We start from the raw sequence: 113628 nt of genomic DNA, 5'->3' as shown, positions 1-113628 counted from the left end.
AGACACAAAGCAGATTTTTCAAGATCTCCTGTGTTTCAGTGAACCACCACAAGAGGGCATCCTCCAAAGGTCGAGTTAACTTTTCTTTTTCAAAGTTAAACTTGATAGGAAAGTCACTATTATTTTAACTTAGGGTAACAAACAGGGTAATACTTACAATGAATAAGCTTATGAAAAAAAAAAAACTTTATTTGTGACAATAATAAACATAACCCCCAATTTAGCACGTTGAAGCCTCATTGAAGCGTGCCATCTAACTTCATTCATAAAAGACTGAGTGAGTATGGATCAGTTCTTGTATCCAGTTTGAAACATTGTGAACATTTTAAGCAGCTGCCATTGTTAATTTAAATCAGATCACTAGGACATAATTAGTCTTCAAGAAGAACTGACTTATGGGTGGATCCTCACATCTCCACATTCAATATACAGCTCAGAAGAGGTTTTAGAAAGCCGCGTCTCAGGTTGGGAAGCTGCGCTTTTCTGGCGTAGAAAATACTCTGCCACAGATTTTGAAATTACTCAGCTCATATTAAGCTTCCTTTGCTTCACTTCAACATCTTGAGTTGACTTCAGGATGGAACAGTAATGTCTACATGTGGGTACATTAAAATTTTCTTTTTAAGGAAACAGAACTGAGTTGACGTAGGCTCTTGAATATTCAGTATTATTCTTAAACATATGCCCAAAAAAAGTTCAGATGACAATAAGACAAGATAACAGAGAAGAAATGTAGAATAAAGAAGGAAGAACACAAAATGTCATCACAGTCCTACCATCTTCCTCAGGTCTCCAGCAGCCAGAGAGACATTGTTAAGATGTACCAGCATTAAGGAATTCCTTAAGGAATGTGGAATACAAAGTCTACTTGGAGTTAAATGATACGTTTCAGTATGAGCCAAGGGCAAAACAACAAACTCACAAAGCTATCTACGCCAGGAGTGCAGATGACCTAAACAAAGCAAATCAAAAGAAAAGACAATCACTAACCTCCCTGGTCTAACAAAACAGGAGAAAACTAATTCAATTAATATGGCAGCTCACTCCTATAAACCCCAAGTTATGATATTAGCAAACAGTTGAGAGAAGAGGGAGATGAGTGAGCCCGCTGTCATCATCCCAGGTCTTTCTATAAGGCACTGGGAACTCCTTTCCACAGTAGCCAATCCTCTGTGAGCGCTAGGAGTTTTATCCAATCAGAGCTCGGCACCTGCGCACTGCACTTTGCATAAATTAGACCAGCGGCCGTATTTTCCACTTTTCCAAAGAATTAATCATCTCCTTACAATTTAAAAATGAGGGGGAAAAACAAACAAAAAAACTCTTTAAGTAGATATTGACAGCGTCAAACCATTTAACATGATCTTTTTCAAATAAATGGAATATTTTCAGATTAAAATCCTGCAAGAGAAGATAATCTCGGGTCTCTGCTTTACATTACGCATCCGTGGAAGAAAAACTAGTGGATTATAGTTTGTAAAAACTTTACAAAGATTATTGCTGTAAACTTGAGCCAATATAAATCTCAAAATTCTGCAGAGCAGACAACAAGGCAAGAGCTACCTTTTCTATCGTCCTGTAGCAGGTCAGATGATCGATGCCTCGCTCATCTTCTTGCAAAAGAACATCTCCTGCACCACATGCGATAGCGTGCACTTCTAGTTTAAAAAGGACGCTCAAAGTTTGGCGCAACAAGCACTGGCGCACCGTTCAACAACGGCAATCAGAAGACCAAACAACTGGTTTCAAAGGACTAACCAACCTTGAGAGTGGAGCAGCAACCACATCAGACAAGTTCTGGCAAAACCCCAGTTATAACCACACGTCCAGATAGGTCTCACAATTTCTTCACCCCAAACAGCACATTATGCATGAGACGTTGGACTGAGGCGGAAACATTTCTATCAGGTTATATCAGGGGTTACAAAACCAGATATTTCTGAAGCCCTGGGCGTTACAGAAACTTGCCAATAACCTTTAAATAGTTCTAACTTGGGTCACAAATTTAGTTCACTGTCTATACAGTCCTCTGCCGTGCTCAAACATACCTCTTGACAAAATATGTGTCTGCTTGGACATAGAAGGTAGACTGTCATCCCAGGTCCTTGTAGGAACTCCGTTCCCAGGTAGCCAATCAGAGATCGCTCGGGGTTTCATCCAATCAGAGCTTGGCACCTGCACACTGTAATTTGCATAAATTAGTCAAGACACAGCATTCGAATCAAAATGATAAAATTACTAACATATGAGTGCCACTACAGCTTTGTTATCAAAGCTCATCCCAACAAAGTGTATCTTTAGTACATTCGAATCAGTTTTCTGTACTGTAGTAAAAAAACGAATAAAGAAAATTACTTTTGGAGTAAGAAGTGAAGGATGATTTGTTTTCAGGCACAAGCTGCCTCTGAGAGGCGATTAAAGTGACTCATTAGACATCACAAAACACGTACGATCAGAAACATATTGATATATCCCGACCCCATAACTCTTATTTACTTATCTGTATCAAGAAGATGTTTATTGCCTGTAACAGGACAGTTGCCACAATGGGATATTTCCTCCCGCATGAATAGCAATCCAAAGTTTATAGACCGAAGTTCAAGAGAAATCCACACAGAAACAGCTCGCTTGAGTAATAACTGTTTATTTGAAACAAGCCCAGATGGTCTTTACAGCTTTCTCTCAAGTCAAGAGGCAGATTAAAATATATTTGTAGAACTCTGCTTTAATGAATTAAGTGCAAATGATTACATTTCTCTACTGAAAAACACTACAGACTACACAACAGGCTCTCTGTGCTGTACGCAGGGAATGTGTCAGCTGGATGTGAAACTTGTCAATGGAATGTTTCAAGTGTGCAGGGATGAATGCAAAGTTACGATATGTACAGAGGACGAGTCCATGCGCACTATTTGGTTTAGAAGGCTACTGTGCAAAAAACTGTAGCATTTCAAGACTTTTAGCATTTATGCTGGAGTGACTGAAATGTCGTTAACTTGATGGCAGATGAGCACTCAGAGGCAAATGAGGTCAATCAGTTTTCAGGCACTGCAAAGAAAACTTTATACATTCTCGTATCTGGTTGATTTAACAAGTTTGGGAATTCAGAGTGATTTTCCCAAATTACTATCAGAGACACTTCCCGGGCAAAAATAAAAACATTTTGGAGCTAATTATGTGTCAAATTAAAACTATTCCCTATGCTAAGAACTAGTTTCAGGCGATGAGCTGAATGTGCTTGATTTAAATCGAGAACTTATAAATGTGACTTTCCAGGAAATGCCTTAAGAAATAGCATGATTTTACCCTGCTGAGGGTTTACCTTTATTGCATCATTCAAAGTCAACGCTCTGTCCCATCATATGAGAGAAGTTCAATCTCGGCTGAAGTCAAAACTAAAATGCATGTAACCATATAAATAAATACCCCTGAATGCCTCACAAACGTGTTACTGCACGTATGATGAGTCGATTCTCACATAAGCGGTCTGCAACTTGAGGCAGAGACAAACACATGGATGTCAATCCCATTTAAAGAACTACAAAACTTAAGATTAGGTTTTAAAAATGATAACCAGGCAAAATAAAATAAATGAATGCATTTCTACTCTAGTTTACAATGGCTGCTGAATTACAGTACACAATGTAACAGCTAAAATGATAAATTAATGAATAAAAACACAGGAATGAGCCTTCTGGTGAGGGAACAGCTGTAATGTACTGCCTGTCTTCTTCTTGCCCTTTCTGTATAGCGTGACATAAAAATAGTGGGACATTTTTCGCAGCTGTAGATGACGACTGACCCGATCAAACTTCAGCGTGCAGCGCGCAGACAGAGCAGGCAGGCAGGATGAGATTGGAAAATGAAAATGTCTTTGCTGGACTGCAGCCCGGCTCAGGGCATGCTGCCAGAGCTGAGGGTGCCCTTCTCTGCAGATATGGATTTAACCAGCTCCTCTACCCAGCGGACCTCAGAGGCCACCTGCTCAGCCAGAACCTCGTAGCGGTTTTCCAGACGCCCGAACTTGCGCTTTAGTATGTTGGCGGCCTGCATGGTCAGCCGGGCGTCCTCCTGGCACTTCTTGCGCTGGGCCTGTGTGCGCTGTAGCTCATGGCGGATGTGGCTCAGGTCGGCAGAGATGATCTGGTTCTCCTCCTTGTACCAGCCCTCCTTTTCCTCGTATATGGACAGCAGCGCTGCTACGTCCTCCTGGCACGAGCGCTGATTGCGCTCCAGCTCCTTCAGGCCCTCCTCTGCCGCGGCGATCTCCTCGAGCACCTGGGAGAAGCGCTCGAAGTTTACATAAGTGTTGTTTGGAGGCATGCTGGAGTGGGACTTGATGGTGTACTCCTTCAGACGAGTGGTCTTCAGGCGCCGGCGCTCGGTCTTGTGATCTCTCTCCTCCTGCCGTACGTTCCGCCTCTTGATCACCTGGAGAAGAAAGAATTGAAAGGTCTAAAATGGAAGTGATAAGCTCAAAGATGAGAGTAAAGCTGCAGAACAAAGACATCAAACACCCAGAGATAAACGCTGCTTAACTGATTGCTATGTGGGCACAAACATTTAGAAATGTGCTTTATTGTTTAAAGGCTGATAGCAAACACGTATAAACCAAATGCTGAATATCAATCTCCTGAGGCCAACACAAGAATAACAAAGTCACAAAGAAGCAAAACTTCAAACTATCAGAAGCTTTGGCCTTGAATAAATCTCAGAAGTAAAAGGACAAAACAAGTTTCTTTACATAAACAAATACCTCGGTGGCCGAGCACTTCATATCAAATTAAATGAGACCGTTCGATCAATAGTAATATATAAATGCCCACCTTAATCCAGGGGTGCTCAAGACTGTCATCGATTGTCATTCTCTTCCTACAAAAGAAAATCATTCATCAGAGGGAAAAAGTCTGAACGGGGAGACTTAGTCATGTTTATAAATCTAAGATCGATGAGATTTACTAACCCCAAAAAATGCATTTCACAAATGAGAGAATAATTCAAGATCAGTTATATCACCATGAATGTGGATTTCTTCAAATACTTAATGAGATGAAAATGCATAAAATGGTAGACAATATGAGGCTATTCTTACTTTGGGTCCTTGACCAACAGGCGGCGTATGAAGTCTTTGGCCAGCTCGCTGGTGTTGCTGAAATACTCTTCATCAAAGTCATAGTTGACAGCAGAAATGTTGGTCAGAGTCTCCTGCTTGGTCTCGCCCAGAAATGGAGACGCCCCGCTCAACCTAACAAAGATGGAAACTTTGCTTTAGACCTCACATGACTGAGGGTGAAGTGATTCAACGGTGTCGCGACGTGAAGCGTTACTCACAGAATGTATGTGATTACTCCGATGCTCCTGCACAACAGAAGAGTGAGGATGAGTGAAACCTGTCAGACGGCTCAGTTTACAGCTTTTGATGGTGCGAATTTAAAAAAAAAAAAAAAGGTGGCATCTTACCACATGTCTGCCTCCAGGCCAAGCGGCTCGTAGTTGACTATTTCTGGCGCTGTAAAACACACAGGAATGAACGCTTTAATTCGAACCAGATGTGAGCTGAGGCACGCGAGCATCCACTCAGAGGGTTTAACACACGGGCCTCCACGACCACAGTGATCTCAACATTTAGAAGTGCACAGGCTCTTACCGACAAACTCTGGAGTTCCAAAGATGTTCTTAAACTCATTTCCTGCTTTGATCTGATGAGCTATCCCAAAATCAATCAGCTTGATCCTGGGGTTGGGCACGTTCTTGTCCAGCAGCATGATATTCTCGGGCTGGGAGGAAAAAAACAGAGTTATAGGACGAAGAAATGTAAGGAAAGTTTGATGCTTCTCTTTGGTCGTGTGTGACCTTAACTTTGGTTGGTTGGTTGGTTGGTTCAACTATTCGTCTTTAAACTAAACACGTTATATCATCGGTTGCCTGAACAGTTTCTATTCTTTATTCGTCTGTTGCTATAATCAAACAAGCCACCAAGTTTCTGGTTCCTGTATCAACTTCGATCATGAAAGAAAACTGTCTCCTGTGTATCTTGTAGCCACCATTCGGCACAAAAATATTCTTTATTTCTTATGGTTTTTAAACACAGTCTTCATCGGCCCTGTTTCGTGTAAATGATCAACAAAAAGAGAAACCTCTGCTAGCACCTACACTAAGCTTCTCACCAACTTCCCTCCGCTTCCCCTCATACTGCTCACCTTCAGGTCGAAGTGAGCGATGCGTTTGGAGTGGAGGTAATAAACGCCGTCCAGGATTTGCTTGAGAAACTGCGTGGCCTCCTCTTCGCTCAGAGATTCCTTCTCAGCCAGGAAGTCAAACAGCTCTCCTCCCGACACCAGCTCCAGGATCAGGATCACGTCTGTCTTGTTCTCGAAGATGTCGTGCAGGGTGATGATGTTGCTGTGCTGGATCTCCCGCAGGATGTTGACCTCACGCTCGATCTCCTCGCGGCTAACCCCCCGCCGACTGGACGACAGCCGTCGCTTTTTGATGAACTTAGCTGCGTATTCAACACCTGTGCTCTTCTCCTTGCACTTACGGACGATGGCAAACTGTCCGCTGAATTAATAAAAAAGACAAAACCATATTTATCTTTATATTGACCTAATCATTGGGTGCTGGTTAGAGAGTCAATGTCTGACTTTAGGCCATGATAACTTGTGATGGGATTGATCACTTTTTAAACCTCGACCAATCACTGCTTCCAAATGTTTCTTCTGGCTTGTGACCACGACACAACTGAGGTGACAATTAAACTCAAAGAGTGATTTATCTTAATCTTAATCAGCCTGAGGAGGTGAAGATGTCCAGTAATAGACAAGAAAACCAAACTCAAATGTCAAATGCATCCATTAACAACTCTTTTCCTTTAGATTTTTGTTCGACTTAAGTTGTTTCGTAAATAAGCCCCCAGATGTAGATCTCAGGGATAGTGATCTGATCCCAAAAAGCCCAGATTTGTTCAAATATTATGAGTAAAATTACTTGGTAATGAGCCTCGTTTTATTATTGAATATCCAAAAGGTAGAAGAAAAAAAAAGGGGGGGAAAAAGTATCAACTGTGCAGCTTTTGAGTGGCCTTCCCTTCATTGACACCACACCACAGCAGAGGTGCACTGACGTCACACATTTGCTGCATTACTGCAGAAAACAGTAACTACAGTAGAGAGGTGGATTTAATTTAGAGAAAAAACGATGACTCATTCCCCATACTGTCCAGCCAAGCATAAAACGACAGAAAATGATACTTGATATGCGTCCGACACAAAATGAAGACAAAGTGTTTTGGCTCTCTCCTGATCACAGGTTTTGGACAGACCGCTCTATCAACTTTATGGGACCTGACGTCGTATGTGTACCCCATACTCACGTCTGTCATTATCTATGGAGCGTTACGTACACAGATAATCAGAGAAATGACCATTTGTGTTCAATTATGCAGCTAAAAGAGATCTCAAAATACCATAACGTGTTTGGAAAGCGTGCGTTTAGTGCGATCCAACACCTGAGACGCATGTTTGGGTCAACAGCTGGAGGACAGGAAATCAGCGATACATACCTGCCAAGTTCCTCCTCCATCTCATAATACAGCTCAACGTCCTCCTGCCTGAAGCCAGCCATGGTTCTGCTGACTCGAAATGATGATAGGAGGATGCTTTGAGACTTCCTGCAATGAAAAAGAGAAGGACACCAGCAGTGACTTCAGTGGGCATTTGTCAGACATCACAAAGCCTCAAAACAATTTCATATTAGTAGGTCTAGCCTTTAATGGCAGCCTGTAATAAGGCAACACAACAATGCTCGGCCCAAATGGCAATCCATCTCTTATTAACTTGGCTTTCCTCCTTATTTGGTCCGTGTAAACACAGCTTTAGTTTTCAGACTGACTGAGGCTGATGTCAGACCTTTGCATACCAGTCCTACTTACATCATCTCCTTCTCCCGTTCAGCTATCTCACTAAGTTAAAGGGACTGGGATTTGTCAACACAGACATGTTTCTTTTTTTTTCTTTCTTTCCTTTGATTCGTTGAGATGTATGTAAATAAACGGTATAAAGACAGTAAAACTAAAAGAATATCTAGCTGTAAACTCATTGCTTCACAGGAACTTTATGATCTGAACAGGCAGCGGAGACTTTTTCCCATGAACTACCATTAATTTTTTTTTTTTTTTTTTTTTTAAACACTATGATGGACGAACTTCCCTCCGCAAACACACCAAGAAAGTCTGCCCAAATGTACATCCTGTTAACTTAATGAGGATGTCATGTCAGGAGTTAAACTCAAGCGAGTCCCGACCGCGGAAGGTAGCTAGCTTAGCTGGTTAACTAGCTAACGTTACCGTTGAACACCGACTCTAGCTGTTTTAAAATGGTTCTTCTTTAATGACAAACATTTCCCCAAAAACACAAAACTTATTTTGGCCTTTATCCGCATAAAAGCGAAGGCATTACGACAACGGATACTCACAGTAAGGCTGGTTACAGGAACTGCATTCCTCATCCAAGAGTCTGAACGTGAAACTCCAGATGGAGTAGCATCAAGCTAACATGAATAAAGTCATCAATACTTCCGGTATTTCCTTTCACAGTAAAGGTCTTAGAAAAGTAATGTCAGGCGGCTCAGGCAGTCATACACAAGAAACACTTCCAATGTAAAGAACTGGTATGATTTGTTGTAAAGAAAGTATTTTTTTTATGAAGAGCTGATCAGTATAAAACAATTTGTATTGTTCATATTTATATTCGAGAGTCTGTGTGCTACATATTCACAGACATTTTGCATTATTTTAATGTCAATAACACATGTTGTATGTGATTTTACTTTTGTAGCGTCTTCGTAACTTGTCAGGTTTATCTATTTTTTTTCAAAAAGATTTGATTCTCACCGACATTCTCAAGATACTCATTCTGAATAAATAGTGTTTGGTCCTAATGTAGAATTTCTGATGACTGATTTACCTTTAGATGTTTTTCTGTATTTCAATGAGAGACTTTAAATTCAAGAGATCTAATAAAACGTTACACCACCACCACCAAAACCCAGTCAAAGAAAAAATATGGAAGTTTTTCTGTGCCATCAGAGTTTGAAAACGAATTTCTAATATTGAATTTTTACGGCATCAAAATCAGACTTTGAATTTGAAAAACCAACAGTGTAAAAAAATTCAACTTCAAAAATTTCAGTGGAAAAAAATTCAACTTCAATATTAGAAATTCGTATTCAAACTCCCATGGCACAGAAAAACTTCCATTAAAAAAACCTTATTGTGAAGTTTGAAATGGTTCAGCTTCCAGCGTTGATGTAGCTCTTCAAGACTTGATGCAGGTAAAAATCTGGCAGAAGGAGGAACATATGGATTGACGTCATGCTGAGAGATCGACCCGCTGCAGTTCGTCAATAACAAGATCGAGCATGCAGCTGCGAAGAATAAAGAAGGAACACACTCAGAGCAACAAAGAGCAAATGACAGAGGCGACACAATTAGGAAGAACGATATGGTGATGTTTCAGTTTGAGCTTATATGAGTGAGTTAATGTCTGGAAAGGACACGAGTCTATTAAAACGAAGTTTTTACACAGAGTTTCGGAGGAAGTTATAGCTAATTATAGGTAATTTAGAGCTGAGCAGAATGTTAATCATGATAACTAAAACATATGTTCCCTGACCGGGAATCGAACCCGGGCCGCGGCGGTGAGAGCGCCGAATCCTAACCACTAGACCACCAGGGACTGATAACAAACGGACGAGATTTTGGATTACAACAGATACAAATGTGGAAACTGAACGTTTAGTTTAATATAGACGTTTCTCTAAATCTCTTTTATTCGTAGCCTATTATTAATTTTATCCAAGTACCAGAAAAGCTTTATCTGAAAAACACGAATGGAAAGAATGAGTAAAATCATAGGCCTAAATTTAAAGTATACACATATGTGTTTATAATGGAAAATACAAAATATACGCTTTAACGATACGAAAACACACACACACACAAACAAAAAGATCCTATGTGCTGATTCATATGTAAATAAATAAAAAAATTTAAAGAGTATATTCTGTAAATGTGTATTATGCCATAGGCTACAAGTAAAAGACTGCACTCTGCTTACTAATCGAAGCTTTAATTTTTGCGTTTGTGACTGATTTTGACATTGACCAATCAGCGTCGTGCTAATTCGCTCTCAACCGTGGTAGCCAATAAAAAACTTCAAACATCCATATGGGCGTGGTCTGGTCTCACAGCTGGCAAGCTGAGCTGAACGGCTCGAGCGGAGTGGTTGGTTGGTTGGTTGATGGGGGAAACAACAACAAGCTAACAACATGAGGGTCCCTAAAACACTGATTTGGACCGCTTTTCTCATCCAGAAGGTGAGAGAAATAACGTTTGTTTAATCGAAAACCGATTTTTTTTTGTGCGTCCCCGTCGCATAGCAATATGTGATTGACAAACAGGTTATCTTTTCTAACCGTTTTATTCAGCATTAGCTCGCGTGCTATGACTGTTAGCTTGCGGACATCACCATGGGCCCTGGAAACCCACACATCTTATTTTGATATGACATTAATTAAGAAGGATTACCGCTGATTCATAGGATCACAGCACAAAAATAGACTTAGTTGAGAGTGAACCAACAATGTGTTAATCTTTCTAGTTACATGACAACGCGTCCGAATTGGAGTGGTTGATAAGTGTATCGCTAGTCAGTCTACAAGTAATTAGTTAACAGGTAGTTACTTTTTGATTGACAACCAAATTTTTTGCTTTAGGCTGTCACACTAGTTCTTATACGATTATGTACCTGATTGCCCTAAAAGTGTAAACTGTTGCCATATACCGGTGAGAATTGTTGAGCTTTTTAGGCTTTATTTCGTGGTGCTCTCAAACTGCACTGCATTATATTTCCAGGTGGTGATAACATTTAAAAAAAAACAACTTCGAACTCTGAATATCGTTTACAAATGGGCAGTATGTCACATTTTGGCTGAAGGATGCGTTTTGAATTTTCCACTTTTATCAAAAGATCAGAATCAGACTCTAATTCTTTCAGCATTTATGACTCTTAACCTTGTTATCACAAGGTTTTCAATTGCTGCCAGAAGTATCGAGCAAGACTATGATGGAAGAATCAAAGTTACAAATGTTTCATGGACCTGTGCAGTGATGCAGACATTGTTTTCATGTTGACAGGTGGTGGGAGAGTACGGCATGGCCCATTTCAGTGATGAGGGCAAGAGCAAAGGGAAGGATTACTGCATATTTTTCAACTCGCAGTGGGCACGTCTACCTCAGGACCTCAATAAAGCAGTAAGTCCCAATGCGATTCGCAAGAGGCGTAACTAAACTGTGAGAATTTATGAGAATTCTAACAAGTTGAATGGCTAACAAATCTTTTTCAGGAAGCTACATGCTCCACTTATCTCCACTTTTATTGCCTGTTAGAACTAATGATGCAAACCCGTTTGTCTCACAGTCACGTCTTCAGATTTACGACTTGACAACGTCGGTCCTGTGCTCGGCCTCTGAGGTCCCTGAGGGAGGCTTCCCAAATCGCATCCCCATGGTGATGAGGGGCAACTGCACTTTCTATGAAAAGGTTCGCCTGGCCCAGATTAACGGGGCCAAGGGCCTGCTTATAGTCAGCAAGGACAGACTGGTAAGACTGTAGTTTGCGGTCATTCAGCATCATATTAGACTGATTTTGGTCCTTCAAAAAACTAAAATATTTTTTTTGTTTTTTCCCAGACTCCACCAGCAGGGAACAAGACTCAGTACGAGGAGATTGATATTCCCGTAGCACTGCTGGGCTACTCTGATATGTTGGACATAAGTAAGGTGAGGGGTCGGCCACTAAACATGCAAACTACAGTTACCTGTGAGGTCAAACTGTTGGCTCTCCCAACATAAAAAGTAGACAGCGACATACACATATATGTATATAACGAGACTGAAATCATAGTTTCAGATTGTGACTTTTTTTTTTTTATTGGAAAAAGTTACCAGTTTTTCCAGGCTACTGAGAATCAGTTACCCTAACATGATCTGTTTCTCAATTTAACAGACCTTTGGAAAAGGAAGACTGGTTGCCATGTATGCACCCAGTGAGCCGGTGTTGGACTATAACATGGTGATCATCTTCTTGATGGCAGTGGGAACGGTGGCCATCGGCGGCTACTGGGCCGGCAGCAGGGACAGCAAGAAGTGAGCGAACATTGTATCCAGTGTAGTAAACCTCATGACCTCATGTTATGTTACAGCATGCACAGAAACAGCCGTACACACACAGAAAGCACATTTCAAAATGGAGTTCTCAACATTTAACTGGAACGACCACCCTGACCAGGGCTGTTTAAATTTTTGAAGAAAAAGGCAACGTCAGTGATGCAGGTTGTGGGGACTTTGTACTTTCCTCTTTAATGCTTCGGAACAGTGTTTTAAATCTCAACTACTAAATGTAAGAGGCATCTCCAGAGAGCATTAGTCAGATTTTTCCTGGCAAACAAGCATAAATGTTTGACTTCCTCTTGTTTGTAACTCCTTTTCAAACCTGCATTGTATCGCTGCGACCCCTTTAAAGGGCAGTGTTGTTTATTTGAGGCTGCATGAGTGACTCACTGGCATAAGCCAATCAGAGTTCATCCTCTGTTACGTAGTTGCCAAGGTGACTGAGGGTACGGTCAGATGGGGTCTCAGATGCAGGGGACTGCAAAACACATTTTGGACTATGATTGTATGTTTTGAACTGGGGAGGGAAGCAAGCGCCAGTCAGCAAACTACATGGTGGTAAATAGTGACTGTGGCTTTCCAGGTTGACCAACCCTCAGAAATAATCTGCAGTTCAGTCCAAACAAACAAGCATGCAGAGGTACTTATTAAGTAGTTAGAGGTAGTTATTCTGTAAAGTTATCAAAGTATCCTCCAATCACGGCTCCCCTTTCTCCTGCAGACGTTACATGAAGCACAAACGAGACGACGGCGCAGAGAAGCAAGACGAGGAGACCGTGGACGTCACCCCCATTATGATCTGTGTGTTCGTGGTCATGTGCTGCAACATGCTGGTGCTCCTCTACTTTTACTACGATTACCTGGGTGCGACAAACATAGCATCACTACTAGTATTTATTTCTGTTTTTGAGTGTGGTTGCGCAGAAAATGACAGAAAATCTTGTGTCTGGTTATTATATTGATTTGAAAGCGTTGTCAAAATGAAGCTTATCACTTAACAAAACTGTGCAGGGTTCAGAGTAAGATGCATGTAAAAAGGCGGAAACTTTCCGAGCAAATCTGGGTGCAACAGAATGAGATAATAACCTCCATTTAGCTCAAGTTGGAAACAAAAGATTCTTGCAAATTCAGAGAATGTTTATGTTTCTTAGTAGCTGTTGTACTTTCTCAAAGCACACTGACCTCACAGTGGTGGAAGGGATGCCGCTATTCAAATATTTAAGGAGAAAGACTGCTTACAAAGTGTTTTTCACACGACGGTATGAAGTAACCTGCCTGCTTTCCTCCCCGTTTAGCCATTTGGGTCATTGGGATCTTCTGTTTGGCGTCCTCTGTCGGCCTCCACAGCTGCCTGTGGCCTTTTGTCAGGAGACTACCTTTCTGCAAGTGCAGGTGAGACTGCTACATCAGCAGGTGTGCAGCAGGTTTTAGGGAATTCAGCCTGCTTTCTGACAATTATAAGGAAAATACCAAAAAACGTTTTTAAATTATAAAAAAAAAAAAAAAAAAAAAGCTGTACTTTGTGGATTAAATATTCAATTTAGAAGGAATTAAATGGTGAGAGCTGCAACCGTTCGGTCTTTTGGTGACAAAGACGTTGCATCCTTTTTTTATTGATACTTTACGTGATCTTGTAGTTAGGAATTGTAGAGCTGCAGCCCTACCAGAGCAGCCAACATTAATCATGCCTTACAGTGACTGCATGTTGCGCCGACTGAATCATCTTATGACAACAGGGTCCCCGAGAACAACCTGCCGTACCTCCACAAGCGGCCACAGATCCGCATGTTGCTGCTGTCAGCCTTCTGCATCAGCGTCAGCGTCATCTGGGTGGTGTTCCGTAACGAAGACCAGTGAGTGCAAAATCGCTCCCCTACAGACACATATGGAGACATATTTTTTTTTGGAAAGCATATGCACTAAACCCAAGAATTTTGGGATTAGATCCAAATTGTTCTAGGTGTCGATAAGTACGTGTTGGATGGCGCCATGGCAACGCTTCCCCGTCTGTACGTGATAAGACATAATGGGTATAATGTGACGATGGTTGGCTGACAAACCTTCTTGTTATGCGTCCTCCAGGTGGGCGTGGGTGTTGCAGGACGCCCTGGGGATCGCCTTCTGTCTCTACATGCTCAAAACAGTCAGGCTGCCCACATTCAAGGTGGGTCAACAGACGAGCTGACAAATATAAACCATGATCACGTTTTTAAAGACGTTTCGCTGTGTTGTACAAAAACAAAATCAGTATGCCGTAAACTCATCTGATACTTTTCTCCCTCCTGCAGGCTTGCACTTTACTTCTGACAGTTCTGTTTGTCTATGATGTTTTCTTCGTATTTATTACACCCTTCTTCACAAAGGTACGTCAAACACGGGGTGTTTAAACATGTACGGACTCTGCTGTGCTTTGGAATGCTCATTTGAACCGTCGTGCTTTCTTTTCAGAGTGGGGAAAGTATAATGGTGGAGGTAGCGGCTGGTCCTTCTGACTCCGCCACACATGAAAAGGTGAGTTCACCGAGGCCGGTCCTCCCGCTCCTACAGCTCCAAAAATCTCTCTCAGCCCAGCGATAACGCAGCCGATAGTTAGACTAACGTTTGCATTTTCTCCAGCTTCCCATGGTGCTCAAAGTGCCGAGGTTAAACTCCTCACCTCTGGCTCTTTGTGACCGGCCCTTCTCCCTCCTGGGCTTTGGGGATATTCTAGTGCCAGGTGTGTCATCGTATCACAAACCGCTCATTTGATCATGGTGTTTGATTTTTCAACCACAACCAGAAATGTTTTCTGTGTTTTATGTTCAGTTCTGCATGCTTCATAGTGATAAATATAAATTAATGTGTCAAATAAATAAATTCCATATATATATATATATAAAATGAAATATATTGGACACAGCCTTTCTGTTTTTTTTTTCCCTGTCAGGTCTGTTGGTGGCATACTGTCATAGATTTGACATTTTAACACAATCCTCCAGGATCTACTTTGTGGCCTGTACGATCGGTAAGTGCATGTGCACGGAGCTGGAGAGGGTTTTAATTGGTGGAATGCAGCTGTAGTGTTCTGATTAACCTCATTCAGATTGGTTTGACATTATGTGGGGATGTGAAGAACAAAATTCATTCTCCTCTGCCTTCAAATCACGTTTTCACACCTGATACTGAATGCGTCTCGTCATCCATTTTCTATGACCACTTGTGGTTGGATCTCATCTCCCCGCACTGTATGCAAACAAACACACACAGGGAGAAGTAAAATAAGTATCTTTGCTGTCCGGTACAATCACAGCCTGTACGTGTCTCATGATGTTCAGAAAGAGACTCTCTTTTGCATTAAACAACAGGTTTTTAGCTCGAAAAATATGTGGCACAGCAGTGTGTCACTGTAGAAAAGAACACAAGCAAAGAAAAATAGTTTTTTTGTGAATGACACATCTGGTGTGATGGAGTCAGTTAAACACAGAAAATACAGTTTTCTTTAAAAAAAAAAAAAAAGTATTTCCAGTGGAGACGTTGCTGTTTACACTGAAGCACACCAGGTGTAAACACGCATTTACCCTCCGCACTGCTATAAGAACACGGGTATATGTGGACGAGAGCATTTCCCAGAGTGGTCTTAGAAAGTGGATCTCAAGTTACTGTTAGTGGAACCAAAACGGGACATTTACCATACACGTAAACACGTTCTGAAATCGTGCACTAATTGCTGGAAATGGGTAAATAAGGAAAGTTTGACCTAATGCAGTTAGAAATCCTGCATGTAAATGTTCAGTTGGACCCAAACTGGTCACCACAGTTCCCGTCCCAGGTTTTGACCCACGAGGAACAGAAAAAGTCATTACACAGAAGAAGAAGAAAAAGAAGAAGAGGACGTTAAAGAATACTTATTTGCAAACATGAGTAAGTGTGGACGTGGTTCCATTTGAACAGATGAATCAGACATTTCTGACCCGCTTCTCCTCCTTCTCCTGTCAGCGTACGGGATCGGCCTGCTGATCACCTTCGTGGCCCTGGCCGTGATGCAGATGGGCCAGCCAGCCCTGCTCTACCTGGTGCCTTGCACTCTGCTCACCTGCTTCACTGTAGCGCTGTGGCGCAGGGAGCTGCCGCAGTTCTGGACTGGAAGTGGATTTGTGGTGAATACCAGTTTGATATGACTGCCTGCTGCGGAAGAACAAAAAAAGACAAAAAAAAAAAAAAAGGAACAACAGAAACTAAAAACTATCCTAGTGTTAAATAACATGCAGAGTGAAGTAGCATTTCAAGTTGAGTAACCCCCCCCCTTTTTATTCTTTCTGTTTCACTGTCCCCTCCATCGCTGCTCCTTATTTTTACTGTGGGTGCTTTAGTCTGCTGAGGGCTCAGCTGTCTGTGAATGTCACTGCAGGTATTCCATCTGAGTTCCCAACTTTCCACTCACCATTAAAACACGCTAATCTCACTTAAAGCTCCTTTCTGCTGTGGACTTCTCATTTTCTGCATGGTTGACAGGCTGGTGATAATGAAGCGAAGTGGGTGATTACAGCTGTATTAGCTCTGGTTAGCATGTTTCATTTGTCTGGCTTAATGGGCCTCACAACCTCTGTGGGAATACCTCTGACGACATTTGGGTTCGGATAGAGGAATTACTGTATGTATATGTGTGTGTGTGTATATATATATATATATTATATATATATATATGTTTGGTTCTTTGTCTTTTGTATTTCAGTTCCTCTGTGTTCTTCTTAAATTTTCAGTCCCAACACGTTTGCACCTTCTCACAGACTTTGTTTTCTGCTCCCCCGCAGCCTCCCATAGCGCTCGCACCAATCAACTGCACACAAACCGCAGAGCCGCAGTCAGAGGGGCCCTCAGCTAAGCTGGAGCCACAAACCACAGAAGCCACCAATCAGAGCGAAGACACTCCCGAGCAGCCGCCTCAGGAAACTCCCCCCGTGGAGAACGGCGGAGAGAAAAACAAGTCAAACTGAACCGAATTCGAATACTGCATTTCCCCCATTTCACTCCCCATGTTTCATTTGTCCCATCTTCTGCAGCGCGTCTCAGTCAGCGGGCCGAGTTCAAGTACAGATGTTTGTCGCTTGCACTTGGTGCGAAGGGAAGAGGCGAGCGGGTTTTATTCTTATTTGAGTGGCCGTGGCACTAATGAGACTGACAGACTTACCAAGTATAAAACCAGCCTCAACACGTTCATCTGTAAAGGGATGAGAAGTGAAATTCAAACTGACTTTGATTAGCGGAGAAGTTTATTTGCTGCCGTCATCCATCAGTGAACAGAACCATCATCAACCATTTAATTGGATAATTGTGCAAATGAGCAAAAAAAATATTCTAAAAATGTATAAATTACAGCTTGCCGGGTTATACGGATTTGAAGCATTTTTGACAAACGTGAAAGAAAACTGAAGTGTTAATATTTGGCTTTGTCAAAACCATTTCCTGTGTCTAAAAGGAAAAAAAGAAACCAAATGATTGGCAGATCAGTGTAAATAATAGGTGTAGCTCTGTTTTTACGTATTGCCAAAAGTTCAGGTGAAAATAGGAAACGGGAGATTCAAAGATCAATTGTGAGTGGGTTTTTTTGAGCAGGCCTGTGCGTTAGCCATCAGCTCACCAGCTGCGAGGAGACGTTTACCAACCGGCACCGCGAGCTGTCGTTCGCCACCCAACTCAAGAACCAAATATTTCTCCGGAGCGCCTGAGCTTTACAGCCCGGCGTCAGAACGGGAAGAGATGCCATTAGCCGTCCCAGTTAGGGAAACGGAGGTCGGGAGTTTCTTGAGGCATTTGCTTTGTTATAAATTTATAAATGAAGACGTGTTGGGGGTGGCTGTGTTCTTAGCTGATTGCTTTGTGAATGACTGATTTGGAAGCTTTTAAGCACTAAAGTAAACTGAAAATAACCTTTTCTTTTAACGGTATTCATCCACTACATTATAAACTGTTACAACACAGAGGCGGCTGAGGAGTTTCATACCCTTTAAAATCTGGTGCTGTCATATTTGTCGACTGAGCCCAAAGGTTTATTTGATATTTCCACTGAAGCGTTTCTTTGTTTACTCATCCTACTTTTGTTGAATTTTATTTTGCATGCTGTTGTTTTGATCCTTTCACATGACACTAGAGTACGACATATAATACTTTATCGATGGCGTGGAAGTCGACTCGCTTACCGCTGCAGTTTGTTCTCCCAATAATCACTGGTGTTGTCTTAAGAGTTGGTTTTGGCCTTACTGTGTCCATGTTGGGAGCTGCAGTGGAATGTGCTCGGTGTAAAAGTTGCTTTTTAAAACAAAACACTTGAGTACTGTACTCAAAATGTGCTGCAGTTTAATGTGTAAAATGAGGAGCGAGTGACTGGTCGTGTTAACCATCTTCTTAGGGTTTGTATAAAAGCATTTGCACAATATTTTTTAATCCATATAGACCAACAGGTTGTTGGCTCATGTATGTATGTATGTGTTTATGTGTAAACAAAGAGGTTTTAAACAGTGGACAACAAGGTAATAACCAGTATACTCGGTATCCTGCCTGTGTTTTGAGAGCTCGTTTCTGACCTGAAGGCATAATGTTGAAACACCAAAGTCTGTTTACCTGTTGAGATATACTTCTGGTTAATCTATTGTGATGATTTACCACCTTCTGTGTAATAGATGAGATATAAAGAAGATATTTAAAGGAAAAAAAAAATTAAAAAAAATTATAAGGGCAGCTGAGATGTCTGAAAGCGTGCCCTCACCCATTCAGTGGCACAGACTTTCCAGGACATGACATTATTTCATTCACTCGTATAGTTTATTATCAGCAAGCGGTTGCCTCTGTTGAGGAATTCATATAATAAAATGACATTGTATTTGACATTTGATGTGTTATTCTTTGGATCCTCCACGAGTAAAAGCTTGTGCAAAAGTGCCACATTTGTTTGAATGGCTTGAATTCAGGATTTCATCTGTGTTAGTACTTGGATGTCTCGACGCCCGACGCGGTTCCTGAGTCTGAATGCATCTTTTCATCGTGGCTTTCCAGCTGTGAAAAGTCTCTACTGTTCAGGCTCCGCAGAGACGGACAGCTGTCCTGACAAAGAGCCCCTTTGTGGCTTCGGCGCAGTCACTCAAAGTGGAGGATTGAGAGTTTCCATTTACTGTGGATCGCTTATCTGATCAACTGACAGTGTCTGCTTTTGTGCCGTGCAGCAGCCCGCCGCGACACAGTGACCCTCAAACCTCCACTTTTGATAACATGTGACACAAGGCCACTAAATTAGATCTTAAGAGATCCGTTTGTGCGTGTACGCACACAGAGGCATGAAGGCACTTCACAGACTTTTCAAACTGCATGAAAGTCGCCTGTGTTAGCTGTAAATCAGAGTTTTAAAGGTTTTACATTTCAAATGCTCAAAGAGCTTCGGGCTAATGAGTTAAATTACTGATTCGTTGGCTGATCATTTAGTCATTATCTTAATGTTACACATTTGGCAAAGCATCAAGAATGGAGAAAGGTGGCAATCCCTGACACTTAAATAGTTCATTTTTGTGTTTTTGCTCAATAAAAAGAACAAATTTTTAAGTCAGGTCAACTAATTAAACCTACCCAAAAGGCTTTAAAGCACCCAGGGCAACAACAATGTCCAGTTACACAATGAGAAGTTTCCCAAACATCACCTCCCTGTGCATACACTGACTACTTTTCCTGTTCATACAGGCCCTCCAGTAAACTCTGCAGCCCTGATTCTGTACAGAATTACGTGCCGACGGTTCTCTGCAGCAGTCTGAGGGACCTCGCAGGGTGCGCGTCTTTCCTCATACATTAACAAAGCTGACGTTTCATTTAAAAACCAAACCTTGCTTACTAGCTTGCACAGCAGTGCATCTCGTCTCACCGCCTCTCGTTTAACTTGTGCAATCAGCTGTTGGACTTAGTTAGGAGGGTCTGAACCCTTCACGTTTCCACAGGCTGCTCAGCGGCAGCAACAAGGATTAAACAGACAATGTCTCTTTGTGAGATGCTACTGTGATTCAGAGGGCTGAGCAATTAGTTGAATTTTATGTTCCAATAATGATTTTGGCTTCCAGCTATTTTATAAGATAATGGCGATTATGTGACACTCCACTTTACAACAATGCTATTGATTTAGCTAAGGTCCTTCATTAAGCGCATCGTTTTTCCTCTGAAGTGGAGGTTTTTGGCTCTGTCTGGAGCTGGGATGTTTAGATGAGGTAACATTTCATCATTATTCAGCCGAATTACATCTAAAATTTTAGGTTTAAATGAAAGGCTAAAGTTCAAAAGACTCCAGATCGTTCAAAGTCAGCACGTCCCATGTTAAATTACCTCGATTTTAGCAGGAACGGATTTGGATTTCCCTTGGACTTCGGCATGTGATCCACTGATGACCTAAAGACGTGTTTCGATGCAAAGACGGGCCATCAAAATTTGGAAGCCTCATACATAATTATTTCTTCCTCCGTACGCAAAAAGAAGATACTGTAAAGAGATTTGCCACATTTATAAAAGGAGCCTGTAACTCTGAGTCACCTTCAATCCACATAAAACCGTAAGAAAATCAACTACTTTTTACCTCCTGTAATGTCTCATTTTACCAGAATATTACTGAGCAATGATGGTCAGAAACCATTTTATTACAGTCACTACGTACATAAACTGCCTCTGTTTACATGGATGGTTTTCTTTCATTAATAATTAATAAGAATCTTTTTTTTTTTTCCAAACAAGCCTTTTCTGCACTCATGCTGCGGAGCAGGCACACAGGAGAAAGTTCAATATGCATCTGAATTACTGAGATAAAAACAGTCTGGCACTTGGTATTTACACAGATGTAAACTTGTTAAACGTATACTGTACATACGTCATAGCGGTTATAATTAAATTAAAGAGAAAGCTTAAGACGAGTGCTGCGAAGGGTTACAGAAAAATCTACTTTCATTTCAAATTAAAACACTTAAACGATAAAAACTTCGGTGATGAAAGTCTTGGCTTAAAATACAACTTTTTCAAAAGTACAGATGGGCCCGGCTCCTTCCGTCTCTTTTCGTCCACATCCTCTACCACAAATGTGCATGTCTTCATCTTTGCTTTGTTTTCATGCCGATTTGAACACAATCAGCTTTTATCCACTGAAACAGAACCAGAATCGGAGCCGGCCTCTTCGTTCTGGACCGTCCTGTAGTCATGCACAACGTCTTTTCACAGCTCCGTCTGCGTCTCCGAGTGAGCGAGTCTGCATGCCGGACGGGCCGCGTCCCAACTCCAGTCTGTGGGTCATGATTAGAAGAATATTACCTTTTCTTTTCCTTTTTGAAGGACATCTTTGGGGAACGGTGGCGGAGGTGGTGGAGTGCTGCTGCTGCTCCACTTGCTTGTGCTGAAGGACTGAGACGTCCTTACGCTGTGGGGAGATCCCGGGGGCTTGAAGGTATCTGCGGGGGAAAAGAAATACTAAACAGTATATCGCCTGTGTTGCTGAAAGTTTCCTAAAGTAAAGAAGCTTTCATTCATAAGGTTACACTCATCATCCACAATGGGGAGCTGTTCAGTAAGTCGTAATCTTCACATTTTCAGAGCCAAAGACGTGCATTTCTGTCACCCTCTGCAGGCGCAGAAAGAACATGCAACTTCCTCACGAGTTTGAGTTTTAAAGGTTTTACAATTAATAAATATGTTGTACTAATAATATACTCTCAGAGAAATAAAGTTCAGATTATGTTAACTTGTAAACAGTTACCGCACGCATCCTCCTGCGAGACCAATGCTGCGTTTCTTGTCATTTTAACTTAAGAGAAGTTTTGGAGCAGCTGACCCATAAACCAGGTACCAAGGCTTCGCTGTTCTCACACCAACGTTTGTTTTAGACTTTTTTATGTCCACTTGTCTCTGCCCTTTTCGCTTAAAAATAAAAACAAATTGATGAGCGTAAGGGAAGGCGGAAACATTTATGAATTAGTTCTGTCATGGTGAACATGTCTCAGCCGTTTCTGTTTCAACAGAATAAACATGATCTGCACCCACAGACATGAAAGATAATTCACAATGTACCAAGGTTAATGGGCACTACTCTCTTTATTACAGTAACTGTAACATAACCTCTACCTAAACCCAAGACTACGCAGCTCCAAACCCATTCATGGAAATGTTAAGGGACATGGAGCAACGTAGGTGGAAGGAAAGAACGACCGTATCTTCCACGAGCGATCGTTAATATCCCCTCCCAAAAAGAGAAGAAAAAAAACCCATCTTAAACCGACATTTTTCATCCTTCTCTCTTGGTACCTGCATATAGGCTCCTATGAAGATTGTCATTCCTTTCGGCTTTCAGACTGCCTCCTTCTTTCCCCACCACTCGGATGGGCAGGACCTGACTCACATCTATAGATGCTGGAGGTAGAAAGACAAGACTGAGATTTAACGGATCATAAAGAGCACCCTCCATTTAAGCTGGCAGCATAAACAAAACAGTTTAGTTTGTGACTTAACTGCTCCTGCTGATGAACAAGTTTTACTGTAAATATTTCAGCATTAGAAAAAGTTTCTCCAGTTAATCAAAGTGATAAGAGTTCTCTCAAATTGTACATACAACTTTTAGCCTGTAATATTTAAAGCACAACCCTTTTACTGACTCATAACAAGCCACTGTTAACTCGAGTCCACACCTGCACTGTGCGTTCTCAGGTGGGACCGCTTCCCCTTAAAGCCCCTCTCCTTTCCTTTGGATGCCATCGCCAGCTTGGTGGGGATCTTCTGCTGCACCACGGCAGCTTTCTGCACCTGGTTGGTGGTGCTGATCAGCTTCATGGGCAGCTCCGATTTGAAAGGCTGGGGGCTGATGCTCTCTTTGCGCGGCGGAACCTTTGGAGGAATTTCCATGGGATTGAAGGCGTTAACAGACAAGGTTTGGGACTTTGAAGTAGCAGCCGGAGTCCCACCTCCGTTCACTATGCTCCCCCTGAAAGATGAGTAAGCGGATAGACTCCAGAACTGGGAAAAAAAAAAGAAGAAATAGTTAAAACGCTGACACTTGAGACGCTAAATGAACCGATCTAATGTTCCAATATATTATTTATTTTATATCATTCTCACCCTTCTCTCAATTTCTGGAAATTGTCAATACCAGCCTTAAACTGGCTCAGATCATCTCTTTCAGAATACTTATTATCACTGTATGGACCAATTTAAAGCAATGCTAGAGAAGTTTTGAACCTTAAAGCCACGTGCTTCTGACTTGTTTTGAAGTACGTCAACCTTTACTTTCCACATTTTCGGCCCTTAAACCGCCCTGGAGCGCCCGCAGGCACTTCAGAACCTCGATTTCCTGCCCGGAAATTTGCTTTACAGTTTAACGTAATGCACAAGTAACTAGATGAAAACACATTTTTACCAAAAAAAGACACTGCGGCAGGTGCAGCGAAGAGACCGAAGACGCTACCGGAGGATGTGAGGGAGATGAGAAAGTGTATGAATGAGACACGGGACAAGAATAAACATCCAATTAGATTTCCCTGCTGGAGAGAGCTCAAAGAAAAAAAAACACCTGATGACAGACGGGTGAAGAGTTAGCTCCATTGTTACTATCAGCAAGCAATAACCCATTCTCTCTCTCGTTCTGCCGCGTTTGCTTTGGTCGGCTCTGCTGACGAAGTTGTCGACCTGAGGCTTTAAATTCATGAAAGAATGCGATCACTGTAAATAAGAGATTACAGCCCTAGATACTCCAAACATTTACACAACATGACTAATGGGAAACACACAACATTGCAGCAGCATGTGCATCCGTGTTATGCCATTCATCTGAGAGAGCAATGAGAGTTAAAACATCGTTCTGGTATCAGCCTCAAAGGTAAGGCCTAAGTTAGCACCTCAGTTCTGTTTCAGGCCAACGTGGCAATGAGTTCTTCTCAAGTAAAAATGTTTGGTCGGTTTTAGAAAGTTTCACCCCGACGTCGGGGACGTTTGCAGCCTTTTAAAATGTTCTCTGCTATCTTGTGACACACAGGACTGTGACATATACAATGTACATTATGTTGCACATGTATCGATTTTACACATACGCTACATTCAAATCCTTCAAAAATGTAAATCGGAACAAGCTGATTGTATTCCACATTTTTTTTGGACTCCTTTGTGTTTGTTCATCATATACAGCATATCATAGTATGTAAAAAAAAAAAAAAAAAATATGCAGTGTTATTCTTTTTCAGTCCTGTAACGCCACACTAGCTTGTCTCTTGACATATTTGGTGGCTTCCGGAGGCGTATTTTGTCAGCCTCTAAAACATGTTAACAAATTTGCGTGTATAGTTGTGCATGTACACGGTTCCGTTTGATTTCACAACGATTGCGTTTCAGCCCACAACTGTAGGGGGAGCAAAAGAGCAAAAAACTGCCCAATTCTGAAATAATGCTTTAACGTTTCCCTTCCTGTTAACACTTTGGTATAGATGTATAAATATAATGTTCCAAAAAATTTTTTGGGTGGAAAATAAAAGACTTATGATTACATAACTATGCAAGTAATTCCTCACTTTTGCAGGGTCATCATAATGTCCTGAATTTGGGAGGAGCCTCAATTTCAGCTTCTCCAAGCGGTCCTTCTCCTTACACAGGCGCTCATTCTCTTTGTCCACTATTCTCGTGGACTCCCTCAGTCTCTCCAGGTCCTGCTGGTAGCTGTCCCTCTGTCTCTCCAGCTCCGACTTGTCTTTGTTCAGAATCTCCTCCCTTCTCGTGAACTCCTCCTCCCTCTGTTTCAGCTCAGTCTCCTGAACCTCCATCTGGATCCTCTGCCGCTCCCTCTCCTTCTCCCAGCGCTGCTGCTCTTCTCGTTGCTGGGTCTGCAGCTTGTGCAAGTTGGCTAGCTCCTCCTTCTGCTTCTCCAAGCTGCGCTGCTTCTCCTGCTCCAGCAGCACGTTGGTATAGTGACGAACGGGCTGTTTGTTCTTTGCCTGGAAAGCCTGCTGCAGCTCAATCCTGCTGTCCTGTTGGGCGATGATCGCCTGCAAAAGCGGTAGCACCGTTTACTTTTTTCCTTCTTACATAAAATCCCATATCCATACAAACAGGAAAAAAAAAAGAAACAAAACTTGATAATCTGAAGAGCAATGTAGGGTTGAGATAGATGTGCCGTCTTACTTTTAAGCTGTAGAGTCTCGTTGTGAGCATTAACACACTGTCATACACCTACAGAGAGGCAGGGACAGTTGTTGTGCATGATCGGATGAAAATTGAAAAAGAGGATAAAAATGAACAGAGTAAGTATGAGATGGGTTACCGCTGTCCCAATGAAATGACTGGAGTTTGAGCCGCAGTTTGGCACTGGAACACCGTCAGTTTCGTCAGCCTACAATCAAAATATTAAAAATCATGTGAATATTTTATATATACAAATAACAGATGAGCATGAGGTTGGGCTCCTTTTACACCTCCGTAACTTACAGACTGCTCCAGGCCTTCGCTGTAATACGTCTCCTCTGCTTCTCTGCTGTTCAGTGGAGTGCCTTCACTGCTTTCCGGCCTTTCAACTGCATCTCCATCTGAGAAAAGTAGTCATTCACATCAAAAGTCCGTAAACACACAATCACAATACTAGTCTTCATTTTAATAGAGTGATCAGTCAGTTATAAAAAAAGTGAGTCAAACCTCAAACGATGGAAACTCATAAGAACAAGGTAAACATTACAAACTGCGACTATTACAACCAAAGTTAATTCATCAGCTGGGTGTGAATAAGTGAGATTCAATTGATATTTCCTGGATTTTTTTCACATTTTCTGTCCAGCTTTTCTTATGTGCAAATTTAAATATAAGATCAAATGGCGGGATGGAAATACCGAGTCAGGTTTGGTTGTGAAAGTAGAAGAATAGCCCCCATTGTTGCCCTATACGGCAAACTTTTGACCTATTATGGTGCACATACATAAACAGTCTCAGGCTGTCCATGTACGTGAATCAGTGAGACGAGGATGATGATACACCCACAAAGGTTTCGTCACAACCTTGTTCCATTAGTTGAAGGGCCTGTGTCAAGTAATTCTCACATTACCGTACATACATCAATAATAAAACATAACAAAACGTCTTTACTGTTCATGGTGGTAGCCACAGTGTTATCTACGAGCACTTTTAAGGTCTCGGCCCTTCTGAGCGGCCCACCCTGCACCTCGCTCTCCTCCGTTGGATGGTTTGGGTCACTTGTCATCATGAAGAGCAGGTTCTGCAGGTTTTCCACTACACACAAAAGACAAAACTCTTCCTTAATCTCCTCCTTTAGAGATAACATCACTGCGCTCTCAGTTTATGAGGAGTGCGTTTCACTTTTACATCAGTGCCTTTTGTCAAAATACAAAACACGGGATCGTCACAGCCAACCAACACACAAATAAGTGTCACCGTAGTCAAAGACAGACGAAAACCAGTAGCTTTAAAAAAAATAATAATAATAATCTTACCCTCCTCGATGGCCCCGTTCAGCAGCTCCTCCCCCTGCTGGAGGTCACTTGAGTCTCCTCGCAGTAGAAGCCCTTTGTGAGGAGTTTCCTTCTTCATCACATACTTGTAGAGAGTAGCAAAACTCTGCTGCTTCTCTGTTAGACTTTGCTTTATCTGGTCATCCTTCACCTTCAAAATATCTGAAGAGCAGCAATGGGTAGAAGCAGAAATATTGTAAACTCTCAAGAGAAAGTACACAGAGACCTGAATGCTACTGTATTCTTCACATTATAAAATGAGAAAATGAATGACAATGTAGTTTGGGCACATCCTTTAAAACCAGGACTGAAAACCGCATACAAAGCTCAATAAAATATCATCTGCATGCTGAACTGAGCATTCCCCCCAAATGTAATGGCCCAGCTTTTCAAGACCACAAGGTGTTCTTTGGGTTCACGCTTCTTCAAATGAAATTCATGCATTAAAATATAATCAAATATGTGACGGGAAGCTGTTTGCTGAGCATATGTTGATTTGCATGAATGAGAAAATCCTGCATACTACCTGGGTGATCTGTGTGCTTTAGTAAGTGGTCATTAATCTCAGCCATCTTACCTTGAAAACGTTGTAATATAGCAATCAGTTCATTGTACTGCTCTTCCTCCGGAAGACTGAAACACACACAGATTTCACTTAGTTTTAAACATTTGGAAAGAAACAACTGAAAACCAAACAGGTTTTCCAATGTTTCATTCATGATGTGAATGCTGGCTGGTTGATGAGTCAGATCAGTCTGATCGGTGTTGAGGTCCAACTACATGAAATGCAACCTTTGGATAATAGTGATTCTCACAACTGAATCTAATGCGGTTTGATTAAATCAAAGATGTACCAATTATGAAAATCTGTTCCACATCCGATACAGATATCAAAGATCATAATTCGGCCAACAGACTTTAACGCCAGGGAAACGATTAAATATGCAATATAATAAAATAACTGAGCAGTTTTCAAGTACTTTAGACGTTCTTCACACTTTCTTTGAATGGGCATAACTTCTGTCAAATACAAATGTACCTTTATTATAACCTTTAAAAATAGATACTTTGTACGAATTGCCTGTTTAACCGCTGTCAACTCAATGACGTTTCCACATCATCAGTTGATAAAATCATATTTGCCGAAAAGGCCGACTGCATTCAAAAAGCTGAAAACTTGGCTGATACCAAAGTATATGTTCATTCCTAATTGAAACGGATTTAAAAAGATGGATTCAACCTCTAAAACAAGCCAATGAAATCCATAAAAAAACAAACACTAAAAAAAAACAAACAAGAAACAACTCTTGAGTATTGAGATCGGATTATTTACCCAGATGAGACTAAATTACAATTTATAGTCGTGACAGTGAACCAGAAAGTTGGGAGTGTATTGCTATGGGGATGCATAAGTAGGGCTAGATAATTGCAATTTTTATTAACAAACAAGGATGGTTTGTGTCATGTATGTTTTTGTAATCTTTTTAAAAAAAATGGCTGTTATCATTAGGTTTATCAGTTAAAGTTTAGACCTCTTGTATAATCGTGGCATAAAAATTCAGAGAGATAAAATTTGTATGACAAATAACCCTCACAATTTCACAACTATGAGTGCAAAAGGTCACGAACACCCATGAGTATACCAAACTACTGTCTGACAGCGTGACTCCCATTCTTTAGAAACTTATCTGAGGTTCAATATTCCTGCATGATAACCACTGAAAGTACACAGCAGGAATCCCTTAAAACGTTTCTAAAGAATGACAAAACTGAAAGGAAATGTGACTGGATGGGCTTTGTTTTCCAAATCCAGCAAAACCCACCCTCCGGTGTCATTTAAAGATAAAAGGTAGACCAACACAACTAATCCAGTAAAAGGGAATTTATGTTAAACAAAATGAGAACGGCTTCCTCCAAGCTGTGGGAGGTCAAGTCTGTCGTTGAAATGACTGAAAACATAAAAAACAACCTGAATCTCAGTGCTGAAAAATAAACTGAATTGTGTCTCTGAGGCACTACTCTGAGGAGTTTTTTTTATTTTCTCTTAAAAGCTAAAACCCTGCACCTTAGAAATATTGCAGTTATTGAGAGGTGATCCAGTTTTGCATAATTTAACATGTAGGACAAGTAATCCTTATTCTGAAGAGCTCAACGAGATCTTCCAAGTCAGCTTTGCACCATTAACAGAGAAGATTGACACAATTCTATCGATTTCTTGGAAGTGCTGAGCTCACCGCTCCACAGCTTCCCGTATGACGGTCATCCATGTCAGGCACTCCTCTTTGGAGCCTGTGTGGATCTCGTACATCTCCGGAGAGCTGGTGGTGCATGCGCAGATGAGGTACAAGGCTTTATCTTCGTGGGCAACTTCCCTGACAATCAGTCTTTGAAGGGAGATCACTGGTGGTTTGTTATCCTGCAAAAGCCACAGACATGCAGCAAATTAACCTACAATAACAACTAGAACAAACTGTATTTGTGTAAATGATGCAGTTAGTCATGATGGGTATTGTAGTTTGCACAGAGTCATGTTGATTGGGACTCACCATGGCAGCAAACACAAACTTCTGATCTTTCTCCTGCAAGAGGAGCAGCATATCCGTCAGCAGCACAGCGAGGACGTCTGCAGGGGCAGATGACAACCGCTCAGCATCAAAATTACAAAAACTTAACTGGTCATGAAAGCCCAACCTCAGAAATGTCTTCAATGCATCTTCTGTTAATGTTCATCACTGGCAGATAATGGGTGCAAACGTATGTTATAAAGGATTCTTTTTGGCTTTCAGAAAGGTAAATGTTGAATTGCTAATAGTAGGTATGTTTAGCAAAAACACAATTAATATACAAATGGCCACAGTGCCAAACACAAACCTTTCTGTCTGCCGGAAGACTTCAAGGTGACGGTGCCCTCGTGCAGCAGCGTCCGGTTGCCCTGAGTCAGATCCTCTCTGCGGAACAGCCGGCCGTCCTTCAGCCGGCCCGGAGTTTTCGACTCCAGACGAATGCCGATCTCTCTGAGACGAGCAGCTTTCTCACATTCACTGACATTGGCATCCACCTGGAAGATGGCGTCTTTGATGAGCTCCAAACCTTTCACCAGAGAACTGTGTTCATCTGTGTCGGCTGCAAAGAGCATAAAAACCAGACTTTATTTCCAGTTTGTACAAATGTCTGTCAACCAGCTATTTCTGAGCGTCTGAGTAAGGACTGTCACTACAAGCTGAGTGAAAGGCAATAAGAGGTTTGGTTTTACCCTCAGTGTTCTGGATGATTCGCTCCACCAGAACAGGGTATTTTGTGATTCGTTGAGTCACCAAAAGGAAACATTCAGGGATTCCCAACCGTCGAACTAGAGGCAGCTGACCTACTTTCTGTGAAAAAAGAAGTTTGGTTTTTACTTCATTTCATGAAATTTCTAACTTTATTTACCTGGTGCTCTGGTGTAGGACTTAGATCTGTACCCTTACAAATTTAGCAAAGATGTATTTTAAACATTATTTCAGATGTTGGTACAAACAATTTTGTACTATCACCTAAATGTCCTTCCTGACGCTCGAGACATACATTTTTCTTTTCAAATTCCAGAGCACTCTTAGCAAACAGACTCTCAAACAGATTCAAGAGTGCAGACCACTTACTCTGATGAGAATCGGCAGCTTCTTGTTGTTCTGCATCTGCTCTTTGTAAAAGCTGATGGCCTCACTGTGATGGCCGCAAAATATGCTGTAACTCTCCATCATCTGTTCTCCAACTCTGCCTGAAAACTGACACAAAACGGAGACTTCAGCATTCACCTTTTTCCATGCAGACAATTTTAGAGCAATAATGCCGCCTTGGATTTACAGCACGGACGAAAAACTATGTGGCAACCCCGCCCCGATGATGCTTTGCGACACCAACACGGACCTGTGGGTTCACCTCGAAAATAACGGACGCTGGTCTTGCGATACGGCATACAAAAAAAAACTGGACCAGCTAAAGTTATTGGTCATTGTAGGCAGAGTAATATGTGACACCTTCACACAGCTGTATGATCACCGTAAAAAGGCTTGTAAATGTCAGAACAGGGAAAATTTCTTGAATTTTCTAACACATACCTCTGTGTGATGTAATGGAAAGGTGTGTGCTTCTGAAAGGGTAAACTGGCCCTGTTAACCTTTACTCTCAGCCCTGCCAAATATTAACCAACACCCACCAAAAAGGCTTCTCTGGTATTGAGATGTCAGTGACGCAGCATCATTCCTGTGCTCATGGAGCAAACACACCCACCCGTGGAGTGTTTTAAACATACCAGCCATTCTGCACCTCTCCTGAACCCTAGGGAGAAGCATGTAGGTGGAAAGAGAGGAGCTCTGCCAAGCAGTAAAAACAGAGGGATAAGCCTACATTTCAGATGACCGGTGGAGCAAACCTGTTCTCGGATTAATGTCCAAAAAGAAGGGACACCGTGTCAAATTGTGAATGAATACAGAATGCAATGTTCTGCAAATCTTATGAACCGATATTTTTACTCACAAAAGAACGTAGAGAGGTCATCAAATGTTAAACCTGGGACATGTCATTATTTCATGAAAAAAATACCAAGAGTTGTGTGTTGGGCCTCCAAGTCCCTTTAGTCGTTTTAAAGAAACCTCACGTCGTTTGCGATTCACTGAATTTTGTTGACAGATACAATCAGAGGATTTGGACATAAAGGTGACTAGATGATGACCATAAAAGCAGATATTCTGCTCTAACCTACCTGAGCAATGAGGACATCCCCCAGCTGTGTGATGAGGTAGTTGTTTGTGCTTCCCTCCTGCTGACTCTGGATCTGCAGCTCTTTGAGGCAGTTAAGGAAGTGCTGGTGGAGGTAGATCAGAGCCTCCACTTTGGGGAAGAGCCGCTCCAGCCCCGCCTCTTCCATCAAAAAGGACTGCTTCAGCTCGTGCATATAGATGTAGTAAAGGATTTTTAAGGTGCGTACGTGGTGCATCTCCGTCTGGATCAACTCTAGGAAATCGATTTTTACAAAAAGGGATTATTTTAATAAAAAAACTGATATTTTTTTACACATTCAGAAACATCTGCATATAGGGATGCAAATTCATTTAAAAGCAAAGAAAGTTGGGTTATTAAAAACCAAAGTTAAACCTGTCAAAATGTATTCTAAGGCAAACTTGTTCCGTTGGAAAAAAGCTAATTATTGATGTTATTAGATGTATTATATAAAAAGGAAGAAAGTTCTGTGCTGTGAGGTACACTCATCATTAAAATCATAGGCGTGTGCTCTTTGCTTCAAAAGTGGAACGCTCTTTGCAAGTGGTGATCATATCGTTATCTTTTTCACCGCTTGACTGACATGAGAAAATCCTGCCCGTGCACAAACACACTGACAAGAACAACACGCAAATATCCAAAAATGCAAGTTGATTGTTGGGTTTCTTTTGACAAACCATTAGCAGTCAGACCCTCCCCAGGCTTTGTGGGTTTCAGCCTACCGTAGATGACGTCCTGTCTTTTAACAGCCTCTTTGCTCAGGGTCTTCAGGTAGTCCTGGTCCACAGCGACGCTCCAGGACTCTGCCTCCAGATTCTGGGCATCGGACTCAAGCTCACATCGCAGCTGAGAGTAATGGGAGTCTAGATGACACATACACGGTCACACAGGGACTACAAACACAGCTTCTGCTCTGGTCATATGACTGCACGTTTCAGTGATTTATTGCTGGTCATGTAGAGTTTCTTCAGTGATTTTATTATTCTAAATTGTCTGAAAAGGGGAATTTTTTAAGATAATCTAAAGCTGAATGACTATGCTCTAGTACACATCCATAATATATCTCATTTTAGCATGAAGGTCTTGTTAACAGGTGGATATGAGTTTAAAAAAAAATGTAGTCTCTCACACAGTCCATCATGTGCAGCAAATTCATTTTAGAAGATAAAGGTCTGGGCACCAAAATGTCATTAATAAAGTGAGTAAAGGAGGTCAGCATAGTCTGGATTTTTTTGCCACAGCCACACGTCATAAATCTAGATTAAAAGTGTTTATTATCAGTTTTAATAATAAAGACTAAAGACCAACGTCTCATTGAAGTTTCAATAAGCCACTTTTTCAGTGAAGCTTCATAATACTATTGCCATTTCAACAGAGGTATGTGAAGCTTTCAGCAGCCCCTCATCCCGCTGACAGTGGCCAACTGACCTTCTAGGTTGATGGGCTCAGCCAAGGAGGAAGCCAGCGATGCAGAGTCCTCGGGGGAGACCTTCAACCGCACGCCATCTAGCTCATCCATCTGCGCTGCGCTGGATCTGGTTGGTATGCGATGAGATAATGCTCAACAGGTAAATTAAAATGTGAAGTCAGTGCTAAAACATGCACAGAGACACGCGTGTAAACACACCGTCGGTGCAGCTGTTCAGAGCTATGACTTAATCTTATGATCTTATCTATCCAATGGCAAGTAGAATAAAACTATTACCAAAAAAGGGAACAAAGGTGACTCAGAATCAGGATTTAGACAGAAAATCTGTCAGACCCCCAGATTAAGCCTGGAAACTTTTAAAGACTAAATTTAATTTCAAGCTGCTCTCTGCTGAAAGATCATTTGTTGGAAGCCTGGGGCTAAAATTAAAGGTGTTCTCGGCTGCAGTGTGAATGTAATGAAGAAGAAGGAAGCTAACTTTTAGCTAAAATTATCACCGACCTGGGACTTTTGTCTGCGTGCGAAGAGGAAGAAGGTTGACGGCTGAATCTTTAGGAGGCGACAGTCACGCCTTGTCTATGGAAACTAGTAGGAAGGCCATCGGAGGCCGGGGGACAAACACTCTCCCCTGTGCTGAGAGAGAACAACGAAAAGAGGGTGAGACACTGTCACAGAGAGGCATCAAGTGAGATGATATTAAGTAGGCATTATCCTTTTGTCTTTATTTACTCTTTCCCAACAGACAACAACTGTTTTAAGGATCAATGTAGTACTTAGCTGAAAATACCTTTTCCTGGTTAAAAGTAAATATATATATGAAGGAGAAATCCTGATGGTTATAGCCATTTCTTCAACATCAAGGTCAGACAATTACTGAGCTTTAAAGGCCCAAAGACTATTTAAAAATGTCGTGTAACTTTCATTTTACTTCTGGGAACAGATAAGCACCTTTAAAAAAAAAAAAAAAAGAACATTTTGAACATTCATACTGCGAGTTTTATATGATCTTATTTCATTGCTTCTAACCCTTCGAACAGACATGCCATCTCTACAAAAGAAAAAGGAACGTGAATGGAGAATGACTCTAAACAGGCTGTTGAGAAACTAATCTAACCCTGTGTGATGAGAACTGGTTTGACAAACTGTGACACCACAGCTCAAGTCAGACCAGCCGTGAGGGAAAAATACAACTTCAAACGGAGGAAATAGCAGCAACAAATAACATGATTTATAAGAGGTACGGCCAAGTTCTATCTGCGCTGCATTTTTATCTCGACTCACTCGTTTCTGCAGAGCAGAATCCAAATGAACCCTTACGCTGCTCTTATCCGACAGCTAAAAACCAGTCTGTGACACAAAATGACTCAACCACTTCATATATACTTCTGCCTTTTTGTTTTCCAAGTTATGTCCTTCACAGATCCCTGGTGACACTGGAAGAAAAACACAGGGAGGAAAATCTTGTCAAACCAGTGGTTGAAAACAAAAGAGGAAAACAGAGTGACGCTGAATGTTCTCGGGTCACGAACCGATTGCGTTTGTTCTGTTTGTGTGCACATGCTGATGGACCCTTAAGAAACGATCCTCTGTTGTGTGTAAATGCCTCCACCTGAATCACAGCTCCAAGCTCGTCTTTTTGATGTTAAATCCTGGTTGGCCTAAATATCCTTAAATCAAAATGAAAACCTCTCAGAGACATTTTGTTTGGTCCCACGCGTTACTTCAGTCCCGTTGGTTCTAATCTCGGCAGTCAAATATTATCACCCAGACTTCGCGAATAAGGTTAAGAATATCAAAAATCCGGTAACTTCTTTCAACCACTGGCTGACTTACAAATGTTTTGCACATTTTTTGTTCAGCTCGACTGCTTCCCTCAACGTTATCTTTAGATAGAGTTAGAGATCCCGCCGTCGTCCCCAGTCGATTCAAAACGCCACAGCGAGATTCATCACAGGGACATCAAAAACAAATGAACACATCCCTCCTGTGCTTGCCTCTGTGCACAGGCTCACTGTAAGACTTTGTAGTAATTTTTAAAATCTTTCTGCTCACCCTCACCGTCAGTGGCCTCGTTCCCAATTAAATCTCATACTTAGTAGTCGGAGGGGAACATAAAAGATCAATGACATCCACAGATACTGCCTTGCCAACTACTTTATGACATTTGGTGACATGGGAAGATCTTATGGAAGTCTCTGCCCACTGAAATCGGGAACAGGAAGTCTGTAGCTATCTCTTTGGAAATTTGTTATACACCTATCACACATTTTTTTAATAATCAGTTTTTGTGAACATCCATCAGATTCTTATCCCCTTCTTGTAAAGCAGCAGCAGCAAAGCTTGTGGCAAGTCATACAGCGAGAAATGTTCAGATGTTTTTACTACAACTGTATTTACAGTAAATGTACTCAAGCTCTCTGTAGTAGTTTCACAAACAGCTGAAGCAGGAAAGCAGCAGATGTTCAAAGTCAGGCACACCTAAAACACACACATGACTGTTTGACCAAAGGAGTTATGACACAAACACACACTCACACCGGAGCTGTGAGCAAATACTTAAACATAGCGTTTGTGGCACAGCATTTAAGAAAGGCTTAAAAACGCAGTTTTTGTCAAATTATTAATGAAATTGAGAACTGGGCTGCCCTTGATTTTAGTTTCTGGGCTTCTAGACTCTAAATTACCTAAAAAAAATATCTGAACACAAACACGAAAATTTATATAAAACCATTTTATATTGCGCTGTGGAATTTCTGCTCTCTAAAGGGCTGAACCAGCAAAGCAACTGTGCGCTTCCTCGAGGAAAGCTGAGGACGAGGGCCCAGACGCTCTTTAACACGAGTTCTCTGGGCTGAAATGAAAATCTGGAAATATTTACTGGAAATGAACGACAGCTTAGAACTATAAACTTTCACTGCATATTGTTTACATACATCATCACAGTTCTACTCGCTTAAGCACTTTTCCCATTCCTCTGTAGCATTTTACTTTCTTTAAAGCCGTTGCTTTTAAGCTCCATGGCATGTTATTATCCACACTTTGGTTGTATGGTTTGGCCTCTTGTTGCAAATGGCAGCCACACCTCAAATGATTCAACAGAGCAGCATGAAATACAGGCCCAGGGAAAAACAAGACCAGCCAGTCTGCCAAAGGGATGGACAGATGGGGGTTGCTAAAAATGCCGTTTGTGTCAAGCAGTTTCACTTAAGCCGACATTGGCTCAAACCACAGCAAAACCTGGAGTGTTACGTCTACATTTGTACATAAGTGGGACTTCCTGATGTTCTGTCACATCAACACAAACTGGCGAGCCACATCTAAAAGCGGTGAAACTAAACCCGAAGGCTTAAGCGGCTAACTGATACAAAGAAACCAGTGATGTACGAGTCATGTTTTGTTTGTTCCAAACAAAAGCCGGGGAAGCGTACGCGTCTCACATTATAACGTAAGCAAGAATTTGTCTAAAACAAAAACACCACCACTCTCGCAGAAATGGTCCTTGCTTGCACTTTCCACTCTGCCTTCACCTCAGAGAGCCTTGACACGAAGTTTACACATTAACCTTTTGTCTTTGGTGAAATATGCTTTATAAACATGCCAGGGTGCTTCTGTCAGTGTTAAATGCTGCATCGTAAGAGAAACGCATGCCTGCAGGTAACCATCGACACTTCCGGTCTATTAACATATGAGAGAGACTGGAAAATGTCCTTTCTTTATGAAATTAAGCCTCAGGTCCCCCGGTTTGTTTCAGTAGAGCATTATTATCAATCAGGCAGCTAGAGTGATTGGATTACAAGACTAAAGTTTGAAGACTTTGGTGTCATATTATAGGAAATGATACGTAACCCATTGGTGAAAAATACAACAGCATGGTTTGCAAAACAGCTGGCTAAACTCTCAGGTGTGCAAATTGTGGTAAAAGGGTGACCACATGGAAAAACAACTTGGATGGTATCATCACTGAATGGGAGTATTGCACATTTAGACGGATGGGCCCTGAGCCGAACAGAAAGCCACGCAAAGACACTCAGGATTTTGTGCATTTCTATTCTTAATAAATTCCGACTAATTCAACATCTTATTTGTATAAAATCGCTGAAGTTCTCCTGGTGTGAACTTAAAAGTGTAATCATAATTAATTGGGAAATTTCTATGAATTTACAACCTAAAAAATAAGATGACGCGCCAAACTAAAAACCTAATTTCAGAAGTTGTGTTTTTGTACTTTATGACACCAACACAATGCAATAGATATGTTAAACAAAAACAACAACAAAAATATATAGATACTGCACAACAAAAATATCAAATGAAAAGTTAAATCAATTCATGATTAAACTTGATTCCCTGATTGTTTGTTGTTAAGCTCAGCATGGTGGTGGGGGGGGCTTGTATGTTAGGCTTCACTTTCAGTTTAGGCTGTTTGTTTCTGCCCTACTGGGACACCCAATAGCTTCCTAATGTTGCCCCTATAAGTATATATGCATTTTTTACGTTGTGAATAAAGAATATAAGAAAGGTAGAATGATCAAATATGGCTTATTTTTCTTACATTCGCAGCAGCTGTTATGAAATCAGCTAAAATGGATCCATCTGATCCATTTTTATTGCTCCATTTTTATCCATTAACATTAGTTCCACCCGTCATTGGCTGAATTTTAATTTTAATTTTAAACAACCATATGTGAGACTTTAATACACACTATGATAGTCACTAACCAGAAGCCCAACTCTGAGGAATAAAATACAAACAAAAAATAAATAAAAATGGAGGGAGGGAGGGAGATTTCAGGACTTCTTATCAGCTGAAACATCTCTAATAAGCATCAATCTCAGAATAAAGGGCAAACCCAATTTAAGTGAGCATCTTTTTCCTTTAAATTAAGGAGGTTTTCTCAAAACGTAATAGTTCCCATTAACCTTTTCTGACAAGCAAATTGAAAAAGTGCTTCAAAAAACATCGATTCTAATAGTATCGATGATCAAAACCACAATACTTCTGTTAAAAAGGACACATTTTACACGAATACCTTTTTAAGTGGAGTGTCCATTTCTCTATAAGGTACAGTGTTATATTATAGACACAAATGCTACTAAATACAAAGGCATGTCAGAAAGTTGAACCATTATTAGTCATCTTAACAAAGACATCACGGTGTCATAAATAATTTCGTCAACAGAAAAACGTTCGGAAGTGACAATGCCAAGGTGAGAGCGTCTGGCCTGGATTCATCACGTTTCCCACTGAGAAAGTATCGGATTAAATCAACAAAGACAGGTGCTTTGGGGCATATGAGTCGAGACCGAAGAGGCCGCAGGTATTCACTTTATTATTAACCCAACATGAAGCCCAGCTCGGCTGCTGTTTACGGTTGGTATACTTCAGCTTCCAAATTGACGTTGCACGGCAACGCAAAATGACAGGACACTGGCGTACGTATTTCACGACTGTCTCAAGAAAAAGAAAAACACTTAAGAAGTTTGTTTAGTGTTCCAGCTCGTGTTGAGTGAAAACATAATTATTATTTTTTTAAATCTATAATTATGTTTACGTTACATTTTACAAACCTAGTAAACTAGCTCTGAAGGTAACGTAACTTCGTGACGTACATTAGCCACCTGTGTCCGTTTCTTAAGAAGGTCCCGACAACAGTTCAATCTTACCGAGTGTTGTAATGAAACAGCACGGGACAGATCCAAAGACAAAAAAAAAACAGCTCTTGTGTTTGCTTCCAGACAAAAGTAAGGGAGGAGGATTACATCTCTCAACAGCTTCAACAAACAGGGGAGATGGTGAGGATACCCCTGGAGGAACAAGTGCACAAATAAGATTAAAAAAGAAAGTTGGAGGAGGAGGTGTTGTCACAAAAAAAAATCCCAGCCTCCTCCTCCTCTCTGGATGCCCCTCCTTCCTCCTCTAAGCATTGTGGGAATCGCTTGGTTCAATGAGTGCAGCACATACCACAAGCTCATCCAAGAGCTAGATATGCACCCAGTCCTCTAATCAATGAAGACATGCGGCATCCATGTTTCTGCTGGTGTGGCTCTGACCTGCAGGCTGTGATTATTTCACTCGGATAACACAGGATTGGGTCAGATTGCTTTGAAATGTAACTGAAAACAAATTACATGGTCATTTTTGTAATTAGTAGCAAATGTATTGGACTCTAATCTAATCTGGAGTGATCATAGTATCTTTTTAGCATCTCACCATCTAATTCCAATGACATGTAATCTGTTCCTGCCCAACCTTGCAGATATAAACTGACTTTTTTCTTTGAGAAACTCTGACCCGTGGTCAAAGTTAAGACGGAGCAGTTGCAGTAAAAAAATGAAGGTTTGTTTATTTTGGAAAAAAAAGAAGCAGCTTCTCGTTGTGTGGGCGCCTCCAGGCGATGCAGGAAGGAGCTCGGGTATCATAGTGTGTGAGGGGTCATTTTTACCAGGATTTCTTTTACGCAAATGGAATTGGCTTGAGGGTGTGTGCTTGGAGTTTTACAACTTAACAGAAAGTCATCAGTAAAAGAGCATCTCATAATACTCTGACAGCTGAGGTGTTCAGCGTGCAGCAGGGTCATGCAGAGTGACAGGAGTGGACGTTGTGGTATGACTGTGTACAGCTTAAGTTTCAAACTGTTACTCATCAGCTAGCAACTTTGCCATCTGGGGGAGATTATGTGATACACAACAGCTACTGAGAGGGTGCTTTGCTTTCAGCCATGGCCTTTAACCTTCTTTGAAACACCCCCAAATCACTCCTTGACTAGCCTTTCTTGTTTCTCTGCGATGTTATCAGACCACAAGAGACCTTGTGAAGCATTTCAAACAGGTATGAATACTTACAGCTGAAGTGCTTGGTAAGAAAACAACTTGTTTACAACCTTTAATTCTTTCACTCTGCTTTTTTGAGCAATGATTGCATTTAATAAAGAGTGATACCTTTCATCATAACTGTATCTGGTCTTTAACAGTCTCTAAAGACAGAACCAAAACTCAGTTGAAAAAAATTAAATATTCAAACATTCGTGGCATCCAGGGTGCTTCTTGCTGCCTGCTCCAGACAACTTAAAAACAACCACATACAACATTAGGGCTGGATCCAGATATTCTACTGGATATATAAATCAAATTCAGACATATGGGCTTACATGGTGGGTTTTTGTAGAAACTGAAAATATGCCATCTTTTAAATGTCATCTATGTGAAAGACGTGTGTTTATTCAATTTAATTTTAGAAATGAATATTAATATCTTTCAGAAAATAGAATAGGGAAGACAGTCTGGACACATGAATGCTTTTCCATACGATCTTTTCTTTTTTCCATACTTATCCAGACCTGGAAAATACAATAAAATAATTCCATACTTTTCACCAACAGTGTGCAGAGACCCTATCGCTTCAAGGGAGATCTTAAGAGCGTCATATTTAAGAAAATTGTATTGAAGTTAGTCATACTTTTAATGATGGATTCTGCCTGACCTCTCCTACACGGATAAAGCTAAAATACTTAACATTTGTTGCTCATGTCATGCTTCGTCACAGTGAGCAGCTGCTCTGTGCTCCGTCACGTAAACACTTTCCATTTCCACAGCACACAGCAGGTGGAGCCAGTGGACTTCTTTGGAAGCTCAGTTAAAAGTAATAAAGCCAAACATCACATGTTCATTCACACCTCAAAATCACACTCTGCAACATGTGATTATCATCTGATCGAAGTTTATGATTAGCGTCAGTCATTGGTAATTCAATAATCTGTATCAGTCTATGGGATTCTGGCAAGTGTTCAGATATAGACAGATTTTGAGGGTTTGTTTACTCTTAGGAATCCCGTTGATGCTCATCACATTTATGACCACCATGTGTAAATGTAGTCAGAATTAACATGAATTATAAAGGTAGGTAAAAAGTAAAATACCCCACAGCAGAAAATACCCGTTATCACCACTACCGACAAGCACTTTTTAAGGGTAAAAGTCAAAAGCATTTGATGGCTTTTATGGTGTAGCTCTTCTAGCTACAAATACCCGTCTGAATTGTCTGAAAAATAGTTATTTAGGTGCCATTCTTTGTACTAACTGGCTTGTGTTAAACCAAAATTATTCCGACCTTTGTTGAATTTTCATTGATTATAATTTTGGGTTGTAAAACATTGTGAGAGATGATGAGAAATCTAAACTACATCAGTCACCCCTCAGTAGATACCTGCTGCGCTTACTGGTTCATAATGTGAACGCTCGTATTGACACGTCAGCTCAGCACCCGACAGAATGATCAGCCGTAATGTATTTTATCCTAAACTGTGATCATTTCCTAACCTTAACAAAGGTCGTTTTGGTTTCTACAAGTTATTTCAAAAACAAAATGCTGTCATAAAACTGTTCATATCCTCTCTCTGTGGTAATCGCATCGCTTTCTATTTTTGTAAGAAAATCAAACCCTTCAACGTCGCTACTCATCGATGCACGCGTCCCCATTTAGAAATAAAATCTCAGTATTCACTGAGGCCGCTCGGCAGTGTGTGGAGAAGCATGAACGGAGAGTGGGAAGATAAGAAAAGCCAGAGCCTCGTCACAAATGCACCTTGCTGCATTATTTACAGCACTATTTTATTTGATCTTGATATGATGGGCAGACATTTTTAAGCTGAAGATGCCAAACACCCCTCCTCCCGGGCATCGTATTGGTAAAAAGACCAAGTGCTGTTGGTTGATCACGAGTCCAAAAAAGCTAATTGGTATGATTCTCTGGATTAGAAAAAATAAACATAAGAGACTAACATGTAAAAACATTATCTAAACGGAAATACCTCAAGAATGACAACATATCAACTATGTACAAAAACATCAATATAATATTTATATATATATATATATATATATCTTTATATTTCTTATCTTCTATACCCACTAAAATATACCAATGAAGCAGCTATTGGTCAATCTGACGAACCTGTTTGCCAACATGTTTCTGAAAAACAGTTTAAATATCCTTCAGCTGTAAATGTGAAAACAAACCAAAAAAAAGGAAAAAAAAACAGGAGAAAACAGAAAAGAAAAGACTGGTAAATAAATTAAAAAATATAACCCAACAAAAGTCCTGTGTTTTATCCTGTGTGCCATTTTGGAATACTGCAGAGTGTGAGGAGGTAAGCCACTTCAACCAGCTCCTCCAGTGGATAGGAGTTTGTTCGAGGATGGTCCGTCTTCGACCATCCGACAGAGAGTTCTCAAAAGTCTTTCTTTTTCAGTTCGTCATCCGTTAGCGTACAAAGATTCAGACAAAGTTTCATGACAACTGATGTAGGCCACAGACAAAAACAAAAAAAAAAGAGAGAGAAGGGCACTTTTTTTCAAAATGTAGCAACCCGGGATAAACTCTATGAATTCAGGGAAAGGGATGTGGGCTGGACTCGAGGAGGGACAGTGGGTTTAGCAGCCTTCTTGTTTGTCAAGAGTTTGTTTCACAGTTGAATCCAATATCCACCCAGTCAAGCACAAACTTGGCAATATATTTATATACATATATAGTATATATACATACACACATATATATATATGTGTTTGTATATATACAATATATAAACTACAATCATGAACAACCGAGACGCAGGAGACTCATCCTTAAATACAAAAAGTGTCTTGTGGCGTCCGTGTGAGGACTTGCTGTAGTGTGTGTTTGTGGCATCTGGAGAGAAAAATGAGGTCCTGAGATATGCATTGAAGGGCTTCTGAGTGATAAAAGTGTGATCTATATAAAATGACAACAAAAAACAAAAATAGATTTCAATCTATCGCATCTCTGCGTTCGTGTGTCCTGTCTGTTAGGAGGGGCTGGACCGTGGCAGGGCCAGTATTCGTCCGTTGGTCTTTCCCCCGTTCATGTGTGTGAACGGGATGTGGTGCTCCTCGTAACTGCCCCTCAGGCCCATGGAGGAGGCCTCGTCCCTGTCTAAACACTGCTCCCTCTGGGAGTACGACGAAGGGTCCAGCGGGATGCTCTCCATGTTTTCCAAGTCTAGGTCAAAATCCTCGCTCTCTGGCGGTTTGTTCTCCACACTGTAGAAGAAGGAGACCTCCTGGAAGGAGGGATGCAGGTCCTCCCGGAGCATCTCGATGATCTCCTGGAAGGCGGGACGCATCTTGGGGTTGTACTGCCAGCACATCTGCATCAGGTTGTGTCTGAGTGAGGAGACAGGGAGGGTGAGATCTCATCAGAATAGGTGAGCTCCATCATTGAAAGATGATAAAGATCATGCTACTCAGTCTGCTGACAGCTTTAGTTCATTCATGAAACTGGAAATGAGCACTATAGTCATGTGAATCATGTCCTGCGTCACAAAATCATCACTAATTAGCATCTAAATTTGTTAAAAACTTGCTGGGTCATGATGGCATATTAATAAAAAAACTATTCCCAGCAAAACCTTTCATGATTTATTATTTTAGGTGTTCAACCTAATGTCCCATCAATGTTTCAACATATTTTGATCACAGTGTTTCTAATATATTCTCTGGTTGTATGTGCAACAAGCAGCGTGTTAAGTCTGTCATCCTGCTTTTCAAAGGTTTTACTATTACTATTGGTTAATCATTATTTAACTATTATTTAACTATTGTTTTGACTGAGAAATGGACCAAAACTCAAAGACATTCAGTTAAAATTAAACAAATATGCAGGAACTCAAAAGAGCTGTAATACTGTATGGAAACAGTTGAACACTGTATGAAATTATTAAATTATTAAAACAAAGCTTTCAGCTTTTTGGTCCATATCCCACGCAGCCTGTTGCCTGTGCTTACAGTCTGTCAGCACAGTTGTCTGGCCGGTCCAGGATGCCTCCATCCATGACAAACTTGAGGACCTGTTCATTGGACAGGCCCTGGTACGGCTGCTCAGCCAGCGTGCTGATCTCCCACAGCACAACCCCAAATGACCTGGTAAACAAGAGGAGAACCGGGTAGAATGAGGACATGCAGATTAGACACCTGACAGAGTAAACCTGTAAACATTTAAAGCAATAAAGAGGAAGACTGAGGGCAGAGGGAGCATTCGAGGCTCCCATCGCTCTACAAATAACCTAAAAACACCACTGACCAGCCGTCTGAATGTGCGGTGAAGACGCCGTCCTTTAGAGACTCGGGTGCCATCCACCTGACCGGCAGCAGGCCCTTTCCTCCCTTCCTGTAGTAGTCGGTCTCATAGATGTCTCTGGTCATGCCAAAGTCTGAGAAGGAAACATGACCGTCACACAGTTTGAGTCTGAACTTATTTGAATGCCATCAAACCATTAGATAAAATAAAAACAACAAACACCTTCATGCGGTACATACTTTCGTCTGCTTATCAATGAAAGAATCCCACTTTTTTTTGTTTGTTTGTTTTGTTATCAGCGTTTTTCTATAAACACAACCATCAACTGTTTGCCCCGTTGTCACCTTTTCTATCATTTATCCAACGGGTATAAACACCAGGGCTGACCAAAATGCTTTGAAGCACCATCTGTTGCCATGGTAATCCAAGTCAGTTTCCAAGTGCTTCTGTGCTTTTTAATCTATTTTTTTCCCTGATGTATGACGCAGTACAAAAAACTCAAAAAACTATCTCACAAATTCTTGTGCCACAGCTCTCACTCAAACTCAAATGTCACAAATCTACCTATTTGGAAAATGACCAATGTCTACTGTGGCATTATATTTCTCAGCCTGTGTAAGAGAGGTCAAACCCTCATCTTTTAATGTAAATTATTAACTCTATCCCTATATTTATTGGCATTATAAAAATCTTGATGCATTGGCGTTGGCAAAATGGTACGAAACAGCACAGCCGTAGTAAATATTTGTTTTTCTCCTTTTTATAGTCACTGTTTTACAGCAACAGTGTGATAGTAGTCAGAAGGGTAGTTTTTCATGCGACCACCAGGGGGCAACAAGGTCAGACAATTTCTAATTCTGCACATATTGACTTGAACCAAATCCAAAATCTTCAGCGCCTCCTGAAAACAGTAATCTCAGAGCAAGGACAACAAACTTAAGAAAATAAATAAGGGCTGGAGCTCACTCATGCTTTCTGCTGCTTTTAATGATGCAAACAGACTAAAGGTTTCAAGATTCTGGTGTCTTCATCTGAGTCGAGGGAGGAACTCATAGTTAACCTAAAACAGGTATGCGAACCTCATCTTCAGTGCATGTTTAAGGTTAATGAAAACCTACCTCCTATTTTGACCGTCAGATCGTGAGCTACCATACAGTTTCTGGCTGCCAGGTCCCTGTGGACAAACTTCTTGGCATTAAGGTAAGCCATGCCGTCCGCAATCTCAGCAGCCATTTGGATCATCTCCTTCAGAGTGGGCGGTGGACGGCCAGGGTTATTCTGGGAAACATGAGATACATTTTTGTTTTATTTCTGATCTGCTAACAGACTTGTTACCATAATTACGACTTATGATTTAGGGGCGATTTTGATCAGGCGTCTTAGATCCTGCACCTTAAAGGATTTAAACAGACAAGCACAGTTCACATGAACAGCTCAGGCAAAACAGTGTTTTCCGTTCAGTTTGGTCAACAGGTGTCCAGCTCCAAAAATACCAGATTGAGAATACAATGTTTATAGTTGACTTTACAGATTACTTCTTAAATCCTCTGTCAACATCCAAGAACTCGGCATTTCCCCTTTTCCAAGCAAGGTAACATCTGAATGTTTACATGCAGTTAATATCTGCACATTTAAAAAGCAAACCAAAGAATTTCATACTGACAAAGTATAGGAGCTTGGCTAGTGTGGTAACGTTACACTGACACATCTATATTTCTCTACAGAGCCCTCTCTATCGAATGAAATCACATTTAGTAGATCTAATTTAGTCCAGACCTCAACAATCTGCCTGGAAAGAAAAGAACAGATGGAGAGAAATGGGTCACTATGATTCCTTATTGTGTTCTCATCTGTATTTCCACATATATGGTGAGTCTGCACATGTAGATGTAAGCTAGACCACTACAATAGCCAAAGTAGAGTCTAATTTGTTAATAAATGCAGAAAAAGCTGTTAGTTAATTAACTGACTAGTTTTAGTGCCCAGTTTTTAATATAATTTACCATTAAGGTATCCTTCCATACAGAGAAAGGAACAACAATCAGAAACTTGCACAGAGATAAATCGAGTGTAATCAGGGAGGGGTGCTCGAGTTCTCTAAATAAAATGCAGAACTGAAAAGAAGAAAGAAAACTACAAGCTCAAACCAGGCTAAAGCATGTGTGAACTGACTTCAAGCTAATCTCATTACCTCAGCGTCAGGACGTAGAGAACGCAGGAAGCTCTTCAGGTCTCCGTGGGTCATCAGCTCCATCACAACCAGGGTGGGCTGGCCCTTCGAAACAACACCCAGGAGACGCACCTGAGGGATGAGACAGAGGGTTTTCATTAAACTGTAATCTTATTCTATCACAATATTAAAACAGTAAAAACTATTTGGTTCTACCAGCAAAAACTTAGCTGTTCTTGAATAGTGACAAAGAATGGTTCCTAGAGATATTTACCAATCGTCTGTAACCAAACTAAGAGCACAACGTCCTCCGTTCATCTACACAATGAAATAAAAATGTAATCTCTCTTTACCACATGGTGGCAGGTGAATGCCTTCATGACCGAGGCCTCGTTCAGGAACTCTATTCTCTCCCTCAGGCTGGCTGACTCATTCACAGTCTTCACGGCTACATGTGTTTCCCCTTCGCCCTTTATGATGTCCTTAGCTATGCCTTCGTAGACCATGCCAAAGGAGCCCTGTCCCAGTTCCCTCAAAATGGCAATCTTGTCCCGGGGCACCTCCCACTCGTCCTCTTCATACACTGCAACACATTTCAGAGCTTTGAATTTATGTCCACACAAGACGGCAGGTTAATGAGAGTGACGGGTTGAGGTAAGACATTCAATAATCTGATTATGTAGCTTCCAAACTCATAAGGACAATAAATGTTGAATTGCATAAGGATCCTGTGAAGTCCAAAAGGGGGACAAAGGGGAAAACATTACTGCAGCCTTTTAGATAATCCACTTTTTAAGGTCGTGCACTAAAGGATTAACTGACCAACAGTTGAATGGTACTGCTTTCATGAAGTGTGTCTTGCTTATCAGCTTTTCACCTCATTTATACATCCAGAATGTGTAAATACAGCATGCAAAACATTTTTTTTTTTGTTTAAATATATCAAGAAATGATGACCTAGAAGTTTAAGGTTTCCATATCACATTTGTTTCTTGTACATTGGACATTAATTTGCTTCCAAACTGAATGAGAAATGGTTTATCCCATGTTGCAGGTTGTACTCTACTTTATTACATCTATATATCAAATATAATATTCCTTTATGAACTGTTTAATTCTGTAATTCGCTGTAATACAAAGTGATAATCCCAGGGAGCGTACAGTTTACAGCAGAAACATCCTCTCTGCATGCGTGTTAAAACTTTGAATGAGGATCGAGTATTTATTTTATCTATAAATTCAGTTTCTGTGAAATTGATGAAACGGGGTTTAAACCCTTTGCTTACCATCATTTGCACTGATGTATTCGGGGTTTGAAGAGGCGTAGATGGGACCACTTGGCCCTTGGGTTTGACTACAGGGGACAAAACAAACAGGCTTAATAATAACATTCAAGAATAACAAAATAAGAGGCAGAGGGTAGTAGAGGCTGAGATAATTGCATACTTCTTCTTGAACATGATGAATCCTGCCAGAGCCACAAACACCAGCAGGACAAAGCAGATGACCGGTCCGATGATTATCTTCACAACGTAGAGGGGATCACCTGTTCAACACAGCCGACCAAACAGCGGTGAAGACCAAACACAAGCTACAACCCCATACACTGCAACATCTTCTAATTTAAAAATAATAAGGACTAAGTGTGTTTTTCTATACTAATGTTCTGCTTTATAGACACTGATCCCTGTACAACTATTCAGACTTCATATGTAATACAAAACAGTTTCATCAGTCCGAGCAGGCTGAAAGAAGGAGCTCAGGAGGTATTGCAGATAAAAAAAGATAAAATCAAATGTGGGAGTTCTAAAAATGCTGTGACATTGATTCACTTATTCAGGCTCAGATTTAAAACTACTTTAAAAGTGAAGAGTAATCAAAATGATTTCCTTTATTCAGGGACTTTTTGTGATCTCTCCCACTAAACCTAATCAAACTTGAACTCAGTTGGTTCTTCGTGGAGACTTACTGGAGTCCTGGACGTAGAAGTACGTGGGCTCAGTCCATGAGCCGTTCCCAGCCAGTGAGGTGGCCCGGATACTCACGGTGTAGTTGCCAGGATGCATTACTTTCAGCTTGCAGCCACGGCTAACCTTGTACATGTTCCTCGACACACAGTAGTGCAGGTCCTGCGGAAGGCAAGCACGGAGGTTCAGGCAGTGGGTCTATTTACTTCATTTCAGGATTTTAAAACAAAATCAGACATCAACAATGCTTCATCTCGATGTGCACACACAGCTCAATGTTTCCAGACCAAAAAATAAATAAATATTTCAGTCAGTTAGATGATTTAGATGTTTTGAGCTGTCTCCATGGCAACTAAAACATGGTATAATGCTATAATTACTCAAATTCAACTTACTCACATACTACGCATGGCTTCTGTTGGTTGCCGTGTTGAACAAACAAACTAATCAAATTTGGTTCATCATCTCAGTATAAAAAAAAAAAGTGACCTTCCACTGAACTCCTGCATTGAATCTGAAGATTTAAATCGCTACATATATTAAAGCGATAAAGCCATGACAGATGAGAGTGTGTGTGTGTGTGTGTGTGTGTGTGTGTGTGTGTGTGTGTGTGTGTGTCTGTCTTCACCTCAGAGTCTCCCAGTCTCTTGTAGTGCACCTCGTACAGAATGATTATGCCATTAGGGGCTGCTGGTTCCTGCCACCTTACGTGCACTGTATTTTCTGTCACCTCACAAAGGATGCGACCCAAGATGTCATCGGCTTTATCTGTGGAGAACAAAGTAGTACACATTCACATATCTACTGCATCTCTGGTTTGTTTGGAGTAAAAGGAAGACGAGCTGCAGATTTCCTGCAGGTGTTTCGAGAGCTGTGATGCCATCCAGCTGCATTGTGCTGGCTTTGGTTAAAGCCGGTTAAGCTTTTCTTCATTTTTAAACCAGCAATTTGCTTTTCCCTGTAGGCAAAAGAAATAATGTGTCGAGTTGCATGTTGTCCGTTTGATGATCGCTGTAACCTCCAATGAGCCAGTAGCTGGGTTTCCTTTGCCGTTTTTGACTGATTTGCATGTAGAAGATGTGAATAAGAAAAGGTGATTGGAAATGGTAAAAATAAAAATAAAAAAACTCTTGACTAATGTGACTAATTAGGCTCGACTGAGGTGGTTTTGTTTGAAAGAAGATGTGATGCGAATTAGCTGGAGTGGAAAGTACTTTGAGAATCATGTCCGACCGGGTCAAGATTAAAAGTGGCTTGTCGGTTGTTTCCGGTTTGAGTCGGTAAACAGTAAACTTAACTGACTGACCAGGTACTCCCGAGATACAATATCCCAGATATTCCTAGACATGAAAGTAATTCCACAAGAGGTGGATGTCCACAGCGGTACTTGTGTTTTCTTTCTTTCTGTGGGTTTGTTTCTGCTCATACTGTGACGTTGGCTGTTTAGGTTACAGGCGCCCCGCCCCCTGCCTCTCGCCCAATGAAAAGCTAGGATAGGCTCCAGCCCCTCCCACGACCCTGAGTTGGATTAAGCGGGTATAGAAAATGGATGGATGAGGAAAATGTCTGCCTCTGAAAACTCAAAAATCACAGTAATGAACCAAAAATATGACAATTTTTGGCCAAAAGAAGAAAAAAAAAAGGTTTTTCTGTGCTTAAGAGGGAAAGTTCTGCAGAAAGGGGGAAAGCTTTGGCAAAGAAAGCTGATGAGATAACCCCACTATATATAATCACTTTCATCGGTTACATCAACACAACAATAAACATGGAAGCTTTCTTACCTTCAGGCATCGTGCGGGCGCTGACATATGCTGCCATGCTGCAGCGGGTCGAGTCATTCGGGTGGTTGCAGGCGTGGATCTCGATCTGGTAGCTGGTGAAGTGGCGCAGGTTGGATATGACGGTTGACTCCTTGGCATGGACAGTGACCATGGTCTTTGTGCTTTCAAAGTTTTCCTCATCCTCATTGTCAGGGATGGCTGAGGCCCCAATCGGGCTGGGGGATGTGGTGAAGAAGGGGTGCGTTCTGTTGGCAATGCCCATCACAGAGCGCCGCAGTCTCGAACGTCTAAATAAGGCACGTTTAAAGGGTCTTATCAAATGTGTAAACGTTCCCAAACCTTTTTTCATGTTGATGTTTGAACTCATTTATCTCTTTGTATATGTTCCAGGGAGTTAGTTTAAATCCCGGAGCAATAAAACACAACAGGACAGAAATAATAAAGCACAACAACAGCACACATCTTTCTGGAGTCTTACTTTATCTCAAAGACTTCATTGTGGAGGTAATTCTCAAAGGTTTTGCGGTACTCTGAGTCTTCTTTCTCTTTCTTGAGCTCCTTCTCAGTTTTAGGACAGGCGCAGCATCGAGTCTCCTGGCCCTGCTCCTCTGTCTGGTTCCTCCTCTGCTCCTCATCACTGTCCACCTGAGTAGGCACCCGTGATGGCAGCTTCATCCCTGATGACATGGAATCAGACATGGCGACCAGAGAAGAGAAAAAAAAAACAAGGAAACTGAATGACAGGTGCGATAAACACAGATATGCATCACAGCCTTGTGCACGGCATCCACACACACACACACACACACACACACACACACACCTTCGGGGCATGTCTGTCATTGTCATCCCCAGGTCTTCCACCCCTCCACTGGAGATAAATTACTACTGACACAATCTCCCTGCAGACTCCCATCTTTCTGGATGTGCAGGCATTATTGGTGTTCAAAAGAGGCAAGTCGGATTTTGTGCTAACAAAGACAGGCACTGATGGCAAGACAATGACTCTGTCCAAAACAATTCAACCAAAATAAACGTATGAACTTTGCCTGAACCTGAGCCAGAGTGAGAGAAAGATCGGTCTGTTTCAGTGCCAAGTTTCACCCGCTTGAGCTATTTAATGCTCCCAAACAAAAAAAATCAAATTAGACGAGCTTGATTTTCTTGCTCGGTGTGTAATGTTATCGTCACTAAGGGAACAGTTTAAAACAGACGGGAAACATTGTTGCACTTCTGTTCAAACGTCTTTGTGCAACCATATTGCTGTGATAAATCCCAGTCAGACATGCACTCATTTTTATTCATCTGATGACATGGGAACATACTTTTTTTTTAAAAAGATCAGAATCTTACCAGGCAGGACCAAGTAGATTTATGCACCACTTAATATTACTCAAGTCTCCCTCTTCTCCCACAGAAGATAATTGCTGCTAAGCTGCTTGCAGTCTTTTTTTTTTGCTTTTCCTCCCTCCCTACATCACATCTGTATAGTTCCTACCCAACAGCTGGTTTGGCACACCCCAAACAAAGTGTCTGCACCATTAACACAGAGACGCATGTCGGTGGCACGCTGAGCTGGTAAAGTCTGAACAACATTTAAAGAACGTATCAGCTGACACATACGCCAAATGCCCCGCTCAGATCCAAGGGTGGCCACCTTAACTGCAGAGGTGACACGGACACAGTTTTGCTTGGATTAAACAGAAGAATTAAGTAACCGTCTCTGCTGATAATGTTTGATTCCAGGCTATAAATGAACCAACAAATGATTGTAGGTGATGTCTTTTTCTTTCTTTGGCACTCTTTGTCTCATCAGTGGTTAATGACCCAATAGAGCACAACCGATCTCTCAGATTACGCTTGTTTTAAGGCGATGCCTTGTCACCTAGGCAAATGCATTTCCCTCTGTTTAAGAGATATGCTTCTCTCTAGCTACTCGCCATCCCTTGTGGCCATCTCATGCACTTGCGAAATTAACTGAAGTGGAGCCAAATGAGCAGCTGCCCCGAATTCCACCCAGAAAAAAAAAAAGAAGAAAAATCAGAGCAGACTGAGCTTTAAATGCTAGAGTCAGAAGACTAAAACAACGTAATATTTAAGATAAACAATGTGTTTTACCACAATGAAGCATAAAATAGTTGTAGAATGTGTATTTAAGCATAATGTGGGCTTTTAAAAGTGACTTCTGTCTGAATAAGAAGATGTTGTCACGTCAACAGATGAATGTAGCGAGCAACGTTACACATCCATGTCTGAAAAGGGTCAAATGGAAGTGAAAATTCAAGAGATATGATGTTGATAAGCTAACGTCAAGGTAGTATTTACTGGAGTTTCATAGATATATAATAAAATATTGATATGAATTGAAGCCATCATTTATTTCAATGGAATGAAGACACATTCATTGTATCAATAAAGTGACACAATGCACGTCATTTGCAACTACGGGCAACACAGAATTAACTAAGAACTCCCCAAGGTTATCAGTGAGATCCTGCATCTCTATTTTAAACACTTTTAAGACTTTACAAGTTTTGAGTCCAATTGTTTTTGATTTCTCACTTTTCTTTCAAATCTTATTGAGATTAATCCTAATCCCACTGTTGTGTAATATAATAGGAAATAAGATAAAACTTTAACTTTTAAAGCAAAATAATGTGAATAGACTGCAGCAATTTTTAGCAGTAAAGAGCTTTTGATAAAGAAAAGCTCTCAAGCTAAAGATTAGCTCAGAAAATAAACTTTAGCCTGCATTCAGACACAGAAACGCTCAAACAAACAGAATAAACACAAACCACAAACATTGTGTCTCACCCTTCTGGCAGTAGTCAAACTTGTAGAGCTCGCTGGCCTCCGGCTGGCGCTGGTAGAAGACCATATAGTGAGTGATGTTGCCATTTGGGTCATTGGGAGGTTTCCACTTAAGGATGATCTGAGAGGAGGAGTTGGAGGAGGAGATGGGGTCCAGTGGGACTGAGGGTTCTGAGGAAAGATCACAATAATAACAGTTTAGAGCAAAAACAAAACAGATTGTGCAGATTAAATGAAAATGATCCACTCTTTCTTTCTCCAGAGAAACAAAGCAAAACTGTGTGTGGTTGTGACACGATTGGGGCGACACATGCTGGACACATCATGCATCTTGGGGGTAAAATGTTAAAGCCAACATGGTAGTTTAAAGGAAGCAACAGAGTTGTGGGTTCAGTCTTCAGTTTTGAGTTTTAGTAACAGGTTATGACTGTACCATGAGCAACCATGAACACAGCTCATCCTTTGATCCCATGAATTCAGTTGAATCTGCAGGAAGAATTGGGATTCAGACTGTGGATTGTGATCCCACCACAAAAAAAGAGTTTCATGGGGTATTTTATTTATGTATTTTTCATAAATGAAAAGTAGGCTGAAAAGTAGGGAACAAGAAGAAAAAAAAAGTTTCTCATCAATAGATCGCCTTCTTTGTCCCAGAAGTGAAACAAAAGAACAGGCTAATGCACAAAATCTGTTAAATTATGAACATAAATCATGAAAATTGTTCATTCTCATCACTTAATGGATATTCGTACTCCGGTAAACGGACTTAGGATCTGAACTTAGATAAATCAACTACCAAAACAGGACTTAAACGACCTACTATAACACTTAAATGTCTCATCTGCTCCCTGAAAGTGTTGACAATTTTTTTTCTAAACATGAGCCAGAGTCTAAGGCTACTTTAATACCCCCGGAGCATCTACTGTCGGGTACTACAAGACATTTCTTGTTTTCATTCCAAGAAATTGTACTAATCATGATACAGCAGCTCAGAGAGTTTCCTGTTTCTTTCATGTAGACATTCAATGTTGTCATTTATCATCAGGTTTATCTTTAGGGGGGGAAAACGCAGTGAAAATATCGTAGACCGCATGTTTATCAGTGGCTTCGTGAATTTGCTGTATATCGTGGCACAATTGGCACAAATCTACAAATGAATCACCAGCTCTTGCTTTTTGAAGATAGCAGATGAGGACTGCTGTTTCGATCCACTTTGCATTTCAGATTGCTGTGAAATAAAGCATCACACTTACTGGCACAGAGTTGATGTGCGACCAACAGCTGCCTGCTCCGGGTATTCCCCCCATCAGTTTTGGTTCTTAGTTTTCACAGAGTTTGATGTTTGTTATGTGTACAGTTAGATAATCCAGTGTCATGATTAACAGTCTGATGTCTTCATGGCACAAGTGCATGAAGACCAAAGCAAGGAATAAGCAGATACATTTAAAAAGGGGTCTCCTTTCAGTGGAACAACAAGGTGTTCCGTTTAAAAAAATCATTTTTTCAATCAGAGATTTAATTTAGGTCTTTGTCAAGCATTTAAATGTGGTTTATGTATCAAGTTTCAGTTCTACTTTTTTAGCTTCGTCTCTATACTGATTGATTAAAATCGCATATACTTTGAACATCATTCAAGTTCAGATTTTTACATTAGCCGTAACTTTTAAACAGTGAAGTGACTAATGTTTTGTTTTGGCTTAAGTTTACTGTAATTACCCGATTATCACAATCATTTTGTGGTGAAAAACTGCGTGAAAGTTCAGTCAGTGTGAAAATTTGTGAAAGCAGAATGAAGACTTTGGTACATGCCACGTGTGTGTGTGTGTGTGTGTGTGTGTGTGTGTGTTGTTGGTCGTGGGCTTTAAACATCTGAAAATAGCTTGGGCAGCTAATAATCACCATTTCACAGTGACGTTTTACAAACCCTATTAAGCATATGTATGTTTTTGGTGTTTGTGGTATGAAGAATGACACCTTCATCGTAATGCTCTTATAAATCTAGCGGCCTGAAACAGAGTAGCGTTTCCCAAGAATCGATGGTTCACATCCAAACTTCGAAGGCAAAGAGTGTGTATGAAGCAGAATATATGTGAGGATGTCAGATTGAACCCAAAGGACATACAGAGGCTTGAGCTTCATTGTCACAGTGTGATTATGTTGTCCTTAATTCATGATGGTGCAACACACCGGTCCAACCACATTGTCAGACTAAGTTTCACCAGTGACAGCTTATATGTAATGACAGCTTTGCCCTTCTGATGAAGTATGCGGGTGAGACAGAACACAGACCGGAACCTGGAGTGGTTGCCAGACGGGTATTATAAAAAAACCCTCTCTTGACATGGCTGGCTGGCTGGCTGATGCGCCTCAGCTGGAAGCCTGTTTCGTGCAAGTGAAGGATGTCATGTTTGAAGCGGGTTTATCAGGAAGGAAACATATATCGTCTTAAAGGAAGCCAGCTAAACAGGCCAATATGACTGTGATTAACCTCAACTGCACACGACACACTCTGTGAGTGGCAAAGTACACAGAGTACTGACAAAGAGCTTGACGACGGCTGTGCAACCGACTGATGCAGACACCTTGCACGGGGTGGGGCCCTGTAGGGCGGTGGCACCCCAAGCAAATCAAGCCATCTGTCTTTCTCTTCCCTGTTCTTATGCCAAGGACATTTTGGCAGCTGTGACACTGACAAACGCAGCACTGACTCCATCAGTCAATGATAGTAACACCACAGGATGACACTAAAAATAGCCAAATTTATGAAAGGAAAATACACTGACCTTTTCCACTACAGGAACTTATCAACCCAACCCCTTGTAGCTAAGCTTAACCTAAAGTTTTATGAATCTGTGAACCTTTGCCTTTTGGAGCCAACTTCAGGAGATGATTCTGGTGGAGAACAGAGTGAAAAAGAGACTCCTTCAGGAATTACTCCACAAAATCTCATTGGTTTTGTTTGGCCTTCCACACATCTTCAAAGGTCACCGGGTGCATTTCGCAAGTGGAACATTTTATCCACAATATATTTCTGTAGCTGCAACAGAGCCAGTTCTCGTGGTACTAAGAGATGCAGTTTTTCCATTTGAGAAGGACCTAAAATCACGCAACGCCATCATAATATTCCACCTGCATTAACCGACTTCTTTGGCGATTGTGAGCTGAAATAAGCCGAGAACACAGCGCTTATGCACATAAAGGTCACAGGTCACCTACATTTTGTAAGCATGCACAGCTCGCCGGTGGAAGATTAACATTTACCTGCTAAAGCATTTTCAATTACAGGTTGTAAAGTTTCTGTAACTGACTGATGACAAATTTCATCTAATAATATGCATATTCTTTCCAGAACTTTATTGAGGTTATCTGTTTTTGCTTAAATTAGTTTTTTTATATGTCGCTGCTCTTTTGTTTAGATATCTTTTTGTATGTTAATGCTGTCTACGTCACTTTGGTAACTCTCATCTTAAGTGACTCATCATCCGAGTCATACATAAACTTGATTTCATTTCATTTGATGAATGCTAAATCCCTTGACGGCATCAAAGGAACATTTTGACAAAAGAACCAGCTATCAACACAAATCTCCACGTCTTACTGGTGGCGTTGGTGCGAACGTAGATGATCTCGCTCTTGGCTCCGTGGACCTGGTGCTCGTCAGAGGCTGAGAGCTGGGTTTTCACCAGTATGGCGTACTGCGTCCAGGGCTTCAGAGGCAGAATGAGATGACCCGGTTCAATCTGCTCTTTGTCTCCCTCCGTGGCTCGACGTGGAGGGTTTACGTCAGTGATCACCCAGCTGTTGGAGCCGCAGGCATCCTGCCCATCAAACTCAGTTACGTTCTGAAAAGGTCTGTTGTGGAGAAAAACAATAACAGTACGGAGATGAAAGGTGTGTTTTATGTCGGCCCTAATTGCATTTTACTTGAGGAAGGACGCGGAGATTCGCTTTCACACATTCTCAAGATATTTATCATGAGATTTATCTGTCCAGTCAGAGGAGGAACGAAACAAAAACAGAAATTAGGTTAGAGACCCTCAAAATGATACTGGCTCATAGGGAGGATGTTCCGAGATATGATTTTGAGGTATTTAGTTATTTGAGTTACTGTAATTTACAAAAAAAACATGTAATCAAGTCAAAGGCAGGTGACAACAAATGAGAGGAATGCATGGAGTATAGAAACCTTCAGCATCATTATTGCAAGGACATTTGGACTCTGGACACAGTATATGTTGTCAAACGGGGGGGGGGGGGACTCTTCAAAAACTAAAACTGCCTAGGTGAAATTACAACTCAACATATATTTAAAAATGCTAGATTTTAAAGCACATAAGTGCTTTGGACAAACCTGGAATGATGCAATAGGTCAAATCTAACATTAACAGTGCTGACACAGTTCAGAAAGTTCTAATTACATTTTTCACACCTTATTTCCTATTAGTAATTAGATTCTAAAACACACAAATAAATGTCATCTTGCTATGCTCTCTGAATATTTGGGATCAATCTATACTTCAGCTACTAATTCAGAAGCTGCAATTGAGTTAGATGTTCTCAAAATGTCTGTGTTTTAAGAATCAGGAAAGCAGAAATGGATGTCTGCATGATTCTGATCAGTTCTTTCTTATCTCCTTAAGCACTCACAACAGATGAAAACAACATTCCTCTGGCAGAGATCCTGGGGTCTGCCGGGCTCTCGGACCGCAGCTGACTGATTATCCAAAATTAACTTACGCTTCTTTATAGAGAACCATGAAGCCCAACAGATCTCTGAAGTCTGGAGGCCAGAAGGGTTCCCACTTGATCATAATCTTATCGCTCAGGGTTCGAATCTGCGTGAACTTCAACGCATGGTTCTCACCTGAGAGTGCAGAAGAAAATACACAGATCAAACAAAACAATTACAAGCTGAAAAAGCTCAACAAAAAGGAACTAATCATTAAGGCTTTTAAATCTCTGCTCTCAGGAGATGTTTGGGGAGCTGTGTGTGTGTGTGTGTGTGTGTGTGTGTGTGTGTGTGTGTGTGTGTGGTGGTGGTGGTGGGGGGTGTAACATTTGAATTAGTAGATTGATGGAAATATCTTCCTGTCCTGGAGTAGCCGGGGTCCTCTGCCTACTCAGTCATTTTACTGAACCTACTTAAATCTAAAATTAATCCATGTACTCAGGTCTTCAGCTGACACTGCAAATTTTTGTGATGAAATCTCTCTTTGCCTTCAGTGTGCTTGTATAGAGCTGCATAACTGCAAGTTGTATAAGGTAAGTTTAGACTAAGAATTAGCACAAGAGCATTTCCGTATCATAAAAGCCTTCCTTTGGATGTATACATCTATTCTTCAGAAATGTCCTCTACAGGTCAGCAATCTGCAGCAATGCTCTGATATGTTATATATGGCAACGCACTTGATGAAGAAAGAAGCAAAATAAGCTTATACAGTCTCAGTAAACAAAGATTAGCTGGACACGGAGCATCTCATTGGATTAATTTGCTAAGCTGCAGTTTCCTGACATGCAAATCTGGCTTGTGACCTTTACAGTGGAAGTAACTATAATACAAGAAGGGCCGTTGCAAAAATACCTGGGCTAGAGATTCAAATATCCACAGGAATAAAGAAAAAAATTTTTTAGAGACTTGTGATTTAAAAAGTGGCTAAAGCACATTCAGTTAAAGAAAAAGACTAAAAATAGTTTCAACCCAAACTAATCTAACACTAAGAACAGCAAGATAAGCAGCACCAAGAGGTTACAACAATTACCAACCAGTCAAAGAAAAAGTAAATTAATCTAATTTACCACAAACATCAACATTCAAACATTTTCTCTTGAATAAATCAAGACGTAATCACTGCTCAGACGCCTCAAATGTTAAAAAACAAAAAGATCTGAGATGTGTGTGAACACCTGACCTGGCAAATCTAAGTCTAACATCATTCCCTTTTAGCCAAGATTTGCCCTCAAACTCTTGGAGTGAACAATCTGATTCTCTCTGTGCTCTGTGTCTTTAAAAAGGTGAAGAAAAAACGTGGGATCCAAGTCTGAGCAGACGATGTGCAGTGGAATTTCAAAACAATCCTGGTCTTGTGGTCATGGTGACAGTGAGCCAAAACAGTAAACTCCGCAGGGTGGAGAGTTTAACCATCATTTGAAACTTCCTTTAAAGCTCCTTAAAGCCCAAAGGAGTTGCGGATTCCAAGGATATTTCTCTCTAAATTCAATCCTTTCAACTCGTCATCGGATATAAATCATCATTGTAAAGATATTAATAAAACCACTGGAATGACGGAAACATTTGAAGAAGATCTAAAGGAGAGATAACACCTTTGCTTTAAAATCTGTGGAATAATTAATGCTTCTCTACACCCTGCCTGTTTATGAACCTCATAGTTGTGGACAAGAAGGACAAACTTATCTACATCACGGATATAAACCGTTATTAGTACTTTGCTCTGTTGGTTGCTCCTAGTTGAACAATATCAGAATAACTGTCTCCAGGAAGTTATCTGCAAACACAGAGCCAAAGGTTCTTACACGAGGCCTGGTCTCCGTTGGTCTTGGAGGCGATGTCGTTCTTGACTTGCCGCTCTTTGGTTCCCGTCACCTCCTCCATCTTGCGGATCTCAGTCATGCAGAGCTTGGAGTTGTAGTGGAAAAACATGCGCCCCTGCAGGATGGTTAGCTTGTGTTTGGACCAGTCCCAGAGCTGCCGCAGGTTCTGGTTATCCAGGGCATAAAACGAGTAATTCCTGGAAAACAACGCAGAGAGCTGCATAAACATATTTGTCATGAGAAGTGACATTTGGCTGTGAGTGTAAAATGTTTCTAGACTAACATAAGTAGGAGTACCTGTGCACGATTAGCCATAAATTTGAATCATGCTACATGTCTGTCCTATAATTTTTCTTCTCAGAATGTAGTTTTTTTGTGCAAAAATAATCCTCCACCATGTCTGAAAGAAGCCTCGTGTCTGATTTGGGGAGTTGAACCAAAAACAGATGCCGCAGAAAGACATTTTGAAAAGGTCAGTCCTTCTGCTTTTAACTCATAATTACAGGAGGAGGCTCTGACATGGCGAGGATAACAGGGGACAAAAAAATTGGAATCTCACCCGATTTCCTGTTCTTCTCCACGAATAATGCGGAGTTTGCGGAAAAATGAGAGGGACACAAGGGCGTAGGAACGTCGCACTGTCAGGTAGCCAGTGATCTCCTCCAGCTGGCCCAGGCTGGCCTCCAGTTCAGCTGCGATGTTGTCTACAGAAAACCACAAGAGTAACTCTTGTTTGTATGGCATGCAGAGTGAAAAAGATAACTGTTCTCTGGCGAAAAACTGTCTCTGCTGTTTGTCTTTTCATTCCTTACCCCCCCCCACAATTTTTTCTTTAAATCCCACTTTTGCGCTGTACAAACAAAAGCTGAATAATTACTTTATTTAGTTTGTTCGGACACAAAATCAAAGTTTTCTTTAACATCTCTAAGAATTAAAGTCTTTTTTAAATTAATTAGAAATTCATGCTTCAATGCATTTATTTAATTTCTTCCTATTCAATTGCTCTATTCGTCGGCGCCAAAGTTTCCTTCAGGTCCGGCAGCTTGCGTATTACCCTCTGCAGAATTTAATTTGCTGTATCTTGCTGGTTTTGTGTATCGTCAACGGCTCTTTGTTTACTGTTCTGCTCTGCTGATCAGTTGTACGCTGTAAAGTGATTCAACCAAACAAACCATACACACTTACTTCCTCCTCGCAGGTTGATAACCAGGCTCCCGTTGAGAATGGTGCAGCCTCTTAAAGACTGGGCAGCAGTGACGGAGTCCACCGTTTTCAGCCCCATGCACACCTTGGGGCAAAGCCCCGCACAGGGATTGCAGCTGAGCCTACACAACAAATGAACAGGAGAAGATTTCAGAGAAGTTTCAAGAGAATGCTACTTAGGGATGTGTTTTCAAAGTCTGCACCAAACAATAAATGAAATATCTGCGACGAGCTGCTAAATGCTCCTCTGTTCAATGTTCAACTGTGCTGGATGTACCTGTTTTTGTTGATTTTACAGTAAAAACTAAAGCATCAGGTCACATGGTAAAGACAGGAGGCTTAAAGGTGATGGTGAGCTTCTTCCAAAAAGTTCTCAAGTGATATTCTTTTAATTAGGTGTTGATTACAGGTGCTTTAAATAAGGTCATCCTGAGAATAAAGCCTCCCTTAGTCAGCATGACATTTTGATTAGAGAATGAACCAATCTTAACCTCATTCTCAGCCTTAGACATTTTTTTAACAAAGAGGTCGATATGAAGACAATGATGGGCTGTTTGCTTGAGGTCACTTTCCTCAGTATTTATTCCTGTAGGCTGGTTTATGAGATGTGAGACCATGTTTGTTTAGCGGCACTCGCGTTAGCTAGCAGAAAAGCTTCAGAAGAATGTGGTGCCTTTAAAGTGGGGCCGAGCGGCAGCTACCGAGTTACAAATTACATGGCTCTCACTAATCTATAGTGCACTGTGAGCTGTAACTGTGTTGCAACTGTTGATGAGATTGACGCCAAAGCAAACAACTCGTGTGACGCAATTCTTAAAAGAGGAAAATTACTCGAAAAGCGGATCTGTGTCATGCAAATAAAATGTCTTGTGTATCGTCTCCTCGCTTGGTTCAAAACTTCCCTGAACTATCTTGACCTTTTTCCCCTCTGTAGTGCCACATCTGCACTTTAAGCCTAGACACTCATAACTCTGAAGAGTGCACCGCTTTTCATATGAGCACTTTCATTTCCACAGCTTAGTTTAAAGCCACCGACGGGAGGGAGATGCCAAAGAGAAGAGATGAGCCAAAAAGAGGAACAGAGAGCAGGTCAGTGTGAAAAGCCAGAGAATATAACTACAAATGGGTTAACCATAGGTCAACAGTACCCTAAAGGTTTAGATGCACATCTGAACTCTGAATGGCTACCAGCGATTTGTTTTATCGCAGCATTATTCATCTGACATTATCTCCATGATCGGCCTTATGAAATAAACATAATAATGTTTTTACTGGAGCTTTACAAAACAAACACGGTACATTCTTACTTCTTTATCCTCTTTATCTTCTTCTTTATATTTCACATTACTTAGGACAGTGTTGTGAAAATGCAACTGCACTTAATGTCGTGAACATCAAGCCTCAAGTAAAACAACAAAAACATTACAAACAGATGTTTTGAAGATCATCAGAGGTGGTGAACGAGTCAACATGTTTATATTGATAAAAATAGCTCTTTCTTGACCTGCTGGAAAAACTATGCAGCAGAGGAAAATCAGCAGCACTCTTTCCTGTCTTAACAGTGGCTGCAGTGCATGAAAGCAAGACACTCTAGCCTCAACAGCTCCACGCTCTCTAGTAGCCTGTCAGGTGTAAATGCACAGCATGTGACTCAATGAATGTGCAGCTGCATGTTGTTCAAATGGAGATTATGTACTTGGCAAATCCCCCTGTGGATTAATAAAGGTTAAATACACGTAACGCCGCAAACACCGCAGCAGTAGCACGGCCGCTTTTGCTAGTCATCACTGTTGACAATGACAGACTGTTTGGACTTCGCTGCTGTAGTTGCACGCCAGAAAAACCCCCTTTGTTTGCAGCAGCTCGGGGGAGTCGAGGCCCAGCACCCCAGAGTACTGACGATTTGTGCTGAATAGCCCTCACACTTCCCTGGTCAGTCCACTGGCCAGTTCTGGTGTCGCATAGAACAAATCCTCAAAGATCCAGCTACATTTTCAACTTTTGCCAGAGCAGAATGCTTTCGGCTGCCTGGACTTAGGCACAGCCACACTCATCAACAGTCCCGTCACGGTCATAGAAGGTGTCAGACAGGGAGACGATGAAGGTCACTGAGAGTACCAGCACCTTCTTTTATGGAGAGGGAGTACCTGTATGCTGATGCAGCTACAAAACATGTTGCAAGTTAAAGATCCGGAAAAAAGGGAAAGCACTCCGTCTCAGTGTCTTCCTCTGACTATACCTCCACCACTGCAATGCATACACCAGCACCATGTAAACAACTAAAACAGGAATACTGAGTCACACGCAGCTGTGTCAGCCTTCCTACTGTGCCGCACCACTTTGACCTAGCAGTCTGTAGTATTAGAATATCGAGGTTTGTGTGTGTGCACGCACATACAGAGCGACGTCTGAGCTCAGCAAACCGTCAGTTCCTGCACCGTCATTCTAAGCTTCAAACACAAAGAACAGAGCTGAAGCTGCGATTTAGGCAAGGTTCTGTATGAACTGACTGTTCATGAGGCTGTATATTCAGTGCCATCCTATGATTGTTTAGTGTATTATGTATTTTTTCTTGTTTCTTTCCATTTCATCACTAAATCTTTTGTCTGTGATCAACTGCTTCTCCCAATAAGACCTCTTCTTTTTGCATTATTGATCACAGCCATTTTAGCTAATATCCGGGTCAAAAAATACGTATTTATTCTTAAAAAATGCTTTTGTAAAGTAAGGCAACATGCAGCATTGGGAATTAGATGAGATTTTATAAAGGAATCAATATGTCAATAAACTCGTGCATAAAAAGCTCGGGATTAAACCTTGTGTATACTTTTGAGTGTTTTCGTGCAAAATATAAAGCACACTTCACTGATCAAACATCTTTCCCGCAGGCCATCAAGAGCCCAATAGACCGACTTGAGTGTCCACTTACGAGGAGGAGTTGACGGTCGTGTAGCCCGAGGGACACTCAGGGATGCAGGCACCGTTGTGGATGACGTACTCGTGGCAGTCGGTGTTCTTGCTGCGCTCTTTCTCCCGCTTACATCTGTTGTGCAGATCCTGGCAGAAGGCAAACGAAACGCAGCGCCAGTCCTTGAAGGTGGAGTAGTTTTTTGGGCACTGTTCCACACAGCTGCCCTCATGCTGGAGGCCACGGCAGGCCACGCAGTGACTGGCCGAGTGAGACTTCCGGCAGCCGCCCAGACACTGGTCGTGACAACAGTGGCCATCTTTGGTGCAGGCTCGTTGTTTGCACTGAACGGGGCACACTGCACGGGGGGGGGGGAAAGGTCATGTTAGTGAAGGTGCTCAGCAGATTAAATGAAATAGACACGTGTCAATGAGAGGTTCCAGTCCTGCAGGCAATGCGTGCACTGCAGGAAGAGCAACACAGAAAGTAGGAGCTTCCATCATGCAAACAGCTACAGATTATTTCAGTTCCCCAAATGACATAAGTGATCTTAATCGGTTCCCAATTACAGTATTTCCTAATCACTTGAATTCTAGATTAATAAATGGACAGATCTCTCTGTCAGCAGGAAGGAAATCCCTCCTCAGCAGTCCAGCGGACCATCTGCCACTGGCCAACAAGCATACTGAGCACAAACAGCAGGGGCCCAACACTATTAGACAAAAGACAGATAGTTATCCAGAAGGCTTGTAAACCCAGACTGATGGACACAACATTTAAACAATACTGGAAGTGAAAAGTTTCTAACTGGAAAAACACTGAATGAGCAACTGAGGAGCTGAGAGCAAAACAAAAGAATAATGCCAAGACAACCTCTGACAGATCAATGGTCATGTACTACTTTCAGGGATCTTCCATCTAATCTTCCTCAGAATTTGTGATTTTTGTGTTTATTAGTGCAGACACAATTATTCAATTACTGAATCGGCAGGATATTAATTGAGAACAGTTGATGTAGTCATCACATTTGGGTTGTCGTAAACCAACAGGCATTTTTCCCTATTGTCTCCCAAAGATAGTAAAATATAATTGGGTATCTTAACTTTTATTTGAAGCCTTATGATTCCTTCAAACTGCTGTACAACAATGTCCACAGGAACCTACAACATAAAAATGGTCTAATGACATAGTTACAACTGATAATTCTCACCATATGTGCATTTTTTAGGCTCTTGGCTACAACAGCCACAACATAAATGAGTCTAAAATCATCTAAAGTGGACTAACTAAGAGGTTTTTCAGACCTGGAGCCAATATCCGCCCTAATTGAATAGATCAAAAGAGGACAGTGCTAAGTGCAGGTGTAAACACAGTGTGCCTCTTTCTAGCACAACAGAAACATGAACTTCTTGAGAGTTCATAAAGGAAATAAACACAGTCATAAAGGTTGGATGGCCTAACAAAGACAAGTTCAATAATGTTGCTCAAGTATAAACGCGATGAACTGAGGACAAAGACACAAGAATGAGGATATGTTGTTTATGCCTGCATTTGCATGTCCCTGAAACAGCTTGTTACATAACATTAGTGCTGAGTTTATGTGTGTGTGTGTGTGTGTGTGTGTGTGTGTGTGTGTGTGTGTGTGTGTGTGTGTGTGTGTGCGCTTATGGTCTGATAATACATGTGAGGAAGAATTGTGCAAGCACTGATGGAGGATTCACAGAAGTAAACACAGCAGACTAACTGCATGCTCACATTTGCTTTTCGTTCATGGCAGCAAGAGTAAACCCCAATTCTTTTTCTTCCCACTGACCCCTCAACTGTACAGGGCGTGGGGTGCCCCTTTACTTTTGGGGATCAAAGACTAGTGGTCATCTAGCCCTTAAGTGAGGGCATTGGGGGCCACTTGGATGGTAAGATGACCACTACTCCTGTTTCTTAAAAGGTGAGGAACTGGGACTACATCCAGTTTGCAGCAGGGGCCATAATAGGTCAGTGTAGCTTGGAGCACCTAACAGGTTAGGCCAGTAAGGCGAGTATATGTGTCTTCTTCTGTATATTTAACCACAGAAGGAAACTGTGTGGCAAAAACTGAGTGTGTAATCTGTAGTTTCTGTAATACTTTCCTGTTAACTAAGTATTGCACAGCCTGTGCCCAAAACGGCTCGGCTTCATTAGTGTCATGCGGCCAGCCATTAAACGAACAAAACAACATGGACCCGCTGTCCTCTCACATTAACGGAGGTGAGCTTGAAGTGCATGAGGAGTGTGTGTTTGGGGAGGGCAGCAGCAATATGAGAATGGCAGTGTGAGAGGGAAGCTAAAGGGGCACAGTGCTGCAAAAACAAATGATATAACCACCTTTCATTTACGTCAGCAATCTCCTCCACAAAGAGATTTACAAACCGAGCGATTCTCACCAAGTGAAAATCGCCTCTTGTTTAAGTTTCCCTTCAGACTCTTAAATTCATTTGAAAAAAAACTGCCCTTCAACTTCCCCTCAAATGCAAGTTCACACACACATACAGTAAACACACATACACAAAAGCCTTGCTTGTTGCTCTCAGTGACTCCTGATCCTCCAGCAGGGCTCCATGCCACAGCACAGGCCCAGCTGCAGATCCACCCTCAGCCTTAGCCAATGTGTTGTGTGTGACTAGCTGCTGGAGCTAGTCATTCAACTGGCCTCTCCCAACTCAAAGGAAGACTGGCTCACAGTTTAACCCTTTGTGTCCCTCTCTGTTCCTTTATGGACAGTCCGACAGCAGCAGCGAAGAAAGAAGCGGTGCAAAGAAAACCCCCACGAGAGTCGCACACAGACAGGCTGGAGCTGAAGGAAAGTGATCCGCACAGCTCCTCTCTGTTCATCTCCTCACTTCAACCATCCAGCTGCCTTCACTAACATACGGTCACGAGCTGCTCTTTTACTATTTATCATGCACAGAAGAAAGTCCTTGTTGAGAGAATCGAGGTGAATTCAGCAATAATGGGGTTAAGCTTGTGCTGAGACAACCACGCTTTGTTAGTATGGTGCTCGGTGCCTCGGGGATCGATCGAGTCTCATCGAGTTCTTTGGCTCATTAGGAGTTCTAACGGATTTAAACCGCTTTGAAAACATTTCCATTTACACTGAGATGTCTGAACAACTGACAACTCCTTTCATCTGCAGTACTAATCCCTGCAAATACACTTTCATTATGACGCAAGTCGAGTTATCCTTCTGACTGTGTGTGTATCAATAAATGTCAGAAGCTTTTAATTGACAAGAAATCAACGAAAACTACATTTTCACGACATTTTAAAGATGTAAAACATTTTGTTCATCTGAGCTGAAATATTTAGATCTGAACTGACAAAAAAAAAATCAAAAAGCAGCATTTTTTTTTATTATTATTATTCTATTATTATTGAAAAATATTACATAAATATCTATAATCAGTGGAGCAAAATCCCCAAAAAACCCTGCAACTTCTTTAAACAAAGGAATAAAATAATTAGACTGTCAGATCATGTGTTAGAATTTACAATAAAAATACCTGTTATTAATCTATTAAATCACTGAAATCACTCTATTATGTTGTTATTAGTCAAAGTCTTTTCAATAATTCATTAGTTTTGTTAACACTCACAATTATCAACCAGTGTGGTAGTTAAATGGCCGAGGACTGAAACTATTCAAGGTTTGCATAGTTTCTTTGCCAGCAGCCGAAGGAGATGGACTTGTTTCTAGTGTGCTTGTCACATCAATTTTCAAGTTTGAGAACTTGAGGACGTGTGAAAGTGTGCCCAAACAAAGCCACCTTTGATCTCCCAGAAAGAGGACGCTGAGGAGGCTATTTGAGAGAATTTATTATTCTTTCCTTAAAACATGCAAATCTCTGAATGAATGCCCTATTTTCTTTATTGTAAGAAGCAGAGGTATTTTCTTCAGTATATTCTGTGTCAATCCACTTAAGTTTGGTCTTTTAGGCACCTTCGTGCTTCATCTTTCATTTCATCACTTAACAAAAACTCAATGGGTCTTTCTTTAAAACGCAAAGTGCTGGGCAGTTAGCTCAGTTTATGACTAACTACCCCTTTTCTAAAAGTCCCTGAACTCCTTGAGCTATTAGATCTCCTGCATGGTGTTTGTGCAAAGTACAGCAGGATCCCAGGAAGGCAGAAGAACAATCCTGCAGACATACCCGTCTCTTTATCTCATTAGCTGAAGTTTCACTCGAACGAGGGGGCAGCTCTGCACAATGAGATCCTCCATCCCTGAGGCCCAAAACAAGTCAGCAACAACAAACCAACACTTCTCCGGGCCCCAAAGTGACAGAGTTGAATACAATCTGCCAGGATGATGCCAGCTTGGAAACAGGAGGTGCAGAAAAAGAATCTGTGCAGCATGCCAGCGAACACCAAGCGTCGACAAACGAGGGGTGTCGAAAAGGCAGAAAGAATCGCTTGTATGTAATGACTCACACGGTTCTTAAGAGGCTCCTGCCTGCTGTCCTGGACTGTTCTGCAGCCAGTATATCAAATGTATGAAGAGATTCCTCTAGTGTTGTTTCTACCAACATTTAAATGTGCTAAACAACCAGTATTCTAGTTACATGTGCACAGAGGGCGGTACTCAACTTCACTGTCGACTGAAACTCTGGGATTTCTGCCTTAAATCAAGAGTCTTTACATTTCATTAACCACAAACCTCTATAAAATCATTTCGTGGTGAGTTTTTCCAGATTCCTTTTAGGGCAATGATGAAACAACAGCATATTTAGGCGTTTTTGCGTTGGGATCACATTGGACCAGAAAGCATGCCAAACAGGGACGTGGTGGTGTGCTGGTTGGTAATTAAAATTCCACGGCCATGACAAGGGTAGTATTTAGTTTCTTATGAAAGAAAGTTCTTGCTGAAGGCCCAGAAGAAAAGGAGCTCAGGAGGCACAAAGTGCTTTTAAAAATGGGGATCTTATGTTTTCAGACTTCTGACCATTTAAAAACAACAGTAAAAGAGGCACAACGTGAGTACTAAAGACTGATTAATGGTTTAAAAATGACAAGCTGGCCAGTACTCGCTACTTAAAGGTGATAAGATAAAGAGGGACAGTGTTAAAAAAAAAAAAAGGACTAGTTCATTACGTTTTAACAAAGGCATATATTTGTGGATTAATCTATCATTTCCATCAATTAATTCAAAAGAAGAAGCTCCCAGAGCCGAAAGAGAGATCCTCAATTCAGTATTTCTGCCCAGCCAATAAAACCTAAAACCCACAAAAAAGTGCAGAAAATTGCAGGCTTTTATTACTGCAATACAGCAAGAAAACAACTATTATCAACCAAAGCACGTATGCAAATACAATGTTGTATGATGAATCACTGCACAGTTTGGACATTTTAGTTAGCATAAATTTTTATTTTTTTTTTTAACTATAGAAGAACAAGTGCATTGTCAGAGAAAACCAGATCATCTCCCTAAACACAGACAACGCCTCAACCTGCAACCAAAACAATAAAAACTTAGGTAAAATCAAGTGGCGTGGACGTGACTTCATAAAAAGCAACGTCTGATTATCGGGTTTATTTGTCTCATTTTTCCTGGAAACCACGTGTCAACTGGTCTGACTCAACAGCAGCAGGGCTTGGTTAAGATGACTCGGGAGCAACAGGAACCGTAAACAATTTCATTAACCAGCTCCAGCCTCCGTTAATAGAACAAAAACACATCAACAACATGGAAAAGCACTTTTTGTTTTTAATGTCTCCCTGCCACCTCTGTCATCCGAAGGCAGGATATCCAGTTTGTCCGTGACTGGAATAGAAATGATAAAGACTGTGCTCTCATTGATGGCCAATTACGATGCTGTTTGACAGGCAAATGACGCACGCCAGAGCCTTGAATCTTCATTTCCTTCCAGTGCAAGGTTGAAAATAATCTCTACCTCAATGGTTGAATTTAACTACCGGTCATGACATCAAATGCATATATGTCATTAATGTGACGTCACAACGCTGTTTTCTGAATTATAACCAGCGCTTTTGACCTTCTTACCAAGAAGAAAGTAAACACAAAGTGTTAGCAGGAAGAGAATAATCACAACACCGGAGTTACACTGAAAGGTCTATTTAATTTGCTTTCTTCATAAGGACATTAAACTCGCTTCATTTGAAAAATGGTTTAGGCTGTTAATGGATAAATGAAGTAGGCAGACCTTTTTGTGCAAAAGCAGCTTATAAATAAGGTCAAACCAAACGAGCCATTTTATCCACAAACAAGTGAACCTTGAATCTGTCAGACTTGGCAATCAGAAGGGAACAGCTTCTGCTGCCTTTTAACTATAAAAGAAAACAATATTTTCAGAGAGCAACTCGCAACAGAAAGGAAGAAAACAAAAAGGACACCTACTAAAAGTCAGTTAACAATGAGCAGCTACAGGTGTGGTCTTGCATTTTGGATGTACGAAATCATTTTCTATTTTTGGATTCCACGATTGATTATCCCATTTTTCCTTCCTCGGAGCACAGAAAAAAAAAAAAAAAAAAAAAAAAAAAAAAAACATTCACTCACATCCTGTAAGGCACCGAGATATCACAACGCTATATATCCGGGTCCCGCAGACAAGCTTTCCTTCACAAAACACCCATTTGTCATCAGTAATGCTACGTGATGTTTTTAATTTCTACATTCACTGCAGCCTTGAATACAAACAACAGTACAACTTTTTGGGCTTTGGTCCGACGCATCGGTACCATTTCATGAAGCGAGGTGTTTTGCTTTTAGCCACACTGCACTCTCAAGTGCACACATACAGACGATTAACCACTCTGAAAAGGGAAAAAAAAACAAAAAAAAAACACGAACCATGGCACAAATACAAAATACTGCCATGGCAACGCAAAAATGATTTACCTTATTCATACAGGCCATCCTGTTTAACAAGAAGAAGAAAACAACAAGAGACTTGTAAAACATCTGCATGAAAGTTGCGTGAAAGCAGATGGAGACACGTGATTAAACGAACATTCAAACAGCAGCGAGTTCTTTGAAACCCGACGGCTATGGTGAGTGTGAGCGTGTAGAGCGGCCCCGCTTTAACAGATGCCTGAAATGTCTGGGATTCCATGGGAATGGCTCCAGTAGCTGAATGGAGAGGGTTTGCAGGGTGCAGCGCCACAAGACCAAGTGCCAAAGAAGTTAAGTCAGCTCACAGAAAAGGACCCTGTGTGCGCGAGTGTGGGGGTCTGTGAGTTTAGCTTCAGGCTTGTAGAATAGCACTCTGCATAATTAACCCAGAGTAGCACCGACTGTCGAAGCCGAGGTAAAAACAAGGAAGCCTTCTTTTTTTTTCTTTTTTTTTACTTGCAGACATTTTTACTTGCAGAATCTTGTCTGGCTCTTTTTTCCTCTTGACTCAAAACCAAAGTTTTGCTAAAGTAACTGGGTCAAAGAGTCCAAACACTGCACTACAGAGTGAGTTATTTAAATTGGGTTGGAGGGTTCCCCAACAAGAAGAGTAAGTTATTTTTTCCCCACCTCCTTAACATAACTACGACAGCGGTGTACATGACAAGTGGGTAAAACACTTAACTGGTGTGCATTTCAAGCACTTCCATAAGTGATTGAAATAAAAAGCTATTTCAGTCCAATTAATTAAGATTTGAGGATTATAAATCTAATCTCATATACATCCAATCCCCACTTTAATTATTGTTTCTTGGACTTTTTTGTTTGTTTGTTTTTGTTATTCTAACCCATTTTGGTGGTCTTTTGTGTCCTATTTGCACAAAAAATAACTATTAAAAAAACCTGCTGCATAACTAACGTATAGCAATAGAAAGAAAAGAATCTGTTATCTGAAGGAAAAGAACCAAGAACTGAAAAACAAATAGCTTACAGATGAGTGGAACACACGTCTAGCAGCACGGAAGACAAAGAAGGAAAGAAAAGGAATTCAGACATGATGCCTGGTCTGTGTGACAGGAAAACTCAGCTTTTAGACTAAATCTATATTCCATACCTTGCAATAAACTCGCTGCCATATCCTGCACAAAGTTTAGAAGAGTAAATTACTTTATACCACCAACTTTTCAACTCGTGATTTGAAGCAGTTTTCATTCAGCTGAACAGCTGCTGAATCTCAGCAAGGACATTCTCGCATAGAAATCCGGATTGTCTACCGCCGACGTTTCAGTTTGAACACAATTTAATTTACCTCTCACTGCTGTGAAGGGCAACAACATGCAGAAAGCTGAGGATTTAAGCTTTATGGTTTAATATCAAATTGAACATAGGGAGTGACTGGCAGCCGTGGCCGAGAATGATGTGACCGTGGGGGAAAAAAAAAAAAAAAAAAAAAAAAACTGGCTTTGCTTTCAAATTAATTTTATTTTTAGAGGCCACACCACATGCAATGAATCCATAAACCTCATTGGGATATTGAGATTGGCTGTAACTTAAACGTCATGCAAGTATGAAATGATCTACAGTCACAGTCAACAAAATAAAAATGCCAATAAGGAACACGAGCCAATGGAGATAATATAAGGAGGTCTTGGATTTTTTCAAGGTTTTGTCACACCAGGAGTCACTTCCATCTCAAAATAATAAAACTCTGCAAAAATATCCTCCCATTTCCCCACAGACGGCTTCACGAGCAGCTAAGTTTGTCCTCCTTCCTGCCTCTCTGACCTCGACAGGTCACGCTTCAGTATTTTGGTCTCATAAATGCGTATGCGCTACCGGGGCACCCTAGTTCTCAGTGCCCATTCATAACTTCGGAGAGGAAGTAGATCAACAAAGACGGGAAACAATTGGGGAGAACACTCCTACACTTCTACAACCACTATTGTTTGGAGTGGAAAAGGATCGCGGCGCCAGCGTTGACCGTTGCGTGCAGGATCTGCAGCAAGGTCAGCAGAGAGGATATCTGAGGTGTACACTGAGGCGGTCCCATCCTTTCACCCTCTGTAGTAACCGGCGACCTCACTTTTCCTTCCGATACGGCCAGAGCGAATGACTGATGTGTTCATATCCACGATTACACCACGATGTTACTCTCCCGTTTCCTAGCAGCAAGACTAAACAATGGCCGTCCACTGTCTGCACACACGCAGAGGTTATGTCCCCGCGTGATTTACAACCTGTCTGTGTTACTGTCCAACGCGTACACACTGACCCTGACAAATCTCTGTCTAGCGATTGGTGGGGAGACATGTGACACGGGCACAGGGTAAATCTGGACTCTCCATATCAAGAGAGGTCCTTACCCGACCAGACTGATTCATAGCAATGCCCCGATTTTGAAAGAGTGCTTGAACCCAGCGACACGCTTTCTCAGCCAGCAGACCAAGTCGGCAACTATGGTGCTCGGACCAATCCAGTCACAGAGTGAGGTGTCTGCTAAGAGACATTCTCCATCTTAAGGGAGCTTATTAAATATGTAACAGAACCTGCAAACCCAAACACCGGAGATAGATCTTGCAGCGGCTGAAAGGGAAGAGCACGGCCCCCCTTGAGGGTAGATAATTAAGATCACTTTCAATCATGTGTGTAAAATACTAGCTTCGTGGGGCATACAGGCTCATTCACTGTGTGTCACTGTAGGCTTAGAGAAGGAAGACCGTAACACAAGCATTGATTACACAAAGAAAAAACATATCAAAACACTTTTAAGTCAAGTTGAAGCTTTACGATGAAATAAAAACTTCAACATATACTAAATACTTTCAATCACAGTTAAAGATCTACAAATCAGTTTCACTTTGTCCCCCCTAAAACAAGTTTTATTCAGTTATAGTGCGCCCTTGTTTATGATGGAAAAGAGTACCGGATATTACTTTAAATAATCACATTCTGTATCTGCCCCCACACATCTTCAGAGAATGTATCAATAATTCCAGTAATTCTGGTATAATTAATTCAACTGACAGATGAGCAGTGGATGGGAGGATGGATGGATTAAGCCATGAGAATGAATTCATTACTGTGAGTGTTTGCAGTATTATTATGAAAAATGAGCTTCCCAACTGTTGTTCAAAGCAGAGCGTTTTTGCTTTAAGTCCACTGTGTTAGACAATGCTTCTTTTTTAACCTATTTAATCCCTCAATTGTCTGGCAGATTTTTATGAAGCAGTTGCAGCTGTCATGCATACAAGTCCCTCTGTCGTCATTAATGTTAATGACTGCATCTGTTTTGCTCATTTGGGTGATGAAGAGAACTGGCAGTGTCTCTCTGTCACTTCTCTCTCTCTGAAGTCTGCCATGATATCACTATCAACACTGGGCACATCAGAGACACGTGGTTGTTGTTGCCAACGTTTAAACAAATTTTGAACAGAGCGTAGATTGTATCTGTATGTACGTCATATTTATCGTTTGAAAAAGTCCTGAGCCACTGCTTTTTTCTTAATATAATGTAAGGAAGACTTGAAAGAGGTGCAGCGATTTTTTTTAAAACAATGTGCCGACATAAAAGGAAATACAGTATGTAGAACAAAAACATCATTTGTGCTATTCTAACAAGTTTGAAAAACAATATTTGATCACAGCCAGAACCCTCTGAGACAAGCTTTCTTGTCATTTCTTTAAGTAGTCTTCAGGAATAGTTCTCCAGACATTTAAAGAGCTCTTCTTTGGATGTTGGCTGCCTTTTTTGTCCTGTTTTCTGTCAGGATGATCCCACACTGCTTCAATAATGTTGAAGTCCAGGCTCTGGGGAGGATTCATCCCTCCATTAGACCGGCTGTTACTAGTTTTCAGTCCACTTCTTGTGTCATTTGGTATACCTCAGCCTTTCACTCCCGGTTTCCCTTCCTTAAGAATGGCTTCTTGACATCCACTCTTCTGATAAAGCTTCAGTGAACAGTAGATGTATCAACTAAAAGGTCCAAATGCATCTCCAAGGTCCCGTGTCAGGGGACCTTGGACTGTTTCCCATTTCTAAAGGACATAACTTTCAGATACTGTTCATCTGCTGTAAATACTTTTTATGCCCTCCACTTTTCTTGTTTCCTCAAATTCTTAAGGTCACACAGCACACCATACCGATATATGTCAGGTTATAATTGCTGGGGAATTCCCTTGTTGGTGGAAACATACTATCATATGTCTGTCAAACTGTGATATCTCTGTCTTTTTCATAGATGCAACTAAAGAAATGGGAACTAAAGAAATGCGAACAAAGAAGCGGAAGCTGGTAACCAAGTGCCATAGGATAATATTTCAAATTCAAGTTGACTACTTATGTTGACATGTCACTGGTTAGGTGCCTTTTTATGCTTGAATGATTTATAGATCAGTATGAACTGGCTTAATCAACAACAACAAAAAACATTCTTCTGAAATGGTCAGGTACTGGAGTGGAATAAAAATGCATGAAAAAACATCCGATGCCAAATGAAAAACTTTCAAAGACTTTACGAAAACCTATAGAACCGTTGGTGAGACCACTTTAAAAGATGTTAAACGATTCAAATAAATGTTTGACTCCATTCAAGCAAAAAATATAAAGAATTGAGGGGTGGAAGGAGACTTCTGAAGTTTGTTATACTCTGACCCTCGACAGCCTCAGAGTATCAAGTAGGAGACTAGGACGTGTCCCTAAAACTCTAAAATCATATCGTTAAAGCTTTAACATACAATGACTGATGACCGCCGACTGAAGCGCAGATTTTTCTCAGATCTGGGCCGTTCATCAGGGATCTCCAACATTTACCTGTGACGTGAAAATCGGGCCTCAAATCTTATCGTGTCAATTTGGCTTTCGATTCCAGTCATCGCTGTACGCAGGACTCAGGCCGAGCGGACAACCTAACAGTCGAACAAGCAATGCCACATAAAAGAGACTGCCAGACATCATCAAATGCCCTTTATCTTCAATGAGTGTTGGCAAAAAAACAGTGCCCAAAAAGATATGCTCCAAAATGTAAAAGGGGAACCTCAAACATTTAACAAGCAAAATTCTGTTTACACTTCAGTGAGTGTGTGTAGAAGCAGTTATAATCACTCATTTGGCACCAGTGCAAACAAGCTGTCCGTGCGAACTATTCGGACGTAAAAAGTGATAGAATGAATCACTGTGCTGATCAGTTGTTGATCTTACATTAATCTATGCTGAGCTAGTCTCGCAAATAACACTTCAAACATCATTTGAACCTTTCAAATAGCTTACAAATATGACAAAGATGGAGAACAATGTTTTGATGGGTTGCTGAAATCTCGCATGTTTGTTTGTACGCTTGTAGCTAAATCTAATCAGCTTTGGTAATGAGCATCTCCTGCAACCTTACTTTGCCAGTTTGTTGAACGGAAGTTCCCAATTTGGTGTAAAAACGAGGGGGAAATTAGCAGCGGCTGCCTACAGAGAAGCTCAAATTGCTCCGATTATAGAAGCAGGGAAGGAAAATGGGTTGAGACTCCAAACATGGGACTTCAGCCAAACCGCGAGGTTCGGCAGCTTTGTTTTCGGTTGGTGTACAGACAACAGAGAGAGTGTGACCGGAGGTCAGCTCTGAAGCTCGGAGAGCTTAACCACTGCAGCTTCTCTGCTGCTAATGCAAATATATCAGAAATTCTAGTCTTTTAATAGAAAAATAGATTAAAAAGAATGAGAAAATATCTATCCCAGTGTGTATGAAGCATAAAAAACAAGTAATTCTCTCAACTTTAGGAAGCAGTTCCAGCATCTATACTCAACTTCGACACGTGCTTGTTCCTTTATCGAAACCTCTTAATCAGCAGGTCAAAGATGGCAGAAATTTGGAAACTTCCAGAAACACAGGGGTCTATAAAAAGCTCTAACATTGTAGATCAGGAGGACACCGAATACGCTGCACTCTGTCCTGTGGTTCTAGCTGGTACTTAACGGGTCTTTTCATGCTTTAGTGAAAGGAGGCAAGAAACCGCAGGTCCCAGACCACAGGACCACACGCCCTGCCTATGCAGAATGCCTTCCACTGATCATTTCTTGCCTGTCAGCATCTGGTCTTGATTCATTGTCACCAGCTGGTACACAATTAGGAAACCATCTCTGCTTGGAGGCTGCTTATACAATTACAATTTGACATCAGGACTTCTGAGCTTATTCTGCAAATAAGCATGTATTTTTGGTAGCAATGAAAGAGCAACCTCGGGCAAAGTTATTAGAGGAAAAACCGCACAGCCACAGAGGAACATACTAACAGGTCGTGATTGGCTCTACTATAACCTGCATGCCGCTAATGCTCTAAACAAACATAAGTAGGAGTTGGGAGAGGGCTAATGTTCTGAAAAACTGGTTTAAAAGAAGTTGTTCCACAATTAGAAGCAGTGTTGTGAAATGGTGCACCCATGCACAAAAATCTTCAAGGCACTTGAACTCTTTGACAGTGTGACATGGATGGGCTTCGTCTTTTATATTACAAGCCAGCATAGAGCAGGAGCAGACAAAGAGAAATATCACATGATGCTGGGTTTCTTCTTTACCTCCTCCACACACCAGAAATGACAACACGACAGTCTTTTAAGAGTAAAGATTCACAGACTGACTGGCGAAGTGTTGCAACATTCGAGTTCAGTTCAAGCTGCATTGACACAGATCTTGGCCTCCATGACTAAACCTAACACATGACATAGCTATGACATTTCAACATAAAAAGGACCTAACTATCTTGGGTCAAATCAACTTAAAGCCATTTTTTTGACATTCACTGTGACGATTAACCTTAAAGAGTTAACTTTGTCTGCTTTATTCTGAATCAAACGAGGCTGAATTTGTTGACAAGAACTGAGAAAATCTCACCAAAGAGATGCTAAAAATCACTAACAAAAAAGTAGGCTACATGACAAGAATGTAATATAGGGAATTATAAAAAAAGAAAAGAATCAAACAAGGTGAGGCTGCGTTTCAGTTTTATGCCCCTAAAATCTGGAACAGCCTTCCAGAAGATGTGAGACAGGCCTCAACTCTGACAATGTTTAAATCCAGGCTGAAAAAAGTTCTGTTTAGCTGTGCATATGACACCTGAAAGTATTTTATCTGCACTCTTCACTTTTTAATTACTCAATGATTATTTTAATGGGTTTTAAATTTCTTTCTTTTTTAATTTCTTTCTTTTATTTTTTTTTATTCCTTTTTAATGGTTTTATTGCCTTCTTGTGATTTTATGTAGCTGTGAAGCACTTTGAATTGCCCTGTGTATGAATTGTGCTCTATAAATAAAATTGCCTTGCCTTGCCAATCTTAACGCTGATGTCAGTGTAACAGGGAAAGTTTTAGATGTAATGATCCTCATCCAAAGGAAATGGAATGGACTGGATCTAGTCTTAAAGTCAAGTTCTTAACCTTGTTAACACATCCATAAGATGTTTTTTGTGTGTCTGAAAAGACAAATCGTGAGCGAAATCGGCCATCAGGACCGTGGTTGGAGGTATCTGCTTTGAACCTGCATAAAACCACTGTTCCTGACTACTTGTGGGATTGGGCTGCACAGCTAATTTGTATGAACTATGAGGAACCAAGGAAATTAGACGTTAATAATAAAAGGGGAGAATGTAAAAGAAGAAGTTAGCAGCGAGACTCTGCCAAACAGCAGCGAGCAGCTTCAGCTGGTCCCTCATGGCCTTGCTGAAGACGCTTTAATATCGACCCGTTTCTAATACTATTAAAAACAAAACAAAACAAAAGGAAAAAATATTATACTAGAAATTCCATTTGCATGCAACCTAACAAAATTCAGCCACTCTGACTGGTTCAAACATTTCCAGGTGAATTACCGCAGTATCTAAACTGGTTACAGTACAGCGTCGTGGAAGCAGGGCAGGCAGAAAAATTTATGTCAATTCAACTAAAGCTGTCAAAACAAATAAAGAGAGACGTCAAAAACCTGCGTGGCAACCAGAGTGGTTGAAGAAACTCGAGCAAAGCTCATGGCTAGATACACGGGACACCAAGGTATGAATAGAAAAAATAGATTAAAATTATATCACAATAGCCAGAGGTTTTTGATATATTGTGCAGCCCAAATCAAAACCTTGGACTTATTGGAGGGCAGGCTACATTTGACTGCATTAGGTTTAGCTTGGTCAACAAGGTAATTTGGCAGTTATGACATCTTTCGATGAATTTCAATTTTCAACCCTGCTTTCTAAACCAATTTTATGACCTAGTATCCGAAAAAATTCCAACTGACAGCCTTTCATTCACGTCCATGTGCTGGATTAGGCTGAGGTGGAGGCACAGACAGAAAGACTTCAGCTCTCTAACAAATAGGGATGCACCGACTGATTGGCCGGATATCAAAAAGGATTGACTTTCAGCTTGACCCATAACAAGCTTTACCCCTGATTTTCTTTTTGTCCTATTGTAAGTGAATGCACTAAGCCCAAAGGACTAAGAAATTAAATTTTTATTCTCCCTGGTCAGAACATGCATCATCCACAGAGCACTGTGAAATCAGATTTTCTTTTCCTGGTTATAAACACACCGTTCACGTCCATTTTGGACTAAATTTTTGGGATTTCTAGTGACAAAGAGAGAAGGCCCTGTAGCTTGAAGCAGGAAGTGATTTGTGGTCAGTGTGTTTTTAAAGCTGAAATGATACAAATGATTATATATGGGGTTGATTATAGTTCTTAGAAAGAAATATTGGAAATAGCAATCCTCTAATCATGGAGAATCAAAAAGATCAATTATATCAGCATTAGTACCGATTTACAAGAAAAGTCTGCTTACTTCTTTGACAGTGGTTCTGTGTCCAGCAGCGTTCGCTGAAGTGTCCGTTGATGGTGGTCGTCTGGCAGGTTGCCTTTCCAACAGCCGCTCCGGGGCACACATCACCACACTCTCTTTCGTTCTTGTTAGCCATGATATAGTTGTCCTCCACCGAGTCCAGGATCTTGGACCAGTCCAGAGTGGACAGGTAGCAGAGATCTGGGTTTTTCTCCAGTCGCACGGCTCCTCTGGTGATATTCATCAAGCTATGGAGGCCGAGCTCTCGCAGCTGGAGCATCTCGAACACCACTAGAGCATAGTTGAAGAACAGGTTGTTGCCTCTGATCACCGTCAGGTTGGGGAAGAGATCGTTGAGGCTCTCCAGGCCGTAGACTCTGAAGAGCAACAGGTAGTCGGTGACCACCATCAGCTTGGGGAAACTGAGGCCTCGGAAATCCTCGGGCTTGGTCCTGAACATGAGTAAGATCTTCAGGTGGCCTTCGATCACAGTGCAATTCTCGAGCGTCTGCAGGTTGGTCACATTGTTGCGGATGTCCTTGCTTGGACAAACTGGAAAAAAACAAAACAAACAAGGAAAGAGAGAGAGATTGTTTACAAGCCAAATCCTTACTGTGCATCGCTCAAAAAGTACTCAGCAGTAAACTATTAAACTGGCAAAACATAGGGATTTCAAGACTGAAATAACTAAACTGTGTTACTTTTAATAAAGAAAATGTTTTGGCTTATTCAGAATAAATAAACAAAACGATAAATCTTGTCCTTTTGCCTGCATAATGCAGCTGCTGAATGTGGCTGAGCAATTACACAACACGTCTGCTCTATTAAGGGGGAGAACTAAGGTTGAAGAAGTCAGACGTGGTCTCAAGACGGAAGGGGAAAAAAAGGAAACAACCTCTTGATAATTAAGAGGGGATATTTTACTGAAAAAATGCGGTTGTGTCTCTGGCTTTGAGGAGAAACAGACTGTCCTCAATGGCATTTTGTTTAGCAACCGCATATCTGGCTGTGGGCCACTGTCAAATAAGGAGCGCTGCTATCATTTGCTCATTCCCTGGTCACACTGTGTTGAATTGTGGAGCCAATTCTGAAAAACATTAGCTAATGTGTTAAAAATATTAGTCTGCGAGGCCAACTGAAGCACTAATGGTCAAGTATTGCACCAGTAGTAGATTTGTGGCCCAGACACACGCATCTTAAGTGATGAGAAACTCCCAAACTATCCTGTTGCGCAGCTGGGTTACATTTTTCTGTCTCGATCATTTCAAACTGTACTGTATCACAATGACGCAATACAAAAGAAACGGCTTGTACAGCTGCAACTAACCATTATCAATCTGAAAATTACTTCTACAACAAATCTGATTTTTTTTGGAGAGCCTCAGAATAAGTTTTCATATCAACTGTAGTACTCTACATTTAAAGTAGAGTCCCAAGACAAGGAACATGTAGTAGAGTAATAAAAAAAGGGGTAACTGACATTTTCTGCAAAAGAATATTGTCTAATATATTTACAATCAAGTATCTATCAGACTTTAAGTGTAAGCGGTTGAAATTTTTAGACACTCTCTCTTCTGTAAATCAGCCAAACTAAGGTCTGTGTGACCTTACATAAATAAAGATGGTAATAAACACATTTTTCTTTCTCTTTACAGGTGGAATGAGGAACATTCCTGTGCCAATTTTCCAGTTTACAAGTCCTGGGCCCAGCTGGAAGAGTGCAGCCTGGTGAGAAGGCTGCGTTAGTTTACTGCCTCACCCACCACTGAGCTGTGCACATCAGGCCCGCTGGTCAGCCATGTGGATAAGAGGTATAAACAGCCAAGTGTGCACCTCTTTTGGCAAGCAGCTCATTTTACACCTTGTGGTTGAAAACAGTACAAAGCAAATACGACACACATACAACCAAAAAGTGTCTCCGATTACTGAGCGAACCACGGGGCCTCACTCCATGATCCCAACTAGAAACCTCATTCTGTGGCCATTTATCTGTGAGGATCCGACTAGCAAAAGAAGCTCATTAAAAAGTACTTTTTATTTGGGCTAAACATATACCATGGCTATAAATCCCTTTCAGTCAACTAACGGTATCTGCAGCAAACGCAGTCGACTCCAAATCCAACAACATTTACAACTACAAAGAGCCTCTCTCTCCATCTCGTACAAGGCCCCACACGCAGTCAAACAAAACCGTTAAAAGAACAAACACGACTGAAGTGCATAATATGCAGCGACAGCGTTTCTATAGTCACAGAAAAGTCAAACAGCGGAGCATTAAGTGACCCTGTGGAAAAGGGGAATCATCACAGGGCGGCGAGTCCAAGCTCCTATCAGTGTACACTTTCAGCGCGGACAGTATTTTTAGCACCACATTCCCAGTGGAGAATCTAATACAGTCCAGTCGTACCGACAGTGGCTCACATTGGAAACTGGAACATAGCAGTCCTGGTGTGTAAGTGAGGAATTTCAGGGCAGCAGCAGAGGAAGAACTACCAACTGTCTTCTCTACTTGTGAACAAAAGTTTGGCAGAAGCAGGAGCTTCAACAACACAGTTTGTCATTTATAGTAGAACTCAGTCCATAACGACGTGTCGCAGCTCCAGCACACGAGACAAGGTCCATCACTGAATTGAAATTTTCCCTGTATTGTTAAGATAAAGAAAGAAAAAAAAAAAAACTGGGTACATCACAAAGGTTACTATGGTGACATGGCCAGCTCCAGGTCTCCATATATGTCCTGTTTCAACCAGACAAGACTGAAAACAGCCAAAGTGCACCGACTCATCAATTATAGTCATTAAGGGTACAGATATCTGTTCTGTTGACCGCGGACATCAAAAGCCTGCACTTCTGAAACAGATAAGCGTTTATGGTTAATTCAAAAAGAGCAGTTTGATCATTTCCTACTTCAGCATCACCGCGACAAGAAATAAAACTGTTAATAGTAACAAGAAGTAAACTAACCAGACAGGAAGGAAACTCAAAACCTCAAGCTTATAGCGGGTTTCATTTTGTTTATGTCACCTTTATTTTATCCGAAAATCCCTTGGAGATTAAAACCTTTTATATAAGAAAAACCTGGCCAGCCTCCCCACACAAGGAAAAAAACAAAATCCAGAATCAAAACGGCTAATAAAACACGGTCTCTGAGGAGTACCAGCTACGCGCCTCCATCACATTCTTTACGATCACTCTCCTTTCTAAAAGAAGTCCAACAGAAACTCTCTCTCTACCACGTTTTGTTAGAAAGCAGCAGACAGAGGGGGAACAGAAGATGGAAGTTTATCCTGTTGTAGTTGATAATTGTCTAAAGATCAAACAACCCTTTATGTTTAGGCACACTTTATACGTCACTGTAGTACCCTGTATTTGGATTTCTTATCGTTGTTTAAAAAAATGCTGGTTATAATCAAATACTATGACTTAAACTTAAAGAAACTGAATGCATTCTCTGGTCTCACTCTCTCTAAAAGGTGTCCAAGAAACTAAGCGTTTATCTTTGGAAGCCTTAAAAAAAAAAAAAAAATCCCACAATATTTGATTAGCTGTAATTTCAAGACAACGGAAAGCAGCTAAAATGTCTTAACAACTCACCAGCTTGTCAACTTAAAAGCTCTGCTACACGGGGGCACTTTTAGATCCAGCTGGTGATGTTTGAAAGTGGTCTGGTTCACATTAATCAGAACACAATCAAAGCCAATGAGCCATAAAGGAATTCTACACAATGCTGAACCTGAAGAAAATGCAAGGCCTGTAATGACACGCAACTGTGCTCAATATCAATCCGGATATAAACGTGTGTGAAAGCCCGACACGGATCACGTCTGCGCCGTAAGATGTCAACATGTTGAAGGTGTAATCACGTTGAAGCATCAGTGCAGAACACTTATGGTGTAGTTACCGAAGGGAGTCAGCTGTACACAGGGTGAGCTCAACTTTAAGCTCAGTAACACTAACCCACAGTGCTCTGCAAGCAGCAACAGGCACAAATGACTTCTGATCTCGAGGGGTAAATGTTTGGGGCGGGGGTGGAGGGGGGGGCAGTAGTTAAGAGTGGTGGTGTATGTTTTTTGCTGGTCTTGGAGAGAACTGAGGCCTCAGTATGTATGCAGGAACACAAACACTGAGCGATTGCAACACTTCCCTTTTCAAAGTTTCACAGTACTGTTGTTTCCCCCTCACAGACTAAATTTAAGCAAATATCAACCAAAGAAATACCTAAAAACTCATTTTCAAAGACGACGTGATATATATCCACTTTGACGGGCTTGTACACCTGATTTAAGGTGTTACTTTTAAACTACTCTACAAGAAAACTGAAGATTCTCATCTAAAAATGCTGACGTAAGGACTCAATGTTTATGTCACATGAACAAATGAGCTTAAAATCTCGCTGTTCAATAAGTCAGAATACAACCGAATAACTTTTCGCCAGATCTGAGGCAATTCCAAGTCGGATCGCATGTGTGAACACTCTGAAGACAAGACGTATGGTTTCTGACCGTGATACCAGAGGCTCACGGAGACTTCCCCGGGTTTCCGATCCAAAAATTTTAAATGTTTGGAATTCTGAAGCAGTCGGCAGGGGAGAGTTTAGGAGCTACAGCCAATGAGAAAGCAAGCGATGGGGTCAGAGGACACGACGGACGGAAACACAGAAAAGTTAAAAAAACATACAACAAACATGAGAGAGAGCACGGGGGAGAAACTCCAGTCTGCACAGGACACGAGAAGAATATGGCTGTATTAGACAAAAACACCCGTGTCTCTTTCATGTTTTCGTGCAGTATCATAACAAACTTGGGAGAAAGGGCCAGGGGTCTTCATCAAGCGGGTGAACTAATTAGATTGATTCAGATGCTCCGGGCGTTTCTGACGACCGACTGTCAGCCTGGTGTAAAAGATGAAATACGCTTGGTTCGGAGTAAAGGCCACCCTCAACTATTCTATATGGGCACAAATGAACAAGTTTAAGTTGATGAAAAAGAAAAAAAAAAGGTCCCGGGTCTTTAAATAGAGTTGCGCTGCGTATAACATAGAACACAAAGTTTCCTCTTGGGAATGTGTCATGTGTGTAATGTGGCTCTGGACCAAAGATCATTTGATGATTCAGCTGCTCACTTACTCTAACAGACGACTCTCTCTGTCGATTTGCAAGACAATCTCTTTTGTGTCAACAAAACCACAACCAAAGAATTTTTTTCTTTTCTTCATTTCACCTCATGTTAATCCGAAAAAAAAAAACCAGTGTGTCACACATCAGTAATTCAACACTAAAACGGCTAGTGTCACGCTGAACCAGCTAATGTCAAGGTAACCACCCAGACTCATCGTGGCCATTCCAAGAACTTTGATTTTGTGTGGGTGTTGGGGACAAAACTGGCAGTCGGGTAATTATTACCTCTTAGGTGTGAAAGGACAATAACAAGTATATTTCCTTCCAACGGAGGCACTGTGGAAGGTAAAGAACCTGACACAACAAGGTTTACTTGTCAGACGCATGTGGGAACAAAATGATAGATTGCAGGTGTGCCACGTTACTCAATTTTCAAGCAGTATGTAATTTTCAAATATGAACCCGTCACTCTGGATTCAAACAGTCATTGTTGAGTTTGACGAGTGTAAAAAACATTCTTTTGTGTACATGTCAAACACACTTATGAGTTTAGTTTTTTTTTTTTGAGAAGGGGGGGGGGGGGGTGAGACAGTTTTATCACCTTTACAATTTGCTGTCCCGGTCGGGAGGCGTAAATCAAGGCTTCCAGGTCACTGGATTGCTACCCGATTAAAAGCCTTGTTCTGTCCAGCGTGGTGCTCAACAACAGGGTGCCGGAGGCTTCACGGCGAGCCCCTGCTGTTAGACACTCTTGGTTAAGTGATGTGCTACCATGGCTCAACAACAACAGCACAACTCCATCTGAGACCTCTAAATCCTGCTTATTGTTGCACTGTTTTGTTGTTGTTTTTCTTCTTCCTCCAGACAGTTAAAATCTAAAAGCTGTTTTGCTTGGTACAATTATGAACATTAGCAGAACCTATTCAGAGGTATCTCTTGTAATTCAACTTTCATGTAATGTTACAACATGAGAGTTCAAAATTATAATGTATAGTATGAAATGTACAAAAAAAGGAGGACAAATATTGCAGTTACATGGACAAAATAGCTGTGAAATGTTAAGTGTCCCGTTGATGCCAAGTATATCAATCCAATTCACTTAGCCACTAAATATAAGCTTCCATTATTAAGTGAAACTTTCCATCAGGCTGAGCTGGACAGCGACCAACAAGTAGCTCAGAAGATTTCCTGACTTCAACACTGGTCAGTCCGGCTTATGAAATCTGCCAGTGTGAGGCCCAGGTTCCACTCTTCCCGTCTGTGGTTCATTCAAGTCTGAGCAGAGCAAGAAGGGGGCTGAAATGCTATTACACAACTTGTTCTTGAGTTATATCTCAAGCTTCTCGCTCAAACTGGTTTGATGACATAGTCCATTTACCCCTCACTAAAATCTGGTGAGACAGAGGTAAGGATGTGCTATGTCACCTTCCCACATAAGGCTAAACTACCATCATTTAATACAGAGTAAACTCATAGAAACTATGGGATTTTTATCATTTACTTTGATGAATATCGCATTTCCTGGGGTGTGTGCGATGAATGAAATGTGTGAAGTCACAATTACAAAGCAATGTCAGGCTCCACACTGTATGTGGATATGTGAGTGTGCATATGTCTTACACTGAATAAAGCAGGAGCTTGAGTTAATCTGTCTGGAACAATCAAATTGCCACATAACTTTGTTTATGTGCTTATGCCTTAGCAAACCGATGGGTATTTGTTTTTCTAACTGGCATAGGGATACCTTAACCTTCAGAATAAATAAGTTATTTAGTTGCTGAGGGTTTATTTTTCATTTCCCAAAACTGACCTCTAAAGTCTTATCATAGCATTAAGTTTGCTTTGATGTGGCACCGATCTCAATATGATGTAAAGGTCAAAACAAAACAGTGGCCAACTAAACAAGTGCACTTCCTTTCAACTCGGCAAAGCTAAGAAGTATTTAAACAAGTTATTCTGGCTCCACAGAGATGACGCCGTTAAGAAATGCATCTGAAAATCCGTCATTTCAAATCACCAAAACTCGAATGAATCATCGACTTTGATAAAGATCACATTTCCAGGTGCGTGTGGCAGTGAATGAAAAGTGTTAACGTCACATTTACACTCTCATTGTGCTGTGGACGACAACCGCAAATCCCAGTTTCGCTCCGCGTTTCTTCTCAAGTATAACCAATATTTGCTTTACGCTGAGACTCCAACGGTGTATAACAGTGAGTGTGTGCAGTCTTAGAGAAACGCGAAATGTCTCCAGGCGATGGTAAATGCATTCATTCATTCTTATCACCTGGCTCGAGGGAATATGAAAGGGATTGTCGGGAGCTGTGAGGAGAGCTTAATGTTACATTGCTGCACTGACCACAGCGACGCGCCAAAGCTTTCCATCTGCAACAACAACCAAACTCATTCTACCAAATTCTCCGACTACTTACTTAATTGGGACAAAACATTTTGTTTACAGTTCCTGCAGACTCGCACTGCCGATAAGTGCTAACCTTTGTCCCCTTCAATGCAGTCACTGCCTACAACACCAGTGCTGCAGCTAGCACGCCTTTATCAACCCACCATCACTAACAAAACAAAAAATCTGTACATGCCAATATTGCAGCAGAGTATCTGCACTAATCAGCAGCCTGCTTCATATTTCTCCGCATGTGAACTCTTTTGTCGATTCTTGCCTCAAACACAAAGACTGTCTTCTTTCAGACAAGTGTGAAGAAAACACGCAAAATGCACATTTAGATGTTTAATGCCCTTTGCCTGGTGATCGTTTATGAAAAACAGGGCATTCAGAGTTTGAAAAAAATAAAAAGCAGATTCACATATGTCAGGATAATGTCTTAGAAAAGTTGTAATAAAATAAAGCATAGTCTTAAAGCCAGTTATCCACTGTGATATCTACCGAAAGAAGACGAACAAACCCCTACACCCCCTATAAATAATGGTTTTCACTTCATTTTTCCCCCCTAACGCTCTGACCCAGAAATCTACAAACAACAAAACTTCTCAGTTTTACCCCCACCTACAGCTGTCACAGTCAGGGGCTGTTAATGCACCAGTCACAGTCTGGTTTAACGTTTTATTCTTAAAGATGTATTAAAAAATAGAGCTTTGACCATAGCTTCACATTTAAGATGTGCAAAAATAAAAGAGATACATCCACTTTGTGAAAACATCAGTTTCTAACAGTTCAACGTATAGTAAGAAAAACAGTGCTTAATACATTGTTCAGGTTTCTGTTATTTAGGACATCAAGATAATACCTTAATTTAATCCCCTATAAATTCAGGGGGAAAGTCAAACAGTTTTTTTTTTTCTTAATGTAGAAAAGTTTCACTGCGATATTCACTTTTCTACATTTTTACCCCACTGATTTGAAAAGCGTCTCTCTTAGTTTTTAAACTCGCATTAATTCCCTTTATGGATCATTGTTCAAATTATTTCGACGATAAATCCATAGATGTACGGCTACCAAAACAGCAGGATAATTTATTTAATTAATTTCCACGATTATCACAAAATTAAACAACCCGTTTCATGTTATAGACAGTGCAAATTCTCTCACCTGTTTGTTTCTACAGCTAGTGTGAATTTATCATTTAATGCTTGTAATATCGCATTGTGTTCCGTGCAGTCAAGGCATCTGAATTGTGCAAACAGCCACGTATCCAGACAATTTCACACACAAATAAAAACATTGATATTCACTGTGGTAAAATGTCAAAATTGCTGTTACTTACTCTCTCCATACGCTCGATGACAGCTCATCACAACGCAGACAGCGGTCAAAACAAAACACAAAGTCCGGAGCCACATAACTGACACCATCCACCACAACACCGACTAAAATACACAATAATCCTGGGCGAGGGGGGCAGTTCAAAATGCAGAAGATATACGTTCAGGAAACTGGTTTTGTTTTGCGGCGTAGGCCAACAGGTAAACAAAAATAAATAAAAGACATCCCGGAAGATGGGCGGAGGAACGTGTCCAACGTGTTCAGTCAAACACAAGCTAACGCTGCTGCTAAAGTTAGCCACTTCATGGGAAACCTCCACGAACAAACACCAGCACTGCGCACGGATGCTGTTGTTTTGACTTTAAAGTATTTGCCCGATAATACGGGGAAAATTGACTTCAGCTAGGTGCGTAAAATGATCGAAACCCGACTTCTTGGCTGAGTAGAAGCGACTGTAGGTGCTAGCAGTTGAGCTAGCTCTCCAGCTAGTCTGGCTCTCCCACTCTGGTCCAGGCCACAAGTGAAGTTTGCGCTGCTCTTCTGCAACCTTCTCAACAAAAAAAAAAAAAGTGAAACTTTAACAAACCCCCCCACTCAGCCGCAATGCACCTTCTTGTTAAAAAAAGTGAGAAGATGCATGCATAAAATCCTCTTTAAAAACGAGCTTTAATTGAATTTAGAGGGATTTTTGCTGCTGACTCGATGTTTGTGGCATGCGTGGCGTAACGTAAAGAGAAAAAAGAAGAAGAAGAAGTCTCCTGAAGTCCCACACGGAGCACAACACAGTCAAGTTTGGTTGTTTTACTGGAGGAAATCTTTTTGGGGGGCGGCTGGCCAGCTTGAAAACTCCTCTTAAGTCAGTGCGGAGATCTGTAAAGGGCTGACAGGCAGACCTCGCCGCGGCTCCGCTGCGCTCCACTCTCCTTTTCTGTTTGGGAATTAAAAATAGGAAAAATACACATGCTCCAACTTGTGTTCATGCTCGGCACGTTTGTTTGTTAGGGCAATAATAACTTTGCGTCAGGGGTGAGTTCAAAGAAGGAAAAAAAAAAATCCAAAACAACAAAACAGAGAGAGTTTAAATTTTTTTCCCCTTTTCTTCTACAGCCAGAGGTAGATTTTAGAGTCTCCCAGCTCCTGTACGATCCCCTTCTTTCCATCCAGTAAACAAACCCTGCCAGCGAGCCAGATGGGCTTCAGGGGAAATGCGGACTGGAGCTTATTGGATTACACAACAAACTGATCCGACTGTCAGGCGGTAACGCGTTAAAATGTCACCCTGTTACTCCTACGTGTGATTTGCGGGGCAAAGAACTTCATTTAATCAAGTCGTGTAGTAACGAATTACTGCGCGTGCCACCGGGGATGTGTATTCAGATTACCAAAAAGTACCAGCGTTTATATATCATTATACCCGATAACGGTATAGCCTACATCTTCATGCCATTGTCAACTCAAATTACATTTGAAAAAAAATGAGGTAATAGTTGCATTGTGTGGGATATTTGATCATTTCCTTTTAAATATAATAACATTTTCGTTGTTGTTCATAGATAATGGAGTTTTTGTTTCCTTTTTCTTAGCATTGAATATGTGTTTATTGTGCATTTCTCACGCAGTTTTTTTTCTTTTACTTTCCAGAAGTATCAGGATCCTTCGTGTATCAAATACATGCATCATGGAGTCGACCAACCCTAAATGCAAAATATGAAAATGCATATATTCATTTACACTGGAAATGAGAAAAAATATTTGTCAAACTTTCAGTTAGTTTTATTTCTTCACATAATTCAAAGACTGATCGTTTGGATTTCCGTTTTTTTGTTTTTTTTTGTGTGAAATACTATGAATTTTGTTATTAATTAGAAAAAACTTTTTTTTCTAATAATTGAGTTTTTGAAAAATTAGAAAAAACATTTTTTTTCTAATCAGTAACCAACTATATCCCAAAGTAATGTGACCCAACATGAATTTATTGGCATCTAAATTAAAATTTCCTTTGACATCTATGACTTGAAATTTTTGGGATATAAGGCTGGAAAACATCCCTCACCCTTACTTAATGAAGTTAAATAAAAGAAAAACACAATAGAACTGTTGAATTATCAAGAAATGTTTTTTCAGGATGATTAATAATCCAAATTCCTGCCTTTAAATGCTATATTAGCTATAGTATGATGCCATATTGTGTGATAACATCAATAGGATCAGAAGTTAATCATTTCACTCAACAGCTCACTCAACACCGGATTGAGTTGTTTTTTTTCTCCATTAACACCCGATTTCATTGCGGTCTGTAGTTCATCCCAGCTCACCTTGTTGGGAGGTGGGGTGTACCCCAGACAGGTTGCCGGTCTATCATAGGGAGACAGAAACCCGTGCTCATTCACACCTTCAACCAGTGTATCCCAAACTAACCGAACACATATATCTGTGGACTGTGAGAGGAAAGTGATGCACCTGAATGAAGCTGGATGCTCTCAGGCAGACTCCACACGGAATTGCCCTCGTTGAATTTAAACCCTTCTTGCTTTGTGACGACAGAGGTAACCGCTGTCTGCTAACTGAGCCTTAGCTCTCAAGATCTGCTGTTCCAAGTGCTTAATTTGCTCTCAATCTAATTTGTGGTTTTGCTGTCAACGGAGACAACAAACCAAATCATATCTCAAATATAAGCCCAAAGAAAGGCCCAACAATACCCTTACACATTTCATCTCAATCTTTGCATATCTCAGATTAAGTCACCTGCCAATATAGAATAGAAGATATGGTGTGTTTTTCCTCACATGCACAAACACCAAATATAAAACAGCTGCGGACCACAAAGAATGGGGCGACACTCGGGAAATTATGAGCACATATATGGAATGTATGGAAATATAGTGAAAGTACACATTGTTTATAGTAAAACTTTATCAGTCAAGTATGTTAGTGCAAACAGCATGCAGACAGACATTCTTTAGCAGTGTGATTGATGTGGGTTTGTGTACGATAGTGAGATTAACTGACACAGAGGACACCTCAGAAGAAGCAGCTGTCAGTTAAACTGGCGTCTTCTTCACCCAAAGATCTGAGCTGAGCACTGAGTGGAAAACAATGGAGCATTATAGAAAAAATGGCCGCAGCACACGCAGCAGAATTCCTCAGCAGCAGCCGAACCCCCTTAAACGCAGCACTGATGCAATTGCTAGTCATGCTGTAACTCATTACGGCAAGCAACAACAAAAGTAAGTGTGTAAACACAGGATTGATTGAAGGGTTTTTAATCAAAGGCCTTTAGAATCAAAGTACAAGCAGATTTCCAAAGACGTGCGCCTGTTGTGTAAAATCTAACTACAAACTGAAGGCAATAATTTGCAAATTTTTCATCAGTCATGTTGATGAAAGATTGTCAATGTTGAATCTAAGAAACACCTTTTAAAAAAGTAAGTACTCGTTTTAAATTTCATGGCAAAAACACATTTAGAAAAAAGTCCAAGCAGGGCCAGCGGTATACTGGGTTGTTGGGTTGAAAATATAACTGGGCGCTTAAATAGCTTCCAGAGAGGCTGAGACCTTTACAAGTCAAATGTTCTCACATAAGCCCAGTTCCAGACAGAGTAACAAATGTGAAAAACCTTGAAATTGGAAGATTTTTTACTTCCAAAAAAAAAAAAAAACAAGAGGAAGACAAAGAAAAACATCATTAATCAGCCTGTTGTTTTTGTTCCGGTTTAATTTCAGTTGCCGTCAATAGAGGAACATCATTAATTCTCATCCTGATTGTATCTGTTTGGTTCATCTGAAATCTGACCTCTTTCCAGAAACTGATGGGAAAAGATGAGGAAGGAAAACATGTGCGCAAACCAGCCATTGTTCAAAAACAGAACTTTTGATCCTCTGACGTTCTCACACTCGGACAGACTGATGGAAAAACACCAGGATTACGTCTTTCACACCGTGCTCACAACTGAGCTCCCAGAGGCTGAAAATATCCAAGCGTGTACTTCCACACGTTTGTGTGCGCTACATTTGTGTCACAATGCCATCTCCATCACCACTGTTGATTCTGTTTACATCCTCCATCAAAGCAGAAGCATGTTTGATAGAAGATAATCACGTCCTGTTGTTTACTGACCTAAAATAGTCGAGATTTACTTATAAAGCAGGCGGGCGGTGCGAATGACCACCATCACTATCTGCTGCTGATGCCTGCATTGATTTCAAGTGGGAATTTAGTAATTAATTCACCTCAGTTTGCAATGAGAAACCATCACATCTCTGCAACAGCATGCCTGAAATGGTGGAAGGAAAGCCAGAGCAGCAAGGTCAGGAGGTCACACTCGAGAGAAAGATTGCAAGCCTCATCAGAATAATTAAACACTGAGCCGATTGGAACATCACACATAGCAGGAACGTGTGTGTCGTTATAAATAATGCAGAGCTAAATTGCACTGCTGTGAATTCTATATCTTAAGCATAATCCAGTATTGAGTGTGCCGTTTGTACGAGTGGAAGCCTTAATGAGATTAAATCCTATAGAGAGTGACAGGATGAAGCAATGCTCCATTTCCCATTCATGAGCTACCTTCCATTAAATACGTCGTTTTATTTTGGACTCACGACAAATATCAGAGATCTTTGCCTTTGTCAGATTAGCCCTTTTTGTGGTTTTTTTTTTTTTTTTTCACAGTTTTTATGGCTTTTAATGGATATCCTACAGAAGAAAACAACACATTGAAAAAGAATTAATGTTTTGATTTGTCACCCTTTTGATTATAATTCACAGTAAAAAAGTGTTAAATGATAGAAGATAAAAAGGCTCAAAACATTAGTAAATGAGACAAGAAAAATAAATAAAACAAAAAGAAAGTGGTTTGATGACGATCAGTGAATATTTTTACACTTTTGCATCCACCATAAGTAAGTACATAAGCAGTCACGGCAAAGTAAACCATCTTCAAGTTATTTCTAAACATTTTAAGCCCTTTAAGTAATTTCCAGCACATTTTGTCCTTAGTTTAAACTAAACTACCCTGTGACCATCGCTGTTCTGACAGATTAGGTCATTATGGCTCAAACCCACTGATATGTTATTGAGAGTGAGACGAACAAGAAACAAATGACTCGTGAACACATGATCTGAATGCGACAGCCTGTTGCTGGGGACTAAAAATGTTATTTTTGAGCTGTGGAGAGTCTTACAAGCCCCTAATCCTGACTTCAGAGGTCATGTTAGTCCGCTAAGAGTGGAGCTACATACCATGCATAAGATGGCTGCCGTAAGCTGCAGGGTCCTGGTGTTTATTAGCCTGCAGTTGGGTCAATGTGAGTGCTCGAATGAACCAGGAAAATGTGAAGTCCTGCCTTTCAGTGAATCTGTGTTTAGATGTGACTTCTGTCACAGATATTAAGAATACATGTCAGATTATGGGGATTGATGCTTATACTTAAAGGGTGGTAATTAAAGCTTTTGCATGTTTTTTGCCACTTTAATAAAGGTTACAAATGCTTAACAAAGCCACAGTATATACGCACTATTTAAAAGGAAGTGAAAGGACACCAACAATCATCTATTTCAATGTTTGGAAATAGACACTTTTATTAGTTTTATGTTATGGAGAAATTATTAGAAACAAAACATTTTGTGTAAAGTTGTTAATATTGTAGTCAAGGCTGAGTGGAGATGGGGTTTGACAGCACTGTACAGTTTGTAAAGTAGTAGTAAAACACATTTCTATAGACTTCCAGTATAAATTGATAAACTATTTTTTTGGAGAGTGAGGTTGCGTGCGTGGTCAGTGTCTTACATGCAGCACAAGGCGGTCAGAATACTCCGAGTTTTAAGTATTTGGGAAGATTTCTGATGGGGGAGCTAAGCTATGAGCTATTGAGACTGGGTAAGAGGGAGTTTTTTCAGCATCTAAAGCAATTCTAATTTAAAAAAAAAATCTTCATAGCTGATTAAGAGAACCCAAAATGTATTTTTACTCTGCGTCACTTCTGCCCAATTATTTACTTTATGTGTCAAGATTTTCTTGACCAAAGAATTTCTGTGCTGCTTTGCGTTTGTGAGCGGCTGTGTGGCTGACAATTCTGCAGGTCTTTGTCCCAATTTTACCAACTTGAAAAAGTAATACTCAGCAGTAGGCTTCACAACGGATCTGACTCAACTCCTGACGGCCTCAGCTGATCAGCGGAAGGAGCCACCATGCATGAAATGATCTACAGCAACACGGATGTAGTTGAGAAAATTGTGAAAACCGTTTGATGCGAAACTAATTCAGTGTAAAAATCAATAGACTTAGCTTTCGACCAAATCACTTGGAGCGTTTTTAGGTTTAATGTGGAGAAAAATCATGTTCTGAGGAGCTTTTAGCTTTGCTCCCCTGTCAGAATACCTCCCCAATACTCCAAACTGAGAGGACCCCGCTGTCTACAGCAGGTAAAACACTAATTATGACCGGATCGTCACAAAACTCTATCCCTTTTCCCCATGATATCCCTTTTTTTTATCCTTTTTATCCATGCCCATGCAACAACTGAATATTTGACAGATAGTATTCAAGCAAGATTCGGGAATCTTTTTTCAAAAGTTAATGGAAAACATTTGCAAATAGAAGAACAGATGAAACTCTGTTAACCCATCACCAAATCATAGTTCTGAATGTTTTCATAACTTCACCATTTTATCTAGCGGATGGATGATTTTTTCCAATAATTTCCGCACAGCATGAAAATAATTTTTAATGACTTAAACAACTTCCCACCACTGAGCTTCCTGTTAAAGTGACCTGTACTTGTGCTGTGCTGTGTTGTAATCTCACTCGAGGCAATGAGTCTTCCTTTGCGGCGCCCTCAAGGAAACTTAAACATCCGATATTTACATGTTGGCTGTCGAAAAAAGCACTGCTACATTGTCTGAGAGTCATACCCGGAAAGCAAACAATAAGCAAACATGGATATCCTGGAAAGGACTATGAATTTGTCTCTGGCTTTGGAAAAGAGATTGAGAATTAAAATAATACAAACAGTACAACTGATATGTTGACAAAGCCTTAAAAAATAAAAATAAAAAAAATAAAAACTTGAAGACTGACACGAACATGATTCAATAAAGTAACTGAAGTCAGTATTCAACAGAAAAAAACTAGAGCTACTGTGTGGTTTAAGGCCAGAGATCCTGATCAGGAGATTAAATAACCTGGACTCAAAATCTGTCTGGAAAAGGTTTGCATCATCCCTCCAACTTTCCACTCCTATAATGTGTCCAATATTACTATCTAAGAAAAAAGGTGCTATGACAAAAATAATTTCCAAGCAGTTTTCAGATCCTACAAGATTTCCACATTTAATCATCTCAGACATCGGATGTTTGTTCGTGAATCAACTCACGGGACTACGATGACAAAGTGAAAACAAGCGGGAAGAGTCTTTTATTGCTTCATCGAGTGAAAAAGTAGAAGAAAAAGGTAAATGAAAATCTTCAGCCTGAGATTCAGAGAACTCTAGAAAATGTTTTCACTCGGACTTTCTTAACACCTTTCTGCATCCATCCCCAGTATTTCGCCTTGCTCCCAGCTCCTGTAAAAGAAAACTGCCCCCATAGGATAATGCTGCCAAGCCCATGCTTGTCTATGGTGATGATGCTACTGAGGTATTGCACGTGCCCTGTTTCCCTGACCCTCACTGTGTTGTTACTCGTGGTTGAGAGTAACAGGCTGCTTGGAGTTCCAGGTCCAGAGTGGCCTCTTTATGGCCCCTGCAAGACTTAAGCGTGACTGCACTGAAAGTTGTCTCTGTAAGGTTTTTCCATCTCCACATCGAAAATCTTGATCTCGGTCATAAAGACTCTTGGTTCATTGGTTACCTGTTTGGCTGGCCAGAACAAGCGACTTTTAGATTATTTTAGATGCTCGAAATGCTGTAGAAATCCAGATTCACATCATCCTGTCCTGTAGGTCTACACAGAATTCCCTGGCTCTCACGGCTCAGCTTTCACTGAGACATACACCATTAGCTGTAACACCTTAAATAGGCAGATGTCCCTTGTTACTGTAATTATGTCGAATTAATTCAATAAAGCGCAGTACCCAAGTCAAATTATTTAACCGTGTCAAGTACTGCTGATAGAAGTAGGATGCACAAGTACTCAACTGTGAGTGCTAGAACAAAGTGATTTTGTAAGTAGGACATTTGAGATTTTTCATTTTTAATGTTTAATCTTTATTATTGTGAAGGCGTATTGTTTCTGTATGCACTGTTCATACTGTAACAAACTTGTGGAGTGCCTTTACTGGCTTGGTGCTAATTTTGTGTGCCTGTTTGCTACTGGGCAGGTTGTGTACAGTGGTCTTATCAGAGATTTTGGGGGGTGTTTTGACATGAGACTAAGCCTCAGAGTAAATAAACAGTTGGGTAAAAGAGATTGAGATGCTGTGTGGTGCTGCACTGCTGGATAACATCTGTAAGTCTGTCATAAAAAGTACATTTTGATCATGTTACAATTCCAAACTGGAGTGTTGATAAAAAGAACAGAAAAACGTGTCTGAAAATAAATTAGACCGTTTCACCTGAAGATTTAAACTCTGCTGGTGAGGGAAGAGCTTATCCCATAAACTGGGCTCATCTTGAGGTTGGAATTATTGGAAAGAATAAAAGAGTTGTTTGATGTAGCCTGAGGAGCACTGTTAAAGATTGTGGGCAGTAACACAGAGTGATGTGATTTGAGGCTAAAAGCTTCACGGAGGGGGCACTTTAAGCTGTCACTCACAGCACAGGTGTGCTGGTTTATGTTCGGCCCCTCTGAGCAATGACTTAAATCTGTTTGAAATTATCAGCTCTCTGCAGAGAGGGATTAGAGTGCTCTTACATAAAAGCTGAAGCTGACCTGTCAGCCACTTCACCTTATTCCAACATATGTTTATGTAGGTGGCACTCAACAGCAACAACCAACAGGGTCAGGGTTCATAACGATAAGGCTGCTTTGGTCCATAATCTTTAAGAGGTGTGGGAGATATCTGAGGGGAAAATACATGGAAGTTAATGTATTTTCTTAAGTTGCACTGCTGTGTAAAGTTGTGCTAAGACTTGAGGATGAAACAGTCATTTCTTAGAGGCCCACACCTAGTGTATCCCCAAGTTAATCGTCACAAGTGGCAGGCAGTCATGGGAGAATATGTCGCTGATCTGCTTATAGACCACGGGGAAGCAGGCAAAGGTCAGTGACAAAGCCAGGCTCACACTGATGAACTCGACTCTTAGGAACAATAAAGTTCACACATGATTCATCCGTGGGCTCTTCCTAGACGCCAGCATGCAAGACGTTTGCCACAGGAAAAGAAGCTGCCTTGTGTCAGGACATCCATCACTGGGCCCGTTTCCCCTTCCCAGTGCGTCTGTGGGTATACAAAGTATGTGCCTCGAAAGAAAGATGTCCCCCTGCTGCCATTTCCAGTGCTTTCAAACACAGTACTTTTAAGTCAGCACAGTTTGATGGATGCAGTGTGTCTTTGAGGTTAATGGACAGCAGTGGTGCTGTGGACTGCGTGTGGCCTCTGAGTGCAAGAGGGCTCTTTTTAAAGATGTAAGCACTCTCTCTCACACACACACACACACACACACACACACACACACACACACACACACACACACCTACCTGAAGGCTGGAAAGTATATGTGGAAGGACAGTAGCTCTGCATCCCAATTAGCCATAAGGTCACTTTTCATGTACAACACAAACACAAATAAACTAAAGTCTCAGGAGTCGCTCTTGCACTCACTCATGCCAAGGAGGTCATCTGAGAAGCTTCTCAAAAGCGCTCAGTGAAGTTGCTCTTGTTAAAACATGCCCAATCCTTTCCCTGCCAGAGAGCTGTTAATCCTCACAAGGCTTTGTGCCCCTAATTCCCAGAAAGCTGGAACCTGCCGTTTGTTGATGTGCTGCGCAGCTACGAGCACCGAAGGCCGCAAGTTAAAACATTCCCCCCTTCTTTTCTGCGCCACAAATGTTTTCCAAGGGAAGTTGGAAAGCTGCATGCGGAGCAAACATGAGGAGCTAACTGAAGCCATGGTGCCACATAAAACAGCTGCAAGGTTGTTGATGATTTCCACGCAATCCACTCGTTTACTGAAGCCTGCATGTCACAGTGAATGCACAGTGATTATCAGCGCTCAATATGAGACCACATTGTGCTGATGAGTCCATTGTAACTAAATCCACTGCACTGCACTGCCCAGTGCTGCTGCAGGGCCTGTCAGGAAAAAATGGGCATGGATTACGGTTAAGAGTCTTATTATTATCTCTTTGATCCCAGGTTAAGACCACATAACACCTGCTGTTCCCTTTGGACACTTTTGCGGACATCATCATATTCCTGCAGACGGAGGAAAACACCAGTGAGGTACGCTGCACGGACACGCAGAGATTATTCGGGAAATTAGCAGGAAACGTACCCCCCTCAACAGACAAGTTCTCACCGCTTGTCGAAACTGGCTCATCTCTCAAATGCATACGCAAAAGTGATGCAATAGTAACATCAGTCTCATGTAGGGACACGTTAGCATATTTGAAGCGTCAGGGTTTTTTGTGTCAGTGTTGTAACGTGACGGTATTTTTGGAAATAAAAGGCGCAAAAAAACAACAACGTTGAAATGTGTCCCAGTGGCAGCATTATTAAATCAATTAAAACCCTGTTATGGTGTTGATTTCTCCATGAAAGTGGGCTAAATAATCAAAAATCTCCCCCAATAAATAAAGCAAAATAAGGACTCGCATAATGGAGCCATGGTGCTGTAATACATGCAAAATGTGGTTTGGCAAAGTCTTGAAAAGTTTAACAGGCTCTTTCCTGGAAACAAACAAACAAAGAAACATTGCAGCAGATGTTGCACAGAAAGCTGCATTTATTGTTAATTATCAAAGGTGCTTTCACAGGCGTCACCCATACCATGTGCACTACTGCACCCCCATACCGTCACTGGTGCTGGCTTTGAACTGAGAGCCAAATCACCCCTCTTCTTTTAGCCAAGAGGACGCCATGTTCATGATTTCCTAAATATTTCAAACTTTGACTCACCCACCCATAAAGCAGAGGTTTGAGCTCCAGCTTCCCTCAGTCCACATGCTGAATTTCCTTGGGAAGACTCAACTCCACATTTCCCCATAGGTGTTCATCAGTGTGAGTGTTTCATAGTAAAAAACGATACGGAATAAGCAGCACCACATGAATGTGTATGGGTAAAATGGGTGAGAGTGTCTTGTAATGTAAAGTGCTACGAGGGGTCAACAAGGCTAGAAAAGCCCTGAACTCATTTAACGTCCCGTCTTACCTGCACGTATGGAGGCAGCAACAAACTGACGTGTCCTCTGAGCTCTTAAGTTGACACAATCCCCAAGTCTTTGCAACATGTTGCTGGCACATGAAAACTGTTCGTTTGATACCCTACAGTGTCAATATCAAGTTAATTATTCTGGGTGTGAAATTAACGTTTTTTTTGTCAACTGCACACTTGTTAAGAGGAAGAAGCAGAGTTGACGTACGGCACTGTGCTGATTCAGTAACTAAAGGGCCCATATATGTAAAGTGTGACGGTAGATGAAAGCATTGCAAATACCAGGAAACTCTAAAAGAGGAGAATTACTGATTGCAAAACAGTTAGAGGATTAAATAATGATAGGAATTGAAAACAGAAGTTAAAAGTTAACAAGACTTCAGTTTGTAGTGAGTTAATGGGTTTAAACGGCTATTAAGTGCCAGATTTTCATCTTGAAAACAAAAAAGCCGGGAAAACCCTAATGATATTGTTGCTTAGACGCAATCGAAACTATGTCTCAAAAACAAGGCAGCTACACAAAAACAAGAGACAAACATTTCACTGTATCATTGTACAATAAACCTTTAATAAATAGTTCATTAGTTTCCCATATTTACATAATAACCACCATTTACTTACGTTGCCATACTCATTTCTTGGCTAATTTTAGGCACACAGAGAAGGGGTTCAGGCCACAAACCACATCGTACTAAAAACAAGAGTGGCTAGCAGGTAAGTCTTGAGAAATATAGAATAACTGCACCACACAACCAAAGAGACAGAGAGGTGGCCATCTCCTTGAGCAATAAATATATACATTTGCTGTACGTACAGAGGGCTTTTTGTACATTTACAGTCGTCTGCTTGGAAGCTGTGTGAGTGCACGTGGGGCTGGTGCAGAATCTAACCAATTCATAGAGAATCTGAGTGTACATTTTTTTACTTCAGTAGTCACCCAATGATGTTAAACGATGCTGAAATCAAATGCGCTGTAAATGGCCTCTTGTGTTGTAACAACCTCTCTGACAGAATAAAAACTATGATAGGTTGAGTCAGAGTGTTGGAGATATTGAGTGGTTAACATGTTCCTCTCCAGCTGGAATATTCACAGATAAATCTGGGAAAAACAAATGAAAAAAAAAAACCAAACGCAAATGCTTGTTATCAAATGAAGACTCTTTGATCATTTACCATCTTAATAATGTTGAAAAGAATCCTTAAAATGCCTGAAGTTTTAAAAAGCTATGAGAAAAAACAGCATTAGAACTTAGATTTTCTGCCAAAAAAAGAAAATGAATTAAGACAAGTGAGGACATAACAATCAAAATAACATCCAAATCACTCGTACACAATGTAGAAAAGAAATAAAGAAGGAAACGGAACAAACTATTTTGGCACAAACTTTGTGACACGTTTCAGCTCAGAGATGTTAAACAGCACGTTAAACTGTTCGCTAGTAGAGGCATTTAGAAATTCACAGATCGACGTTAAATTTCTGCAGTTACAAACACAGTGTGTGAACAAATGCAAAGTACCAAAACAGTGGCAGCAGGTAGGCAGCTGTTCCACCCACAGGTAAGAAAAACAAAAATATAGGATCTTAAATCTCCGCAGAGTTAGGGTGGTGTGCATGTGTCCTTTCCAGGGTTCACACTACTCTCAGTTCCCATCGTGTACATTTTGTAAAACATTACTATCCTGGCTTCACTTTGGTTTATGATCCAAAGCTTGAATTTCCTCTAAAACAAAGAGAAAGAGGACGTTCACAGTATTCTAGAGGATTTCAATCCTATTTTGTATCAATATGAATTTGTTGAAAATATAAGACCATTAACAAAACAAACAAAAACCGGGCAAATTTAACTTTCCTTGCCTGTTGGTGACGACATCAGTATTTCTGTATTGACACCACTGCCGCGTCAGTGGTAGCACAGGTTTGCATTTCTGCAGCTGGTTTCACATGTTTGTGGAGGATCTGCAGGCTGTTAACGGTGCAGAGTGTGAGATGTGGCGACATGTAGTGGCAAAACTACAGACTGCAACTAACTGAGTAACCCCACCTCACACTCCCCTTAAAAGTGTGCAAGAAAAATTGCAAAAGTTTCAATTTAGTTGTTTCGTTTTCATCTTCTGAGCTACGGAATTGACAAGGTGGGGGAGGAGGACTTGTTGCATCTGTAAATTTACTGGCCCGTCCTACGATAACGATAAGAATTGTCGTTTGTGACAGGATTCTGAATGAAAACACTAGTTCTGATTATTATTTTTCTGCCAACAGATCATCACAATGTCGGACGCTGGAACTTTAAACATGAGTCACCAGAGAGCTTCTTGAGATGCCGCATGTTGTTAAGTCAGTTTGAAAAATTAAGCTGTGCCCCTTTTTTTAACTGTGTGGCAGTTTCAGTATTAGGAATTATATGAAACCGTTACAGGTCTTACCCAATGACAACAGGAGAAATGATTACTAACCACGCTACACCACACTTAACCTTTGAATGTTCTACCGAAGCAGCGTGACTGATATTCTCTTGAACCTAATGATATTAATTCAAAGACTCGTCGTTAACAGTCAGTGCCAACACTGACATGCTGATAGCAACGCTCTAGCTCCAAATGGTCCAGAGGCTTTTAAAATAAAACTGTGGTTCTGTAAGCCTTAACCCTGATGGTGATAAATGTCAGGAAACAAAGTCACAGGAAGGGCATGAATACAAAGGAATAAAAAGTGTCAAGCAGCTCCGATGGGAGCAATAGCGTAAGATTACAGAGCCTTCTCAGACCTTGGTCTTCATACAGGATACGTAACGTCTCTGTATATTTATCTTAAGTCACTTCAAGGCAACATTTGTTTCTTGAATAAAAACTTGAAGCACAACTAGCCTTCAGTTTTAACAGAGAAAAATATACAACCCAAACTGTACTATGAATCTAGAGTTTGGCAAGTAAACATTGAAAAACAGTTCAGCTAATAAAGTGGTCTCTTTTCTGCACTTCTCTCTGCAAGAAGTGTGATATTCAGACAAAGTGTGGTCCTAACAAAGCTTTCAGTATCTGAACTGGTTGACCATCCAAACTGAGATGGGGAAGCACCCCTCCAACTCTCCTCTTACAGCTGCTGCTCTTTCCTGTCGACAGATGATGATCAGTGTTTCCCTCCTGGATGCTTCGACAAAGCTGTCGCCACAACAAGCATCGACACAGAGTTAGCTTGTGAAAGAGCATTAAACAAGTGCTCAGCTAACCCTTTCTTACACTCTGGTTTGACAAAGTTGCCACTTGACTAACTTAAGAGCAATATCAAGACTCACACAGGTATTTAGTAACATTTGAGATAAACCCCACTTGCACTCGTAACCAAAATCACTTCGATCCTGTTAAGCAGCAGGAAGGGGGGGGACGACGAGCCGTTACATTTTCCACTCTATTACAGCTTTAGAGAAACCAGAGACTGGAGTCCAGCTGAGCCAGGTCACACACGCACACTTTTCAACTGCAGCCCAAAAACAAAACAAAAAAAATTCAAAACAGCGTCTTCATATAGGGTCTTTAGAGAGTTCTCACACCCTGCTTTTAGAAAGGAAAGGGCTGCGAGGGATGGGGCACCCACTTTGTGCTGTGGACACAAACACATGGTCACAAACTCCTTCTCATGGCACTTTACTCTGATGTGTGCCTGAGGTGCATGAGCGTCCATGTGATAAAATGTGTGCATCTGTTCATGTGTGGAGGGACTTTTGGGGGTGGAGCGACGGAGTCTGCCCCCCATAGCTGAGGTTATACGCTGCTGTCCTCCAGCAGCGGCTCCTTGCCCTCTGCCCCACTGCCCTGTGGGCTGTGAGAGTGACTCTGTGCCCCGTTGCTGTGCTTCTTATAGGCTCCGGGCCTCGTGCCGGGCCCCGTGTGCTCGGGGATGAACAGGGCCACCAGCAGAGACAGCAGCACCGAGCATGCACCGAAGAGGAAGGGAGGACCTGGGATGATGGCACTCTAAAGAGAGAAGGCAGAAGGTCGCCAATCAGATAAATGAATACACACAAAATGGGATTGGAGACAGACTAAACGCAACTTTATCAATCAAAGCTCACCTCATCAGTGGGGTTAGCCATGTTGGGTTTGGCACCTTTCCCGGAGCCGTCCGTGTCGCTCAGCTCCACGTGGAACAAGTAGAAGACAAAGCCATAAAGAGCAGGGCCCAGACCGTTACAGAGCCCCCGGATTCCAGTGATCATTCCCTGGACAACACCTACACATGAGACAGAAACGTTAAACATCTTGAACAGATTCCAGTTCAGCGCATGAGCAAAATGAGTAACGCCGTTACTTGTTACACACAAGGGAAAGCGCACAACATTACCCGATTGTCCCGCTCTGACAGGGTGAGACCTCAGATAATATAGGAACAGATACCTATTCCAGCTTTTTAAATTATGCATGCCATACAGTATCCCACCTTTACTCACAATCCCAACAATTACAGCATCAGGCAGCATGATTCTCAGTTTCATTTACATATGAGCGCAGATATTTATAGTTTTAGTTAGAATGTATTTGGTAAAGTTACATGAGAAAGTTTGCTTTACAGCAGAAACATTCATGTCATTTTAATCTACTTAATATTTATTGTTGAGTGACAACATTTGCTTTGTATCTTAACATCGCCGATAAACATATCTACAAATAAATACCAACAGTTAATCATTTCTTACCTTGCTGGTCAGGGTCTGCATTACGGGACACAATGGCGCTGATGGCAGGGAAAGTGATGCTGGACATGGCTGCAACAGCTCCAGCTGCCCACATCATCCTACAACCATAACACACACGTTAGGGAATGAAAAAAATGACATTTTCATTTATTTTTATGAAACTAAAGCACTAGCTGTTCTTAGAAATTGTTACTCCTATATAAGGGTTTAAATTGTAAGCCTTAAGAAAAAACCCCTCTGAAAACGTTTAAATTATCGGTTATGTTCAGTTTTATGTTCCCTTTATGAAACTTTAAAATGAAGATAATAACTGTGCGTGTATATGCTCGTCATTATTGATCGTGTACCTCACAATTCAGTTTTGTAGCGATTTCAGTGGTAGAGACACTAGTTGTAAGATACACCACTTTTTAGCCTTTGTGACGAGAAGATTCTCCTCTTAATGTATGATACAACTAACTTGAACTTTATGTAACTTAATTTCTGGTGTATTGACCAAAGCCGAGAGGAGACACATCGTGAATCTTTTCTTTCAGGATCAATAGATATTAAGGGTGCATGTCTTCGCCTCCAAAGCTAAACAAGAGAATCTGAATGATCTTGTTTCATGAGAAATGAAAGCCAACCTGATGACTGTGTGTATGGGTGGTGGTTGGACAACAGCACTTTTCTTTGCATTTAGAAAATGTAAAAAATATAAACACTACCAAGAAACACTAATAAAAACACCAACAAGAGTTAACACGACTTAATATTCTGGGATTGCTTCAATTGGTCAGGTGTAGGTTCAGCAATGTTATGTGCCCAAAAAAATGAGGTCAGTTGACAACCCGAATATGCTGAATGACCAGGGATTTTGTTCTCTTCCCTAATGGCACAGGCATATTCCAAGTGTCAGGATCCATTGGACTCAAAAAAAAAAAAAAAAAAAAAAATAGTTGGGCAAGCATTAGACATCACAGAGTCTAGACCTGATCCCTATTGAGAATCCTCAGGATGAGCTGGAAAAGGCTTTACGCAGCAGACTGACTCTCCAATCATTAATACAAGATCATGGGGAAAAATGATCACAAACTCTGGAGGGACAGAAATGTTGTGACATAAGCTTATTGAAATGAAAAGAGCGAATGTGTGCTGTAATCAAACCAAAGATGGTCCAACAGAATATTTGTGTGTGGGTGTGTGTGAAGTATTTCTTATTTTGGGCAGGCATTTAATATGTCATCAATATTTGAAAAGGCATCGAATATAAAACTTTAAAACAACTATGAAGGGACAGTTTGGTCACTGAGGAGTCTGTAGTGATCTTTGCTCAAGACTGTGCTTCCCTCTAGTGGTCTATCAGGGTAATAACAGCACAAAATAATGAATTAAGGTTTAACGATTTATAATTAAACTCTTATTAATAAATACGTACTGATCACAGTGTAATAGTAGATTTAAATTATTCTGATCTCTTGTATGATCTCTACGTAGATACCAGATCCTGCTTCTACTTTTACAGAAAATCACTTGAATAAAAGATAGTGATTTTCACACTGACCCAAAGGCTTTATGACAATAGTCTTGTACCATGCTGTGGTTAATCATTTATCATTACAGTGAAATTACATTCATCGCGTTTCTGTTTAATCTATCTTCTGCAATGCTTGCCTGCATAATCAGATCATAGAAGGATACACCATCAGCGATATGTGAATCAGTAGGTGGAATAAAGAAGAAAAATATTTAAACAAATCTCGTATTCACTCCATTTTAATTCAGAACTTCTCCTCTCTCCACTTGGAGGTTTGTGGTTTTCTTTAGTCCTGTTGAAGTGAATGAGAAAGAAAAGAATGTGTGGACGTGTTAGTAAAAGGTGTAAGATTTACTCACCATGGCTGAGAACCAAAGCCATACCAAGCAAGCTGGAGGATTTGGAAGCCAAGGCCGAGCAGGATTGTGTTTTTATTCCCTATGGAACGCATCAGGATACCCAACACAACCGTCTAAGGAAATAAATTAAATAACATAGCCTTTAGCGGGCACAGACTCCTCACTCCTGAGACATTTGACACGCATTTCATGGATGAAACATTTATCTGAATGTATGTAAATAACCACAAAACGTGACAAATCTCAATGTTGCATTTAGATTCAGTTCAAGAGAAGTTTAAATTCATTTACCTGAGCTAGTATTGAGAGGATCCCCACAACTGCAATAAAGGCAGCCACCGTCTCCGAGGAGAAGCCTATGACCTGAAAAAGAGAGCGCATCAACAAAGGTTATATAGGAGATGGAACAGATTAAAACCCGACTGCCGGGCACACGCATGCATCAACAAAAAAACGCCAAACTACTTCCAGCCCAACACAAAGAGGATATGGTGTTTGTTTTTCATTTTTTTTTGTAAAGACCTGCTTTTAAATTCAGGATTCTCAGATGAAGCGCTTCTCTTTGTCATCCTGGTGCATTTAGCTGATGTGAGGTGGTGTATAATCTACACAAGTGAACGAATAAGAAAAACAATAAACCAAGTAAAAAGAAAAGGCGTGGCGAGTAATGTTAGCCTGAGTTTCCAAAACTCTGGCTCTGTTTTTCAAGATGGGAGAGATCAGGTGTTAGCTGTGAAAGACACGCCTTCCAGTGGTTAATCTGACACCGTTTACACAATCAATCTTCAGTTCAAGTTTGTTAAAAAGGAGGCCGTGACCCAGAGCTGCTTCCTCTGTATAACCACCAACATCGTCCTTTTTCAGATTACTTGTAGTCTTTCCCTCAGTAAAATTATGTAACGTTAAATGAGCTTCTCAGCTAAAGTGTGTCGTCCCTTTATGTTTAACTAGCAACACACAAGACAAAAGTATGACACAGACTAAATACACACATTCAGACAAGGCCTTCTTAACAAAGCAAGATACAGAGTATCTGAGCAAGACGTCTGTAATCAATGTATCTGAAATTCACCCGACGATTTTTGTAGTATTTCTGGAAATGTGAGTAGGAGGTGCAGATTGTTACCTGTCTGAGATAGAGGAAGAAGCTGGAGTATTGTCCGGCCTCGGGGAGGTAGGAGAGAAACACGGTGATACAGATGAGGAGCACCGTGGAGTCCTGGCCCACTTTACGGAGAGACTATAAAAGAAAACAGCAAGAACGCTTCAGCTTCTTACTAGAATTCCAACATAAGCAGTGCCAGAGGGTTTTGTCACATGCCGACTCTTTCCTTCAATAAGTCTTAAGAAACAAAGCCACCTTTGCTGTGTAATGTCCTGCAGGGCATGGAAATGCATACCTGGAAGATTCGGCATCGATGAGGTGTAATTACAGGGTTTGCAGTCCACACTAAATTACAGTCCAAACTTGTAAATGGTGATTTTCTGGCCTCAGTGGGAAAGTTAAGTTTTACAATTGCGTCATTATGTTCGCGTTCAACTGCTGTAAAACCCAGAAGAAGAAAATGCTTTATGTAGCTGTTTTTTTGCATTGAATAGTGGAAGGAATGTTGTGCCAATATTTTGATATGTTGGGCAATATAGAGGAAGAAAGCAGAGCTCAGCAGCAGGCAACGGTGCTCCTTACTTCAAACTTTAGGAGCAACAGCATAAAATTTAGAAACAACACTTAACTTAAATCAAGTTTACTGAAACTCTTTCACAGGCTTTCCATCTTATCTGTGTTACTCAGAAATAATTTGGTAAGTAACAGAGGATTTACATCAACAATACAGATCTAATCTTAAAATGCATCTTGGGGGAGGGGTCGGTGGCATAGTGGGTTCCGCATTTGAGCTGATTTTTGGGTGCGGCCACCAAAACTGCTGCGGCCTTCGGATATAAACAAGGCTCACATGTATCATATTTAATATAAACTGCTGGTGTTTCATGCCGATGAGTGTTCTTCAGCGATAGTGGGCTGCGTTGTTATGATGGTGACAGACTTGCGCATACTTTTCGTACTCGCTCAGTTGCATCACATGTGATCAAGTTTCTGCAACCGTATCAAAGACAGTCAGTCCCACTGATGAGCTAAAATTAATGAGGCGTGATCAACTTTGCCCTCTAATAAAAAAAACAAACTATGTGTGGCTATATAGTGTGAAGCATATAAAAGCAATGAATTGTTATCAGGTGAATTGTAATCAAATCAATGGTCAGTAGAAATTCCCATCTAAAACAACGCGAATGTTATTCTTATTCGGTTAAATATAAGAATTAATGCTTTATTCATTAATCCCTAAGGGGAATTATGGAAAGTATTTTTATTACATATAATTCAAATGGATTATTATTTATATTTATGCCAAACACGATCTCTTTTTTTCTTCTTGCTATGGGTTGTTTAGATGAAAACTCTACTGAAGGACACAAATCTGTCTTTAAAGGCCTACAGAAAGGTGATTTTTTGCACAAAACTGAAATAGCAGATCGATTCCTTATATACCATGGAATTTTTTTTATGATTTTAAAATAATAATGGACACACTCTCCGCCAGGTGGAGAGTGGAAATCTCGGCACGTCGGGGCTCTTGATGATCGCTCTGCCGGCTGATTTCAGGGCAACCATCCCGCGGTGTGTCCGCTCTCCGCCAGGTGGATTCCCCCTGAGCGTCCGCACCGCAGGGAGCTGAACACGGCGGGATGGCTCCGGCTGATTTCACCAGAGAGGAGGCGGGCGGACAGGGAGACACAGACACAAGACCGCGGGTCTCTCTGCTTCCTCTGTCCCCGGTGGTGTGAGCTGCTGAGGGCAACACACGCACCCACAGCACTTCGTACATCTACTCGCAATAAAAACTGCACTGAACCCAACGTTTTATTGCCTTCACCACTCAACAAGCATACTAATAGCGGCAGCCAGGAAAACCCATGGCACCTGTGACGTCACACGGAAGCCCCGCCCCCAGTCTGGAATTCCAGGAAGGATTTCCAAGCGGCAAATTCAAAATTCGCAAATTTCATGCGTTTATGAAATGTTTTGGTGTAGAGTCCAATGATCATTATTGTTCCTCTGTGTATGTATTATCATTATGTATTGGGTGTATTGTCAGCTTTCTGTAGGCCTTTAAGTGCTTTAAGTCCAAACTGAAAGGAAGAGACAGCAGCGATGAGAAGCCACCTGTCGGACCTTCTCACATCGCAAGGAAAACGTCCAACTGTCGAGAGGGAACGTGGCATCTTTACATTGTGTCTGCTTAGTGATTTTGTGTTTTTGTCACTTTAAAAAAAAAAAAATCTTATTGTACCGTAAAAGGAGTCGTACTCCTCATTTCACTCTACTGCGAATATAATGATATTAAAGGCCTTTTATTTTATAGTGAGCTCTCTCACAGACAAATGTGATGCCTGTTGAATTGGCTGAAAGAAAATAAGATAAATAAATAAGTTGACAGAGTTTGTCAAAGCCAACGGGGCACACACATCAAAAAAACAAGACAGAGACGTTCAGACCCTCCAGACATGGGTGATGCCTACATCTTGAGGTATTAAGTGACTTTCAGACACATGGCTCTAACTGTCCATCAAAATATGCCCTCCTAACAAATGTGGAAGGAAACAAACTCCACTGTTCAATATGCTGTGCTACAAAGTTTAGATAAGTAGTTGGGACACTTGGAAATCTTTCTAATTGACCTTTTAAAACAAATGTTTTTGTTATTGTGCTGAGCCTCAGAGGATGGATGATAATGAAAGAAAGCCGATGACCAATTGAAGCTCGTGTTAAAAACACATCCAGCGGGATTTTAGAGCTGTATCAAACAAGGGCCGTGGACTAAACCATAAAGTGAGCCTCGGAAGGTTGACAATTTCAGGTGAACTAGAATTTTTTTGGATTGATTTCTCAGTACTGAGCACTAAAATCCCACCTTATCCATTATCTTGTCAAAATTCATTAAAACATCAGGATCTCTGGTTAAACATCACGATTCACATTTCCATCAAAGTTTTCTATGCACATTTTCCAAAAGATTTTACTCTACCCTTACAGTTACTTGTCACACTGAAAACAACATGTCCTTGGTAGATATTAGCGTGAGACAACTCACAGCAAAGGGGTCCGCCTGTTCCCAGGAGATGGGTGCTCCCCACGATGCTGGCCTCATCTTCTCTGGCAGCGATTCTGGTACGGCCACCAGGATGAAGCAGATGTCGAGAAGGGCGATGGCTGTGGCCAAGATCACCACCAAGGTGTCGCCATAGGCCACAGATAGGTAGGCTCCAATGGCTGGGCTGGTAACCAGGCTGGCCGCGAAGGTGGCCGATACCTGAGGGGAAGGTGAGAGAGAGAGGCACTTGAGTTTGTTCGATTTACGAGAAGTAATGAACCGTCATTGTTATAGTAAACCATTTCCTCACCAAACCATATGCCGTGCTCCTCTCATGCTCCTGTGTGATGTCCGCCACATACGCAAAGATTACAGAGAAAGTGACGGCAAAGACGCCAGACATGGAGATGACTGCAAAGTACCACCTGAAAGCACAAATCGCCTGCTGTTACGTTACTGTTAGAGACAGTCAAAAATACAACGTTAGACCGCAATGTCACGCTGTTGTCCTAATTTTTAATTTGTTGTAACATCATAGAATACGTTTCAAAAACCACCGAAAAACGATTTCACCTTTTACCCAAATACAAGATAAATGTGTGTGTAGTTGTTGTCAGTTTTTGCTCTCACCATGGGCTGATCTTCATCAGTGGAATGGGCGCACAGGTGAAGAAGACTGTTAGCAGCAGGAAGGACTTGCGTCCCCATACGTCTGACAATGCTCCGATCAAAGGAGCACTCAGAAATGATAATAGCCCCTGAAAAATATAAGCCAAAAGGTGGGTGAGGGGGACGAAGAGGTAGCTGGATGTTTGCTACATGAAAATGCAATCAACACAGCCAGTTTACAAACCTCCTAAACTAACATCTAATGCTATTTTTTCACATGAAAAGCAGCTTTTTAAAAAGTCCTTTCACACTGCCTGTCGTGGCCTGTCTATCCACAGTGCTCTGGGGGCTGTAATGTATTCTCATCCAGTCCAGATATTCGTCTACGTGTCATATCTCCATAATTTGCATGATGGAGCAGAAATGCATACGTGAATGTAAAGAAAAAACATGGGAATGAAGGGGTTTGGGGAAATAAATCGGGGGAGAAAGCGGGAAAAGGACAGGGGAGTAAATACATCTATGAATAAGACAAATGTATTGTGAAATCAAAATAAAATAAAGAAATTATTCATTTTGAGGGAATAAATAGATCAATATGATGTAAAGGGAAAAAAACCCCACATAAATAATACAGGAGTACCAAATTAACAGAAAGAAATTAAATACATTCTTAAGAAAATAAACATAATTGAGTGGAAAAATAAATAAATAAATGAATAGCAACATTAACACAAGCTTAAATGAATGCAGTTTAAAATTGAAGCGGAAAAATTCCTTAATTTCACATTCTATCAATTTATTTTTGCATAGGTTATATTGTCATTTAATTTTAGTAGCATGTATTATCATATAAACTTGTTTATTTAGCCATTTATAAATACCTTTGCTTTTATTTCAGCCCTCCATACATATGATTAATACTCGAATGGATAAATTAACACAAGTCACACGTCTAAAGCTAATCAGTCTTAGCTGCTCTAAAAAAAGACTTGTGAAAACCAAAGGATAATAATAAAGCACCCACGAACACTTGGTGCGGTCTGAAAGACTAAAATATGTTGACAAGAGGGATTAAATATTATCATCCTCATAACAACACTTGTTTAGTGTTTAAAATAATAGCACAAAACTCTTCTGTCAATATGGGAGTGTGTTTCTTTTTCTTTTGCCTCAACTAAACAAGAGACAGATGCCATAGCCTAATATGTTTCTGCCATTTAATCAAAGATTAGTTAACCCAGAATCCTATTTTTGCAACCACAACCTATCACAAGAAAAACAAACAATTACATGCAAGTCTTTCCATCTTCCTCCCTGAACACAGTAACTATTAAGTTGGATTTGAAGCCCTTCAGCTGAGCTGGTCTTTGACAGGCTGAGGCACCTGCTATAGTCACTGGAAGCTTGCAGGAGTTACAGTGTAACTGCACTGATGGTGAGCAGGGCGTCAATAAGGAATTTTTAATAATACCACTGCTGCTGTGCTGCCTGACTTTATTTGAGAATTTCCATAAGGCCAAATAACTATGAAATATAAAGTCATTTAAAGCAACACCAAGATACATGTCAACATGCAGGACTGTGTTCTGTCACTTTGCATGCGTTAATGTTGAACTGCCATCATGAAAATGATGATCGAGCATGAGACTGAACACAGGAACCTTATAAGTCCGTCTCTTACCTTCACACCATGAATGAGTCCATTCATCAGGAATGTGTGTTGGGGGAATGTCTGATGTAAAACCTTGAAACCAAACAGACAAAGTGTGATGAAATCACTTTACATACACGACAGAAACAGTGACCCACACGGTTTTTAGTGCTTTTAGATAACCTACAGCTATAACAGCAGACAAGTGTGACTATATCGTACAAAAGTCGACCAAATGATGATGGAACAAAATAAAACAACTCAACTATAAATTCCTACTTAAGGTCCATGTTAGAGAGCTCCAGGTTTAACAGGTGCCACTTTTGATCACAAATAAGACAATGAATATTGTAGTCTCGCTGCATTCAAGGATTACTCAACGTTTTATTTTAAGAGCTTCCTCGAGGCGGAGACCAGCAAGTCAAAAACAATTACTCCGATTTGGGTTTGTTGGTTGACAGCTTCACGAGAGAATCTCAATCTTTTCCACCAGAAATACTAGTCAAACCAAAATAACTTTTTTTGGACATGACAGCTGGTACTATATTACTTAGGATGGCATTTTTACATATTTACAAAACTACAAAAATGTATTTCTCTGATAATTACCTTATTTAATTTTTCACACGTTCTCAATTGAAAAATGAATTTTCTGTGCTTGAAATGCAGAGAATCCTCTGTATGTGAGCATGGTTCCTCACACGAGCGCTAAATGTAGTTAAATTTACACATCTGTCATGTCAAGACTGCATAAAAATCTTTCGAGTCGATGATTGGCTAATCTGCTCTTGGATTCATCCTCGGCACCAGCGCCCGTCCTTCTGCTGGACAGGTCAGAAGATGTTAAATCACTGACTCATCAGAAGGGATAGAATATAAAACAGAGGTTTCATTTACCACAGGCAGATAAAAGTTGTCTAAGCAGACAATTGACCTAAACAGTTGAGAAAATTGATACAAGTGGTTAGTTTTTGCTTCTAAGTGCTTTCATGGCTACAGGATTAATTTGTGGTTAGAGTCTGGATGAGAAACTATTCTGCTGATGGGTTTTTAGTCAAACAGTTACACAAATAGCACAAAAACTACAAGCTCCACGGCCTTTTTGAACCCTGATATAATAACTCAGTAATATAAATCTCAAATGAAAGTACTTGATAACACTGACATCAGCTTAAAGGTTTTACACTCCAAAGATAAAAATAAAAAGATGTATTCGGTTTTGGCAATATTTGGTTTATAGCTGTTCTCCCAGAGATTAAAAATAATGTTTAAAAAAAGTATTGTAACAGATATTTAGCCAGACAGATATTACATACATATGTTACCTTTGTGTGCACGAAGAAGAGTAAGGGCGGCACATTGTCGTTATAAAATATGGGATGCTGAGCTCAAAGTCCAAAGCAAGATTTTGGTG

General features: G+C 40.9%; 5 protein-coding genes and 1 non-coding gene across 8 annotated transcripts in view; 1 reads left to right on the top strand and 5 right to left on the bottom strand.

Moving 5' to 3' along the window:
- Positions 1-2638: 2638 nt before the first annotated feature.
- On the bottom strand, positions 2639-8552 carry dapk3 (death-associated protein kinase 3). The gene is made up of 9 exons (XM_075483034.1): positions 8473-8552; positions 7562-7669; positions 6201-6561; positions 5648-5777; positions 5461-5509; positions 5332-5358; positions 5093-5245; positions 4827-4872; positions 2639-4431 (listed from the first exon to the last, which is right to left on the bottom strand). Exons 2-9 carry the CDS (start codon positions 7621-7623, stop codon positions 3895-3897), a joined length of 1365 nt encoding a protein of 454 aa, XP_075339149.1. The 5' UTR covers positions 7624-7669; positions 8473-8552; the 3' UTR covers positions 2639-3894.
- Positions 8553-9662: 1110 nt separating this feature from the next.
- On the bottom strand, positions 9663-9734 carry trnae-cuc (transfer RNA glutamic acid (anticodon CUC)). The gene has a single exon. It is a non-coding gene; the product is annotated as a tRNA-Glu (tRNA).
- A 535-nt stretch (positions 9735-10269) lies between these two features.
- On the top strand, positions 10270-19090 carry sppl2 (signal peptide peptidase-like 2). 2 transcript variants are annotated; one of them, XR_012772824.1, is made up of 15 exons: positions 10270-10374; positions 11195-11311; positions 11478-11660; positions 11750-11839; positions 12066-12205; positions 12951-13093; positions 13525-13621; positions 13966-14082; positions 14312-14393; positions 14518-14592; positions 14678-14740; positions 14846-14945; positions 15156-15233; positions 16205-16494; positions 17020-17109. XR_012772824.1 is itself a non-coding variant. In XM_075483032.1 (15 exons), the coding sequence occupies exons 1-15, from the start codon at positions 10327-10329 to the stop codon at positions 17200-17202; spliced, it is 1677 nt and encodes a 558-aa protein (XP_075339147.1). In that variant the 5' UTR covers positions 10270-10326; the 3' UTR covers positions 17203-19090. The 2 variants fall into 2 exon arrangements, 1 of the variants encoding a protein (XP_075339147.1); XM_075483032.1 differs by having other exon boundaries at positions 16205-16365; positions 17020-19090.
- Positions 17461-38721, bottom strand: arhgef18a (rho/rac guanine nucleotide exchange factor (GEF) 18a). 2 transcript variants are annotated; one of them, XM_075483030.1, is made up of 20 exons: positions 38561-38721; positions 33398-33529; positions 32896-33002; positions 32190-32330; positions 31451-31701; positions 30348-30473; positions 29963-30080; positions 29581-29832; positions 29256-29332; positions 28944-29125; positions 27287-27342; positions 26692-26871; positions 26327-26470; positions 25679-25776; positions 25515-25583; positions 25376-25423; positions 24769-25239; positions 22900-23224; positions 22520-22624; positions 17461-21669 (listed from the first exon to the last, which is right to left on the bottom strand). In XM_075483030.1, exons 3-20 carry the CDS (start codon positions 32984-32986, stop codon positions 21518-21520), a joined length of 2886 nt encoding a protein of 961 aa, XP_075339145.1. In that variant the 5' UTR covers positions 32987-33002; positions 33398-33529; positions 38561-38721; the 3' UTR covers positions 17461-21517. The 2 variants fall into 2 exon arrangements, with proteins under 2 accessions (XP_075339145.1, XP_075339146.1); XM_075483031.1 differs by having other exon boundaries at positions 33398-33524.
- Positions 38722-41467: 2746 nt separating this feature from the next.
- Positions 41468-89104, bottom strand: insra (insulin receptor a). Its single transcript, XM_075483028.1, has 21 exons — positions 87923-89104; positions 79070-79618; positions 63399-63735; positions 60452-60591; positions 59826-59970; positions 59249-59463; positions 57455-57581; positions 56316-56569; positions 52721-52888; positions 50385-50583; positions 49907-50193; positions 48754-48893; positions 48128-48287; positions 47605-47704; positions 47445-47512; positions 46512-46741; positions 46180-46290; positions 45107-45266; positions 43992-44121; positions 43697-43831; positions 41468-43075 (listed from the first exon to the last, which is right to left on the bottom strand). Exons 1-21 carry the CDS (start codon positions 88008-88010, stop codon positions 42718-42720), a joined length of 4101 nt encoding a protein of 1366 aa, XP_075339143.1. The 5' UTR covers positions 88011-89104; the 3' UTR covers positions 41468-42717.
- A 10676-nt stretch (positions 89105-99780) lies between these two features.
- Positions 99781-113628, bottom strand: part of mfsd14a2 (major facilitator superfamily domain containing 14A2) — a 20154-nt gene continuing 6306 nt past the window's right edge. The window contains exons 3-12 of the mRNA XM_075483026.1: positions 112245-112307; positions 110582-110709; positions 110262-110376; positions 109952-110170; positions 106927-107040; positions 106092-106163; positions 105801-105913; positions 103926-104023; positions 103305-103462; positions 99781-103206 (exon numbers count right to left, since the gene is read on the bottom strand). Of these exons, the coding sequence (XP_075339141.1) occupies positions 102994-103206; positions 103305-103462; positions 103926-104023; positions 105801-105913; positions 106092-106163; positions 106927-107040; positions 109952-110170; positions 110262-110376; positions 110582-110709; positions 112245-112307 (1293 nt within the window). The 3' untranslated portion in view covers positions 99781-102993. The remainder of the gene's footprint in view (positions 103207-103304; positions 103463-103925; positions 104024-105800; positions 105914-106091; positions 106164-106926; positions 107041-109951; positions 110171-110261; positions 110377-110581; positions 110710-112244; positions 112308-113628) is intronic.

This window comes from Odontesthes bonariensis, chromosome 14 (assembly GCF_027942865.1).
Source record: "Odontesthes bonariensis isolate fOdoBon6 chromosome 14, fOdoBon6.hap1, whole genome shotgun sequence".
Lineage (NCBI taxonomy): Eukaryota > Metazoa > Chordata > Actinopteri > Atheriniformes > Atherinopsidae > Odontesthes > Odontesthes bonariensis.
This window is presented reverse-complemented; position numbering and strand designations above follow the sequence as displayed.

Bases quoted from the DNA above. Each gene is read 5' to 3' on its own strand.
- dapk3 (XM_075483034.1), bottom strand. From the start codon at position 7,623: ATGGCTGGCTTCAGGCAGGAGGACGTTGAGCTGTATTATGAGATGGAG. The intron at 5,246-5,331 runs GTGAGTAACGCT...CATCTTTGTTAG, and splicing joins GGAGTAATCACATACATTCT to GTTGAGCGGGGCGTCTCCAT. The intron at 4,432-4,826 runs GTGGGCATTTAT...TTTCTTCTCCAG, and splicing joins TTGAGCACCCCTGGATTAAG to GTGATCAAGAGGCGGAACGT.
- sppl2 (XM_075483032.1), top strand. From the start codon at position 10,327: ATGAGGGTCCCTAAAACACTGATTTGGACCGCTTTTCTCATCCAGAAG. The intron at 10,375-11,194 runs GTGAGAGAAATA...TCATGTTGACAG, and splicing joins CCGCTTTTCTCATCCAGAAG to GTGGTGGGAGAGTACGGCAT. The intron at 14,394-14,517 runs GTGGGTCAACAG...TCCCTCCTGCAG, and splicing joins TCAGGCTGCCCACATTCAAG to GCTTGCACTTTACTTCTGAC.
- arhgef18a (XM_075483030.1), bottom strand. From the start codon at position 32,986: ATGGATGAGCTAGATGGCGTGCGGTTGAAGGTCTCCCCCGAGGACTCT. The intron at 26,471-26,691 runs GTAAGATTATTA...TTTTGTGTGTAG, and splicing joins GAACGGGGCCATCGAGGAGG to TGGAAAACCTGCAGAACCTG. The intron at 25,584-25,678 runs GTAAGTTACGGA...TTTTGATTGTAG, and splicing joins GCGAAGGCCTGGAGCAGTCT to GCTGACGAAACTGACGGTGT.
- insra (XM_075483028.1), bottom strand. From the start codon at position 88,010: ATGGTGTCAGTTATGTGGCTCCGGACTTTGTGTTTTGTTTTGACCGCT. The intron at 57,582-59,248 runs GTAAGAACCTTT...CTGCACTCTCAG, and splicing joins CAACGGAGACCAGGCCTCGT to GTGAGAACCATGCGTTGAAG. The intron at 48,288-48,753 runs GTGAAGACAGAC...TGCCTTCCGCAG, and splicing joins AGAGACTGGGAGACTCTGAG to GACCTGCACTACTGTGTGTC.